Here is a 141377-nt window from a genome sequence, read left to right on the forward strand (position 1 = left end):
TCACCACCGCTTTCGTCAATTTCCAAGCCCGCGCGTGAGTCATACGCGTCACTCCCGCATGTATTTACAAACTTTTGTAGAAATTTGCATTCCCACGTCTGATATAGTTGCTTACAAAGGATGCTCCCCACCGTATCTTTCTCCTCCTCAGTGCTACTATTCCTCATCACCGCCCCTTGCTCCCTAGTGCCAAACTACATGATCGCCCCTACTCAGCGGCGTGCAAGCCGCTAGTCACCATCGACAAGCTAGTGCTTCACGCTGGTATGCCTCATCGGTAGGTACACAACACAAATCCACCGGTGACCAGGGTGGTACTCATCACCGCCGTCGCCACTCGAGCTTAATGCCGCAAGATCCAAAGGCAATGGTAATGCTTTCATACTTCTCTTATGCATTGTTCTTGGATTTTTATTCCCTTCTTCACTCATCTGAGTATGAATAAAGCTTCCATCTGATTATTAATGAGCTCACGAACACATCTCCATAGTTGCTCCTTCTTTGATTCAGGCGACAGCATCGCCGCTTCCATCGTTGTCCTCGCTCCACCAGATCCTCATTAAGATGGAGAAGGAGGCCCCCAACAAGAGGAATGAAGTGGCCATCCTCACAGACCATGTCTTGGTCCTCATCCTCAGCCGCCTCACCACTCGCTCCTTGTGTAGCTGCAAGTGTGTTTGTCGCTCCTAGAATAGCCTCATCTCGGGATCCAAGTACCGTAAGGAGCTGCCCCAGATTCTCACCGGATTCTTCTACCGTAGCTAGAAATGCAAACACAACTTCACCAGCGTCAATGATGAATACCCATCCTTGTCCTTCTTGCCCTTCCCCATTTAGGATGTCGTGATCTCAGATTGCTCCTAGGGCCTCATCCTCTTCTGGTACTCTGGGTTTTGCTATGTTGTCTGCAATCCGGTGACTAAGAAATGGTTGGTACTACCAGGTAGCAACCATTCTTGTGGTTCATCTCGCTTGGGGTTAGATCCGACTAGTCTCCTCGCACTTCCATGTGTTTGAATATCGGATCAACAATGATGACTCCTTAGGTGTCAACATCTACTCATCTAAAACTAGAGCATGGATCTTTAAAGAATCTGAATGGGGCGAGGGTATTGTAGTATCCACATATGGGAAGGGTGTGTTTGTTAATGGTTTTGTGCACATGCTAGAGTTCACCTAGATAGTTGTTGATATGGAGGGAAAGACATGGAGAAAAATACATAGGCCAACTGGTGATGCAATCTCCATCCATGAAGCTCAGGGTCAGTTGTGTTTATGTACTGCTGATACTTTGAATAGGTATGAGCTTTCAATCTGGATCCTTGAAGACTATGGTACTAGTAAATGGACATTGAAGCATAAGGTGACCACGCCGAAGCTATTTGGAAAGAAGAATATTAAAATTGGTACCGAGGTTTGTGATGCGGCCTACAGAGTGATTGCAGTTCATCCAGAATGAAATTTGATTTTCCTTGTTGGGGAGGACAAATCACTACTTGCATATGACATGAACCGTAGTAAAGTTCATGTCCTCCCTGCCTAGGCCATCGGCTATCCTAGAAGTACCTAGAAACTATTATGTATGAGCGGCGGACCTCACTATCTTCCTTATGTTCCCTTGTTCATGGAGTCATTAGCAGAGATGTAAAGGTGCATATGTCGTATTTTGTTGTAATTACGTCATGCCTTTGTTCAGGTAGGTAGTTGTTTTGATTCTATATATAGGCCAATTTGGGATTCATAACTAAAGGAATGGTGTGTTGAATATTATTAATTATGCTGCTTTGTGCAGGTGGAGTCTGAGTGCTTTTGAATAATTTTCCTGCATTGGCTAGGAGGAAGAAGAGGGGTTCCATGGTGCATTGCCTACCAATTCGAAGGATGCACTAATTATATTTATTTTTGCCTAGCAAGCAGGAGTGCCACATAGGAGGAGCACAGCTACATCGTTTTGTTATGTAAGCCTATAGAGATCAGTACCTTTAGTTTGCAATCTATGTACCACTTGTGTTAGGGCATTAGTTGAGAAAGATATTATGGTAAGCATCCATTGTTATTGTAAGAACGTGGTTTATGGATGCAATAATTATATCTGTATGCTTTGTGTTTAGTAAGCTATTAAGGGTTGTTTATTGTTTTGTTATCACCACCACCGTTGGTGGTGCAAACGTCCAACACCATCACTATATGTATTATGCGGCAGGGATCAAAGTGTATCACCACCGAATCATTTAGTAACCCAACACCGACTAAATGATCATCAAAGGTAGATCATGGTGCAAGGCGACGGAGACCATGACCTTTGTATTGGCGGATCATATGCTGAAGCGACGGTGGTGTTAACCTCTACATAGGTGTCTTGGCCATCAAACCGATAGTGAACCCACACCGCTGACAGTCGAGTCGAAGTACAAGGTGACGGTGTTAGTGCCCACTACATAGGCGGTTGATGTGCCCACACGACGGTTTTGATAGTCTCGACACAGTCGGATCATTTGCCAATGCAGTGGTGTTAGTGTACATCCATAGCCAGGTTGTGCTCTAATGCGACTGAAGTAAGGACCAAATCATGGATGGATCATAAGCCAATCGGCAGTGTTAGTGTACACTGCAGTTGGTCCCAGATGCCGACGGTGAAGGCTATGACCATCACTGTAGATAGCTTATCGCCAAGGCCAAAATTAGACTATGATATGGGTTACGACACGGCTATGAAAGGTGCGAGTGTAGTAGTGTTGGTGAGGTTGGTGGGATCAAAAATCACAAAATTACTCTCGGTCACATCCCACGCTTGATCATTGATTGAACCCAAATACATCTTCATTTTTCTCTTCCAATAATCATAGCATGTGCCATCAAAGTGCGGTGGTTTGCCCCCAACATGGTTGAACACTATTTGAGCCATCTTTTGACACCGAAGCTTGTGAAGCCTTGATTATACAGTGACCACTGCTCTGATACCACTTGAAAGGTCTAAAATGGCTAGAGTGGGGTGAATAGCCTATAAAAATTCACTACAAATTCACTAGAGCAATTGGTTAGTACACTCAATGGTGAAATGCAATTTTTCTCTAGCTCTACAAGGGTTGCAAGCCACCTAACAAGATCCTAACATACAGGTATGTTAAGCCTCAGGTCCAATGGTTCCCAAATGAAGAAGACCCCCTGACCGACCCCTTCAAGATCGCCCGGGGGCTCAGGGGCTATGCCCATTGGGCGCACTCACACGCACCCTCTAGCAAAGAGATCTGGCTGAGCCAGACTCGACCACAGCTTCCGCCTAGGGCTCAGGGGCTTCCCCAAGCCTTGGGCTCCTGATCTATGGCACCTTTGGGCCTAGCCCTTGGCTCCTATCCAGCTAACGATGCCAGCCAAGGCCCGGGCACAAGAAAACAAGCCTTGGGCTACCGATGTCTAGGGGCTCCCTAGCGCTGCTCCCTAGGCATGCCCCTACTAGCTGCTCCTTTGATAGGGTCCACATGTTAGCCCCTAGAGCCAACCTCCTTTGCCACCAAGAAGACTCCAGAAGGTCTCACCCGGGGGAGGTCGGTCCAAGCCGACACCGTCTGACATGCAGAGTGCCAGAACAGAGCAGCCGGACGACGCCTAGGCTTCTTCGGCTCCAAGACACCTCGACAGTCCATGGCACACCGCTGCAAGGCCCTCCTAGACTCCGACGCACATAGACCATAGACTAGAATCCCCAAACCGACATGTACCCGACCTATCTCGTTATATAAGGGATAAGGTCGGACCTAGGAGGGGGAAGGATCCCAATTCGATCACCAGACACTCCATTCCATTCCATCCACCTCCGCTCGGCACAAAGAGTAGGGGCAACCTAGAGAGGGGCACCGAGAGCTCCTCCTCTACCGCATCCCATCATCTCCTTCCTCTCCGACGAGGGGGAGACTCCACCGGTGGTGAGGCAACCTTAGGATTAGCACCGAGCTAACCCCCTACCAAATCTTCTTCCTTTACACTCTGTTGTAACCCCCTAGATTTTGGGTGCTCTTGAGTATAAGGATCATCAGCTGCTGGATGTAGGGACTGAATTGGCCCGAACAAGGATAAACCATTACATCTTCTCTACGTGATTCTTGTGTTCCTGAGTCCACCCGAGCCACCGGAGACCTTGTATTCTAAAACCGACTCGAACAACATGCTTGCTGTGGTTTCGACCTAGCGACACCACCTATACCACAATTCTAGTTCTTTACAATCTCTAGGTACACACAAGAGCTACGTCACTACTCTTACTCTAGTTGAGCTAGAAAACAACTAACAAGAGACTAAACATGCTACTCAACTAACTAGCAAGAGAGCTACTCTACTCAAACTACAACAACTATGAAACAATGTAATACAAGGGAGATGAGTAGGGTGATTATACCACACATGGCAAGAGAAGATCAATGACAATATGAACTCCAAGAGATAACACCAAGATTTATCCTGAGGTTCACTTGCTTGCTGGTAAGCTACATCCTCATTGTGTTGACCATTCACTTGGTGGTTCGCGAGCTAATTGGCACCATGCCAAGCCCACACTAGGGCGCCACAAGAACCTACCAAAAGTGAGGGTAACTCAATGACATGAGTAATCCACTAGAGTTACCTTTCGGCTCTCCACCGAGGAAGGTACAAGACCCCTCACAATCACTAGGAGATGGCCACAAACAACCACCAACTCATGCCAATGCTCCTTCGCTACTCCAAGCCGTCTAGGTGGCAGCAACCACTAAGAGTAACAAGAGAACCCGCAGCAGATGCAACCACAAGTGCCACTAGATGCGCCAACACGATGCAAATGCACTTGGATGCTCTCCCAACTCACTTGGATGAACAACAATCAAGAGAGATGAGTGGGAGTGGTGTTTCTTAGCTCAAAGGGATGTCAAGAATATCAAAATGGCCAAGAGAAGGACCCTAAGGCCGGCCATGGTCTCTTTATAGACCCCCTAAAAAATTGAACCATTATGCAGTTTGGGGTCGACCAGATCCTATGACCAGGCCCTGACCAGAGTCCGTCGGACGAGTTTGGTCACCACTACCGGCTAGTCACAGCGCACCATGTCACATGATTTCAAATCCAACCGTTACACACCCACGCGCGCGTTCGTAGACCAATGATCGGACGCGCCTCTACAACGACCGGATTCACCATGACTCAGAGTATGGTTGAGTCCAGAGAGATTCCAGAGAGGGAAAATTATGATCGGACATGTCCTGTCAACCATGACCAGACGTAGCCAGGGTCTAGTCACCACTACCTCAACCCCTAAGCACCACTCATCAGTGATCGGACTTTATGAATAGTGTTCACGTAGGATCTGATCCTCCAACCCCTTAGGGTGTGATGGTCCATGAGCAGTTGTGCTTTCTCTGCTTGACATGATCAGACTCGCCGCTGCAGGTCTGGTCGCTTCACCACGTCAAGTCCAGTCAAGCCACGAAGGCTGGCCGAGACCGAGGGTTAGGGACCAGACTTAGCCCCTTAGGGTTCGGTCACACCGAGACCTAGAGTTCAGTCGCCAACTCTCCTCCTTTTCTTTTCCAATCACTTCACCCTTATGCATGTGTGCCAACTCCAAGTATTCCAACACATGTGTATGTGAGTTAGCAACACTCCAAGTCAATTCCCAAGGGTTTGTTAGCTCATTAGGATCCAATGCATATGCAATCGAGTTAGATCACCTAATGGCACTTGACAACCACATCAACTATGATTTCTCCCCTCTTCATAGTATGGCTATCGATCCTAAATACACTCACACCCTTTATGGTGTCTTGAGTGCCAAAACAAAAACCTATTTGATACCCTTGCCTTGATCAACACTTGGTTTTTATTTCTCTTTCTTCTTTTCTAAGTTGGAGCACTTGATCATCTCTTTTGGTCACCACCATCACCATGATCATCATCTAGCTCCATCACTTTGTGTGTACCACCCTATCTCATATACAAGACTTAATGACAAGGGTTAGTACACTAGGTTTCATCAATTAGCCAAAACTAAACTAGGGCTTTCAGTACTCTGAGGCGACATATGACTTGTTGCCAAAAGAATTTTTTACCACCTACAAGGTTATTGTGGCAAGTGGCTTGGCTTCTATCCATTTTGTGAAGTACTCTATTGTGACAACTGCATAGTGAAGGTTTCTCAGTGCTGCTAGTAGCGGTCTGACGAGGTCCACGGCCCACCTTTGTACGGGCCATGTTGGGCAGATGAGGGTTGTTGGAGTGCCTGTCCTGTTGGAGTGAGCAGTGGCGTGCTAGCAGCCCTCACTTGTCTTAATGCTTTTCCAATGAGGGCCCTTGGCCTGTTGAGGGAACCACAGTCCACAGGTACCTTCATGGATTTCTTTGAGCATTTGATTACCTTTGTTGGTGGTGACACATTTGAGGAGAGGAGCTATGGCGTCGGCTTTGAATAGGTTGTCCTCAATAATCTTATACCATCACACTCTCTGCTACATCCTATTGTTTTCTTCCTTAGAGTCTGGTTCATAGTGGCCTTTGAGAAAGGCGATGATTGGTGTGTGCCAGTCAGCACCCTTGATTGCGTTGATCAATTTTGGGCACTTGGGTTCTGAGTTAGTCAAGGGTTGGTGAAGGACCTTATAGAACAAATCTAGAGATAGGGGTAGGTATTGTGCTGTGGCCTTTGCAATTTCATCAACTTCGCTATTCTCTGCCCTTGGAATTGCTTTTGTTGTGATGCCCAAAAAATATGACTCAATTTTGTGGGCAACTTGCAAGTATCTTTGCAGCTCTGGTTCTCTAACTTTGAAGCTTTCTTCAATATGCCCTGAGATGACTTGGGAATCCGTCTTGATGATGGCTCCCTGTGCTCATAGTGCGTGAAGCTTGGTCAATGCTAGGATGATAGCTTCATACTCGGATGAGTTGTTGGTGCACTGGAATTCTAGCCTGGCTGCATAGCGAAGCTTGATCCCCAAGGGTGATGTTAGTATTGCTACAATACCAGCACCAAAGGAGCCCTAGGCCCCGTCTATGTTAATTGTCTAGACTAGCTTAGCTACCTCCACTATGGTGTGTGGGTCGGGGGTCTAGTCTGCGACAAAGTACGTGAGGGCTTGGGATTTGATTGTTGTTCTACCGACAAAATCGATGACGAAGTCATTTAGTTCTGTGGCCCGCTTTCCTATTCTTCTGATGGCTTTGGGCTTCTTAAAAATGTTGTTGAGGGGGTAGCTTGAAGGTACTATGATTCGGTGTTCCTAGAAGTAGTGGTTTCATTTTCTTGAGGCCATGACAACTGTGTAGGCTATTTTTTCCATTTTTGTGTAGAACTTTTTAGGGCCTTTGAGGGGTTTGGAGATGAAGTAAATCGGGTGCTACCTTCGCTCACGTTCTTCTTCTGTCTCCTTTACCAAGACTGTGCTTACTACGTGAGGTAAAGCTGACATGTAGAGGAGTGATTCACCTAGCAAAAGGCTAGCGAGGGTTGTGAGGTTTAGGAGGTAACTTTTGAGGTCATCAAATGCTTTCTGTTGAGCTGGTCCCCAGTTGAATAGTTTTGTGTTCCTTAAGACCTCGAAGAAAGGTAACCCTTGCTCAGCTGACCGCGAGATGAACCTATTCATGGCTACGATCCTATCTGCTAGCCTCTATGCCATCTTCTTGTAGTTGGTGGTTCCATGTTGAGTATTGCTTCTATTTTGTCTGGGTTAGCCTCGATCCCTCTAGCAGATACGAGGTAGCCCAACAATTTTCCTTTGCTTACTCCAATTATGCATTTATCAGGGTTGAGTTTGAGTCTTGCTGCACAGAGGTTGATGAAGGCTTTGGTAAGGTCATTTATATGGTCTCTCTTTAGCTTGCTCTAGACGACGATGTTGTCAACATAGGCGAAGATAGTTTTGTTGTCCTTGGAAAATTCTATCATCATTCTGGCAAAGGTGCAACCTGTGTTCCTCAAACCCTCGGCCATTATGTGGAAACAGAATGTTCTGAAGGGTGTGACAAAACTTGTTTTCTCCTCATCCTCCTTGTTCATCCAGATCTAGTGGTAGCTTGAAACAGTCAAGGAGGGAGAGGAGCTCACAGCTAGCTGCTGTATCTACGAGGGTACTGATTCTTGGTAGGGGGAAATCATCCTTTGGGCATGCTTTTGTTGATGCTAGTGATGAGGACATCCCCAGCACAGACACTTCTCCCATACCTAAACAAAATGCTATTGACATTGTTGGACCTATTACAAGACATCGGGCAAAATAGTTGGAGAAGAAAATAAATGCTCGCTAACCTTTCATTCATTACGAACAATGTTGAAGATTCATCACTACATTTAGGTTGTTGCTTTATTATTCTTAGGAATGATGGAGCATATGAAAGTGCATGGGATGATGATAATTTTAGTCCGCAAGTGTTGCTCTAATGAATTCTTCAAGTGCAAAATTCAGGGCTAAAAAGGTGAAAGCTATCCCTAAATATACATTACAATTTACATCTTGAATTGTTATATCATGTTTTCACTTCTATTTCAGATTTCACTTAATTTATGGATGTGCAAGGCTGCTACAAGTAATAGGAAAAATCTACAACTATGTTCAATCAAGACAAAGAAGCTAAAAGAGGATCGGCAGCTACGAATTATGTTCAAATGCAAGTCAAGGATGTCAATGCCACCCATTAATTAGGTCCAAGAAGATGGAAGGAGACCATATACTACTGTTCATGTCACTCTATAGGCCTAGGAAGCCCAACCACTTCAGGAAGCCAATAGTCATGCTGTTTTACTTTCCCACTAGCAGTTATCACTAATGTTTGAGTGTAAACTAAAAGCACTTAATTAAACTATAAGTATGATTGAAATAGGAAGTGAGAGGGGACCTTTGGCTATCAAAAAATTCATGTAACCCTTGTGTTCAGTTTAGAACAACCACTCATGAGTCTTCAGAGGCTTGCAAAACTTGTTCTTTCGATTCCAGAGGGAGTTGTAGTACATCAAACTACGGTTCACCCAGTTTGTGCCTTCATGTCTTTACTGCATGATTGCGTGGGCTGGCTCCTTTGGTGTGTGGAAGGGTGATTGTCTCGATAGTTCGTTGCGTGCACAAAACTCATGGTTCACTGCCTCGTCGTCAGGTCACACAGTAATGGTTACCAAGTTCGCGGTTCCTTCAAGAAGATCGGCCACAACTACTTGTCACATGCAATTCCTAGGCGTGTGCACATCAGCTGGTGAAGTCCACACACATTCCCCGTTTCCCATTTTTCTTTTTGACTAGGACAACATTTGATAACCATCAGGGGTATTTGACTAGTTGGATGACCCCCGCGTCCAATAGTCGTTGGACCTCGGCTTTGGCTGATTGTTTTCTTTCTTCTGACGAAGCTTTTGTTTGGTAGGGGTGCGGTTTGGGTCAACATCGAGACTATGCTCGATGAGGGATCTGTCTACTCCGCCGAGGTCTTCTGCCCTCCATACGAAGATGTTACAGTTTTCTCTTAGAAAAGTTACGAGGTTGTTCTCAGTTTCGGTGTCGAGTAGGGCAGATATGATGACTTGTTTGTTAGGGTTGTTCTGAAAGAGGGAGACTTTCTTTGTTTCTTCGACTAGTTGGACGACTCTGTCGGCTAGCCTTGGCTTATCTGGCGATTTTGGTCACTCTTGCTGCTTTTCGGCTAGAGACTGTGCACATTTCTTTGCCCCGGTGTTGTTGTACCTTCGGCCGCTTCGACGCTGTCTTGGTCGCCGTATACGTTATGATGCCCTTCGTTGCTGGGAGTTTCATGCAAAGATAACCTAGGTGGATGACGGCACTAAAAATGTTGGTGACCCCTTAGCCGAAGATGGCATTGTAGGGGAATTGCATGTTGACCACATCGAAGATTATGTGTTAGTCTTGTAGTTGTGTTGGTCGCTGAAGGTTACTGGTAGGGAGATTTTGCTAATTGTCTTCACTTTCTTGCCGCCAAATCCATAGAGGGGGTTACAAGCGAGTTGCAGGAGGTTTCTGTTGAGCTTCATGTTGTTGAAGGTTGATGAAAGTAGGATGTTAGTGGAGCTACTGGTGTCTACCAAGATTTTTGGTATGGTCCAAACTACCACATTTGTCTCAATCACCATTGCATCTGTATGGGGATAGTCAAGCAACTTGAGATTTGAACTATCGAAGGTGATTGGGAGGTGTGACCACTGGGAGTTTTTGTGCGGACCCTCGGCCACCACGTGGTGTGCCCTCCACATGTACTCCTTGTGCTGCCTTTTGTTCTAGTGGTCTTCATTAGATCCCCCTAAAATTGCAAGGATGACCCCAAATGTGGATGTGGGATTGTTGATGGTTGTCTGGTTGGACTGGGTAGCAGGCTCGGTTTTAACATGTTGTTGCTACTGCGAAGGTTGGGCTAGCGAGGGTGGCAGCGGGGGTAGAGCTGGGTGAGGGTTTGTCATCTGGGGTGGAGTTGGTGGGTGTGTTACTGTGTAGGCTTGCGAGGGTGGTATTGGAAAGGGTGGTGGTGTGTGTCAAAGCTGTTATACTTTTGATATGGGTGGTGGAAGGTTGTGTAGCTTGAGTAAGGGTGGGTTGGTTGTTGTGAAGGTAAATCGTAGTTTACTAGGGTATAATGGTAGGGTGGGTTGGGTGTTTGGTTTGGTTCCCTTCATGTGTGGTTGATTGGTTTTGGTGCAGATGTCGTCTGCTGGGATTCTTGAAACTCTTTCCCTTTGGTGAAGCAAGCGCATGGCTTTGTGGTGTGGCCCTTGCCTAGGCCACAAAAATGACAATACAGTTTTGAGGGGTCCTTTGGCGGAGGTCTGTTTGTGGGTTTGTCTCTAGGTTCATTTTGGTTGATGGGGGTTTCTTAGGGCCTTTGCGGTTGTTGTTGCTTTTGGTTTAGTGGAGGTAAACACGTCTATGGTGTTGACACTGATGGGCTCATGTGAGGGTACTGTGGTCTCTGTTGTGGCCTCGACGGAGGTCTAGTTTGGGATCTTTGTGCTTCGGACTTCATTCTGAAATCAGTGTCGGCCCTGCAGCATTTTTCCATGGCCTCGTGTAATTCTATGATAGTTGTTGCTGGTTTCCTTGCGAGTTTTGAGGAGCAGGGCCCATAACGCAGACCATTGACTGCAGCGAGGATAATTGCTTCATTGGTTATGTTTGGGGTGAGAGCTTGTTGGTGGATGAACCTTTGCTAGTACTCTTGGAGGGGTTCCGTCTCTCCCTATTTGCAGCTGAAAAAGGTCCATTAGGTGGTTGGGAGCGAACTGACGCCCTTGAAGTTGGAGAATAGTTTGTCGCGAAGGTCGCCTTAAGATTCGATGGATAAATAAATATTTCTACATAATAAAAATCCTTCAGGCTCCTAAAAATATCTAGCTCCATCACTGTATACTCTAGTCATGTATGCATGTCCTCATGCATGATCATTGTCAATTGGAACACCTCCCTATATTAAAATCCTAGCTCCGTCTATGGACGTCGCAGACTTGCGGTTTTGAGATGAAGATGGAGGCAAAGGGGGAAGAGATGACGATGACTGCCAGATCTCGCCATAGGTCGACATGTGGGCTCTATCCATGTGTGGGACCCACCAGTCAAGTCTTAAGCCACAAGAATCCACCACAACCCACCAAGTTAAGGCATGGAGCGGGTCCAGACAAATTAGGGGACGGGGACTTACATGGTATTTTAAGTTTTTTTTTTTTAAATGGATATTTTTAAATTTTAGAACCTAAATGACACCTAAGACATGTTTCGAGAGACTAGAGAAGACCTGAAAATACATTGTGGGAGTTTGAGGAACTAAAATTACCCCGTAACAAGTTTAGGGACCGCCAATATTTTACTCAATAAAAGTTCACAGCCACTACACCCAAGATAGCTTAAGTTAGAACGTCTCTCAACGAGCAAATGACGATGTAACAATGCATTAATCATCCTTGTAAATGGCATCAAGAAGAATGCTTCCCTGCATAGCTATAGATTTCCTCTGTAGTTCAAAGCTTGCACAGTGCAGATGCTAGAGATGGCACTGTGCCTAAACATACTGGTAAAATGAATACTCATCAAAACATTAGACTAATCAGTGAGCCTCAAATAAAAGGCCAGGCCAATAACATGCTGAAAAAGCTCAATGGTAATAATTAACTTCTGTTATGATCCTTAGATCATTTGGGGATAATATGGAAAACCATTGCCAAGAAGATGGCCAGGCAAAGGCAAAGTCGGCGTCGAGGGAATTGGATTGTTTGTTCTTTCTTCATTCCCCTCCTTCTGGGTACATCACCTCTCTTATAGAGAGAGGACTCATGGCCACCTAAGGCAGGCCAAATCATAACAAATCATATCCAATCCTATCTCTAAAGGGGCAGACCCAGTGCCGGAGGCTCCCACATGAGTGGGGTCTAGGGAAGGGATAAACCGAAACAAGCATTTTCCCCGCAAAATCTACGGAGAGGCTGCTTCGAACCCACGACCCGGTGACTCAGTGAGACAAGCTCTCACCACTGCACCAGGCCTGCCCTTCTCTAATTGACCCAAATCTATCTCTATCTCTAACTCATCAAATGCCTCTAATTGATCCTGTGGCCCTGATTGATGCCCCATAACAGCTTCACATTCGTCTGACCAACAATGCTTTGCCATCATGTAGAGCATCTAAGATATCGTGACATGTAACATCAGCAATGTCTTGATTCTTGGAATCCGATATTATTCCATCTCCCTCGGTTACAGAGGCGAGTGCAACTCCATCAAGAACACCAGATATAAGATTGTCATCAACATTTTCTCCGAGTTGATTCTTTGACGTTGCACAAACTGCTTCAGCTTGATCAGCAAAGAGATACTTTGATTCAGAAGAGCTGCAGATGTCTCTGTAGGTATCATACTTTGCAGCTCGTGTTTGGCCTCCTTCCAATATCGTTGACAGGGGGTGTAGAATTGAGATAGCACTATCTGCCCTCTCCAAAACAGCCTTCAAATCCAAGAAATCGTTTACGGACTCTTGTTTCTTGAACTGCACAAGGGCAGCAGTGGAATCAATGGAGAAGACGGTTGTAACCGAACCTGAACCAAATACTTTGCAGATGCAATCCTTAATTTCCTTTGGTCTAACCTTAGACGGGAATCCCCAGATGACAATTATGTTATCATACACAGCAGCAGGGAACCTTCTCATATAACCTGGTTCTGGTCTCTCCATGCCAGTGCTCAAATCAATCACTGTCCCACTGTTCCAGCTAGGGGACAAAAAATTGATGTGTTTATGCAGCTTAGTGTTCGTTGCTAGGTTTTCTAGAGGTGAGAACTGCTCAAATTTTATGCCAAGATAAGCGCACAACTGTGCAAAAATACATCCAGTCATGTATGCATCATACCCAGCTTCATGCTTGGCACCTGAAATGAAGCAAGAAGACCTGCAGGATAGCATGGCAAACAAAAGAGTACTCGGTCACTATGTTAATTTGTGAACCAACTAGGTTCAATTAAATGGAAAGCTCATAGCAATGTTCTCTGTACATGCCAAAGAAGTTTTGTGCAAGTGTGTTAAATGTTATCAAAAGCATGCAAGTGTGTCAAATATCAAGGATCCAGACAAAACGTACGTCGTTTCATCTCCTTCAACTTCAATTGTCACAGGAGGATGACTGGATGGCTTCTCAACAGATGAATAAGATGCAGGGCACAACAATGAGAAAGCTGAAGATAGTGATTTGCTTTTATGCTTCATCAGTTTCTGAACTGCTTGATTGACAGACATAAGATGCCTGGTATCTGCAATGTGTGGGAAAATTTTGTGGAAACTTAACGCAAATTCCTTGATAGATGATGGAAGAGGACCTACAAACTTGCTGTACACTTGTGCAATATCTGTTTGAACACAAAAGAAAATTTTAAGAAGCAGGAAAGTTAGTTAGAGAAATCAACAGTTCAGTTGGTATCTATCGGTCCAAATTCACAGAACATCTGAGCAGAAATTTCCATGGCAGAAAATCATAAATTTTAAAATTTTGACTAGCAATATATATATATATATATATATATATATATATATATATAATATTATTTAAATGTTGGTCGAAGTTAAGGAAAAAGGTCTGACTTGAGAGTTGAGACAAACGAATATGACTTATATTTATGATCGGAAGTATCTGTACGCACATAAGAGAACTACCTAGGAAACAACTATGTCCAACAATCAATTTCCTTTCTGATGAAAGAAGGTCGATGACATGGCGGATGCCTATTGCTGATTTAACTCTTTCTTCCCTGTTTTTTAGTAGATCTTCCTGAACATCTTTCTGCATTGAAGTAGAAACACCTACAGCTTAGATTAATGGAATAAGGACCATAAAGATAGTGATTTTTCATAGATTGAGCCTCTTCAATTTAAAGATAAAAGGAAAGGACCAGTGCCAGTTCCAAAATTTGGATTGCATCATTCAAACTATGACCTCCAGCTTTTGCAATAGGTTTAGTGCAGATAGAAAATTTAATGAATCATAATAAATTATCTTACCATTAATAATATTCTGTCCTCATCAGTGTCTGAATAAACTACTTTCTTTTCAGATGTGTCATCCTCACCAGATGTACAGACAAAAACAAGATCCTTAAAGTTTTTTCTCAAAACCTGCATGGGAAAACATGCTATATGAGCAGAAACAGAAATAGTGTACCAAGAAGCATTATTAATGTAGTAAAACATTGTGCAACAGAAAACACAATTAGTATGAAAATATCCTAAATTCAACATGGCAGAGTTACTAGCAAAATGACAACAGCCAAAAGTGTTGGACAAGGACAATCTTACAAGGATTGATGAATACCTTTGATGTTTTAGAAGTGAAAAGTATCCATTCTCTTTAATGTTATAGTTAATTAAAAAAAGAGATATGTCTATGCTCCTAAAGTGTCCCGACCCACATTCAGCACATGCTACATTGTACAGGTTATGAGAATTTGGCCATTGGTTACTGTAAGTGCTTTAGGACACAATAAATTGGACAAATTTAATGAAGTAGCAAGAGACAACTTTACTAGGGGCATGTCTTCTTTTTATTTTTTGTCATAAGCACGTGTAAGTCTAACACACCAAATAAAGAATAAAAAGGAGGATCACATAAGAACACTATTCAGAATTTCTTAAATGATATAACTCAGGAAGGACTACAGTATCTTTTCACAAATTAGCTGCCCAACTATAACTATATTCCAAGGTAAAGACTATGTTCTACCTGTTGAATCAACTTCAATTGATGCGATGAGAATCCATTAAGCATAATAGCTGGGCGCATTTTGAAGAAAACTGTCTGGAATTGTCCTGCACAACATTTAATGTTTCCTGACAAATGGTTGTCAACCATTGGCTTGCTGACTATCACATCACGCCATTCCTTGAAGTTCATTTTCATCCTTTCTGTGAAAAGAATATCAGAAGCACTTTTTAAAGGTATGTCTCTGTCCTCTTCAGAATTGGTGGAAGATGTAGCTGTTTGACCATGATACAACATATTAAATTTCTGTAGCGCCTCTTCCTCTTGTGCTCTGGATAGATAAGATACTCCTGAGATTAACCAAATATTGTAAATGAACAAATGCTCCGGGAATAACATGCATGGAGCATGGTCTTATCTCTAATGTACTGGACAATGAAGAACTATAAAACGAGTAATGTGTGATAGGCACATCTTGCAATCTCCATTGAGAGAGAAAAGGCATAGAGTAACAGCTTAGCAAAATATTATAGGTAAAAGAAAGCACCTTCACGGAAGCATGTGTTGAAATCAAACTGGTACTTTGCTAGGAAGTCAATTGAAGTTGTCTGACAAAGAAATTCATGAGATGAACAATCACTAGGGAGCTCCTTGCGAGGGAAGATATAGAAGTTATGCCTGCGAGAAGAAAAAGGGATTCTTCAAAAAAAGAAGGAAAATGTTATATCCGGAAAATAAGTCAACTGAAAGCTGATTAGCAAGTGATCAAGCAATCAAGAACTGACGTTGAATTAGAAAGCAGTAATAAGGCAATAACTCAATCTACTGCAAAGTGAAAACCATCACAACTAAGGATGTGTTTGGTTGGTTGGATTTCCATGGATGGGATGGGACCATCCATGGATGTGTAGTGTTTGGTTGGAGGACTGGATGGGATAGGATTGTATTGAAAAGGGTATATTCCATGAAGATGCTGGATTTGTTGGCCCCCAAAAATCCTGCGGACCAGCTGCTCCACACGCCCGCCCGTCCGTGACCGAGCGAGGCCTCGTGCTTCGTCTCACCCTCCCGTTCCTCACCGCTCGCTTCTCTCGTGTTCTCTCGGCCTGGCGGTCTGGGCGTCGAGCGCCCTCCTCCGCCCCTTCCTCGACGGTCGCCGGCAGCTGCCTTCCCCGCCGGTCGCCGGCAGCCCTACCCCACCAGTCGCCGGCAGCTGCCTCTCCTCCGGCCCTTCCCCGACGTCCGCGACCCGTGCCCTACCCGGTGTCTTCCAAGGAGACAGGTACGACGCCCTCTTCCCCTCCCCCTTCCCTTCCCTAATCTTTTGGAAAAGGATCTTCATAAACCCAGCACAGATCTTACAATGTATTGATGATTAGCCTGTCAATGTGTTCATGCATTTGGATTAGCATAGATATAGAATTGTAATGTGCTTATATTGTTTTCCTATGCTCAGATCTGAATTTTCTCTCAGTTTTTGTGATGGACAAGAGGACCAAACTGTTGATCTATGCGGCTGCAGCACATATGCTGCTTTCCATGATGACAATTGTCATTCAGTCTAGGAAAAGAAAAAGGAGTCACCGTAGACTGGGAATTACCTATGGGCCAATGGAAATAAGAGATAGAATGAGAATTGATTATCTAGAAAATAAAATATGGAAGAATGACACAACTTGTGTTAACATGCTTAGGCTCAGAAAAGAGTCTTTCTTCCGTTTTTGTAAACTTTTTTGGGATCGTGGCCTCCTTCAAGACACCATACATATGTGTGTTGAGCAGCAAGTAGCTATGTTTTTAAACACAGTGGGTCACAACCTTAGAAATAGACTAGTTGCCACTAATTTTGATAGATCCGGTGAAACTGTGAGTCGTTATTTTCACTTGGTCCTTCATGCGGTGGGTGAGTTAAGAGCAGAGTATATAAGGCCACCTTCATTGGAGACCCCAACCAAAATAGCAAGGAACCCAAGGTGGGATCCTTATTTTAAGGTGTGAACCATAACTCGATTTCAGATTTGTAGTGTGTCTTAATTCTATTATTTAATGTGTTGTGATCCTTAAAAATAAGATTGTATTGGGGCTATCGATGGCACACATGTACGAGCTTCTGTTTCTAAGGATATGGAGCCTTCTTTTCGTAGTAGAAAGACCCATTGTACCCAAAATGTAATGGCAGCGGTAGATTTTGATCTTCGGTTCACATATGTGTTGGCTGGTTGGGAGGGGACTGCCCATGACGCTCTTGTTTTGAGAGATGCTTTAGAACGTGAAAATGGCCTTCTCGTACCAGAAGGTAATAGATAATTTCTGTAGCTCAACTTGACATTGTTCCAATCACCCACATGTTCCTTTTATGTTAGGTAAATTCTACCTAGTTGATGCGGGATATGGAGCCAAGCCAGGATAGTAACGTGAAGAGAGGCAAAGGAAGACCGAAGTTGACTTGGCTAGAGGCAATAAAAGGATACTTGAAAGGATGGAATATACCCAAAGACTTAGCCTTAGATAGGAGTGCTTGGAAAACAGCTATTCACGTGCCTGAACCTTGATTGCTTCTGCTGGGTTTCAACTCTAGCCTACCCCAACTTGTTTGGGACTTAAAGGCTTTGTTGTTGTGGTTGTTGTTGTTTCGTGCTGTGAGGTATCACTTGAATGAGTGGGGCAACAATCCCGTGCAAAATGAGAAGGAACTATTCAACCTCAGACACTCGGCCCTTCGTGTGACGGTAGAACGAGCATTTGGTTCGCTCAAGAGGAGATTCAAAATACTTGATGATGCCACTCCATTCTTCCCATTTTCAACACAAGTTGATATTGTGGTGGCTTGCTGCATTATTCATAACTGGGTTTTACAAGATGGCCTTGATGAGTTTATCATACAAGAAACCAATTATATACCAAATCATAACTATGCTGAATCATCAAGTGGCCAAGCGAGTGAGCATCAATATATGGTTAATTTTAGGCAGGGAATTGCCAATGCTATGTGGCAAGATCGCCAAAATTATTTAGAAGGTTAATTTTTTAATTGTAATAGAGACATGTGTATGGCTTGCTGATTTGTAATAAGACATGAGTATGGCTGGCTGTTTTTTTCATTGTATTGTTATAAAGACATAAGTGTGGCTTGCTGATTTGTAATAAGACATAAGTGTGGCTTGCTGATTTGTAATAAGACATGAGTATGGGGTGTTTTTTTTTTATAGTGTGATAAAGTCATGTGTATGGCTTTCTGATTTTTTCATTGTACTATGATGAAGAGTTGAAGACATGTATGTCATGCAGATTTTTTGCTTGCAATCAGATTTTTTTTAATGAAGTGACATTATGCTAGGGAAATGGAGTTTGAGACAACTGGGGAGCAGGATGATGGGAGTGGGCATGTGACATGGAATCCTGCACTGTCTTCTTTCATGCTTTCTTACCTAGCCAATGTGGTGGCTAGTGGCAAAACATCAACAGGTTTCAAGAAAGTCCATCTGAACTCTTGTGCTAAAGCTCTGAGTGACCATTTCAAGATCAAGAGGACTGGGGAGCAGATTGCTAACCATCTTAGATATTGAAAGAGGAAGTATGTGAAGATTAACAAACTCAGGGCCTTGAGAGCTGCCTTATGGGATGAAGACAACTTTGTGATTTCACTTGATAATGAGCATTTTACAAGCTACATTGCAGTATTCTTGCTGCCAAAATTTTTATTTATAATAATATGCAGTTTTGTATCATACATGGTTTGCCTATTATTGTTGGTCTAATAGTTTGTGTATGCATTGTAAGGACCATAAAGCTGATGCTGAATATTATAACAAGCCGATTGAGCACTATGGTGAGATGGCAACAATCTTTGGTGCTACTGTGGCCACAGGGAAGTATGCAAAGGGATCAAATGAGCCACTAGCAACTGGAATTGGTGATAATGAACAGCCTGAAGATGGTGGGGATGGTGACACTGCTACTGTTGGTAATGATGGAGAAACATCTTCATCTACCAGACCTAGTAAAAGAGCCAGGACATCTGAAAAGGAAGATGATGGACTGATAGTAGCAATGACAGCTGTTGGGGAAAGGCTTGCTTGTGCCATAGAAGGCTGGAAAGGACAAGGAGCTTCCTGATGAACTAGAAGATGCAGTGTACAGTCTTTCTGGCTTTGATGACACTCATTTAGCATTTTATCATGATTTGGTTGACCATCCAAGCAAAGCTAAAGCATTCTGTGCTCTCACATTCAGCCGCAGGCTAATTTGGGCTGCAAAGTTCATTACTGAGCACTTCCCACCTGCAAATTGAAGATAGGGTTGCTATGCATTGTTGCACACGACTACTGCTGCACTTATTTTGCTTGTATCCCATGAACAATGCACTGTGGGTTATTATCTATTTTGTAGCAGCTGTGTAACCCATAAACAATGCACCTTGGGTTCGTACATATTTTGTAAAAGCTAATGTGTGCATGTTAACGTGAGATGAATGTTAACCTATTTGGATATCTATCATGTGTTCTGTGATATATTCTGTACCCGTGTGTATGTTTCAAGCATAAGGGGGTAACCTCACCAGTTTGGGCAAGAGGTCACCACATCAGTTTGTCCACCCCCATTCATCCAACCAAAAAGAAAATTGGCTCATCCCATCCAACAGATATCCTTCCAACCAAACAGAAAAATGGCTCGTCCCATCCATCCAACCAAACATGCATCATGGATATCCTTATCCCTATATCCATGGATGGCTATATCCCATCCAACTTCGTCCTCGAACCAAACGCACCCTAAGATACTGAAAGAGGGAATGTTATTGTATGATGAAAAGACTGATACAGACAGAGAGAAAGAGCAATCTATATTGGGCATGGGTAGTGTTGGACATGTGTCAGGACCGGGGCCGGGACCCCATAAGTTAATACAATTTCCACTGGAAATTTTTAAATTCGATCAAATTTTGACAAAATTTGTACTGCTTTCACCCCTAACAAAGGAAATGCCAGAGCAGCATGAGTGTGCACCACACCACAGTAGACGTAGACAAAACTACCACACAGGTTCTGCAGAGTGGCTGTGCAACCTAGTTTGGCAATCGGAAGTTTCTGCAAGGTAAAACATGTTCATGATCCATTTTTTATCAACAATTCAACATTTTCCTTAGGTTTCTCAGAACTCCATTTCCGTTGCTATCTAGTATGAGCTTATCACTGCGGAGCATTGCACGAAGCATAGTAAGCCAAACTAATAGTTGTTTTCTCACACCTGCTAAAAAAAACAGCCCCCAATGTGGCTCTCCTAAATATCACCGAAACTTTCTACAGGAAATAAGGCCAAAATGTTGCCTGCAGCACAAAAATGTGCTAGTCGCAACCCCCCAAAACCTCAATAAGATATTCAGAATCCTTAGCTACTAGTGGGTTACTAGAACATGAAGAAGATTGGGGCGAGAGAAAGAGGCACGCACGGTTGGGCAACGAAGGCGGATTTGGCAGGGTCCCATCGGAAGGGGCAGACGCCGAGCTGCAGGGCGGCGAACCGCTCCGCGGAGTCGCGGAGTTTGAGGTAGCGCACGTCGGCGCGGTCGAGCTCGAAGGTGTCTCTCCAGGGCGCGCTCGTGACGCCGCTCATCTCCAGGTCCACCCCCACGAATGCGGCCTCCCGCACGCGTCCCCGCAGCTTCTCCAGGGCCTCCGCCATGTTCCCCCGCGTCACCTGCTTCACCGCCACCCCGCTGCCGCAACCGCCACCGCCACCGCCACCGCCACCGCCGTTGCCTCCATTCGGCGGGGAGGAGATCGCGTGGTAGAGTAGGATTCTGGGCGGCGGCGCCCGGAGGACGCGCCGGAGGCGGCCCTGCATCTGCATGGCCGCCGCCGTTGCTGGAGGGTGGAGCGGTGAAGGCACGCGGCGGTGGGTTGGGCTTGATTTGGTCTGATGGATGGGTGGAGTCCTGCTTACCATATGGCCCATCTTCTGGAGTTCTAGACTTGGGTTGTATCTGATGTTTCGACATTGTTGCAGCCCGGTTTTTATTTGATTTATTATTACGCCAAAAAAAACAGTGCGGATCAAGCCTAGATAGGCAAAATCAAGCTGCTTGCAATTACATCCAACTTATTGAACATATCTTGTGCACTAAAATCTGTATTTATTTTGAGATGGTTCGGTCACAAAGAAACAGCAGCATGGGGAACTTGCTGGTCAGGTAAACAAAACGACCGATCAAAACTCTGCGGAAGGGTGGATTTCTGATTGCACCGCTCCATTTTCTCCCCTACACAAAACGATGCAACCCGGAGCTGCGTTTCTCGCTTATTCTGCTTGCTCTTCTGCGTCTTTACTCTTTAGGTAGCACTAGCGTGCGAGATATCTTTGCCGAAAAGCCCAGTGATTGCTTTCCCTGGATCCTCCTGCTTGATGAGGGATTCCCCCACGAGAACCTACAGCAGACACAACGGAGGAGTCAGATCAGTACGAAGAGCAAGGAATGCCAAGTCGCCAGTTGAGCCTGGTGTCAGTTTACAGGTATCTCTGTCTCATGGCTTACCGCTTTGACCCCAGCATTTTGAACGAACGAAATGTCATCAGGAGTGAACAGCCCAGATTCTCCTACAACCTGATACATTGAAAAGAACGTGAATGCTCGATGCAAGTACTACTTCCTGTTGAGATGACATTAACAATGTGATAACTGTCCCAATTGTAGTGAAGATGTCCCAATTTACTAAGTAAACATAGTTGTAGAATATTAGCATTGCAAGGTTAGCATTGTACTTCACCGATTCATTCTATCTGTTTGTATAAGAATCTGTGCAACAAGGTACGATTTGTGAAAGTGTGATCTTTGAATAGCTCTGCACAGGTAACATGGAGCACGAATAGACGTAACCAGAGACAGAGGAAGCATACTTTCTTTTTCTTTTTTTGCTTTTCACTAGACTCTGTCAAAGAAAAGACTTACAATTACATCCTTTTGAGCTATAATTTGTCCTCGTTCACCCTCCAGAAGCTTTTTTGTGTTTGTAATATCAACTTCAAATGTCTCTGGAAAAGGAAATGTCCTCAATGACTCATTCAGTCCTAATAACATGATATGGAGCATTACAGTAGAATCACATTAGAATCTTCATAGTAATCTATTCCAACAGTGATCACATTATCATGTTATGTCTAGATTGGCCATACATTTCCCCCCAATCACTAATTTACTGTGCAATAGAATCTTCATAGTATGGTGATGTTTGAGATGCATAAGCCAATGGTTTAATACCCTGAATGAATCAACAAGCCTCCAGGAGATAAAATAGACAAAAGACTAGGAACTGAATTCAGTGTTAAAAGTATAATAAAAACATCGTACCAAGATTACGGTTATTGATGCCGATGAGCTGTACACCATCGATCCCTAAAACACGGTCCATTTCCCTTTCATCATGAACCTTCAGTAACACAGTCCAGTTGAATCGCTAAATCAAATGACTCATGACTCAAGAGAAACAAGAGGTGGCTGTTGAAACAACAAATAAAACATATAGCAAGAACAACTCAGCTAACCTCAACTAAAGCAGCCATCCCAAGTATTTTGCAAATTTTCAACATGTATTTGATATCACGGTCAGGTAATACAGCAGCAATTAGAAGAACAGCGTCTGCGCCCTTGGACCGTGCATAGTAAAGTTGCCAAGCATCAACAATGAACTCTTTGCACAGAAGAGGGCACTGCATTTAGTAATTCAGAACTTGAGCTATTCATGCACTTAAAGTACCCTGTCAGGATATCATTCATTTCCCAAATCAAATGTACGTATGTGATTTGGAGACAGCACCTGGACTCCAGCATTGCGAATAGCCTCCAAGTTGTTAAAACTTCCCTGATTACATATTAAAGGAAAACAAGTGTCTTCAGCATATATAACTTATTGATGATATAAATGAGACAGAACTTCCCAAGGTGAAGAAATAAATGACCTGAAAGTACTTTTCATCTGTAAGAACACTAAGGCATGCTGCTCCGTTTTTCTCATATGCCTGAGCGATCTGAACCTGTTTATGTCCCAACAAGCATTACCAGACGGCAAGAGAAACTGTTTGGTTTCAAAACAACATCATGTATGTCCATTCGGATTTCAGAATGTCAACAAGTAAAACCAATCACTATCACTAGGCACTATTCAAAAGCAACATGAATCAGATGACTTCTACCCACTTATTTGCCGTTTTTTTTTGGCAGGTGTGCAACATATATGGGCCAGCTTCAATACTTGGCTATTCCAATCTTTGCATCTCAAGGTACATAGCACATGCGAGATGTAAAGGAATGGCACCCTGGCATACTCAGGTTCCGTTGTGTTAGTAATTACTATTTGACTTAATCAGTTCAGTAAATAGTAGTATATCAGATTCAAATTAGTGCAGTTCCACAAATGAGAACCCAGGACAAAACACAAGGATCAATTCGCATATATAACAGATATACGAACTTATACCTAACAAGAAATGAAATGATCGGATTTACTCCTGCCAAAATTTAGCCATACACTAAACTCACTGGATCAAAATTCTCCCTGATAACACCCCGGCTTGGTGAAGCCTTCTTGACCTCCGCAATCAGAGCAGGCAAGCCAGTCCGATCATAGGACGCCTTGAGCGCCCCAACGAAGTCCCTGGCGGGGGGAGCAGCATCAAGCGGGCCCTTCAGCATGTACAGGGGCCTCCTCTCCTTCATCTGCCAGCGCAAAAAAAAAAAAAAAAACTCACACAGCGTCAGCACGAGGCTAACCCCACGCGCGGCTTTATCATCACCTCCCTCTCGTCCAATCATCCAGACGTGCCTGCGAAACCTCGACGTCCTTGTTCCAGATGATCTTCTCGAGGATGTTCCGCGGCGTGTTCCCCTCGTTCTCGAGGCGGAACTGGAACGGACCCACGTAGTGCACCGCGGGCCCCGTCACGGGCCGCCGCCGGATCCTTATCCCGTCGACGCCCGCGACCTCGGCGGAGTCCACGGCGCCCGCCACGGGGCTCCCGTTGCCCCCTTGCTCCGTGTTCATGGTGGCCCCCGCGTCGGCCGCAGCGTGCGAGCTCGTCGCGACCTCATCCACCTCGGCGTCCTGCACGACACCCACCCGAACCTTACAACTCGGAATTCGAGGCGAACCGAGATCGAGAGCGGTAGACACGGGGGATCGAGCGCGGAAAGCTGACCGTCTCCGCGCTGGTGCAGCGGATAGGCGCGGGGCTCGGGCGGCCACCGGCGGCGGCGGCGTCCATGGAGGCCGCCGTGAGGGGGCGCTTTGCTGCGGTGGCGGTGGCGGCGAGGGTTCCGGGGCGGCGGAGGTGGGAGTACCTTGCGAGGGCAGCGAGGCCCGGCCGGGGAGGCGCGGATCCGATAGCTAGTGCTTCCATCCGAGGCGCCCGCAGCCGCAGCCGCAGCGCAGAGCAGAGCAGAGGTGGGCTGGCTAATTGGATTGGGGTGGGCGTTAGCCGTTGGGCGTCGTACACTTGCGAGCCTTCCCGCTGCTGTACTGGTGGCGTCTCAGTCTACAGGTGCCAGTCGTCCACGATACGCGGTCAAGCGCTAGCAGCGCCTGCATCAGTTGGGCAGGGGGAGAGGGCGCGTGACACCCACGACAATGAGATATGACAACCAGAGCAGTCCATCACAAGTTTCTGAAACTGAAAACTGCAGCATAGCAAAGCGTAGAAAATTCACAAGAAACACATCCATTTTGTAGAAACCGAGAGAAATGTAAGGCGCCGAACAAGAAAATAAGGGGTCCTTGCCACGTTCCATGCCAAAAGTTGGTGATGTGTGCACTAACAGGCGCACAGTTGGCACATACAGACTACTAGAGAATGCCACCAGTGTTCTGGATAGTATGCACTGATTCTACATAAGCAAATGGCCAGCGACAGCACTGCAACATCATTACATAAGGGAATACCACTGACAGTAGTAGGCTACAACCAAAGCGTGTCACCCTGCATCCTTGCAAGATGCCCCCTCCAAGCAAAATGCCAATGAGCACACTGGCAGCACATAGAAAAACCACACAACATCTGTTCGATTCGTTTGCAAGGTTGTTCCTGCATATTCGAGCAGCATCCCTGCTCAATCCCTGAACTCTGTGGCATGGATTCGGTACGTTCTGCTGCCCCAGATATCGTTTTTGTCCTTATAGTATGACATCAAGCAACACCATATCCAAGGTGGATTCCTGGTCAAGGGGGCACCTTCCTCGCTGTCTTCTGGTTCTGGATTGCCCAGTAGCTTGTTCATCTTTTTTTTAACAGTTTCTTCGGTCAGAAAACCACCGAAGAATTTGACCTGCCAAGGATTCAGATGAAGACATGATCACCTAATTCAGCTAGACGTTTAAGCATCCATAACCCTTTTACCACCAGCACTGATTTTTTTTCACTAGTGATGAATGTGGACACCTGGGGCGGTCTGTAGACTGTAGACAAGGAAATCAAGCATAAGGGTTATTTACTAATATATTACCATCTCATCCTTATGGACGAACGCATGAATTCTCGCTGTAGGATCCTCAAGAGTCAACCGCATACAATGTCCAGTTGAAAGCAAAAAATGGACTTCACTAGGATGACATGGATATGCTCCCACAACACGGACCAAGGTTTTCAATTTGTGTGTCACCTAGCACGAAGAAAAAGGAGATATTGAAGCCGGTTAGCTTTAGAGTCATATAGTTCAGAACACTCACGGTTCTGTATTAATTAGGGAAGCAAAATATATAGTTTTCTCTTGAAAAGGAAGAGATAAATCACTAGGATACAACTTAAAGTAAACATGCTCGCATGTTCTCAGGGGTGTTGGATAATATTAGACCAAATCGAAAACAGAAATAAAACTAATAAATAACTGGAGAAAAGTGGGAAAGTAGTAATACCTCATCATGAGTTAAAGACTCCATTAACGTTGAGTAACCTGCTTTCTTATATTCTACATCTACACCTGACAGAATTGATAACAAATTGTCATGAGGCAAAGCCTTTGTGGGCAACAGATGGCAGCAAAAATGCATTACAACTTTATGCAGCGCTTCATCATCAATATAATACATGTAAACAAGCACTTTGACAAGATCATGTGCTTCATTTAGATCTCCATATATACATACCGCACGAGAAAAAATATTGAGGTTTGTTTTTATGCACAACATTCATAAGCAAATAAAACGGAGGGATGCTATATTATACACTTATTCAGGTAACAATGAAGATAAGGCCTGATGAACAAACTTAAATATTGCTATTTTAATCAATTATAAATGCTGAATCAGAAGCTAAATTCATGATCTGAACAATGAAACAGAATATGTTCATCAGTGATTCGGAGGAGCAGTGCAAACTATTGGACTATGCTCTATACCAGTAACATTAGAAGGGATGCCTGTCATCGGCCGGCGGTGAACTTTGTTGGCGTTGCGGCTGTCATACATCCTGGAGGTGTTCATGTAATTGGTAAAATTTACTTATATAATGTCCAAAGAACATTAAAATTCATCAGAAAAGAAGATTACTTCAGACGATCAACAACACTACCATCTTCATGAGATAAAAGGCGAACTCTACTAGTGGCCAGCAAAATGCCTTTCCAAATGCCAAACTCTTGCTTGCAAGTAATATTGCAGAACCTGGCCCAATAAATACCCTTTTGCATGTGTAATACTTGCTTGATAAACCTGTTTGAATAAATCCTCAGAACAGTTCCGACACATGGCATTGTGCACAAAACCTCCCTGGGTAGAGGTGGTCCTTCAAGTACAGGGGGCGACTGAACTGCCTCAGCATCCAAACTATATGTTCACCAATCAATAGCAGAGAGGCACAAAAAAAAAGTAAGTTAAGTGAAAATAGTGACGTGACTGACATCAGCAAATGTTTTTTCTAAGATAAGACTTATTTTCTTTTCATTGACCATGCTTAAGTTCAGTGCACCATATAAGAACAACCAAATAAAGATTAAAAGCTGCAATAGTATTTAAAAAACACTAGATAATCCTATATTGTATAGATGGTTTTCTTAGTTATTGCTGAAAAAATTATTAGAAACAATAAATAAACATAGATAATCCTACATTGCCTGAAACTCAGCTGCAGGGGTATCAGTTCCATCCCAAACATAAAAAATCCATTTGCCGCTATCTTCATGGACATGAACAACCTATAAGAAGGAAGAGGGAATTTTTGGAGCACTCCCTGTACCAAAATAAGTCTTGAGTTTCAATATGATTGAATAGAGAACTAACCTTGCATACTAGATCAAAAGTAGAATCAGACTTTAAACTCCTTAACTGCAATTCGAGATCTTTGAGACCTGCGGTGCAAAGTAGTTAGATAGAAACAGATGTTACAAAAGTTGCTGGTAAAGTATTGTTAGGGACGTACTAGTTAAGTATTTCATGAATCTCTGCACGGAAACAAAGATAGACAAAGAATACATGCTATAATAAAAGGTATATATCCTAAAGAACGAGAATAGCATATATCACTTGTAGGGAGAGCAGATAGTTAAAAAGTAATATGATTTCACTGCAAGAAGCTGACAATCTAACAAAATAGGAACAATTGTAGACAACAAAATTCAACCTGTGTTGTGTTTGATTGAAAGGCAGGAAGAGACTGACCTTAACTAAGGGCTAAAATGAGATAATGCAAGTTCTGTTAAAACTCATAATTTATAAAATACTTAATTCCATTGGGTAAGAAGAGTTCATAAATAGAATGGCTGCAGTATACTATTTGATCCTACATAAATTCAAGTGAATCATGCTAATTGGTGGGACCAAGAAATAGGAAACTGAATTAGCCTTCCAGCCCCACAAGTATGATAGTTAGGCTGGCTTCTCATTTGGATAAGAACATGTTCACCACCATGATATTTCATTGACACATAAAACTGGAGTGGAATGAGCACGATTAAGGCACCACAGAAAATATCACGCAGATGGGTGGACCAAATAAATCATCAAAAGTAATTATCGATTAGGAGTCACCTAGAGGTTTATATGCAGCAAGCCACGTTCTCTGCTGGGTTAAAAGTTCTTTGTCATCTATGCTGCCACGATATTTCATAGAAGACTGATACGGGCTGCACTCAGCAGATACTTTGCTTTCAAATAGCGCGAATGAAGAAAACTTTTTGTTAAATGTAACAAAGAACTCCCCATGCATTGTTATCTGCATATCAAAGTAGGCATGAAGTAGGTGTTGTCAAATGTGTTATGCTTAAATAACCACGCATAAAAAGGTATGTGGAAGTTTATAGCTCTGAGAAATACCCAGTGACAAATGGCATAATTTAATGGAGTTTTATGCTGTACCATGACGTTATGGAGACTGATCACATCTCCACTTGACTTAACACAGGGCAATAGGGCAGTGTCGTCAGCAAAAAATGTTGCAGAGATTCCAGCCGTGCATGATTGATCCACAATCCTCAACGTAAGTGTGAAATCTGCAAAAACTATAGCCATGACCAAGGGTTCTAGCATTGATTTGAGTATCAAAAGTGAGACTTAGCAATGAACGTGACAACAGAAGGTCCCTCTCAATGCATAATGCTTCATGCAAAAAGTTGCAAAAGAGGCGATCTAAGGACAAGCTAAAGCATCCGTCCCCTCACAACAAGCAAGCAACAATTTGAGCAGAGAACTAATCCTAATCAACACTATTCAACAAATCATTCCAAATATACACTTCTCTAATTTCACAGCGAAAAATCACAACGGAACCCCACAAATTTCCCTTCCTCCACAGCATTTGTGATCGAGAACAAACCCTAGGTGAACATTTTGTCAATCAGACTGAAGAATAACTGAAGAAGGAAGCATACAGCCTGCAACAGCTTAAGCACAAGCCGTCAACTCTCACCCTGCTAAAATCCAGACTAAACCCTAAGATGAGGCCGACGGCGGGTGCGCGGAAGGAGAGAAGGGGAGGGGTTGAGACTTGAGAGTGAGGCTCACCCGTGCCACGGCTGCGGACGGCTATGCCGATCTCGGAGACGACGGCGAAGATGCAGACCCGGACGCCGGGAACCTTGAGGGCGTCGGCGATAGACAGGTACGTGTACTGAGGGTCCCCGGCCGCCGCCGCGGCGGAAGTAACCGCGTCGCCCTCACGCGGCCTCTTCCGCTCCCCCGCTGGTGCCTCCTCCATAGCTTGGCTGTGAGTGACTATAGCGTGCTGCGAGCAATCCTGGACCTGTTTGATTTAAGGTGCTGTTTGGTTCACCACAAGGGACAGGAATTTCCCGCCGCTACCTGTTGCAAAGCAATGGATAACGCCATTTGTTTGGGAGTTCAGCAAAAGCAACGGGTGCTGCATTAGGGATAAGAATGCATACGAAAGAACACACGCACCTTTACCTGATCCTCCCAGATCCAATTGGTACAGGTCGTCCTCTCCCCATGCCCCTCTTGCAAAGCTTTCCTTTTTCACTGAAAATCCCATCAAAATCAAGAACAGAACCCATGGTTAGGGTTTAAGAAAAGTGTTTGTCAAACCCGCGTGAAGGCGTGCCACGAAGAGAAGAAGGCGTCAAGCTGTTCTATTTACGCATTGTTGCTTTTACGTTTTTAGTATTAGACTATGACCATTTGGGTCCACTGGACAGGATTGTAAGCAGCACATAAGTGCCTGCATTGCTCTGTATTAGGACATTGAGACATTCAGTAATACACAACGACGCTAAGGCAGGGGTTTGCCCGCCGGCGCCAGGGTTCTGTCAAAATCTTGTTGTTCCGCTCACGTCGCCGGTGACCCGCCGTAGCCAGGGGTGTGACAGTTGATACCAGAGCCACCTTTCTTCGGCGTGTGGGTGACGAGCTCCCTGCTCGGCGCCGCCGCTAGTTACCACCACCACCACCACCACCGTCGACGTCGCGTGCCCACGATCTGCGCCGCCGCATACGCTTCTCGATGAAGGTCGACTCCGGATCGTAAATCCCCACGGCTGGTCGAATTCTCGGTTTGGCCAAGTGCGAAACCGAGAACTCCCGCAAGTCCGGCGGGGTCGTCTGGGTCGTCAAGATCCACGACCACGGCAACGCCGCACCTCTTCGTTCGCGACACCGGCGCGCTTAACCTCTACACAACGTCACCATCGACGCCCACCAGGTGTTCGACTGGGGTCCGGCATCAACAACCGGGGTTCTGGAGGCGTGAACCTGAGTGAGCATCCCAAATTCGCTCCTTTTTCATCCTTTTGCGCAATTAGGCAGTAGACAAGGGTTGCACACTTATGTCAAAGGAATAGGAGTGGGGGAGGGAGAGGGGATGGGATAGGATGCGCCATTCTCACCGTTGAAGCCGGGCCGGAGTCGGAGAAGAGAGAAGCGGTGGAGATGCGGCTCGGGAGAGTCGAGCGGAGCACGCCGTGGCGAGGACAGGGGCTGCGTGATGCGGCGTCGCGACTTGGGGAACGGAGCGGGTAGCGCTGGAAGGGATATTTAAACTTTTTTTTGGCAACGGCGTCGCAACTTGGGAGAATGGAGCGGGTAGGGCTAGAGGGATATTTAATTATTTATTAGTATTTATTTTTCGTTTGCCGTTATCACCGTTGGCGCCTCTTCAAAATTCTATACCCCTCTCCTCCGAATTAAGTGTAATTCTAGGTTTTAGTCGAAGAGACCAATGTTTATGAAAAAATTTACACATATACTCGTATAAAAATATAATCGGTGCACCTAGAGAAGAAAGAAAGTAAAAAAGACAACCAGAGTTAGTAGTGCCATAGCTAGAATTACATTTATTTTGGACAAATTTTAAACTCTAGAAGTGCCCTTATTATGGGACGGAGAAAATTTAATATTATAGATGCAAAAATTTCTATCCCATTTTTCGTCTTGTACCATGCCTTGCATTTTTTTCTCCTCCATGTTTCTGATTTGTTTTCTTTTTTTATGCTCGGCTTTCATGTTTATAATTTAAATTTATTTTTGTTTTTTTACCATTGTGCTCATTTTTTGGTTCTTTCTGTTTTTCTCTCTAAAAGTTGTTTTCATTTCTATCTTGTGGGGGTATGGCTCCCAAGACATGGGCCGCACCATCAGAGGTGGTCCGGCCCACAAGATAAAGGCATGCACGGCGCTGCTCGGCGTGCACCGCAAGACATTGTATAGTACCAAATAGGCTACTTTACTTGTAACCCTGTCCCTCCAGACTATATAAAGAGAGACAGGGGTCCCCTAGCGGATAAGCTACTTGGTCGTCCAGATCAATACAATACACCAAAGACATAGGACGTAGGGTATTACGTCGATCAGACAACCCGAACTTGTCTAAATCATTGTCTTTGCGCCTTGTGTCATCATCCGGTTCCTGATTACGCGCACCCCCACCGACAAATCGACCATCGCGGGATACCCCCTCGGTGGACTGCCGATGATATTCTGTCGACAGTTGGCGCGTCAGGTAGAGGTGTGCGCTTGATCCATGGCGAGCCAGATGGACCTCAAATCAACAATGCGTTCTCATCATCAATCTCATGGAGATCCATGCCGGTCTATGACGATGATTCATCGCTGGCTACATCAGCCCCCGCGACAACAGATCCGATCTTGGAACCACCTCCGAGGTCGCCTTCACCAACAACTCACCGCCCACCAGGTGCTCGCCATCAACGTCGACCAGATAACGCCATACGTCGCCGACCAGACATTCTGTCTAAAGCTAAGTCACGCTTTAATATTCTTTTAAATATTCTCCAATCTTCGTTAATCGTCATAATGTTTCCCCGAGCTGTTTTCTCCATATTTGCTCTTCAAATGATTTTTTGAACCCTCGAACAGTCATGTTGATGCTCGGACGCCTCCAGAGATGGGCCTGTCTCCGGCTCCTCCCTACATGTGCACGAGCGTCTACCCTCTGTGTTATGGGTGGTCGGCAGCGGCTCCTTAGCGACGCATGTTCCTCCTACACGTGCATGGGCTCCGCGCTCGACGTTATAGTTAATAGGCTAGTTAGGGCTGGAGACTCAGCTACACACTAACTGTTCGGGCGATTTATATTAAACATAAATATATTTTCACGCCAACTGATAGTCGAACTGCATATGTCGTTTTATCAACATTGCTGATTTTTCTCCAGAGTTTATTTATTTGTGCGTCATGTACTACATGTTCTATATATTTGTATTGCAGGATCATCGTCTAGGTGATCGGACCACCTGGTGCTCGAACTTCTCCACCGATCAACTGGGTGGACCGCTTGGTTCATGGACTCCATCGCCGACCAATTGATCGGACTGTTCGCTGGTCGCTTCTACTCAATGCTCACTTCGTCGCCGACCAATTGAACAGATTGTTCGTCGCTCATGCTTCATTGCCAGCTACGTCGGTTACTCCTCGACGCACGGATACTTCATGCTCGAGGACTAAGTGGGCACACTTCACCGCACGGACGTCGGTGCTCGGACCTTGCCGCCTACGCCGAGGACTCCTCGGTGCTCGGACATCGCCAGCTTTGTCGGGGACTCCTTGGTGCTCGGACATCGCCGCCTACGCTAGGGACTCCTCGGTGCTCGGTCATCGTCGGCGACGCCGAGGACTCCTCGCCCCTCGGTGCTCAGACATCGCCGGCGACGCCGAGGACTCCTCGCTCCTCGATGCTCAGACATCGCCGGCGACGTCGAGGACTCCTCGCTCCTCGGTGCTCGGACATCGCCGGCGAAGCCGGGGACTCCTCGCTCCTCAGTGCTCGGTCATCGCCAGCGACGCCGGGGACTCCTCGCTCCTCGATGCTCAGACATCACCGACTCCTCACTCCTCGGTGTTCGGTCATCGCCGGCGACGCCGGGGACTCCTCGCTCCTCGGTGCTCGGTCATCGCCAGCGACGGCGGGGACTCCTCGCTCCTCGGTGCTCGGTCATCACCCGCGACGCCGGGGACTCCTCGCTCCTCGGGGCTCAGTCATCGCCAGCGGCGTCGGGGGCTCCTCGCTCCTCGGCGCTCGGTCATCGCCAGCGACGCCGGGGACTCCACGCTCCTCGGTGCTTGGTCATCGCTAGCGACGTCGGGGACTTCTCGGTACTCGGACATCGCCAGCGACGCCGGGGACTCCTTGCTCCTCGGTGCTCGGTCATCGCCAGCGATGCCGGGGACTCCTCGCTCCAAGGTGCTCGGTCATCGCCAGCGATGCCGGGGACTCCTCGCTCCTCGGTGCTTGGTCATCGCCAGCGACATCGGGGACTCCTCGCTCCAAGGTGCTCAGTCATCACCGGCGACGTCGGGGACTCCTCGCTCCTTGGTGCTCGGTCATTGCCAGCGACGTCGGAGACTCCTCGCTCCTCAGTGCTCCGTCATCGCAAGCGACGTCGGGGACTCCACGCTCCTCGATGCTAGGTCATCGCTAGCGATGCCAGGGACTCCTCGCTCCTCGGTGCTCGGTCATCGCTAGCGACGCCGGGGACTCCTCGCTCCTCAGTGCTCGGTAATCGCCAGCGACGTCGGGGACTCCTCGTTCCTCGGTGCTCCATCATCGCCAACGACGCCAGGGACTCCACACTCCTCGGTGCTCGGTCATCACGAGCGACGCCGGGGACTCCTCGCTCCTCGGTGCTCGATCATCGCCAGCAACGCCGCGGACTCCTCGCTCCTCAGTGCTCGGTCATTGCCAGCGACGCCAGGGACTCCTTGCTCCTCGGTGTTCGGACATCGCCAGCGACGTCGGGGACTCCTCGCTCCTTGGTGCTCGGTCATCGCCAACGACGTCGGGGACTCCTCGCTCCTTGGTGCTCGGACATTGCCAGCGACATGAGGAACTCCCTAGGTGGTCGGACATCGCCGGTAACGCCGAGGACTCCTCGGTGCTCGGATCTTACTACGTCTCATCGGTGTGCTATCAAGCTGCTCTATGCTGTTCGGATCAGGGTGCTGATCTTGGGCAGCGCGTCTGGGTTCTTGATACGCGTATGTCAGACGGTGTCAGCAAGCTTTCAGACTTCTTTTTCTTTGACCCTACTACAAGATCCATTCTTTATCTTCCAGCAGGCTCGGGGACTAAGTGGGCACACTTCACCTTGCGGTGAATGTGCTTGCTCTCATCTCGAGGCTATGTCCGGGGACTGGCTGCCTGCTCGGCTGGTCTTCTACTTTCTGATCCTGGCACCACGCGACTACGTCACCTACTGTCAGGCTCGGGGACTAGCTGTGGGGGTATGGCCCCCAAGACATGGGCCGCACCATCAGAAGTGGTCCGGCCCACAAGATCAAGGCGTGCACGGCGCTTCTCAGCGTGCACCGCAAGACATTGTATAGTACCAAATATGCTACTTTACTTATCCCTCTAGACTATATAAGGAGAGGCAGGGTCCCCTAGCGGATAAGCTACTTGGTCGTCTAGATCAATACAATACACCAAAGACAAAGGACGTAGGGTATTACGTCGATCAGACGGCCCGAACCTATCTAAATCGCTGCCTCTACGTCTTGTGTCACCATCCCGTTCCTGATTACGTGCACCCCCACCGATAAATCTACCATCGCGGGATACCTCTCGGTGGACTGCCGACGATTTTTTGTCGACATATCTCCACTCCAGTTTTGGGACCGATTTCTATCTTGCATTTTTTTTCGCCTCCTTCACATTTTCGATTTGTTTCCGTTTTTTCTTATCCTCGGTTTGCATGTTTCTGATTTATTTTCATTTTTTACCATTCTACTCATTTTTTCACTTTTTTTGTTTGATTGTTTCTGGTTTTTCTCACTGATTGTTGTTTCCATTTTCTCTCCTTTTTTGTGTTTTTATTTTTTGTTTCACTTGGTTTTTGGAACTGATTTTCTGTCCATTCCTTCGCTTTCTGATGTTTTCATCTTATATATAGTAAAAGTAAATAATAAATACAATATTATGGGTCTCTAAACCATTGATCTCTCGTTGAAAGCAAAGATTTACCTCACTAAATTGTTGATGTGCTTTTATTTGTCGAAACATCCTTATTATAAACATATCATAATCAAACCGTGAACTAAAATCTTAAGCACTTTGTTGTCAAACCCAGTCTAAATAAATGTATCTCTATAAACCCCGACGAGGACTATTTTGTAGAAAATTGAGAGAGGTCTCCTTCGTAATAATCAGCGGACAAACCAACCCTTGATATATCGGCAACTAACTCCTTGCTAACTTTAATCCTACATTAAAATTACATATTTTTATGGGCCCTAAAAAAAGTCATAAAACTCAATATTTAACTTTAACAATGTAACACCTCTGGTGTTACGAGCTCGCTTAGCACTGAGATTATGGCTTAAGAGATAGATCTATTAATATAGCAAGTGAGTTACGTAAATGCCTATATGCGTTAATGAACAACCCTAACACGAAAAGTAGAATAAGTAGTTTTAATTGTTTGGCATGAAAAGCAATTTTTTTAAACAAATAAAATATAACTTGTATTTAGTACTTAAATAAATTTTGGAGCGCAAGTTTTGTAGATGTAAATGCAACATTAACGTTTGGGAAGCAAATGTTGTTAATTAGTGTCCTTGGAAGCTTAAAAATCAAATTGGAAATTAAAATTAGCCCTTTTCATTGACTCGGCAAATATTTGAAGCTAGGTTGAAAGTACACTTTTTTGGCGATTTATAAAATGCAAAATAGTTAAATAATGCCCTAATGTTTTGGTTCTATTGTTTGGTATAAAGTGTGTGCTATGTCGTGAAATGGTTGTTGGTGAAGTTTGACAAAGTTTTGACCGTTTAAAAATTCAACCAAAAGTGCTTGGGGTGTTAGTTCTAACTGGAACCTTGAATTCCTTTTAAGTCAGAAAAGAATTGTAGACAATGTTATTTTGGTATTTAAATTCCAATAAAATTGTTAAGCAATATATCTATGTTCTTGCATGACTGGTTGCATCAAGATGTGTACTTGAACACGGTGTTGGTTGTGGTTGGTCTAGAAGTCACGATGCTCTCGTAAAAATTTCCCAATCATGCTTAGAACATGTTAACCATGTTAGTGGCGCTCTGTCCGAGAACCGGCGTTCTAAGCGACCAGTCTATCTTGGTGCCCCTCTTTCCTTCTCACTGGTCATCTTCTGGTCGTATGGGTGGCTTCGTTGGGGAGATGGTAGTGTCAACTCGAGGGTAGTGCATTTTGGTTGGATCTTAGCGAGCTAATCCGCGGTTTTTGTGTCTCTTTAAATTCATGTATGACTTTGTCCCTGGTTGACTAGTCCGGTGTGCGTGGTCACACGCACCCGCGGCCTACTGGCGCCGAGCTCGGCCATGTCCCGTCAGGGCTGTCCTTCGCGTGCTAGCGCGCGTGCCACGGCCACACGTTGGCAAGCACCCCGTCATGTTCGGCACCGTGTCCTAATCTCATGCTGGCTAGCCACATTGGGACGTGCGCTGTGCGCAGGGTCTTGCCACCGCTTGTGACATCGCCGTTGGTCGTCGTGGCGCATTCCTCGCCTCTCGGTCCATCTACCACATCGTGCATCCGTGCCGCTTCGCTGTCATCGCGTAGTGGCCATCGATTTCAGCTCTTGGGCGACAAGTCACCTCACTACCGTTCTGACCGCTAGAAGATGGTGGTGCGTCCCCCTACTCACAATTAATCATCCGATTTATTCGCGATGGTGCCACCTCATCCACCACGACACTGCCCCAGCCTCGCCTCGCCGCACCTCCACGTGGACGACCACGCTGGGGACTAACTCAAGGCCATGCCTTCCTCTCTAGTCGAGCCTACTCTGCCACACTGTGCTTCGCTTCACCAACGCAGGAGCCACGCTGTGCCTCCTCTGCTTCGCTGAGGCTGCTACCTCACCGAGCCCTCTTCACAGCTGTGCCCCGACGTCCGTGGCCGGGAACGTGACCCACCACCCCGACACAGTAGCCACGACGTCGAGCTAATATCGGCCACGACCACCTCTCCCCGCCCCCACCGGAGACCCGCCAGTGACGGCTTTCCCCACCATGACCTCTACACACTGCCATGCGCGTGGCTGGCCCACTTCAACCACCTGTGGCCCCTCATCGCCAGCCACCGCACGTGCGAGCACGCCTGAGCCCCGCGTTGTCCCGCACCGCTCCACATCCGCTGTCGCGCCCCGCAGCACCCCCACCGTGGCCGCGCCATCGCCACCGAGGCGGTTGCCCACGTGCGTGCGTGGCCAGGGTGCCTTAGGCCACCTCGGGTCATGCCACCGGCACCCACGAGCACGGCCAGGTCCGCTGCTGTTCCTGTGCCGCCAGGCCACCGCCCCTCCGGCGGGAATCGACCGGAGTCGTCCCTCCTCTGCTCCTCTGCTACGCCATTGGAAGGAGCCAAGATGAGAAAAATAGAATAGAACTTTTCCAGGGTTCCCAATGCAAAATCCGTGACTCACACGAATAGTGTTTGTGTATTGTGGGTTAGTTTCGAGAAAGTTCATGGGCCTTTAGGCAAGTTTGCCACTGCGCCTGGGCACATCCGCTCGTGGGCCGATCGCTTCCAGCTGTTGGGCCGCCGCCTGCCCCGCCTGGGCCATTCACGCCACGCCCTGGGCCACGGCCAATGGCCGCGCGCGCGCCCCGCCCCCACCTAGGCCATGCATACGTGTGGGCCGCCGCGGTTGCGGACTGGCCATGTAGCCCAGTGCCCGGAGGAAAATTCATTTCCTTTTTCTTATTTATAGAAACTTCATAAATCCACACAAAGTGTAGAAAATCAAAAAATGCCAAACCAATTTTGTTAAGTTTCTAAAATCATGATCTATCTGATAGGGTGTTTCGTTCGCATAGGTTATGTATGTTTTTAGGGTTGCTCTAATTATTTTAACATGCTTAATATTGTTAAGACATAAACTTAAAGTAATTTCTGTGATAAATCAGTGATAGTGTTAGCTCTAAAATTTTACAGCAGGTTAGAAGTGTTATCATGTGTTCTCTGTAATTTTTGTAGCCCTATAATAATTAGTTTACTAGAGTAGTTAATGACCCCTAGTTGAATATATAGTGAATGAAATAAATGAAATAAAGAAACACCTTGGAATTGTATAACTAAAACACTTATCAGAAAATGACACCTTTCTCGATAATGTTGATATGTAGATTAGTTCGTTAGTCATTAGAGCTAGCTTGTTAGTTCATAGTATGTGCTCTGTTTTAACAATTGTTATTGTCTTGTTAATTAACTGTTGCATCATCTCTACATCGCATTGCATACCATAATAGGGACGTCGATGGATCGCGGAGTCATCGGGAGTTGCTGGAGAAATGGTACTTTTGGTGATCGTGTTGCCATGATGAAAAGCTAACTTTTGATTAAATCTTACCTAGGCAAGCCTGATGTATAACCCCTACTTTTCTACACTTTATATTATATTTATGCATTAAGTTTTAAGGAGCTGAATAAAACCCATTTACATATATATATCTTTATCCTATGAGTCTTAATAGTATGACAAGATCGTGTAGATTGCTATGTTATAGGACTCCGGTAGAAGTCGAGTGATTCCCTATCACTCGCGAGGGATAGAAAATATATTATTATTGTTACTATATTATTATCACCTGAAATATATATGAATGATAATTGGAGACCCGACGGAATGGTACTTTGGATCTGAACTTGGTTTGGTATTCGAGCGAGGCTCGGATTACATTTGTTTCGCCTGTGTCGGTTAAGGACCGATCGTTGCATTGGGTTCTAGGTAGGTCACAGACTTATTATTCTGAACACATGCTTGTATATGGGCTCGGGAAGACTCATTTGAGGCGGGGATGGTGGAGGTCTAAGCACCGCACCGAGTCCGAGACTTAGGAGCAGGGGTTTGGTGTCCAAGTTTGGACAGGGACCTGGACCCCGTGACAGGAGAGTGGTGGGTTGGTCCTATTTGTGCCTGGGGTACAAACAGGGCTTGTGTTTCAGGGTACCCAGCTAGGCACATTGATTCACGAATTATCGGGTGATCCGGTACGACTTATCTACAATCTAGCACCGTAGTAAGAACTAAAAGATGAAAGATAGTAAAATGATTCTGATTGCTTACCACCGGCTTGAAAGTAGCACAAGTGCTTACATAGAATGGTTAATTAATGAACTAATGATGACTGCTAATAAAATTAAATATAAGGACGCACGTTTAGTAATGCTCCTGTAGATGAAATAAACCCATAAGCTAGATAGCCTTGCATACCCTTAGAATCTTTTCTTTTCTACTATCGGGTAAGTCTTGCTGAGTACAATTGAGTACTCAGGGTTTTATTTCCCCTGTTGCAGATGACAGGCGGATGCTAGAGCTGACACTTGTGTGTGGAAACCTCCTGATGGGCTCAGAGATGATTCCTTTACGATGTGATCTTAGTTTTTATTTATAACTCTCACTAAATATTTTATAAATAAAAGTTTTATAATCTGTTGTCATAGCTTATATATCAATGCTTCATCATGTCATAAATAGATATTTATTTCCGTTGTAACTCTGATCACGTGTTTATATTCCTTTGTTAAATTAAATTGTTCATGACTCTGATAACATGGGTATATTCCGTTGTTATAAACCATAAATATTATAATCTGATGCTGCATGAAAAGTGATGTAAGAAATGATTTAATAATATTGTAAGACTTATTCTCTTATTTGTGATTCTGATGGAAAAATATGGATTTTTGGGTTCTCCATTGGGATGTGCTCGACGGAACTGCGTAATTTAGCGTCTTCCCCTAAATACTTAGTGTGTAATAGAAGACCATTACTTCTGAGAGGCATTAGATGAGACGGTTCCGCCACAAATAACACATGGATATATAGTATAAAAAATTAAAGTTAAGAAATATTTATGTCTAAATATTTATGTGCTTTGGAAGCAGAGAAAAAAAATCCATCAGGATTATATTGTAATAATTCAATATAGATACAGTGTCGTATTATTGCTAACATTAACGTATATTCTCTATGTTCTATTTTATCTGGCGCAAGTTAGAATGACATGGTCTCCTAGATTACACTTTGACCATTTTATTTGTGTTTATATTATATTGTTTATGCTTATAAACTTATAATCATTGGGTCTAATCACATAAAGTTTGTATTATAATAATTAAAAATTATTAGTCTAATTCTTGATCAATTTTTTTAAAGTTTGAATTTTGATATGCGTGTGCGGGATAAAATGGAATACAGGTAGTATTATAGATTTTATGGTCATCATAAAATAAATTATAGATTTGAAATTTTATAGAGAGGATCGAGCATAAATATAAATCGATAAATACCATTCTCATCATCTTTTGTCATTAATTAATATTTGAGAGTTTTTTTTTCGTTGCAACACATAGATATATTTGCTATTAACAATATAAGAACAAAATTGATAAGGAAGCAGCGCCTTCAGTTTTTCAATCACCACTGGAACGAGATGCTGTAGTACAACATTAACCCCTACATTTTTACATCGCGCATAAGAACGTAAACTTTGTGTTTTCACGGGAGCTTCTTGGAAACAACTCGACAGACCTGTGTGATGCCATCCTGATGAAGTGTTCTACACAGCCGTAGAGCCTACATACGGATCGGACCACAGGATAACAAACAACCAATGAAAGAATGCCTGGCTGACGAAACAAGCTAGATTCACGCAACAAGGTTCTTCCCGCGAGGCAGGGAGACGCTGCGCCGGATGTCCGGCAACGGCATATTGGTCCTCTCGGCGTACGGCGGCTTGCTCCAGTTCCGGCGTTGCCTTCCTTCGGTCAGAGGCTCCATCTCCCGGACAGAGGCCCTGACACTGCAAGGAAAAAACAAGTATGTGAGTTTCATCATCTGTCAGTCTATAACCTACTATAAATCAGCATTTGGGAATGTCAAGTATACCACAGTAACCACACAGAGTAGTGAAAAGATGTAACGACGAGTATACCACAGTAACCACACAGAGTAGTGAAAAGATGTAACGACGAGGGAGACAAATAGCTGCTGAACCATACCTGATATCTATGTTCTGGGACTGTCTTGTCACCTGTGTGGGTAACTTCTTCGCCTTTCGGTTGAAGTGGAAAGTGGGTTCATCGCCTGCAAACTCGTTTTCGATTTCGGACGAGTCCCTCGTGCTCCTGATCTCTGACCTCAGTTTGGTAACCGAGTATCTGTTTGCCGATTTCTCTTCATTGTGAGCCTTTGGTGTACTCTCAGACCTGTTCTTCACCATGCTTTGCCGGATAGGCGGAATTTTGGTTCTGTTCTCTTCAGAGTCCCGGAATTTGCGCAGACTCTGAGCTGTCAGGACAGATGAAGGTGTGTTCTTCGAGTTGCTGGACAATACTTTTGGAGGCACTTCGACCTTTGATATAGGTGTGCAGTCGATGCTTCCAGTGTTCTCCACGATTTTGGCAAAGCTGCCTCTCTCAGCAGAGAGTGAACTTCTAACTGGAGGAGATGGAGTCTTATACTTTCGCGCACTCAGGTACAATTCCCTGCTGATGACAGGTGACTTATCATCTAGCTCTCTCACTGACAATGGTGAACGGAACCTTCTTTGCTTGCCAGATGATGAACTTCTTATCTGTCAATGAGCCAAGTTATATCTTTATAGGATGATACTGTAAGAGTATCGTAGTGAAAAATAAACATAAGAATTTTCAGAGAAACAAAGTACCTCACTTGTACAGGTGTCTACACTGGATTCTTGACTAGCTTCAGGTTTCAAGGACATGCTGGTGGTTAAAGGTGATCTTGTTCTTCCATTTCTCATCTCAGAAGTCACACGGTTAGCAATATCTTTAAACTGTGCCACTTCATGTTCCTTTTCATCTAATGCCAATTTAAGCTTGGCAATCTGACAAAAATAATTCTTATACTATGAGTTACGAAATCAAAGTTCTAATGGTATTTGGTAATTATTATAAAACAACATCATACCTCTTCCTTTAGGTCTTTGACCTGGCCTGCTTCCTTATTTGCACGGGCGGCACCAAGTTCTATTGTACCTACACGCTCAGCGAATTTGAGAGTGCTCATTGTTTCACTAAAAGAGTCTGTTTCAGGGTTCACATGCACAAACATCAATGTTTTTGCCTGACCACCTGTATTGCAGGGAAACAAGTGGTTAGAAAAGTATTTTTGACAACAGCATCTCCAACAATACAAGGGCTTTTAACAATACCTAAGGCATCCTGCAGCACTTGTGTTAACTTGCTATTTCTATATGGAACATGAGAACTCTTTTGGGCAAGTGCAGATATAACATCACCAAGTGCTGATAACGATTTGTTTATGTGCTTGGCTTCAGTTAGTCTTTCTCCAGTCGCTTCAGATTTGTCTACCCTCTCACTTCCCGCGAGATCCACTAGATGCAGGCACCCTCTTAGAGTTGAGCCCGAAATTACCTCCTTTCCTTGTACATGAACTGTCAACACACTAAAAAAAAAGCAATACAGTTACCAATAATACAGTGACACTAAGTATACCAGCCAGATAAACCAAAATAATGCATAAACTGGAGAATGAGGTAATGCAGTTCTTTGCGTTCTTTGGATGACCTTTTATTTCTAGAATTGGGTTTTGATGCCGGATGCTACATTCCATTATCTAAAAAAACAGATAAATCAAGAGAGTATCTCTAAGACAGATAAGTTTAAGAAGACTACTGATTATATGACCTTATTCTGTGACAAAGTATGGTGCATGAGTTCAAGAATACCTGTGTGAGCGGCTACTTCGTTCATTAAGAGCAGTTGATCCAACTGCTCTGTTTCTCTGGCCAACTTTCATCAGATCCAAAACATCTTGTGCGCACTTGACTGGCACAATATTTGCATCTGGGATGTTGAGTCCATTTACATGAGAATTATTGCGTATCTCTAATGTGTTTCATGGTTAAGGAAATAAAGAAGAAAATGCATGAAAACAAACTTTTGAGCAAAGCAAAAAAAAAGGCTAGGCAAAATAAGGTATTTCATATTATGTTAAATAGAGGGAGATGGGGAACGAACGAGTCGCTCGTTTGGTCAGCATCGCGAGCCGCGAGCTCGGCCACCAGGGTTCGAACCCTGTGCCCAGCGTATTTCCGCTAAAAAATGAGTGGGAATGTGGAAGTTCCTCGGTTAAAAAAAAAATAGAGGGAGATTTTCAGCATGAAATACATATCAGTTACTATTTTCACTATGACAACTTTATTCATATTATGATATTTATTATTCAGAAATAATAATATAACTTGACATAAAAAAGGATATCTTTTGTTTGCACCATCCGTCATTAATAAATCCCTCACTTGTTCATTGTATATTTCAATCATCTGAACTTTAACATCATACGTAATGGAATCTGCTCTTGTTTGAGAAATTTCAAACAAATCATTCAACGACCGGTAGTTTACACCCCAGGTTTCCTCTGTTGTTACATCTGGACCGCTCTGAATAGGACATACAAAATAACTTATTATGAAAATTAATAAACTTGATGGTATGCAATGAAAACAAATATTTTCTATGAAGATGATGTTGTAGTTCTCTACCCAAAGATAACTACTCTCTTGTTACACTATTGTGCCCCTGATTTGAACTTTCCACACAAATGTCATCCTTTGAAGCAAAATTGCTAATGAAGTTCTAAGAATTTTTTTCCTGTAAAGAATTACCATTGTGTAAGTTTTCCCAGATCCCGTTTGACCATATGCAAATATGCATACATTATATCCATCCATGACAGATCTAATCAATGGTTGGGTATCAGCAAAAACTTCAGCTGTTACAAAAAAAAAATCGAAGTCAGAAACATGAGGCAGATTGAGAGTAGGCACAAAAAATACACAATGAAAATTATGAGAGTGATTATCTACATTGTGAAGCACTAGGTCCAAATATTTTGTTGAATGTGAATATTTTCCGTCCATCCTTCCCTTGTTTTTGAGGATTCGCAATCAGGATTTCTCCGTTTTCCCCAATATGATCAACAGTAGACCTTTGATCAGATTGTGTCTTTGGGAAAGGTTTCACTCTGCAGTAAACTCTAATGCTACCTGACAATATGTACTTTCTGGGATAGTCAGTAACCAAATATCTTTGATACTAGTAAATTGAAATTAAAAAAAATCGAATCTGCATGTTACCTTTAAGATCTTGTACTTGATTATACAGCTTACGATTTTCCTCAAGCAACTTGCGGTAAGCATTATGGTCCTGAGCCTCAAAGTAGTTTTCTACATTTTTAAAATGTTGGTTTCAGAGATGACGGAACTAAAGGTTTAAGTTCAAATTCCAAATCCAGTACCGACCTAGCCTCCTCAAGTCTTCCGCCCAGTCAGCACGAGTCGATTCAACTTGAAGCTTCATTTCATTGAAGGACATCTTTAACTTCTGAATTTTCAAATGTCAATAAAAGAAATTATTAAAGTGCAACAATGCACACATGGCTTTACAATTGCTGTAGTTTCATATCTTGAGTAATCATGTTATTAAAAAAGGGTTCAGTTTTCAAGAACAAACATAAGTCATTCAATTAGAGAACTAGAAAAGGGGTTCCTAGTATATGAAGCATGCAGCTGACAGTAGATCAGATTTTTGTTAATGCTACAAGGAAACAATTAATAATTCTGATTCTGCATTCGACATATTGCCAGGTAACAAGCTCACTGGCACATATAATTTTGGCATGGTCTTTACCTCCAGCTCTTCTTGTTGACTTTCAAGTAATCCCTCATCATCCAAGTGTTCATGGCTGCCACGAGGTAATCTCAATGAAGAGAGCACGCACTCACTATTCTCCTTCAGGCATTTTGAAATAGTTTGGATCAAATCCATTTTAGAAAGAGTTCCATTGTCATCCTTCATCATCTTCCTTAGAAGTGACCTGACCTGTTAGAAATGGATGCCTTAAAGTAAGTAATAATTTATTGTCATGGATGTTTTGGTTTCCATGGATACCAGTAACAAGACTATTTTTAAATTTTGTAAACGCTTTTCCTCGAGAAAGAAATATATGTGTCAATATTACGTGCATAGGGGGCTACATCATCATAACAAAGACATGCAAGCAATAGAAATTAAATTTTCCATCTTTTATCAACAATACAGTACCTGATTTCTGTGAGAAGCAAGCAAAATGGTAAATTCTTTACAAGCTTGCTCGAGTACTGTTTCGATGACCTGCAATATTCACCACCATATGAAAGTTCAATCCAAATGTCATTGTGGTCAAGGTTTGGCATCGACGACGGCATTATCCTGACATCTACTAAGAGGGACACAACAAGACAAGAATAAGCAGAACTCACCTACCATATCATCTAGAGGCAAATCTTCAGCTTCACCCCATTCCAGAAGGAATGCTCGCACAACTTGAAGAACAAAGCACTGAAAAAGAGAATGCTGAGCTTCTTCAACTCTAGATTCCTCTAGAGAGACCTCAGAGAGAAGATGCACAAATTCCAGCATTTGTTGGTCTGAGCCTCCACCTCTGTTTAAATGTGAAGCAGGCCTTTTACTTGAGGATGCAATTTTCACGATGCCACCATACCGCCATATACCAATGCCACCTGAGATCTTCCACTCGTGGTATCCCATGAGGCAGAGTATGCAGTCGACAACTTTCATCGATGAACCTCCCTGTAAGCATTGTATAGGTGGATTCAGATAAGACTAGTTTAATGTAATGAGTAGTGAGGTAAGCCATAAGTTTGATCTAAACAGAAAGGTGAAATCCTAGGATTCTGCATCTACTATGAGCTAGCAAACGACATAATGGGGATTTTCTTGATTGAATGATTCAACCTATATATGGATTCACTGTATAATACTCGAGTAAGAAAAATAGAATAACTACAGTTTTCATGAGAAACAGCAACCTATTTTCTTCCAAATGGACAAAACAATTCAGCTAACCCCTAATAAGCCTTACAATTGAGCAAATCAAACTGCCCTTGACACATATATAGCAACAATGGATCAATGCAACTCAACTATTTACCTTCTCTATATCAGAGGTTTCAAACGTCAACAGGTTCATCGCACTAACTGCAACAAGGAAGTTCCTCATGTTCTCGAAGTACTGTATTGCAGACTGTGCTGGCCCATCGAACGTCTGAACCGTGATGACAGGATTCTCCACAACCTACGGGCAGAAGAAGAAAGAAAAACTTATTACTGTCACGAAAAGTAGTGACATTTTTTCTCCACAATTTTGTTGACACGCACCTTGGGGACGGCACCGGGATTGACGCGGTTGAGAACCTTGCAGAGGACGAGGCCGTTGCGCAGTGCCACGCAGAACTCCTCCTCGGACGGCCTCTCCGGCAGGGACTCTGCCGCCGCGGGCTCCATCTGACGCAGCCATCGCGCCGCCTCGCACCTCCGCGCAGCTGCAGCGGTGGCAGCATTGCCAACAACAGATCAGAGAGGTCGCATTTCGGTATTTGTAACAGAGTAGGAGTAGTAGGAGTAGCCGGCAGACTAACGGTAAGGGAATTTTGAAATATTACTTAGCACCTCGGACCTCGGTAGCGCAGATTTATTTATTTTTGAATTGTGAATAACAGATTAACGGTAAGGGAATTTTGAAACATTACTGTATTATACAGTAAATCACAACCACTCTGGATCACATCGACGAGATCGAGAATTAATGTCGCGTGTTAAGTGAATGCAGAATACTGGCTTAAACTATAAACGCAGTATATTAATGCTTCGCTTGATCTACTGCTTCCACTGCATGCTTGCATACTCATTGCTTGCCTTTGTGGGAGGCAGTGTGTTTAATTGCAGAGGAGTACGATCAGCAGAGCACAGTAATTACACTCCCGTGCAGTAGTAATCCACTTGCTAGCCGCAGCCGTGACCGAGCTTCTCCACGACCGCCGCCGCCGCAGCTCAGCTCGCCACCACCGGAGCACCAAAAGCATGCGGCGACCAGCGCCGCGAGCGCGGACCGCCCGCCCGGCCGGACGCACGACATGACGACGAGGCAGAACAATAGAACTAAGCAAATGCGAATGGAGCACCCACTCCCCCCATTCGCATGCGCGATCGGGGACGGGGAGCACTGTGAGTCGACTCACCGGCTTCCTCGGCCTTGCGCAGCGCCATCCCCACGTCGTGCGCTCCAGCAGCCGGGGCCATCACGGCAGCGGGTGGGCGAAGTCGATCGATCGCCTTCTCGCGCCGCGACTCCGTCCGCCGTCCCTCGCCCGCCCCTCGCGGATCGCAGCTCGCGCACGCGCTCGCAATCGCAACGGCAGGGGCGTTTGAAAAGCTCCGACCCCAAGGCAGAGGTCGGTGGGGGGCCTCTTAACGGAAACTCCCCAGGGGGGCGCCTCGAAATATTTTCAAACTCGCAGGGGGGCTAGCGCTAACTAACAGCGAGTTTAACTGGGTTGAAGCGAGCCCGTGCTGCCGCTGCCGCTCTGAAGTAGGCGCGTCCGGCCGTCCGCTGCGGGCTGCTGAACACGACGCAGCGGCGGTGGCCGGTGGGATCGCTACGTGTGTCAGCACCGTACCTCCACCGCTCGGGCCTCAGGGGCTCTGGGCCGAGCGGGCGAGCGGCTCACGTGCGTGCGGGCCGGGGTCAGTTGAGTGGTGGAGTAATAATAATTTATAATTTATTTATTTCCGGAGGCAGCAGGGATTCAAAGTTTCAAACGCTGGACGGCTGGAGGTAGGCAGACACTAGCGGGGATAAAAACGGATCGCACACGGATGGATATCATTGATATTAAATTTATTTTTATATTTCTGTTTAGATTTGAATTTGAATGCGGATAATATCAATCATGTCGGATAGGATACGATTAAATATCGATGTCGTAAATATACGATTTGAGTATTTGGATACAGATACAGTATAGAATGTTAAATATCCGAACTCGAATACGAACTCGGTCTCGAATACGATCAGAAAATATCCTTATCCATTTCATCACTCGACAGTAGCATGGAGCGCACTTAACTTTCCGGTCCCCCCTTTTTTTTTTGAGTTTGGAGTATCCTTTTCTTGCCGTATGTGGCTTGGGGAGGGATTTCGAACGGTCGACTCGGTAGATCCGGCATGTTGCAGGTCCCGTGGCAGAGGCAGCATTTGGCTTTCGTTTTTTAATGAGTGCAGGTGCGGTAGATGAGAATGCGTGCACAGTAACTGTCAGCTGATTAGTGGCACTGGTACAGTGCAACCTCTAATAGCGACGGGTATATGCATCTTCCGTTTTCAAATCACTCCTTCCGCACCAATGCTCCATGCTGCCGCTGTGTGTGTGTGGGTGTGGGTGGGTGGGGGTGGGGGGGGGGGGGGGGGGGGGGGGGGGGGGGGGGGTAATGCGACTAATGCCTGGTCCAGTCCTGAAGCCTGTCTTTGCTCCAATTTTGAATTCCAGAACGTACGGTAGCAGTTTTGGATTCAGTGGCAGATCAGCATCTTTGGCGAGCCTGCGCACCTTCGCTTTGCTCCCCTTTGTACAATGCTTAAAGCTAATGGATTTTTAGAGGATTGTGAGCCCAAGTGACAGCACAGGGTCGTCGGGCAAAGATATAATAAACCCCAAAACCTAAAATCCTAGGCTGTATCTCTGTTTAGTTTGACCAAGTTAGAATTCGACAATGTACAGTATCTTTGCCTATCATGTGGGCGCATATTATATGTCCTGTTGAAAAGAACAAATTGTCTCGTATTTTTTTAAGATTACTTTAGAAAGAAATGATACTATCAATTTACTGGTCGATGGCATTTGTCAATATTTAGATGTGTTGACCCATTCTCTTAATTATGCTCGTTTCAAAAGGAAACGATACATTTAATTTACTGGTACGTGGCATTTGTCAACTTTTAGATAATGGTCCCATTCGCTAGTCTAAAACTTAGCTGAAATTGACTGAAAAACACTGTTCCGGCTGAATTGTTGTAAGAGAAAAAACACTGTTCCGGCTGAAAAAAAAAAGCTGAACAAGTCGAATATGGGGTAAGCCGAATAGGGCCTAGCACGTGTGCGCATGGAGATACGTATTTGTGTGCCGATATGTAAACTCTTGTGTCGATAGTATTATGTTTCATAAAAGCTATTTATTTTCATGACAAAAAAAAATACGGTGAAAATGTAAAAAAAAGACCTTAAAAATGTCAATGAAAAGGAAGAAAACAGAAAGAAAAGAAAAGGCGACACGTGCTTAGTAGGCCTTGCCCACAACTCCTGCTGGTCTAGATCGTATGGATGGCCGTCAAGTCTCTACAACTTTTTGTTAGCCCATAATCTTTAGGCAGAGAACTGGTGTCCTTCCTTTTTAGCTCGATGAGGCAACACAGAAACTCGGCAGTGACTATATATAAGATAATTGAGCATTTCTACTGGCGGAGCTCGCCTGGAAATTTAGGTGGGGCGGACTATAGACAATATATTTTAATAATAATTGCACGGCGCATATATGAAGTCTATTATATGTGTGATAATGACATAAACATTTGCACTAATCAGATGATTATATATGATAATAATAGCATGAACAAATCAGAATATACGTCGCCCACGGCCATGCCCGCGGGCAACGCCAGCATTGCTCACCTGCTCGTCGCCGCTGCCGCCGCCGACCTTGGAAACCATCCCCCTCCATGCGCTCACCTGCAACCTGCAGGCTGGTGCGGCGGCGCCGCTGCAGCGGGCTGGCAGTGGCAAGCAGGAGAAGCAACTAGAGCTAGGGGCACGGGCACCCTTCGGGCTGCAGCTAGGGCTGCCGCCGCCGCCGGCGTGCTATGGTCGACAGCAACACAACATGGCGGACGACGGTGGTTGGCGTGCGGCGGTGGCGATGTGGAATCGTGGATTTGGGAGCGACCGTTGAAGCTAGCTGTTGAGTGCTTGGGCTGGTGCTCAGTGGCTTAGGGCGCTTGCCACTTGGGCTGCTCCATTGATGGGCTATTGGGCCTTAGCCTTTGCTCAGACCATAGTTTTATTTCCTATCCTAGAGAACACGTTCCTGGCTTGCAGGTTCGGCCGTGCCGCCGGACACCGCCGCTCAGAGATGCAGGAGGCAACGAAGAACAGAGGGATACTAGAGGCTCCCTGCCGGCGGTAGGTGGAGCAGCTGCCCCACCCTACCGTATGGGAAGCTCCGGCTCTGTCTACCTGGTGGAATGTTTTGTTCTCAAGTGCAACATTTTTTATAACATTTCGTTCTAAAGCTGGAGCTATACCGGTCGTATATGCAATAAATAATAGCTAGCAATTATGCTCAAACCTTGCAACGAAGTATGAAATGTACAACATGTTGCAGGGTCATCTAGAGGATCTGAGGCTTGGAGATTTATACAATGACCGTGTCACTGTTTGACACGTTTTGGAACTAGACTTCATGTCATGGCTAAATATGTGTTGTTCTAACTCGTATGAGCACGTGTTGTGAGTTTAGATCACGGTCGGGACAAAGAGGCGCGCGAGGGCATTGCGCGAGGGCATTTCTGCTTATAATAATATATATACTACAAACATACCAGTGCATTGCAATAGGGCGTTGCCGCGTTGAACACATCTAGGCACCAATGTGGTGATTTTGGGGTTTCAATGATTGATATGACACAAGTTGTGACTAACGTGTGCTTTTGCGGTGATGTTAGCATTAAAGTTAGTCGCAATGAGAATGGCCACAAGTGCCTTGGCCCTAAGACTTGTTCCTGGATTGAACCATGGTGCGGATATTCGTGGAGATTAAGGACACTATAGGGTGAATGTAGGCTGTGTGCATGAAGACATTTGTTGTAGGAGTATAAGGGTTTTGTTTTTTTTTTTCCTTTGGCTGTAGTATTAAGGTACGGCCCAAGTATTAAATTTGAAAGAGTTGAAGCGAGAGTACGTGGATGCACAAGAGGTAACTTTTAGTCAAGTTGATGACGATAAGTGAGGCCTTTGAGATGTTTTCAAGTGTATGATCTCAAAGAAATTGGATTGGTCAAGACCAGACTTGAATCAAGCTAGAAATCAACATTGGAGCATACACCAGACGATAGAGTTAATCCCCAGTGGATCGTCCGGTGTCACTGTTTCCTAGACATAAGTGATTTTACCCTAGTGACCAGTAAGAGCGTCGTATTATTTGGTGAGGACTGTATTTACCTTGGCGAATCATTCAGTGAAGTGTGACTTGACTGTTTGACTCTTTAGCCTACATATTGGCGTGGGCCGTATGATTTGGTGGGGACTGTGTGACCCCGGTAGATCATCCAGACCACATCGTATGCTGGTAGTGGTACCCTCACCTTAACTACCATATTTCCACACGTACCATTCTAAAATGCTAAGTTGCCTTGTTAGGATGAGAATATTAGAGTTCTATATTAGATTTACTCAAACTTTCTGAAATATGTTAAATGCACAGATGAATTAGAATTGTATAATAACAGAAACTCAAATGTTAATGGATCAAAATGAGCTTGATTTTGTTAGGGGTCGACTTGGGTTATATATAGCCTATGTCTTGTCTTTTCTTAGGGTTTGATAATCAGGTGATTGACCTGACTGACTTTACAAGAGACAAAAGCATGGTCCCGGCCACGGAAAGGATTGTTGACTTGACTACGTTTCCACGACGCGAGAAGTAGATGAACAGATGGCTGGAGCGGTTAGGTTAGGTATAGTAGCACCGGTCGTAGTCGGATTTGCAGCGGCATTGTGTGTGTTGGTTAATTAGGGTGACCCGTTCGCTTCGTTGAAAAAACAAACCGAAACACGGTTCCCGCTGATTTGTTGCGAGAGAAAAACACGGTTCCAGCTAAAAAAGATAGATTATAAGAAACCAGAGAAAAAAGCAATTCACAGAACCATAATCAGTTTCTCTCCGTGCTTGCCTATGCACACGACCAACATACGATTTCTCATCGGCAAATATTATGAGCTCACACGCAACGTACAGCTTCGGTCATCTGGCAATAACAGGGCAAAAGAAGAAGAAAAAAAGCGAGATGAAAAAACGCGCTATAAGATCAAGCAGCAGTTGGGCCCTCCGCCGCCACCGTGCTCTCGCCGCCCGCCAGCATCGCCCGGGCGGCCCACGGCGCGGAAGTCGTGCCGCGCGATCATCGGGGAGTAGTTCTCGGGGTGGCTGCGCGCCACCTCGAGCGCGTAGCTCCTGCTCCCCGCGTAGCCGTAGCCTCCTTGCCCAAGCCCAACCAACGGTGATGACTGGTGGTAGTATCCCGGGCTGGGGGTCCGGTGGCGGTAGTAGCCGACCGCCTGCCTGCCGTGCTCGCCCGGCCACCGCGCGTCGGCGGCGGCGGCTACCGGGCACTCGATGCGGCCGCCTCCGGGCACGCTCCGGCCGGGAGTGGTGGGGTGCCGCTGGTACGCGGACTGCGTGACGACGGTACTGCTGCCCGGTGCCAGCGCGTTGGTACTGCCCGTGCCCGGCAGAGTCCGCAGCTCCAGGATGTCGGCCTCCCCGATCTCCTTCAGCTTCCTCGTCAGCTTGCCCGCGTCCACGCCGTCGCCGATCACCAGCAGCATGTCCCTGCTCTCGCCGGCCACCGTCACCGACTCGACCCCTGACCATGTCACGCGCGCGCGCTTCCATGTCATTGCCCAACAAACTGGGGGTGGTTTTGGTTTCCTGACGAAGGGCGAGGAGGAGGGAGTAGTAGCGTACCGCTCACTGAAGCTGCCACCTTCAGAGCCTTGGCACGGCCTTTGTCCGAATCTGGCTGCATTCGAATGATTATCTCCTTCTGAACAAAATTTTAGCAAATCAGGTGTTAGTTGATGCTAGACACAGGTGCATCGTCTACAGAAGTTGAGAGTTTGAGGAGAAATTTGTTCTTACCCTCATGGCTGTGCAACACCTTTCAAAAGGAGCCCAATTCTGAAGCCAGGTTTAAGCTGAGGAAAGTTAGATGAACGTTCTTCCTGCTCCAGGTATGGTACATTCAGAACGTACTTTGGATGTGTACTGGAAACAGAAACAGGTCAGACGGGCTCATATATACTGCCTCCCATATTTCTCATGTTATTAAGTGATGACTGTTTGGCACAGGGCCCCCATCTTCAAGATCCTTGTATAATTTGGAGTTTGTCGAATAAAACAAAGCAGTTGAAAATGTGTTTTTAATATATAATAACACGATTTGTTAACCAAATACTTTCTAGGTATTTACAACTCGACCAATTTTAAAGATTCTTTGTACCGGAACTTTATCAAACAAGCCTAGAGTATTACATTCTTCTTTACGCTGACTATTAAGACTGTAAACTCATAACTGCTCCAGGCGACACTTGGTTGGAAAGAATTCAGCAGAGGATAAACAAAGTTCTACCTGGTGGAATGTTTTGTTCTCAAGTGCAACATTTTTATAACCTTTCGTTCTAAAGCTGGAGCTATACCGGTCGTATATGCAATAAATAATAGCTAGCAATTTATGCTCAAACCTTGCAACGAAGTACGAAATGTACAACATGTTGCATGGTCATCTAGAGGATCTGAGGCTTGGAGATTTATACAATGACCACGTTACTGTTTGACACGTTTTGGAACTAGACTTCATGTCATGGCTAAATATGTGTTGTTCTAACTCATATGAGCACGTGTTGTGAGTTTAGATCACGGTCGGGACAAAGAGGCGCGCGAGGGCATTGTGGGAAGTAAAAATACGACGAATGGAAAAAGATCATTTCTGCTTTTAATAATATATATACTACAAACATACCAGTGCATTGCAACAGGGCGTTGCCGCCTTGAACACATCTAGGCACCAATGTGGCGATTTTGGGGGTGACACAAGTTGTGACTAACGTGTGTTTTTGTGGTGATGTTAGCATTAAAGTTAGTCGCAATGAGAATGGCCACAAGTGCCTTGGCCCTAAGACTTGGTTCCTGGATTGAACCATGGTGCGGATATTCGTGGAGATTAAGGACACTATAGGGTGAATGTAGGGTGTGTGCATGAAGACATTTGTTGTAGGAGTATAAGGGTTTTGTTTTTTTTCCTTTGGCTGTAGTATTAAGGTACGGTCCAAGCATTAAATTTGAAAGAGTTGAAGCGAGAGTACGTGGATGCACAAGAGTAACTTTTAGTCAAGTTGATGACGATAAGTGAGCCCTTTGAGATATTTTCAAGTGTATGATCTCAAAGAAATTGGATTGGTCAAGACCAGACTTGAAACAAGCTAGAAATCAACATTGGAGCATACACCAGACTATAGTTTTCCAAACGGGCCGCCCGGCACGGCACGGACACGGGCACGGCACGGCGAGGCACGGCACTATGCGGCACGGTGGCCCGCCGTGACGTGCGTGATAGTGCCACCGTGCCGAAGTGGCAGCCCAGGCACGACACTATCAAGTGTAAACCGTGCCGTGCCGTGCCAGCAGGCACGGTGGCACGCCAGTGCCCATGCCGGCCCAGGCACTAAACACATTTTAACCAAAGCACTTCATCAGTTCAAGATTGAAGTAACAAGCACAATTTGGAATCAAAATTACCAGAAAAAGAACTGGAGAAACAAAAACAGAGCAAACACACAAGAGTTAAGAAAATAGGAATATGGGAGCATGTGCAATGGCTGCCTCACTAAAAACCTGCTAGGTAAAACTCACCATTGTGAGAAACCCTAGTCAGGAAAAGAGTACATCCTAGCTCCAAAGTTCAAATGTTCAATGTTCTTACATCATTGTCCAAGTTCTCATATTACAGACCCAAGTTCCATCTAAATATAAAGACTAAAGTAATAAAGATGAAGACTAATGCTTCAAAGCTTCAAGCTTCAAGCTCCCAGCTGGCCAGCTACAAAAGAAGAACATAGTTAGCATTAGGATTACTAATCAGTTAGCAAAAGAAGAAGAGGAAGTTAGGGACTAGGGGTATGATTTACCTTGGCGGCGGGAGCACTAATCAAGATAGAGGTCTTCAAATGCTTCTTCAAGCTCCTTGTCCTCCACATTGTGCTGCAGCCTTGCCTCCACCAACTCCCAGTCCTTGATGTAGGTGAGCCACTCCACCGTCTCCGGCTTCAGCCTCCTCCGCCGCTCCTCGATGATCCTGCCAGTCATACTAAATGTAGATTCTGAAGATATGGTAGAGACAGGAACAGTTAAAACATCCTTTGCCATGATAGACAGCACTGGATATGTCAGTTTGTGCTCATGCCACCATCTCAAGATGTCAAATGAATCATCCAACTGGCTAACAATATCACAGTCTAAGCATGAGACAAGTTCAGAAGCATTAGAAGCTGAAGAAGTAGCAGCATGCATCAAAGCAGTAGCAGATGTATCTCTAGACAGATTAAGAGTAGAATGCAACAGTGAAGTACCCCCACCAGAAGAACTAGAATCATCATCATATATTTCATCCCAAGCAGACCTTTTCTTACCAGTTAGGTTTTGAGGGACAGTCCTCCTCAACCTAACAGCTCCATATTTCTCCTCATACTTATTGTAAACATCAGTAAGCCTAGCTCTAGTGCCAACCTGGTAAGCAATGTAGTCTGTACTGGTAAGGTTCATCAGCTTCCTTAGCACTTTTGTAAAACCCTTCATTTTAGCTCTAGGGTCTAAGATGAATGCAAAAGAATAGAGCAAAGGTATGTCCCTCCAATACTTATTATATTTGTCTACCATAGGTTGAACCACATTCCTCAGATGAATGTCATTAGCATACTTGTTCAGGTGTATAGCAATCTTAACCAGATAATGAAGCATAAGTGGGGATGTAGGATAGTAAACACCAGACAAGGCAACAGTAGCATCATAGAACAGTTCAAGAAACTTAAAGACTTTTTCAGCAACAGCCCAATGTTCTTCAGTTAGAAGCAACTCACCTCCCTCACCTCTAGGATAGTTAGCATGTATGAAAGTGGTGAAAGGATCTTTGTGAGGAAACAAAGTCTTAAGCATGAGATATGTAGAGTTTCACCTTACATCCATGTCCAACTGAAACTTTCTAGGCCTATAACTAGAAGCAATGCAATAGTTTTTGTATGCTGCAATTCTCTGGTTAGATGAGTTTAAAAATGATATTGCAGTTCTAAAAACTTCAATCAAAGGTTTAAGATAATCAAGTGCCTCCTTAACAATCAGGTTGATTATATGGCATGCACAACGCTGATGCAAGAACATAGTAGTAACAGCAGTTTCAGGATGTCTTGGATCCTCTACAGGAACCTCAAGATCAAGATATTTAGATAAAATAGGTCTTAGCATATGCATGGCAGAAACATTAGATGAAGCATTGTCCAAAGTAACAGCAAACACTTTTTTAAGCACACCATATTCACCAAGAACAGATGCAACTCTATCAGCAATGTTCTGTCCATTATAGGAACAATCAATAAGCACAAGACCAAGAACCCTCTTCTCTAGTTGCCAATCAGGGTTTATGTAATGAGCAACAACACTAAGATAATCCTCTTTGGCTTTGCCAGACCAAATATCAGAGGTAAGGCACACATAATTAACAGAATCAGAAGCAAGTACCTCAACAAGCTTACTCTTTCTATCAGAAAACATTTTGGCTAAGTCTCTAGTTGTGGTTTGTGTAGAGACAGCCTGAAACTTAGGATTATGAGCATTATTAATGTATTCCTCAAATGCAGCAGATTCACCAAAACTGATAGGAACATCTACCCTAGCAAGCAATCTACATAGTTCAGTATGAGCATGCATAGGACAGTAATCCCAATTACGCATAGAACCATCAGGATTAAAAGAAATCTGAGACTGACTAAACCCCCTAGTTTTCTCTCGCCTCTTAGCACATTTATCCCTATGACGACGGAGGTGGCCAGTGCCACCTGCAGATCTACCAGAGTACTGTTTTTTTGCAATGGATGCAGACAACACCATACCTGATCTTCTTACCTTTGGGACCCATTTTGAAGAGCTTCTGGAAATCTTGCCACACATCAGAGGTAGAGGGGGCATGATACCTGGTCCTGGTCGTCGTCGGCGTTCTCACCGTCTTCTTCTCCACCACCACCTTCGTCACCATCAAGGTCGATGGGGTCCTCTGCGCTAGCTTCACCAGGTACAACTCCACGGCCGAAGAGCTCTTCTACCTCTTCGTCGCCCATGTCGTCGTCGTCATCACCAAGGAGGTCGCGGACCCTCTCCATCTCATCAGCCATGGCAGTGGCACTAGCCTCCACCGTGTCCTCAGAGATAGAGGGAGGCCGGGACGGCATCCTCACTTGCCCTAGCCTCAAACGTCTGCCAAAAGAAGAAGAAAGGAAGAACATGAACATCAGTCAAGAACTCAAGATTCAAGAAAAGAAATCAAGATTGGAGCTAGGGTTAGGGTTAGGCTTCGGAGCTAGGGTTAGGGTGTCTTACCTAGACGTCGCCGGCGATGAAGACGGCGGAGCCGGAGCTCCTAGTAGCAGCGGATCCGTGGATCTGCAGAAGAGGGAGTGAGTCAGTGACAGTGAGAGAAAGAAGAAGAAGAGCAGAAGGGGATGTTACCTGCATCGTCGGAGCTCCAGAGCTGCGGCTGCCGGAGGACGAGAAGAGGAGGCGGGGTCTGCGGGGACGACGGCGAGTCGCCGTCGCCCTTGGGAGGGGCCGTTGCCCTTCGCCACCGTCGTCGGAGCCAGAGAGGAGAGGAGGGAGAGCGTTGGCCAGCGAGCAGGAGAGGATGAAATGATTTAGGGTTTGTGTGGGTGGGGAGCGGGGGAGGCCGGCCGGCTTATATACGCGGCGACGCCATTGCCCTGGATCCAACAGCCATAATCCAGGGGGGATCGGACGGCCGAGTTCCCTGGATAGCGGGCCGTTAGCGGGCCAGGCCACTTTACCGTGCCGTGCCCGTGCTGGCCCATGGGCCGAATTGGCAGCCTAGGCATGGGCACGGGGGCGGGCCGTGCCAGGCACGGGCACGCAGGCTGCCGGGCCGTGCCGTGCTTTCTCGGGCCGCGCCTGGGCCGGCCCATCGTGCCCGGGCCATCTGGAAAACTTTACACCAGACGATAGAGTTAATCCCCAGCGGATCGTCCGGTGTCACTGTTTCCTAGACATAAGTGATTTTACCCTGGTGACCAGTAAGAGCGTCGTATTATTTGGTGAGGACTGTATTTACCTTGGCGAATCATTCAGTGAAGTGTGACTTGACTGTTTGACTCTTTAGCCTACATATTGGTGTGGGCCGTATGATTTGGTGGGGACTGTGTGACCCCGGTAGATCATCCAGACCACATCCTATGCTGGTAGTGGTACCCTCACCTTAACTACCATATTTCCACACGTACCATTCTAAAATGCTAAGTTGCCTTGTTAGGATGAGAATATTAGAGTTCTATATTAGATTTACTCAAACTTTCTGAAATATGTTAAATGCACAGATGAATTAGAATTGTATAATAACAGAAACTCAAATGTTAATGGATCAAAATGAGCTTGATTTTGTTAGGGGTCGACTTGGGTTATATATAGCCTATGTCTTGTCTTTTCTTAGGGTTTGATAATCAGGTGATTGACCTGACTGACTTTACAAGAGACAAAAGCATGGTCCCGGCCACGGAAAGGATTGTTGACTTGACTACGTTTCCACGACGCGAGAAGTAGATGAACAGATGGCTGGAGCGGTTAGGTTAGGTATAGTAGCACCGGTCGTAGTCGGATTTGCAGCGGCATTGTGTGTGTTGGTTAATTAGGGTGACCCGTTCGCTTCGTTGAAAAAACAAACCGAAACACGGTTCCCGCTGATTTGTTGCGAGAGAAAAACACGGTTCCAGCTAAAAAAGATAGATTATAAGAAACCAGAGAAAAAAGCAATTCACAGAACCATAATCAGTTTCTCTCCGTGCTTGCCTATGCACACGACCAACATACGATTTCTCATCGGCAAATATTATGAGCTCACACGCAACGTACAGCTTCGGTCATCTGGCAATAACAGGGCAAAAGAAGAAGAAAAAAAGCGAGATGAAAAAACGCGCTATAAGATCAAGCAGCAGTTGGGCCCTCCGCCGCCACCGTGCTCTCGCCGCCCGCCAGCATCGCCCGGGCGGCCCACGGCGCGGAAGTCGTGCCGCGCGATCATCGGGGAGTAGTTCTCGGGGTGGCTGCGCGCCACCTCGAGCGCGTAGCTCCTGCTCCCCGCGTAGCCGTAGCCTCCTTGCCCAAGCCCAACCAACGGTGATGACTGGTGGTAGTATCCCGGGCTGGGGGTCCGGTGGCGGTAGTAGCCGACCGCCTGCCTGCCGTGCTCGCCCGGCCACCGCGCGTCGGCGGCGGCGGCTACCGGGCACTCGATGCGGCCGCCTCCGGGCACGCTCCGGCCGGGAGTGGTGGGGTGCCGCTGGTACGCGGACTGCGTGACGACGGTACTGCTGCCCGGTGCCAGCGCGTTGGTACTGCCCGTGCCCGGCAGAGTCCGCAGCTCCAGGATGTCGGCCTCCCCGATCTCCTTCAGCTTCCTCGTCAGCTTGCCCGCGTCCACGCCGTCGCCGATCACCAGCAGCATGTCCCTGCTCTCGCCGGCCACCGTCACCGACTCGACCCCTGACCATGTCACGCGCGCGCGCTTCCATGTCATTGCCCAACAAACTGGGGGTGGTTTTGGTTTCCTGACGAAGGGCGAGGAGGAGGGAGTAGTAGCGTACCGCTCACTGAAGCTGCCACCTTCAGAGCCTTGGCACGGCCTTTGTCCGAATCTGGCTGCATTCGAATGATTATCTCCTTCTGAACAAAATTTTAGCAAATCAGGTGTTAGTTGATGCTAGACACAGGTGCATCGTCTACAGAAGTTGAGAGTTTGAGGAGAAATTTGTTCTTACCCTCATGGCTGTGCAACACCTTTCAAAAGGAGCCCAATTCTGAAGCCAGGTTTAAGCTGAGGAAAGTTAGATGAACGTTCTTCCTGCTCCAGGTATGGTACATTCAGAACGTACTTTGGATGTGTACTGGAAACAGAAACAGGTCAGACGGGCTCATATATACTGCCTCCCATATTTCTCATGTTATTAAGTGATGACTGTTTGGCACAGGGCCCCCATCTTCAAGATCCTTGTATAATTTGGAGTTTGTCGAATAAAACAAAGCAGTTGAAAATGTGTTTTTAATATATAATAACACGATTTGTTAACCAAATACTTTCTAGGTATTTACAACTCGACCAATTTTAAAGATTCTTTGTACCGGAACTTTATCAAACAAGCCTAGAGTATTACATTCTTCTTTACGCTGACTATTAAGACTGTAAACTCATAACTGCTCCAGGCGACACTTGGTTGGAAAGAATTCAGCAGAGGATAAACAAAGTTCTACCTGGTGGAATGTTTTGTTCTCAAGTGCAACATTTTTATAACCTTTCGTTCTAAAGCTGGAGCTATACCGGTCGTATATGCAATAAATAATAGCTAGCAATTTATGCTCAAACCTTGCAACGAAGTACGAAATGTACAACATGTTGCATGGTCATCTAGAGGATCTGAGGCTTGGAGATTTATACAATGACCACGTTACTGTTTGACACGTTTTGGAACTAGACTTCATGTCATGGCTAAATATGTGTTGTTCTAACTCATATGAGCACGTGTTGTGAGTTTAGATCACGGTCGGGACAAAGAGGCGCGCGAGGGCATTGTGGGAAGTAAAAATACGACGAATGGAAAAAGATCATTTCTGCTTTTAATAATATATATACTACAAACATACCAGTGCATTGCAACAGGGCGTTGCCGCCTTGAACACATCTAGGCACCAATGTGGCGATTTTGGGGTGACACAAGTTGTGACTAACGTGTGTTTTTGTGGTGATGTTAGCATTAAAGTTAGTCGCAATGAGAATGGCCACAAGTGCCTTGGCCCTAAGACTTGGTTCCTGGATTGAACCATGGTGCGGATATTCGTGGAGATTAAGGACACTATAGGGTGAATGTAGGGTGTGTGCATGAAGACATTTGTTGTAGGAGTATAAGGGTTTTGTTTTTTTTCCTTTGGCTGTAGTATTAAGGTACGGTCCAAGCATTAAATTTGAAAGAGTTGAAGCGAGAGTACGTGGATGCACAAGAGTAACTTTTAGTCAAGTTGATGACGATAAGTGAGCCCTTTGAGATATTTTCAAGTGTATGATCTCAAAGAAATTGGATTGGTCAAGACCAGACTTGAAACAAGCTAGAAATCAACATTGGAGCATACACCAGACTATAGTTTTCCAAACGGGCCGCCCGGCACGGCACGGACACGGGCACGGCACGGCGAGGCACGGCACTATGCGGCACGGTGGCCCGCCGTGCCGTGCGTGATAGTGCCACCGTGCCGAAGTGGCAGCCCAGGCACGACACTATCAAGTGTAAACCGTGCCGTGCCGTGCCAGCAGGCACGGTGGCACGCCAGTGCCCATGCCGGCCCAGGCACTAAACACATTTTAACCAAAGCACTTCATCAGTTCAAGATTGAAGTAACAAGCACAATTTGGAATCAAAATTACCAGAAAAAGAACTGGAGAAACAAAAACAGAGCAAACACACAAGAGTTAAGAAAATAGGAATATGGGAGCATGTGCAATGGCTGCCTCACTAAAAACCTGCTAGGTAAAACTCACCATTGTGAGAAACCCTAGTCAGGAAAAGAGTACATCCTAGCTCCAAAGTTCAAATGTTCAATGTTCTTACATCATTGTCCAAGTTCTCATATTACAGACCCAAGTTCCATCTAAATATAAAGACTAAAGTAATAAAGATGAAGACTAATGCTTCAAAGCTTCAAGCTTCAAGCTCCCAGCTGGCCAGCTACAAAAGAAGAACATAGTTAGCATTAGGATTACTAATCAGTTAGCAAAAGAAGAAGAGGAAGTTAGGGACTAGGGGTATGATTTACCTTGGCGGCGGGAGCACTAATCAAGATAGAGGTCTTCAAATGCTTCTTCAAGCTCCTTGTCCTCCACATTGTGCTGCAGCCTTGCCTCCACCAACTCCCAGTCCTTGATGTAGGTGAGCCACTCCACCGTCTCCGGCTTCAGCCTCCTCCGCCGCTCCTCGATGATCCTGCCAGTCATACTAAATGTAGATTCTGAAGATATGGTAGAGACAGGAACAGTTAAAACATCCTTTGCCATGATAGACAGCACTGGATATGTCAGTTTGTGCTCATGCCACCATCTCAAGATGTCAAATGAATCATCCAACTGGCTAACAATATCACAGTCTAAGTATGAGACAAGTTCAGAAGCATTAGAAGCTGAAGAAGTAGCAGCATGCATCAAAGCAGTAGCAGATGTATCTCTAGACAGATTAAGAGTAGAATGCAACAGTGAAGTACCCCCACCAGAAGAACTAGAATCATCATCATATATTTCATCCCAAGCAGACCTTTTCTTACCAGTTAGGTTTTGAGGGACAGTCCTCCTCAACCTAACAGCTCCATATTTCTCCTCATACTTATTGTAAACATCAGTAAGCCTAGCTCTAGTGCCAACCTGGTAAGCAATGTAGTCTGTACTGGTAAGGTTCATCAGCTTCCTTAGCACTTTTGTAAAACCCTTCATTTTAGCTCTAGGGTCTAAGATGAATGCAAAAGAATAGAGCAAAGGTATGTCCCTCCAATACTTATTATATTTGTCTACCATAGGTTGAACCACATTCCTCAGATGAATGTCATTAGCATACTTGTTCAGGTGTATAGCAATCTTAACCAGATAATGAAGCATAAGTGGGGATGTAGGATAGTAAACACCAGACAAGGCAACAGTAGCATCATAGAACAGTTCAAGAAACTTAAAGACTTTTTCAGCAACAGCCCAATGTTCTTCAGTTAGAAGCAACTCACCTCCCTCACCTCTAGGATAGTTAGCATGTATGAAAGTGGGGAAAGGATCTTTGTGAGGAAACAAAGTCTTAAGCATGAGATATGTAGAGTTTCACCTTACATCCATGTCCAACTGAAACTTTCTAGGCCTATAACTAGAAGCAATGCAATAGTTTTTGTATGCTGCAATTCTCTGGTTAGATGAGTTTAAAAATGATATTGCAGTTCTAAAAACTTCAATCAAAGGTTTAAGATAATCAAGTGCCTCCTTAACAATCAGGTTGATTATATGGCATGCACAACGCTGATGCAAGAACATAGTAGTAACAGCAGTTTCAGGATGTCTTGGATCCTCTACAGGAACCTCAAGATCAAGATATTTAGATAAAATAGGTCTTAGCATATGCATGGCAGAAACATTAGATGAAGCATTGTCCAAAGTAACAGCAAACACTTTTTTAAGCACACCATATTCACCAAGAACAGATGCAACTCTATCAGCAATGTTCTGTCCATTATAGGAACAATCAATAAGCACAAGACCAAGAACCCTCTTCTCTAGTTGCCAATCAGGGTTTATGTAATGAGCAACAACACTAAGATAATCCTCTTTGGCTTTGCCAGACCAAATATCAGAGGTAAGGCACACATAATTAACAGAATCAGAAGCAAGTACCTCAACAAGCTTACTCTTTCTATCAGAAAACATTTTGGCTAAGTCTCTAGTTGTGGTTTGTGTAGAGACAGCCTGAAACTTAGGATTATGAGCATTATTAATGTATTCCTCAAATGCAGCAGATTCACCAAAACTGATAGGAACATCTACCCTAGCAAGCAATCTACATAGTTCAGTACGAGCATGCATAGGACAGTAATCCCAATTACGCATAGAACCATCAGGATTAAAAGAAATCTGAGACTGACTAAACCCCCTAGTTTTCTCTCGCCTCTTAGCACATTTATCCCTATGACGACGGAGGTGGCCAGTGCCACCTGCAGATCTACCAGAGTACTGTTTTTTTGCAATGGATGCAGACAACACCATACCTGATCTTCTTACCTTTGGGACCCATTTTGAAGAGCTTCTGGAAATCTTGCCACACATCAGAGGTAGAGGGGGCATGATACCTGGTCCTGGTCGTCGTCGGCGTTCTCACCGTCTTCTTCTCCACCACCACCTTCGTCACCATCAAGGTCGATGGGGTCCTCTGCGCTAGCTTCACCAGGTACAACTCCACGGCCGAAGAGCTCTTCTACCTCTTCGTCGCCCATGTCATCGTCGTCATCACCAAGGAGGTCGCGGACCCTCTCCATCTCATCAGCCATGGCAGTGGCACTAGCCTCCACCGTGTCCTCAGAGATAGAGGGAGGCCGGGACGGCATCCTCACTTGCCCTAGCCTCAAACGTCTGCCAAAAGAAGAAGAAAGGAAGAACATGAACATCAGTCAAGAACTCAAGATTCAAGAAAAGAAATCAAGATTGGAGCTAGGGTTAGGGTTAGGCTTCGGAGCTAGGGTTAGGGTGTCTTACCTAGACGTCGCCGGCGATGAAGACGGCGGAGCCGGAGCTCCTAGTAGCAGCGGATCCGTGGATCTGCAGAAGAGGGAGTGAGTCAGTGACAGTGAGAGAAAGAAGAAGAAGAGCAGAAGGGGATGTTACCTGCATCGTCGGAGCTCCAGAGCTGCGGCTGCCGGAGGACGAGAAGAGGAGGCGGGGTCTGCGGGGACGACGGCGAGTCGCCGTCGCCCTTGGGAGGGGCCGTTGCCCTTCGCCACCGTCATCGGAGCCAGAGAGGAGAGGAGGGAGAGCGTTGGCCAGCGAGCAGGAGAGGATGAAATGATTTAGGGTTTGTGTGGGTGGGGAGCGGGGGAGGCCGGCCGGCTTATATACGCGGCGACGCCATTGCCCTGGATCCAACAGCCATAATCCAGGGGGGATCGGACGGCCGAGTTCCCTGGATAGCGGGCCGTTAGTGGGCCAGGCCACTTTACCGTGCCGTGCCCGTGCTGGCCCATGGGCCGAATTGGCAGCCTAGGCACGGGCACGGGGGCGGGCCGTGCCAGGCACGGGCACGCAGGCTGCCGGGCCGTGCCGTGCTTTCTCGGGCCGCGCCTGGGCCGGCCCATCGTGCCCGGGCCATCTGGAAAACTTTACACCAGACGATAGAGTTAATCCCCAGCGGATCGTCCGGTGTCACTGTTTCCTAGACATAAGTGATTTTACCCTGGTGACCAGTAAGAGCGTCGTATTATTTGGTGAGGACTGTATTTACCTTGGCGAATCATTCAGTGAAGTGTGACTTGACTGTTTGACTCTTTAGCCTACATATTGGTGTGGGCCGTATGATTTGGTGGGGACTGTGTGACCCCGGTAGATCATCCAGACCACATCCTATGCTGGTAGTGGTACCCTCACCTTAACTACCATATTTCCACACGTACCATTCTAAAATGCTAAGTTGCCTTGTTAGGATGAGAATATTAGAGTTCTATATTAGATTTACTCAAACTTTCTGAAATATGTTAAATGCACAGATGAATTAGAATTGTATAATAACAGAAACTCAAATGTTAATGGATCAAAATGAGCTTGATTTTGTTAGGGGTCGACTTGGGTTATATATAGCCTATGTCTTGTCTTTTCTTAGGGTTTGATAATCAGGTGATTGACCTGACTGACTTTACAAGAGACAAAAGCATGGTCCCGGCCACGGAAAGGATTGTTGACTTGACTACGTTTCCACGACGCGAGAAGTAGATGAACAGATGGCTGGAGCGGTTAGGTTAGGTATAGTAGCACCGGTCGTAGTCGGATTTGCAGCGGCATTGTGTGTGTTGGTTAATTAGGGTGACCCGTTCGCTTCGTTGAAAAAACAAACCGAAACACGGTTCCCGCTGATTTGTTGCGAGAGAAAAACACGGTTCCAGCTAAAAAAGATAGATTATAAAAAACCAGAGAAAAAAGCAATTCACAGAACCATAATCAGTTTCTCTCCGTGCTTGCCTATGCACACGACCAACATACGATTTCTCATCGGCAAATATTATGAGCTCACACGCAACGTACAGCTTCGGTCATCTGGCAATAACAGGGCAAAAGAAGAAGAAAAAAAGCGAGATGAAAAAACGCGCTATAAGATCAAGCAGCAGTTGGGCCCTCCGCCGCCACCGTGCTCTCGCCGCCCGCCAGCATCGCCCGGGCGGCCCACGGCGCGGAAGTCGTGCCGCGCGATCATCGGGGAGTAGTTCTCGGGGTGGCTGCGCGCCACCTCGAGCGCGTAGCTCCTGCTCCCCGCGTAGCCGTAGCCTCCTTGCCCAAGCCCAACCAACGGTGATGACTGGTGGTAGTATCCCGGGCTGGGGGTCCGGTGGCGGTAGTAGCCGACCGCCTGCCTGCCGTGCTCGCCCGGCCACCGCGCGTCGGCGGCGGCGGCTACCGGGCACTCGATGCGGCCGCCTCCGGGCACGCTCCGGCCGGGAGTGGTGGGGTGCCGCTGGTACGCGGACTGCGTGACGACGGTACTGCTGCCCGGTGCCAGCGCGTTGGTACTGCCCGTGCCCGGCAGAGTCCGCAGCTCCAGGATGTCGGCCTCCCCGATCTCCTTCAGCTTCCTCGTCAGCTTGCCCGCGTCCACGCCGTCGCCGATCACCAGCAGCATGTCCCTGCTCTCGCCGGCCACCGTCACCGACTCGACCCCTGACCATGTCACGCGCGCGCGCTTCCATGTCATTGCCCAACAAACTGGGGGTGGTTTTGGTTTCCTGACGAAGGGCGAGGAGGAGGGAGTAGTAGCGTACCGCTCACTGAAGCTGCCACCTTCAGAGCCTTGGCACGGCCTTTGTCCGAATCTGGCTGCATTCGAATGATTATCTCCTTCTGAACAAAATTTTAGCAAATCAGGTGTTAGTTGATGCTAGACACAGGTGCATCGTCTACAGAAGTTGAGAGTTTGAGGAGAAATTTGTTCTTACCCTCATGGCTGTGCAACACCTTTCAAAAGGAGCCCAATTCTGAAGCCAGGTTTAAGCTGAGGAAAGTTAGATGAACGTTCTTCCTGCTCCAGGTATGGTACATTCAGAACGTACTTTGGATGTGTACTGGAAACAGAAACAGGTCAGACGGGCTCATATATACTGCCTCCCATATTTCTCATGTTATTAAGTGATGACTGTTTGGCACAGGGCCCCCATCTTCAAGATCCTTGTATAATTTGGAGTTTGTCGAATAAAACAAAGCAGTTGAAAATGTGTTTTTAATATATAATAACACGATTTGTTAACCAAATACTTTCTAGGTATTTACAACTCGACCAATTTTAAAGATTCTTTGTACCGGAACTTTATCAAACAAGCCTAGAGTATTACATTCTTCTTTACGCTGACTATTAAGACTGTAAACTCATAACTGCTCCAGGCGACACTTGGTTGGAAAGAATTCAGCAGAGGATAAACAAAGTTCAGGAAAAAAAAAGATATGGTGGTTCGCGGGGGGGGGGGGGGGGGGGGGGGGGGGGGGGGGGGGTTAAGACAGCCTCCGGGCATTGTCCTTAAGAAGAAGAACTTATGACGGAGGTCGAGAAAACCTCCGAACCTCTGCCCCACCCATACACAGCGGCACCATAGCTCCCATAAGACGGTTGGCCTTAGACCTATGTTTTAGCGTAGGGCAGAGAAGTGGATTTTTTTTCAACATGCAGATAAACTGTGCCTTCTCTGACAAAAAAACCAATCCGTGAGGGGGTTCAAACTTTGGCCGGTAGAGTGCAAAGCGCAGGGCCAGACCAACTAAGATTTTCAAATGGTGACTTCGACGTCGGAGAGACGGAGACTTTGTTCCCAGAGTCAAACAATTCATCTCAAATGGTCCAGCTTTATGCAAAGTAACTCAGACTATTGCAAGAATAATCGCGAAGATTGGGTGTTGATGTCATGATCTAGGATTTGGGTAGTCGTTCAGTAGTTGGCTTATCTTCATCAGCCACAGGGCCCACAAAGTAAGGACAAACTTGTCCTGGGTTTAAGTACCGCCGTCACCGTGTGGAGTATATGTTAAGATGCAATTCGTTGGAGCACAAAAGACCGTAGGATAATCCTGTATTCATCCCAAGATCAACATTTCTGCGTCACTGTCCATTTGCAAAGGAAGTCTGGATGCTAGTCAAAAATTGGGTTGGAGATCACATTGTCCTCATTGATGACGGTGTGCAAACTTTGAAAATCTGGTGGGAGAAGTCACTGCAGAGGAGATCAGCAGATCAACAGAAAACCACGGCAGCCATCTTGATGTACTCGGCTTGGAATATCTGAAAGAGCGCAACCGGAGAGCTTTCGAGGGGACAACGAGAACACCGGCCCTAGTACTGGGGCTAATCAAGGAAAAGAGATGGGTCTCTTCAGTAAAGCTTTGGGGAAATTAGAGTCACCACCATGAGTATCCTCTTTCTTATCTCCATGCTTATGAGTTTGAGTGGTTTTAATAATGTAAGAACCAAATTGTTGTAACTGGTTTGTTTCCATCTTATATGATACAACAGTGCTCCTGCTAATTTTTCGGCCAGGGAAGTAACCATGACCGGAGTCCATCCATCTGTCCACTGACTGCCATGGCATGTTCGTTGTTATTCCTATTTCGGTTTGTATATGCGAGACATGGCAATAGAAGTCCGTTGAATGGGCGTGGCCAAGAAGAATTTTATTAGATCAGCGGGTGGGGGCTGGGAGGTGGATGCCGCAAATCTGACCAAAACCGCCCTACGTGACGTCTCCCGGGCTTGTCATGACCACGTCATCGTTTAAACGCGTAGTGCAGGGCAAAAAGAAAATACTACACCGGTGTTAGCAGAAAGCTGGGGTCAGCATGTTTGATTTTATACTTCGATTCGAGGTCGAGGACACGGTTTGGGTGCTTGAAACAATGGACTTGGAAACTTTTGGTTGGTTCAGCTAACTGAGCAAGCGTGCTTATCCTCCTCTCTACTTCAGCAGTGGTGTTGACGTAGGGCCAGTTTAGTTCTAAAATTTTTGGCAAAATGGGCACTGTAGCATTTTCGTTGTTATTTGGTAAATAGTGTCCAATCATAATCTAATTAGGCTTAAAAGATTCGTCTCGTGGATTTCGTCTAAACTGTGTAATTAGTTTTATTTTTTATTTATATTTAATACTTCATGCATGCGTCTAAAGATTCGATGTGACGAGGAATGTGAAAAATTTTACAAAATTTTTGGAAACTAAACTGGGCCGTAGCATATCAGACAAGTGGCCAGAAATCTATTCTGCGACTCTGCGAGGGGACACGAAAGGCGGCATTATGATCAGAATCGGTGCACATGAAAATAAAAATCTTGCATACGACGAAGGACAGAAACGATAACGCGACTAAAATGATGGAGACGATATCAAATATGCTCTTATATATTCTTCTAATTAGGCAGGAGACAGCCGAGGGTTGCTGTATTTTAGTGAAATTTCGGGTTGTTTTCTATTCTAAGGTTGTAGAATGAAACAAATAATACTTACGATATCAAATACACTTTCATTAGATACATTATGAGATGTATTTTTGTAATTTGCTCTCTTTACTATAGTACTCCGCAGATTCCAATACTCTTCTCTATAATTTTAATTAAATTGAAAATAATTTGAATTAGAATAACAAAAAATGTATTGTTTATTTTTAGTGATAACTGAAATAGCTTATCGGTTGCGGAAAGGCTACGTGTTGTGCGTCCGATGGACCGCACAAACGTCGGACGACTTTTTTACCCTCGTCGCTTGCTCCTGCCCGTATATTAAAAAAAACTTATCCCTTGGCTTCCTCCTCCCCATCCTTACCCCTTCCACGCTCCTCACCTCCTGCCGCAGCGCACCAACGCCCGATGTCCTCCCCCACCCCGGCGTCCTCACCGAGAGCCCCCAATGCCCGCAGATCAGGCGACCTTCTCCCCCGCCTCAGTGAGATCCACTCGCCTCCGTCGAGATCTATGGAGGTGGTGCAACGGTGTTGTAGGGGAGTGGGCAGCTCTCCCCCACCCCGACGCAGCGCCCTCCCCACCCCGGCGGCGCCCTTTCACCATGACGACCGAGCTCCCCCTACCCTAGCGGCCATGGCGCTCCCCGCCCCCATCCCTCACCGTCGCCGCCAAACCAAGCCCGGTGCCGACGCGCGCTGGTGATGGTGGTGCTCGCACGTGCCGCTGGTGCTGGTGCTGGGTGGTGCTCGCGCGTCGCCGCTCATAGCCGGCTCCCACCCCGTCGGCCGGAATCGACCAGCCCAGGCCTCTCTCCCCCTATGGTGCAAATGTATGTTTCAATTGTTTCAGATATTTCAGAGGCATGTTGCAATTGTTTCATATGGATGTCGTAAAACTAGATCGCGGGATGTTGCATATGTTACAAGTGTTTTAGAGGCATGTTGCAAGCGTTTGTTCAAACTGTTTCATTTGTTTCCAGACGTATGTTGCAAGCGTTTTGATCTGGATGTTGCATATGTTTTCACACAAATGTTGCAAAAGTATGTTCCAAATATTTTATCTGTTTTAGTCTTCTGTTGCAGCAAGTGTTTTCATGTTGCAAGTGTTCTATCTGGATGTTGCATATGTTTTCACACATATGTTGTAAGTGTATATTCTAGATGTTTCATTTGTTTCAGACTATGTTGCACGTGTTTCCTACTGTTCGAAGTGTCAGAGGGTGCTGGGGAATAGGGCGCGCGAGCCAGTGGCCGGTTGAAAGCTCTAGTTTGGTTTTGGTGAATTGATGAAACCCTAAGTGCTAACCTAGTTTATCAAGTGATCATGAGATAGGTAGCACATTCCAAGTGGTGAAGCAAATGAAGATCATGACATGATGATAGTGATGCCATGGTGATGATCAAGTGCTTGGACTTGAAAAGAAGAAAGAGAAGAACAAAAGGCTAAGGCAAATGTATAAATAGTAGGAGCTATTTTGTTTTGGTGATCAAGACACTTAGAGAGTATGATCACATTTAGGTTCGATAGTCGTACTATTAAGAGGGATAAAACTCGTATCGGAATGCGGTTATCAAAGTGCCACTAGATGCTCTAACTCATTGCATATGCATTTAGGATCTAGTGGAGTGCTAACACCCTTGAAAATGTTTGTGAAAATATGCTAACACATGTGCACAAGGTGATACACTTGGTGGTTGGCACATTTGAGCAAGGGTTAGGAACTTCACCGGCGAAGTGTCCACCCGTAGAGTGCGGACAGTCCGACAGTGCCACCAACGCCCTAGACAGAAAAGATGGAGGTCACTGTAAGTGACCGAATGCTGGTCTCTGAAGGACCGACGCGTCTGGTCAGTAGCAGCAGAAAAAAGCGCAGCATCGGTCATCGACCGGACTCTGGCGCAGAAATGACCGAACGCTGGCTGGCTATGTCCGGTCACACTGACATGGTCATGCATAGAGGAGTCGCCGAGTGATCGGACACTAGGTGTGTCCGGTCGAGCATGACCAGACGCGTCCGGTCGTGAAAAGTCATCTCTAGATGCTTACTGGAAACGATCAGACGCTGGGGGTTCAGCGTCCGATCACTTTGAGCTGCAGCGTTCAGTCGTCATATGACCGTTGAGATCGAGCGTTCAGTAATTGAAGAGAGGGACACGTGGCACGCATCACGTGACCGAACGCTGAGGTCCAGCGTCCGGTCGATATGACCGGAGCGTCCAGTCACCCCGTGTTGTGCCCAGTGAAGGAGTATAACGGCTTTATTTCGTGGGGTCTTCTATTTAAGCCCCATGGCTGGCTCAAGCTCACTCTCTTAGCCATTTGCATTGACATAGCAACCTTGTGAGCTTAGCCAAAGCTCTCACACTCATCTCCATCATTGATTCATCATCTTTGTGAGATTGGGAGAGAATCCAAGTGCATTGCTTGAGTGTTTGCATCTAGAGGTACTTGGTGTTTGTATTTCGTTGCGGGGTTCGCTTGTTACTCTTGGTGGTTGCCACCACCTAGACAGCTTAGAGCAGCAAGGATCATCGAGCGGAGGTTGGTGATTGTCTCCGGCTCCGATCGTGGTGATTGTGAGGGGTTCTTAACCTTTCCCCGGCGGAGAGCCAAAAGGTACTCTAGTGGATTGCTCGTGGCTTGTGTGATCCTCATCTTGTGTTGGTTGTGCGGCACCCTATTGAGGGTTTGGTGTGTGATGTCAATTAGCTCGTGAACCTCCAAGTGAGTGAATCGCCACAACGAGGAGTAGCTTGCCGGCAAGCAAGTGAACCTCGGTAAAAAATCATTGTGTCATCATTCGATTCTGAGGTGATTGGTCTTCATTGTTATTTATTCTTGTGATTGATTGGCTTCTTCCTCGACATGGCGATATAAACTTCTTGCTTACTCTCTTTACTTTACCATAAACTAGTTGTCAAGCTCTTTAGTGTAGCTAGTTGTGAGAGCTTGTTAATTTGGTTAGTGTGGCTCTTTAGTTAGCTTTTGAGAGCACACTTAGTGTAGTGTGATAGCTATTGTGTGGATAGAAACTATATAAACTAGAATTATGGTAGGTGGCTTGCTTTTTAGTAGGCTAGCGCAACACTTGCTTCGCCTCATAATTGTCTAACCGGTTTGTTAAGTGTTGTTGTAGAAATTTTTAATAGGCTATTCACCCCCCTCTAGTCATTAGGACCTTTCACCGGTGGACGTGGAGTGCGGCGCGCTGGGGGACGGTGTTCGGGGGCATGACGGGGCGGTGGTGCGCCTGCGTGGGTGAGGCGAACAGATGGGGATGGTGGCGGGTCAGGCGTCGGGGTGTAAGGTCGAAATGACGACTAGAGGGGTGAATAGTATTTTCTAAATTTAATCGCAGTGGCTAACCGAAACAAATGTGGAATTAAAACAATCGGTCTAGCCAAGACTACACCCCTCTATCGAAGTTCACAAGCATCTTATAAAGATCCTAATTAGGCAACAAAGGTGCCGGGCTAGCTAGAGCTCACCTAACAAATTCTAAAAGCAAGGTCACATAAACCTATGCCACTAGTATTTCAAGCAACAAGGGAGCTCCTACACATGCTCGTAAGCAAAAGCACAAAGCCACCTAAACTCACTAGCAATGCTCAATAACAAGGCAACCAATGCCAAATTAGAGAGCACAAATACTTAGCTACACAAACTAAACAATACGACTAACAAGGTTACACAAACCAAATTAGCCATGCAAAGGAGCTATTTCTATGCTACACAAGCTAGAAGATAACTAGCAAGCTACATAAGCTAACCAATTACAAGAGCAACTACACAAGCATAATGTATATGAAAGTAATTACAAGTTTGTGTAACGAGGATGTAAACCAACGGGAATACAAGCATGGCACGATGTTTTTTTTCCCGAGGTTCACATGCTTGTCAACACACTAGTCCTCATTGAGACAAGCTCCAAGGTTGTCGCCGGTCCTCTTGCTAGTGGTGACCCGCAAAGTCACACTCTCCCACGTGGAGTCCTTACCACAAGCTCTAGCACTTGACCCGGCCAGACCACTTGTCGCCTTGTCGCCCTTCACGTCTCACTTTACTAGAGTTGCTCTTCGCGGCTCTCACGGGGTGAGCACAATGCCCCTCATAAAGCTCTTCTCCGAAGCACCGCACAAGCTTCTTGCATGCTTCGATGGAGACCACCACCAAGCCGTCTAGCAGGTGGCAACCTCCAAGAGTAACAAGCACCACCGACTTGCAACTCGATCACCTAGTGCCACTCGATGCAACCTCACGATGCAATCGCACTAGAATCGCTCACTCACTCACTCAATCGAATGATCACTATCAAGCTAGAGTGAGTTAGAGGGCTCCCAAGCACTCCACATAAGCCACCAAGGCTCTAGTGTGCTCAGCTGCCAACCCAAGGCCGAGACCCTTTCTATTTATAGCCCCCACAAAAATAGAGCCATTGTACCCCTTCACTGGGCATAGCTCGGGGTGACTAGACACTCCGGTCAGATCGACCGGACGCACCTTGCCAGCGTCTGATCAACGGATGGCTGCCATGTCATCCCTGGCTTGAAATATTGAGCGCCCGATCTCAACGGTTAAGTTATGACCGGACGCAGCACAGTGTATGATTGGACATCGGACCCCGACATCCGATTACTTCCAGTAAGGTTCCACTCGCGACCGGACGCATCAGTTTGAGCATGACCAGACGCAGGACCCCAGCGCCTGGTCACTTCCAATAAGGTTCTAGAGACGCTCAACTGTGACCGGACGTGTCTGGTCGGTCATGATCAGACGCAGCATCAACGTTCGGTCCTTCTCCTCTTCTCTGCGTTGCCACGTCAGTAGGACCGGACGCACCCACCCAGCGTCCGGTTACGAAGTGACCCAGCATCCGATCGAAGACCGATGCCTACGCCTTCACTGCTGCCACTGACCGGACGTAGGACCCCAGCGTCCGGTCACTGCATGACCAGCGTCCGATGCACTCTATGAAACCCTGTCTTTTCTGAATAGGGCGTCGGTGGCACCGTCAGACTATCCACACTAGCCACTCAACTTGCAACGCTACTCGATTCTAGCGACAATGCAAAGTTAGATCACTTAAGTGGCACTAGATAACCGATATACAAACAAGTTTGCCTCTTTTGATAGTATGACCATCTATCCTAAACCCAGTCATCAACACACCTGTTGATGCAGAAGTGGATCTACAAACACAAAGGGCTAATACCCGAATCGATATCCAAAGCGTGCCAGTCGATTTGACCTGTTAATCGACAAGGATGAAGATACGAACACTTTGGTCCTGACAACAGCGATACACCCGGAAGTCACGGCCAAGAGGTACTCACGCGGAACTCAAGAATCGCCGAAGGTCGCACTGAAGCTATGCAACTCGCCGAATCAATGAGAACTCGTAAAAAGGGAAAATATGCAAATTGACGAAATCGCCAAAAAGTAAGTAGATGCAAAATAGGAGTAAAAATTGGTTTTGATATTGATTGATATATCTATTACATTGCCCCTCAATCTATATTTATACCCTGATCTAAAGAGACATAACCAAACACAACTAGGACACCAAGTCCATATCTAAGGAAACACGCGACTCTTACATGAATCATACTCTAACAAATATAGAAAAGGAAATCAACTCCTATCTATTTCCCTGTCCGCCTCGATTACGATGGAAATCTCACTGACCTCCTTTCCATCGGCATACTTCCTGTTTCATCGGCAGTAGTCTTCAAGCCTTCCTTCATCGGCATCGACAATAACATCTCCAACCTTATTGGCAACGCTCGAGTCTAAATCAACCTCTCCATCGATCACCACCATTCATCGGCAACCATCTTTACAAGCTGATTTTCATCGGCTGTTAGTGTATACAGTAACTTTCCTCCTGCCGATTAGCCCACTTTGATCATTTTGACACGTGCAAAAAACGGTGTCAACAACACCTATGACCGGTGAAATGAAATGCCCTAGGTTATACCTTTGCCTTGCGTATTTCATTCTATCTCCTTAAATGTCGATGTAACACATGCACCAATATGATCAACAATGATATAATCCACTTCATATCATCACGTGATCATATTGGTTCATCGATCTTGACTTCACTTGCTTTTCACCATAGCCTTCGTCCATCGGCGCCAAGTCTTGCTCAAGCTTCGCCGCCACGCGGTCCATCGCTCCAAAGCCTTCGACTTGCCCTTCACGCTTGCAACCGGTCCATCAAGCCAAGTCATGTCTTGATCTTCTCCACCTTGATCACATGACTCAATGTCATGTCTTATGTGCAATGAGCTCCTTCATCATCACATGTGTGAGCTTTGCAACATCTCTAAGCCATTTTCACCTTCATGGCATATGTTGCTCACACACATGTACATGTGGACTAATCACCTGTGTATCTCACATAAATATAATTAGTCCATCTAGGTTGTCACTCAATTACCAAAACTATACAAGGACTTTTCACGGGGCAGGCGTCCGATGAAATTCATCCCCATCGGATGTCTGTGTGCTAGCATTTCCCAGTGGGTTGAGTGCCCGTTATCTCTCCCCTTTCCTAAGCTTTGGCTGTGTACAGTTGTAATTTTCTTTTGGCTCCAATGCAAGTGCATATGTACGTGTGGCATGACGTGTTGATTAAAAAAACTTATTTCAATTTCAAAACAAATACTTTCTTTCATAAGGGAGCAATAACAGCGATTGATTATCGCCCCATTCGCTTAGCTTATAAGCTGTACTTTTTCAGCCAACGAACAATATTTTTCTTTCACAACAAATCAGCCAACGGTACTTTTAGCCATGGCTTATTAGCCAAGCGAACATGACATATGTAGGGTAGGAGTATCACTCCTGGTTATTCCACGTATTCATGTACACGTACACCTCCACTCGTACCGTAGATATGTTTAATTATTTTTATTGGTCCATTAATATATAAACTTCATATAGAGTGGCATTGCAAAATTCTGTCGTGAAAGTTACTTCCACATAACATAACTACTATTTTTAGAAAAAATCATGTATTTCTATATAGTTATTCTAGTCAACCATGAATGCTGATGTTTTTATCGTTGTTCGTCTAAATGGTAACTGTAGTGATTCTGTTTAAATTGCCATCTAAATAATGGTAAGGCCCTGTTTGGATTTTTTTGGAGTTTTTGAAAGTATACCATGGTTTTATGAAATATTTTGGTTTTAGAGTGCCAAGTGTTTGGATGCAACAGATTTTATGGTTTTGAATACCATGATATTATTAAAACTGTAGTCCCTTTGGAGTTTTACAAATTAAACTCACTATAGATCTCTTTTTCTAAACCATGGTTTTGCACATCAAAGAATTCAAAAACTGCAATTTCTCGACACCATGATTTCTTAATACTACAACATCATAAACGGTAATGTTACAGACTGTTTGGTGTTTAGCATTTAGGAAACTACCGGTTCCAATAGACTTACATACTACTCCCTCTGTCTCCAAATAAATCAATTTCTAGAATTCGTGCAAGCTAAACTATTTTAAGTTTGACTAACTTTATAGAAACGAGTAATAACATCTTTGATATAAAATGAGCACATTATGAAAATATGTTCTATGATATATCTAATGATACTAATTTGATGTCATAAATCTTGACATTTTTTGTTTCTAGAAATTTGGTCAAACTTTAAAAGTTTGACTTAAGATAACTCTAAGAATCTATTTATTCAAGGACAGAGTGAGTATTACATTTATGATTACAAAGGTAAGAGAAAAACATGTTTTAAAGGAGAAAGCTAGGATGTTTAGTTTTGGAAGCTCAAAGCAAAAACTCGTAGCATTATTACTGTCTTTGCATTGAAAGCTAGAGTATGTAGGCACTCTTGAAGGTTTTGGAATTTGGAATTCGCATTTGAAAGTTGTGTTTGCAAAGGCAGTATTATTCAATCACGAGCATCATCGTCTCAAGGACCAATAATATGACAATTAGTTATTCAGCTTTGCTCCTATGCCAGAGGTTACAAAGTACACACATGTTTTTTGAGAACGTGCTGATCACATGCTTTTTTTATTAACACGAGGAGAGAGATAGTGTTACAAACTGACCGGAAGAAAAAGGTCACGTTCTTCTTCTTCCTTCAATTACTTCGTCCCAATCAAGCAGTAAAGCTTGCACTTGGCACCGTAGTAGTAGGAAGCTTGCAGCTGAAGTATGTACACACACACTACACAGCCTGACGCATCCATGGATGCACTGCTTATGCTGTACACTAGTCACACAGAACCAGAAGCAGCAAGTAGCGTAGTGTCTGCATGTGACTGTAACACCCGCCAAGTCACTGCACCGCACCGACGTGTGACACTGACACGACACCAGGTGGCATGCAGGGGACAGGGTCACCTCCCTCCCAGATCAGAGATCACAGGAAACACCACCGGCGGCATCATCACATGATCGAGCAGCCGCTGGGGTCGCTGGCGTACTCGTGGTGCACCACCGTGTGCGTGTTGGCGGCCGCCGGGTGGTTGAAGTAGTCGTGCTGCTGGTACTGCGCCGGGTATCCCCCGCCGTGGTAGAGCGGCGGCGCCGGCGCGTACGCGGACCCGCCGGCGTAGTAGTGGTCCATGCCGCCGCCGTAGTAGTGGTCGCGCGCACCCGAGTGGTGGTGATGCTTGTAGGGGCTCGGGCTCGCGTGGTAGCGGTACGCGTGTTCGGCGGCGATGACGCGGCCGCCGACGAGGTCGTCCGCGACGGCGGCGGCGTCGACGGTCCGCAGCTCCACCACCTCGGCGTGGCCCACCTTGCGGCGCAGCTTCTTGGTGATGCGGTCCGAGTCGATGCCGACGCCGATCACCAGCAGCAGGTTCCTGTCCTCGCCGGCGATCGTCACCGACTCCACCCCTGCTCGACCCACCGATCAAAATCTGATATCATCTTTTTTTTTCTAAAAAAAAACAAAAGGGGCCTAGGCCTAGGTGATTAAGACGGAAGCGATCAAAATCTGTTTACCTGAGATTGCAGCGGCCACCTTGATAGCTTTGCTGTGGCCCTTCTCAGAGCCCGTCTGCACCCTTATGACCATCTCCTTCTGCAAATAAAGAGGTTTCCAACGATCAGTGGTTTTGAAGTCATGAAAAAGAAGCAGAACAACTTCACTAGTGGTTATTATCACAACACATGAAGTACGAGACCGGAACTAGCTATCAGGGATTTCTTACCCTCATTTCTCCTGACAAACGTATGTACGACTCAGGCGAGGAAACAAGCAAGCAAAGAGCCAAACACACTGCTCTTTCTGCAAGCTTGAGCAGGAGGCTCTCTGCCTTGGCTCTGACAGTAGTAGTGTGCACACTACCGCTGCTTCCTTTTTATAAACACGGGCGCAATTAGCAGAGACACCAGTTACAGCCAGTGGACTCGGTTAAATTAGTAACAAGCCAAGTCGTCGCACTTAGCCACGTACTGAAGGATTTCCCATTCCTATAGGGCCTGCAGAGAGCACAGCAGACAGTGACACAAAGACTTGACTAGGAAGACTTGGCTCGACAAGCTTCAAGTTAACCATAAGAGCAGGTATTGGATGCCACTTGCTTAATTATTATGGCGACGCCGACGCGTGATTTAAGGCTGGGATTTCCACGGGAGAATGGGCTGGAAATTCCCGTTGCGGCCGGTGCAGCGGGCGACTTTGCGGGGTTAGAATAGTAGTACTCTGTACTGCCTGCCGCTGTCGTCCGGCGGTTACACTACTGAATTACTACTGATGATGTACAAGTGAGGGCAGTAAGTGTGGGTAATTCGGGGAGCAGATGCAGATGGCGTGAAGAGGTTGCTTCTCTAATCTCTATTGGAGGAGGTCGCAACTTGCAAGTGGCTGCCGTTGGGTCGACAGATCAGCCGCGCAAACTACCACTTGTGACAAGTCGACAGCATCCCTGGTTTCTACTCCCTCCATTCTAATTTATAAGTTATTCTAAGCATCTCAAGTTTGACCAAAATTATAGCAAGAATTACAAAGATTTATGACATTAAATAAATATACTCAAGCAGTTAATGGACTCGCTGAATTCCGAGATAGGATTACTACTAATAAGGTCCTTTTTGACAGGGCTTGGAGTTCTAAAAAAACGTACAAATCAGAAAAAAGCCACGTTTTGATAATTTCAGCTTCTACCTCCAAAAACAGCTTTGTTGCAGCGGCTGTGCTTTTTTGCTCTCAGCAAAACATTGTAGGCTGCAGCAACAACGGCTTCTTCTTGCTGCCGAACACAACTCTTGTTTTTTTCGCTTCAGAAGCTGTTCACATGCGTGCTTGTTTGGTAAGACTTTTAATTAAGCCGGTGAAGAAGACCATATAAGAGACATGCCAAAGAAGACCTAAACAATGGATCATCGAAATTCAGAAGGAAGATGATGCTAAGATTTCTGGAGCGTTTGGTTCTCATTTCGGATGAGGTGATGCATCATGAATTTATCTCTCAAAATTAATGAAATGACTTATTTTCCATACTAACACTAACTACTAGCATGTGAGGAATAAGTTGGTGATGTGGATCAACTCATCCATTCGATAAACCAAACAAAAAACTAAAGAGTGAGATGATGGACTATTTGGCTCCACAAACCAAATATTACCCCTTTGTGACTATTGTGTCGTCCTCATAAAATGGTGAGCATAGCCTCAACGTGTCCTGAAATGTATTTCATGGATTAAAGACCAAATTCAAGCCTTCAGTTTCGTAGTTGAAATTCAAATTTTGTTTATTTTTTGATATCCAAAATTCATAGTTCCCTTTTTTAGAAGATTTTTTTTCACAACTGCTTAGGAGGCGGTTATAGTCCAACCAATATCTGAAAAACGAACCAAAGGAGGCAAAGCCTAGCCCAAATTCATGAGTTTTTCTTTTTTGAGTGGAGCCCAAATTCATGAGTGAAGTTCCGTATTCCAACATTATATGGGCCAAAAGCCCATCTGGTCAGTACCCTAGCGCTGGAGAAGGCTTTTTGAGTTTATGAAAAAGTGGGCCGAAATTAAAACAACAAAAACATAGGGCCATAAATGGACAACCCTAAAAAAGCTAAATGGACGATTAAAAAAAAGCTAAATGGACGAATTCCACCAAAACTAAGTTCAATCAAACAACATGCAATGCTTAACACCAACTTAGAACCACTAAGGTCTGTTTGGTTTCATGGGATTAATTCATGGATGAAAGATGATGGCCCATATTTTGAAAGCGTTTGGTTTATGGGCAAGTTGGACGGGACGACCACCAAAAGGAAAATATTCTCCGTATCATGGAATACATCATGATTTATGTTAAAATATATGTTAATATTTATTCATGATTATTTCATAGGTTGCGATATGTAATACTAAAATTAAGAATTTAGATATATAAATTTAAGGGATTACTTAAATTATTTATCATAATGGCATGGTGGTAGTTCAGATGCAAATTTAGGGGCTACTTTATATTATGTTTTATAATGGAGTGATTAATTTAGATATAAATTAGGGGGCTCATTTATATTAATTTTTTTATAATGACAAATATGATTTTTTTAGAAAATAAAATAGATCTTGTAGCTATTATTATCAATGGTGAATCGGTGATTACAACTTACCGAACTAATATCTAGTTTTTTTTATTTCTTTGAGAATTTTTAGGATATACCTTTTTCTACTATTTTTATGAAGATTATCATGGAAACTTTGTTGGAGTCTTTAATTAGTAATATTAAGATAGCGTTGAAGAGTAAATTGATCTCACACTCCAAGTCTCCAAGAGCCTCTCTATATCATTCTTAATTGCTAGGAATAAAGATTTTGATGAAAAAAAACTAGAGAGTGAATTTAGAAAACGAGAATAACTCTGTAGAGTGCAAACAAGATATAGAAAAACTAGAGTTAAAAGATATAAAAAGCGATTTTATACAAAAAGCTCTCTAAATGATGATTTAGAGACTGAATTTAGAAAACCTCTTGGAGATGCTCGGGTTGTGCCTTTGTTGTTTCAAGTGAACAAGTATTATGATGATTATGATAAAAAATAATTAGAAATTACAAAGTTTTTTTTGTACAAAAGAAAGAACAAGATTACAAAACACTCTAGCCAATGCTCCATTGCTGACAAGAATGTCCTGAAATATCAGAATGTCAAGCAAACCAAGTTGATTGACCAGGTAGACTTTTTCTCCCTCTAGGTCGAAGAGATCGAAACTATCACTCGATTGATCCGTGCCCTACATGATGGCGCACCACGGATCCTCGTCGGCGCAAGGGTCTTCGACGGGGTAGCAGTGGCCGTTGTACGGGTGGACGACGCCCGGCCCCTCTGGGCAGTAGTAGCCGGAATGGTAGTGGTACCACTGCGGCGGCCACCCGGCCACGGGATTAGGATCGGTACTGCTGGCGGCCGTCTCGGCCGCTGGCTTCGTCGCCGCCTCCTCGTCGACGACCGCCTCCACCTTCACGATGTCCGCCCTGCCCACCTTCACCTTCTTCCGCAGGCAGCTCGTCAGGCTGGTGGCGTCGACACCGTCGCCGACCACCACGAGCTGGTCCTGCTCCTCCCCCTCGATCCCCACGGATTGCACTCCTGCAACCACGTACCCCGGCACAGTACATATCGATACGATCAGTTGCTCTGCAGTACTTGTCCTCAGGCATGACGAGCCAGTCGGTCAGATTGAGATACTCAGATGGGTCACTTGCAGGAGACTGTATAACCACTACTCCAGTAGGCCGTGCTTACCATATGTCGAGCCAGCTAGAGCCAGAGCATTTTTTGGGCACTTGTCACAGGTCATCTGCACCTTGATCACAATTCTTTGCTGAAAAAAGGAAAAATTGCGCAAGAATGTGTTTCAGTTGGAGGCACAAAAAAGGAGTTCCCGGCAGAAAAAAATTGTTACCTTCATATTATTGTTACTCTGTTGACTGTTGCTGATTTCCAATGTGAGTTTGTCTGTGGTCTGACAACTCGGAAACTTGAAGGAGCTCAGAGTTTGTTGTGGGAAGAGAGGACCCCTTATCCAACTTATATACAACTAGGATTAGGACAGCTACCGTAGGCCCGAGGAATGTACTTTACGTCCCCACTAAGAGTAATACCCAGTGCTAAGAAGATTCCAGGCAATTTAATTTGTCTACTAGAAGACATCAACCAAATTAAACAACCGATTAGTCTTTCTATACATGCCGTGGTGCTAAGCTTAGTTTAAAAATTGACGTTGAGGAACTCTTTCTTGGTCACTGCACTTTTCTGAAAGCGTGTTTGATTACTTTCAATGGAATAGTAGGGCTGATCGTTGATTCTTTGGTTTTCAATGAGGTGTATGTTGTGGAATTTGGTGCATGTAGGTGTGTTTAAATAAACCTTGGCGCTTGACTACGACTTGAATATTTGACATGTTAGCTGAGATATTATAATTGTAGGTGTGGAGCTTCAGAAACAGAAAGAAAGAAACAGGTGGTACCGTAGGCTAGACACTGGATTCTTGACAGTTAATTTGTCATGACGTTATTGGAATTATGTTGTTTTAACTGCAATATCTAGTACAGCACGGTACTAAAGCAACACTGATTGTGCATGAGGATTTCTTTCAAATAAAATTTGTAGCTGAGGTCGTTTCAGTATTCGATCTCTCGGTCTCCGCCAGAGCAACCCATTGTTCACCAGAGATCCTATTCATTCGTGAGCACATAGGAAGTTGGCAACAAGGAACTTACGAGGAAAGAAGAACTTAAAGCAAAGTGAAGAATTATTACCTTTTTACACGTACTCATGGAGCAATTAGACGCGCCTTCTTTTTCCCCATGAAACCAAATCTACAGCACTGAGCTCTTCATTATTAGTGCGCTAAGCACGCTTTCTGTTAGCGCTTAGGTGCCGTGAAATGTACAAAGTTACTTTCAAAAGCTGCACTGCACAATCTGAACATGTTAACCGAGGTATAAACCCGTTCGTTCCAAAGCAATCCTTACGTACATTGAATTCCACTTGCAATGTTAATTAAATTACTTGACCGTGAATTAGTCTTGCTCGTTTCATTCTGTCTTGAAGTAGATATGTATGATGGTGATTTGGTCAACACCCGATCCTCAAAAGGCACATGACCCTGAGCTCCTGAGCTTATACGACCATTTTGTAATAATGGTTGAAATTTCTATTGAGCTGTATCTTTCAATCTAGGAGTATTTGGCAACCACACGTTGCTTCGGTCAGTCTTATTAGAAAGTAGGACGATTGCGAAGTGAAACATTTCACTATAATATATGGGAAGAAGTTGTTGTTTCAGAGAAAACAGAAAAGGAACTGTGTGTACATCTGATTTCGGTTTTAGATATTTGGTAATAAAAGAAATGGAAGGAGGGCAGTTAGTTACTAAGAACAATTTTAATATTTCTTTTTCTTACGCCTCCAGAAACTCCAAACGTCTCCATCGCTGTTCAGTTTCGTGAAACATTCACGGAACCCTTGTCTTCAGCCAAACACAAAGCAACGAGGGAGCTCTTCCCCTCCAAGCGTCGGGACTGTCCGAGGGCAGGTCCTAACTGAAGCACTCAAGTGTGCCAAGTCGCAGGCCACTGCCTTCTAGCCAGAGCAAGATCCTCGGTCGCAAAATTAATTTCTTAGTTAGTCACAAACGGCGTGCGTTCCATCATCTAGCGGTGCTTTTTGTTCATGTTCTACCCCATTACTAATGTCATCTCGTTGTGACGTGATGTTGGGCGTGTATGTTTTCTAACTTCTTAATGAAACACATGCTAAGCACGTTTTCGAAAAAAATATTTTTTTCTTAAAACGTTCAGACATATTCTACTAAAATCATTTGCAAATGGAACATTCAAAGAAAATCTAGGAAGTATCCCCAAAGAGAATAAGTCATGTGAAAAAGTAGCATGTAGCAATCTTACTATTACTAACTAGAGGCTCCCAATAATGTCTTCATGTTAATCCTCATGAGGCATGCTCGAAAAATAAATAAATTGCAAGAAATTCTAATAAAAAACAATTCTTAGACTTAATCAATATTGATGATAATAAATATATTTTGTTTTTAAAAGGTCACCCCATTTCCATTATAAAGAAACACAAAATAGCCTCTAAAATTGCATATAAATTATCCGCCAATGCCATTATGAAACATATTTTTTTAGAAAAAGAAATATATTAATATCCCAGCTTCCAATGCATATGGTTGTTCCTTATGAAACATAATCTAAAATAACCTCTAAAATTTGCATCTAGATTACCCAACTTCTCATTATGATAGATAATCTAAGTAAGTGTATCTCCAAGAGTTCCTAGAATACTTTCCCAATACCTGATTTTTTTGGAAAGATTTGAAATAAACACATCTCCAACTATTCCTAATCTCACCTCCCAGTCTTTTAGCACTTGCAAAACCCACCCTCCAGCGCGTAAAGATACGCGTGACTGCGCGTCTGTGTATCCTCCTCCCACGCGGTTTCGCGATCTATTGGAGCGAAGACGATGGCGGTGGACGCACTACGGCCGCCCCTGCCTGGCCGCCAGGTGAAGCGGTGTGGCGCCGTGCCCGTGCTCGTCCCTCACGTTCACGAACCGCGTGAAGCCCCTGCAAGCAAGCAAGCTGGCGGCCATGTCGATCTGTCCTGTCACTAGATTACCATGAGTCGGCCACCGGTGTGGTCTTGGCAGCAGAGAGGATGACTTGGAGGCAGTGGACATGGCCATAGTATAGTAGGCCGCGTGGTGGAGGCATGTCCGCGCGTCTAGCAGCCTGAGCATGCAATCCGTCCTGCCGTGCATGGCCGCCAGCATCAACGGGGTCTGCCTCTCTGACCGCAGGTGGCCCTGCTGGCTGCTCTAGTAACTGGGAACAGGCACAAGGCAGCAAGGCGACGATCGACAAGGGCACCATGTACGTGCTGGTTCTCAGGAAGAAGATGATCGTATTTACAAAAATATCATTGAATGATTGGAATATGTTTTTATGAGTAAATTATTAGAAACTCTTGAAGATGGCCTTATTTATTCCTTCAAAACTTTTTTAGGAGTTGAAAAACATCACGTTTTTAGGAAGAAAAAAATAGAGTACCCTTAGAGATGCTCTAACTCTCATAAAGTTGCATCTATGAGTAAACTAAAAGATCCCCTGTACATCTCAAATGCCAATGTATATATATGCTATTATGAAAATTATTTAAATGACAATAATTATGCCAAGGTATATTTCTATGTCCCACTTCTATTACTTTTAGTATTTAAAAAACTAATTTAAATGAAACATATACATGATGTGCCATCATGTAGATTAAGTATGTGTCAGGGTTATAACCCCGGGTATCTAAGGCATCGATTAGTTAGGACGAGTGGCCCACGATACATCAGCTAGCGAAGGTTCGAACGATCGAGGTCCAGCTGAGCCAAGTGAACTAGGCTGGACGCCAAGGCTAGGGTCAGCCACGACCCCTCCCTTCTGACCTAGCCGCACGACGCACAAGAGACACATGACCTCTCCACCGTCATGACCCCTAGGAGGAACGGAGAGAGGTCGAGCCTAGCCAAGCACGCCCGCTCTGACAAGAACAGACATGCTACACTGACCCCACAAGGACCGATGTGACAGCGGTCACTTTGGTCCGGTCAGACGTCATCCCTATGCCACGCAGCTCAGACAAGACAACACCACCCAACGGTGACAGCCGGTATGGTGCCCACCGTCTAGATACGGCCTGACAAGACGCATGTACGCTTCTACCCACTACGGATGGGATCCACGACGGAGGCTTTGACTTGGAGGTCATCCAGACTGGTGGGAGCCATGACCCCGAGCTCAGGATCGTGGCCACCTACTCCTCAAGATAACCAGGTGATCGATGACCTGGGGACGGTCACCAACTCCGGTATGATGCCCTCGGGAAATCCAGAGACGATGAGGAAGACCACGACGAAGGCCACATTGCGAAGGACAGCTGGCGAACCACCACTGTGTCTACAATGCCGACGTGGGCGCAAGACCATGACGACAACCACGTCCAGACGTGCACCACAAGACGGCGTAGCTTGTAAGCCAAGTTAGCTAGGCCTCTTCCTCAGGCTCACGACTCTTGGTCGAAAGAACCTTCTTTGTAATGCTCTAGCCTCGGACTTTATATGAGGACAGCCAGGGCATCCTTCCCATCATCTTGAAGACATTCTCTCATTCATTCTTCAACCTCCGGACTCCTGAAGCTTCCCTTCAGGCAGTTCTAACTCTGGCTCTTCTACCTCTTTCACCATTCTTACACCCCATTGTAAGAACTTCAGAGCATTCAAGCGAGGAACACGCACATGGTCATCTATGAAACTGGACGTAGGGCTCCGACCTGAACTTTGAGACCTACCTCATGATCCGAATTGAATAGTGGCGGTCCATTAGGGCACTGTAGCTACGAGAAGGCACTGTAGGCGTGAGCACTGTAGCTCTGAGCTGGACCAGGCCGCAATTGGGTTAATGTAGCTTGGACACTGTGCATGGCTACTGTAGCATCATGGAGCAATGTTCACCCGAGGTTTAGTACCATACGGGGAATTGAGGGACGGCTAGACCAGCTTAAATAGCGAAGGCCAAGGACGCGCAGTAACCTTCGGTTAACTATTTTACGCGAAACGAGGACGAAAGCACAAGCGGGTTGCTATGTAGATGGGGCCCACCCCTTGGTAGAGTGGGCCTGTGCCGTGTGCCGGGCTTGGGGTGTTCTTTTGGATGCTACCATAGTCTTTCTAGAGCAGCACGGTAATCGTATAAATTTACTAGTCCGGTTTATAAAATACTAACAATATTTATATACATTTTATATAAAACCCACATATATATATATATAATTGTATTAATATCCATGACAATATTTTATGTAATTTATTGATCGGAAAAAACTATACAATATACATTGAAGAGTTAAATGCACCGGACATCCATTAACTTGTGAGGAGATTTCAGTTAGGTCCATCAATTTTTAAAGTAGGTTTTTAGATTCATCAACTTTATACGTCGTATCACTTAGGTTCATATCCCTCCACATGGGCTTCTTATGCTAATGTGGCCTGTTGGCTTGTCCATCTGAAGCAACTACTGACCCTCGCACGAGCAGACCCACCGTGGCCACACGGTCGTGTGAGCAGGCGCCGCCGCCGTTGACGGGGATCCGCGGCTTGCTCGAGGCGTATAGCTTTGCGTACGACCCTGTGACGGAGCGACACAGGGTCGTGCGCGTGCTGTGCTACCTCGATCGGACTAGCGGCTTCAACGTGCTGCAAGTGTTCACGTTGGGGGACACAGTGGGGTGGTAGGACGTCCCGGTCCCCGGTGGGAGCTGCCGCGTGGACGCCGGGCTCATCAGCATCGGCGGTGTCACGCACTGGGTCACTAGGGACATGGAGTGTGTCGAGGAAGAGCGCAGCGGCGGCGCCGCCTACTCGCGTGCCCGTGTGGCCGCACCGGCAGCCGCCTGCTCTCGCGCCCGTGCGGCAACAGCAGCGGCTCGCCCGCGTGGCTGGCCGCAACGCCTACTCGTGCGCTCGCTGCGGCGGCGGCAGCACCTGCTTGCACGCCCACAACGTGTTTGACGAAATGAAGGGTCAATAGTTGCTTCGGATAGACAAGTCAGTGGGCCATGTCAGCATGATAAGCCCACGTGGAGGGATATGGACCTAAGTGATACGACATACAAAGTTTATGATAAAAAAAACCACTTTAAAAGTTGATGGACCTAACTGAAACCTCCTCACAATTTAATGGATCTCCTGTGCGTTTAACTCTACATTGAATTAGAACATGAATGACATATCTATATTCATAGTATAATTATAAGCACACTACTTTAATATAAAAAATATTATTAAATATGAAATTGTTTTATAAGAAAATGCAACAATCTTAAGCATGGAGGAGGTTAGTGCAAACTTAAGGTGGGTATTATCTCCGTTGGTTTTTAAGATTTCATTGCATTTAACAATAACTATTAGCCTTAGATATTAATATCATAATAATTAGTGGTCTCTAGCCTAAATTCTTATTTTAATAAAATATAGGAGAGTTGTGAATAAAAGTTACAATAAATATAATAAGATTTTCAACTTAACTTGAGGATAAAAGTTTGTTACAACTAATAAGATCAAAATTTGAAAGATAAATTTTAGATTTACGATTTTATGAGACACTGGTTGTAACAAGGAGCACCATAAGACACATGGAGGTATTTGTAGAGAAGGAAAAACTATAGATATAGATGGAAATAATATACAGAGTAATTGCTAATTTAATTACAACCTGATATATAGATTATAGAGTATCGATATGTATATTGTGTTAGAAAATGAACAGACACTACGTAAAAAACGATTTTTAGCAACGGTTCGATTTTTTTAGGAGCGGCTGGTGATGGAGCCGCCCCTACAGTGGTGTGCTCGGGTGCCCAGACACCAGCTGCCCTACAAATGGAACAGCAGGGGCGGCTGGTGTTACGAGCTGCCCCTACAAATAGGGTCTGATTTGTAAGGGCGGCTCAATCACCAGCCGCCCCTGGAAATGCTATTTGTAGGGGCGGCTGGTGATTGAGGCGCCCCTACAAATGGCCCCATATTTATAGCTCCGATTTGTTGAGGCGGCTCAATCACTAGCCGCCCCTATAAATGCCCCTCATATAAAACAGATGCAGCACCTTCTTCCTCCTTGGGTCACTCACTCCAACCCGTGAAAGAAAGGTGGGGAGGCCTTGTGCACCTCCTAAAAATTGCTCTACTAAGGGGGAAAGGTTTTGGTCTCAAATCCTTTGATGGAGAGGTATTAGAAGGTTAGAAAATGTTGTTCCATACTTTTTTTTGAAGTTTTAATGGTTGGTTAGTGAGTAATTAGGTTTTGTTTTTCTCTTCCTTCTATGGTGCTTGAGCTACTTATGAAGCAAATTAGACTCAAGTTTTAAATGTACTAGGGTAAATTAGGGAGGGGAACAAGATCATACCCTTATTTGGTCCATGTTTCTTGATTTTAGTGAACAATTAGTTAGTTTTATGGATGTTTCATGTGCATGTGGATCTAGATCTAGGGTTTGGTTTTTTATTAATTTTGTTTTTATAAATTTATGTTTGATGAAATTAGACTAGGGTTTGTATGAAAGATATTGGGTAAAGTATAATTGGTTCTAATTGTTGTCTTTGAAAATGTTTATTATAATCAATAATTATGTATTTTAATTATTTATGGATAAATGGTCCATTAATTAATTTTCCTTTACCATGGTGTGTTTGTATGCTTCATGTAATTATATTAGATTTATATTCATATATATCTGAAGTATATACAATTATTCTCAAGTAATTATTAATTTGTTTTATTTCTATATATTTCTGAATAAGTAGTCCTTTAATGTTTGTTTTGTTGTTGTTGTAAAAGATGGAGTACAGGAACTCTTGGATGTATGGTTCGTTAAGGTTCAAGGCAGGTTTTCGTCAAGAGGTGGATAAATTTATTAAAGCCGCAATGAAGCATGCAACGACATTAAAAGAGAATAAGGATACAATTATTTGCCCATGTAAAGATTACAAGAACTGTATGGCATGGATAGATGTGACTATCATCAGATCACATTTGATTATGTGAGGATTTGTTGAGGACTACACAGTGTAGATTCATCATGGTGAAACGGTTATTGTTAACGATGAGGATGAGGAGGAATACGACGACGAAACCATATAATCCCTGTCCCAATATTCAGCAGAGCTTGATGCACGAATGGATTTCGAGTTTGGCAATGAACAAGGTGGTGATGCTGGTGGTTGGGATGGTAACGACGAAGGTGGTGCCAATAATGATGGTGGAGCACATGTTGGGGATGAAGATGATTTGGAGGACATGATTTAAGCCCTTGGACCAGAGATTTTACTAAATAGCCCAAAAGGTCTAGAAAATTTGGAAAGGGTGACAAAAGCATCGAAGGAGACTGTGTATGGTATTGAAAAGGGTTATCCGACACATTGAACATTGCTACGTTTTGTGCTTGAGCTGCTCATTCTGAAGGCTAAGTATGGCTGGTCAGACTGTAGTTTCAATGATCTATTGCATCTCCTGTCATGGGTGCTGCCACAACCAAACTCAGTTCCCACCAACACATACCAAGCGAAGAAGGTCATAAGTCCATTGACAATGGGGGTTGAAAAAAATCCATGCATGCCCCAACCACTGTATACTTTTTCGTGGCGAAACGTTCAAGTCACTGGATAAATGTCCCTGGTGTGGGGCCAGCCGGTACAAGAACAATGACCTTTACGGTGGGGACGAAGCCTCCACGGGGAAAAAGAGGAATAAGAAGGGTATAAAAAAGGTGGTACAAGAATCTCAGCCCCTAGAGGATACTCCATTAGGTAATGATGCAAAGCAGAGAAGAATTCCTGCCTTGATAACGTGGTACCTGCCAGTGACCGACCGCTTGAGACGTATCTTCCTAAACCCTAAAGAAGCCGCACTCATGACATGGTGGGATGATGAGCGCAAGGTGGATGATGATAAGATTGCACACCCGGCTGATTGTAGTCAGTGGCAAAGGTTTGATGAGAAGCACAAAGAATTCAGCGATGACCCAAGGAATGTATGGTTTGGCTTGAGCACCGATGGAATGAATCCCTTCAATGAGAGGATGAGCGACCACAACATATGGCCAGTGATCTTGACCATGTACAACATCCCAACATGGTTGTGTCAGAAGAGAAAGTACTTTCTCCTCACTATTCTTATTTCTGGCCCTAAACAACCAGGCATTGATATAGACGTGTTCCTCGAGCCTTTGATGCAAGAAATAGAGAGGCTATGGAGGCATGGGGAGCAGATGTACGATGCGTTCCGAAATGAGGACTTCATATGTAGAGCAATAATATTTGTTACTACCAATGATTATCCCACGCTGTTTGCTTTGTCTGGATAGATCAAAGGGAAGACGGGATGCTTGGTTTGCTTGGATGGTACTACATGGGTGTACCTAGATGCATCCAAGAAGATAGTTTATCTAAGGAACCGACGCTTCTTAAAGACAAGTCACAAGTACCACAATAAATTATTCTTTAGATTTTATGACAACGCCCCGGAGATTGAACCCCCTCCGGAGAGACATCATAACGGAGAACACGTGTACAGAATGATGAAAAACATACGTGTCGTCTATGGAAAGAAGAATCCAGATGGGACGAACAGAGATAGAAGCACACCTCCTGTTGAAGGAGTACCTTTCAAGAAACAATCGAAGAGTAATACCCAGTGCTAAGAAGATTCCAGGCAATTTAATTTGTCTACTAGAAGACATCAACCAAATTAAACAACCGATTAGTCTTTCTATACATGCCGTGGTGCTAAGCTTAGTTTAAAAATTGACGTTGAGGAACTCTTTCTTGGTCACTGCACTTTTCTGAAAGCGTGTTTGATTACTTTCAATGAAATAGTAGGGCTGATCGTTGATTCTTTGGTTTGCAATGAGGTGTATGTTGTGGAATTGGTGCATGTAGGTGTGTTTAAATAAACCTTGGCGCTTGACTACGACTTGAATGTTTGACATGTTAGAGCTTCAGAAACAGAAAGAAAGAAACAGGTGGTACCGTAGGCTAGACACTGGATTCTTGACAGTTAATTTGTCATGACGTTATTGGAATTATGTTGTTTTAACTGCAATATCTAGTACAGCACGGTACTAAAGCAACACTGATTGTGCATGAGGATTTCTTTCAAATAAAATTTGTAGCTGAGGTCGTTTCAGTATTCGATCTCTCGGTCTCCGCCAGAGCAACCCATTGTTCACCAGAGATCCTATTCATTCGTGAGCACATAGGAAGTTGGCAACAAGGAACTTACGAGGAAAGAAGAACTTAAAGCAAAGTGAAGAATTATTACCTTTTTACACGGTACTCATGGAGCAATTAGACGCGCCTTCTTTTTCCCCCATGAAACCAAATCTACAGCACTGAGCTCTTCATTATTAGTGCGCTAAGCACGCTTTCTGTTAGCGCTTAGGTGCCGTGAAATGTACAAAGTTACTTTCAAAAGCTGCACTGCACAATCTGAACATGTTAACCGAGGTATAAACCCGTTCGTTCCAAAGCAATCCTTACGTACATTGAATTCCACTTGCAATGTTAATTAAATTACTTGACCGTGAATTAGTCTTGCTCGTTTCATTCTGTCTTGAAGTAGATATGTATGATGGTGATTTGGTCAACACCCGATCCTCAAAAGGCACATGACCCTGAGCCCCTGAGCTTATACGACCATTTTGTAATAATGGTTGAAATTTCTAGTGAGCTCTATCTTTCAATCTAGGAGTATTTGGCAACCACACGTTGCTTCGGTCAGTCTTATTAGAAAGTAGGACGATTGCGAAGTGAAACATTTCACTATAATATATGGGAAGAAGTTGTTGTTTCAGAGAAAACAGAAAAGGAACTGTGTGTACATCTGATTTCGGTTTTAGATATTTGGTAATAAAAGAAATGGAAGGAGGACAGTTAGTTACTAAGAACAATTTTAATATTTCTTTTTCTTACGCCTCCAGAAACTCCAAACGTCTCCATCGCTGTTCAGTTTCGTGAAACATTCACGGAACCCTTGTCTTCAGCCAAACGCAAAGCAACGAGGGAGCTCTTCCCCTCCAAGCGTCGGGACTGTCCGAGGGCAGGTCCTAACTGAAGCACTCAAGTGTGCCAAGTCGCAGGCCACTGCCTTCTAGCCAGAGCAAGATCCTCGGTCGCAAAATTAATTTCTTAGTCACAAACGGCGTGCGTTCCATCATCTAGCCGTGCTTTTTGTTCACGTTCTACCCCATCACTAATGTCACCTCGTTGTGACGTGACGTTGGGCGTGTATGTTTCCTAACTTCTTCTTAATGAAACACATGCTAAGCACGTTTTCGAAAAAAATATTTTTTTCTTAAAATGTTCAGACATATTCTACTAAAATCATTTGCAAATGGAACATTCAAAGAAAATCTAGGAAGTATCCCCAAAGAGAATAAGTCATGTGAAAAAGTAGCATGTAGCAATCTTACTATTACTAACTAGAGGCTCTCAATAATGTCTTCATGTTAATCCTCATGAGGCATGCTCGAAAAATAAATAAATTTCAAGAAATTCTCATAAAAAACAATTCTTAGACTTAATCAATATTGATGATAATAAATATATTTTGTTTTTAAAAGGTCACCCCATTTCCATTATAAAGAAACACAAAATAGCCTCTAAAATTGCATATAAATTATCCGCCAATGCCATTATGAAACATATTTTTTTAGAAAAAGAAATATATTAATATCCCAGCTTCCAATGCATATGGTTGTTCCTTATGAAACATAATCTAAAATAACCTCTAAAATTTGCATCTAGATTACCCAACTTCTCATTATGATAGATAATCTAAGTAAGTGTATCTCCAAGAGTTCCTAGAATACTTTCCCAATACCTGATTTTTTTGGAAAGATTTGAAATAAACACATCTCCAACTATTCCTAATCTCACCTCCCAGTCTTTTAGCACTTGCAAAACCCACCCTCCAGCGCGTAAAGATACGCGTGACTGCGCGTCTGTGTATCCTCCTCCCACGCGGTTTCGCGATCTATTGGAGCGAAGACGATGGCGGTGGACGCACTACGGCCGCCCCTGCCTGGCCGCCAGGTGAAGCGGTGTGGCGCCGTGCCCGTGCTCGTCCCTCACGTTCACGAACCGCGTGAAGCCCCTGCAAGCAAGCAAGCTGGCGGCCATGTCGATCTGTCCTGTCACTAGATTACCATGAGTCGGCCACCGGTGTGGTCTTGGCAGCAGAGAGGATGACTTGGAGGCAGTGGACATGGCCATAGTATAGTAGGCCGCGTGGTGGAGGCATGTCCGCGCGTCTAGCAGCCTGAGCATGCAATCCGTCCTGCCGTGCATGGCCGCCAGCATCAACGGGGTCTGCCTCTCTGACGGCAGGTGGCCCTGCTGGCTGCTCTAGTAACTGGGAACGGGCACAAGGCAGCAAGGCGACGATCGACAAGGGCACCATGTACGTGCTGGTTCTCAGGAAGAAGATGATCGTATTTACAAAAATATCATTGAATGATTGGAATATGTTTTTAGGAGTAAATTATTAGAAACTCTTGAAGATGGCCTTATTTATTCCTTCAAAACTTTTTTAGGAGTTGAAAAACATCACGTTTTTAGGAAGAAAAAAATAGAGTACCCTTAGAGATGCTCTAACTCTCATAAAGTTGCATCTATGAGTAAACTAAAAGATCCCCTGTACATCTCAAATGCCAATGTATATATATGCTATTATGAAAATTATTTAAATGACAATAATTATGCCAAGGTATATTTCTATGTCCCACTTCTATTACTTTTAGTATTTAAAAAACTAATTTAAATGAAACATATACATGATGTGCCATCATGTAGATTAAGTATGTGTCAGGGTTATAACCCCGGGTATCTAAGGCATCGATTAGTTAGGACGAGTGGCCCACGATACATCAGCTAGCGAAGGTTCCGAACGATCGAGGTCCAGCTGAGCCAAGTGAACTAGGCTGGACGCCAAGGCTAGGGTCAGCCACGACCCCTCCCTTCTGACCTAGCCGCACGACGCACAAGAGACACATGACCTCTCCACCGTCATGACCCCTAGGAGGAACGGAGAGAGGTCGAGCCTAGCCAAGCACGCCCGCTCTGACAAGAACAGACATGCTACACTGACCCCACAAGGACCGATGTGACAGCGGTCACTTTGGTCCGGTCAGACGTCATCCCTATGCCACGCAGCTCAGACAAGACAACACCACCCAACGGTGACAGCCGGTATGGTGCCCACCGTCTAGATACGGCCTGACAAGACGCATGTACGCTTCTACCCACTACGGGATGGGATCCACGACGGAGGCTTTGACTTGGAGGTCATCCAGACTGGTGGGAGCCATGACCCCGAGCTCAGGATCGTGGCCACCTACTCCTCAAGATAACCAGGCGATCGATGACCTGGGGACGGTCACCAACTCCTGTATGATGCCCCCGGGAAATCCAGAGACGATGAGGAAGACCACGACGAAGGCCACATTGCGAAGGACAGCTGGCGAACCACCACTGTGTCTACAATGCCGACGTGGGCACAAGACCATGACGACAACCACGTCCAGACGTGCACCACAAGACGGCGTAGCTTGTAAGCCAAGTTAGCTAGGCCCCTTCCTCAGGCTCACGACTCTTGGTCGAAAGAACCTTCTTTGTAATGCTCTAGCCCCGGACTTTATATGAGGACAGCCAGGGCATCCTTCCCATCATCTTGAAGACATTCTCTCATTCATTCTTCAACCTCCGGACTCCTGAAGCTTCCCTTCAGGCAGTTCTAACTCTGGCTCTTCTACCTCTTTCACCATTCTTACACCCCATTGTAAGAACTTCAGAGCATTCAAGTGAGGAACACGCACATGGTCATCTATGAGACTGGACGTAGGGCTAGGGCTCCGACCTGAACTTTGAGACCTACCTCATGATCCGAATTGAATAGTGGCGGTCCATTAGGGCACTGTAGCTACGAGAAGGCACTGTAGGCGTGAGCACTGTAGCTCTGAGCTGGACCAGGCCGCAATTGGGTTAATGTAGCTTGGACACTGTGCGTGGCTACTGTAGCATCATGGAGCAATGTTCACCCGAGGTTTAGTACCATACGGGGAATTGAGGGACGGCTAGACCAGCTTAAATAGCGAAGGCCAAGGACGCGCAGTAACTTTCGGTTAACTATTTTACGCGAAACGAGGACGAAAGCACAAGCGGGTTGCTATGTAGGTGGGGCCCACCCCTTGGTAGAGTGGGCCTGTGCCGTGTGCCAGGCTTGGGGTGTTCTTTTGGATGCTACCATAGTCTTTGTAGAGCAGCGCGGTAATCGTATAAATTTACTAGTCCGGTTTATAAAACACTGACAATATTTATATACATTTTATATAAAACCCACATATATATATATAATTGTATTAATATCCATGACAATATTTTATGTAATTTATTGATCGGAAAAAACTATACAATATACATTGAAGAGTTAAATGCACCGGACATCCATTAACTTGTGAGGAGATTTCAGTTAGGTCCATCAACTTTTAAAGTAGCTTTTTAGATTCATCAACTTTATATGTCGTATCACTTAGGTTCATATCCCTCCACATGGGCTTCTTATGCTAATGTGGCCTGTTGGCTTGTCCATCTGAAGCAACTACTGACCCTCGCACGAGCAGACCCACCGTGGCCACACGGTCGTGTGAGCAGGCGCCGCCGCCGTTGACGGGGATCCGCGGCTTGCTCGAGGCGTATAGCTTTGCGTACGACCCTGTGACGGAGCGACACAGGGTCGTGCGCGTGCTGTGCTACCTCGATCGGACTAGCGGCTTCAACGTGCTGCAAGTGTTCACGTTGGGGGACACGGTGGGGTGGTAGGACGTCCCGGTCCCCGGTGGGAGCTGCCGCGTGGACGCCGGGCTCATCAGCATCGGCGGTGTCACGCACTGGGTCACTAGGGACATGGAGTGTGTCGAGGAAGAGCGCAGCGGCGGCGCCGCCTACTCGCGTGCCCGTGTGGCCACACCGGCAGCCGCCTGCTCTCGCGCCCATGCGGCAACAGCAGCGGCTCGCCCGCGTGGCTGGCCGCAACGCCTACTCGTGCGCTCGCTGCGGCGGCGGCAGCACCTGCTTGCACGCCCACAACGTGTTTGACGAAATGAAGGGTCAATAGTTGCTTCGGATAGACAAGTCAGTGGGCCATGTCAGCATGATAAGCCCACGTGGAGGGATATGGACCTAAGTGATACGACATACAAAGTTTATGATAAAAAAAACCACTTTAAAAGTTGATGGACCTAACTGAAACCTCCTCACAATTTAATGGATCTCCTGTGCGTTTAACTCTACATTGAATTAGAACATGAATGACATATCTATATTCATAGTATAATTATAAGCACACTACTTTAATATAAAAAATATTATTAAATATGAAATTGTTTTATAAGAAAATGCAACAATCTTAAGCATGGAGGAGGTTAGTGCAAACTTAAGGTGGGTATTATCTCCGTTGGTTTTTAAGATTTCATTGCATTTAACAATAACTATTAGCCTTAGATATTAATATCATAATAATTAGTGGTCTCTAGCCTAAATTCTTATTTTAATAAAATATAGGAGAGTTGTGAATAAAAGTTACAATAAATATAATAAGATTTTCAACTTAACTTGAGGATAAAAGTTTGTTACAACTAATAAGATCAAAATTTGAAAGATAAATTTTAGATTTACGATTTTATGAGACACTGGTTGTAACAAGGAGCACCATAAGACACATGGAGGTATTTGTAGAGAAGGAAAAACTATAGATATAGATGGAAATAATATACAGAGTAATTGCTAATTTAATTACAACCTGATATATAGATTATAGAGTATCGATATGTATATTGTGTTAGAAAATGAACAGACACTACGTAAAAAACGATTTTTAGCAACGGTTCGATTTTTTTGTAGGGGCGGCTGGTGATGGAGCCGCCCCTACAGTGGTGTGCTCGGGTGCCCAGACACCAGCTGCCCTACAAATGGAACAGCAGGGGTGGCTGGTGTTACGAGCTGCCCCTACAAATAGGGTCTGATTTGTAAGGGCGGCTCAATCACCAGCCGCCCCTGGAAATGCTATTTGTAGGGGCGGCTGGTGATTGAGGCGCCCCTACAAATGGCCCCATATTTATAGCTCCGATTTGTTGAGGCGGCTCAATCACTAGCCGCCCCTACAAATGCCCCTCATATAAAACAGATGCAACACCTTCTTTCTCCTTGGGTCACTCACTCCAACCCGTGAAAGAAAGGTGGGGAGGCCTTGTGCACCTCCTAAAAATTGCTCTACTAAGGGGGGAAGGTTTTGGTCTCAAATCCTTTGATGGAGAGGTATTAGAAGGTTAGAAAATGTTGTTCCATACTTTTTTTGAAGTTTTAATGGTTGGTTAGTGAGTAATTAGGTTTTGTTTTTCTCTTCCTTCTATGGTGCTTGAGCTACTTATGAAGCAAATTAGACTCAAGTTTTAAATGTACTAGGGTAAATTAGGGAGGAGAACAAGATCATACCCTTATTTGGTCCATGTTTCTTGATTTTAGTGAACAATTAGTTAGTTTTATGGATGTTTCATGTGCATGTGGATCTAGATCTAGGGTTTGGTTTTTTTATTAATTTTGTTTTTATAAATTTATGTTTGATGAAATTGGACTAGGGTTTGTATGAAAGATATTGGGTAAAGTATAATTGGTTCTAATTGTTGTCTTTGAAAATGTTTATTATAATCAATAATTATGTATTTTAATTATTTATGGATAAATGGTCCATTAATTAATTTTCCTTTACCATGGTGTGTTTGTATGCTTCATGTAATTATATTAGATTTATATTCATATATATCTGAAGTATATACAATTATTCTCAAGTAATTATTAATTTGTTTTATTTCTATATATTTCTGAATAAGTAGTCCTTTAATGTTTGTTTTGTTGTTGTTGTAAAAGATGGAGTACAGGAACTCTTGGATGTATGGTTCGTTAAGGTTCAAGGCAGGTTTCCGTCAAGAGGTGGATAAATTTATTAAAGCCGCAATGAAGCATGCAACGACATTAAAAGAGAATAAGGATACAATTATTTGCCCATGTAAAGATTACAAGAACTGTATGGCATGGATAGATGTGACTATCATCAGATCACATTTGATTATGTGAGGATTTGTTGAGGACTACACAGTGTGGATTCATCATGGTGAAACGGTTATTGTTAACGATGAGGATGAGGAGAATACGACGACGAAACCATATAATCCCTGTCCCAATATTCAGCAGAGCTTGATGCACTGAATGGATTTCGAGTTTGGCAATGAACAAGGTGGTGATGCTGGTGGTTGGGATGGTAACGACGAAGGTGGTGCCAATAATGATGGTGGAGCACGTGTTGGGGATGAAGATGATTTGGAGGACATGATTTAAGCCCTTGGACCAGAGATTTTACTAAATAGCCCAAAAGGTCTAGAAAATTTGGAAAGGGTGACAAAAGCATCGAAGGAGACTGTGTATGGTATTGAAAAGGGTTATCCGACACATTGGACATTGCTACGTTTTGTGCTTGAGCTGCTCATTCTGAAGGCTAAGTATGGCTGGTCAGACTGTAGTTTCAATGATCTATTGCATCTCCTGTCATGGGTGCTGCCACAACCAAACTCAGTTCCCACCAACACATACCAAGCGAAGAAGGTCATAAGTCCATTGACAATGGGGGTTGAAAAAAATCCATGCATGCCGCAACCACTGTATACTTTTTCGTGGTGAAACGTTCAAGTCACTGGATAAATGTCCCCGGTGTGGGGCCAGCCGGTACAAGAACAATGACCTTTACGGTGGGGACGAAGCCTCCACGGGGAAAAAGAGGAATAAGAAGGGTATAAAAAAGGTGGTACAAGAATCTCAGCCCCTAGAGGATACTCCATTAGGTAATGATGCAAAGCAGAGAAGAATTCCTGCCTTGGTAACGTGGTACCTGCCAGTGACCGACCGCTTGAGACGTATCTTCCTAAACCCTAAAGAAGCCGCACTCATGACATGGTGGGATGATGAGCGCAAGGTGGATGATGATAAGATTGCACACCCGGCTGATTGTAGTCAGTGGCAAAGGTTTGATGAGAAGCACAAAGAATTCAGCGATGACCCAAGGAATGTATGGTTTGGCTTGAGCACCGATGGAATGAATCCCTTCAATGAGAGGATGAGCGACCACAACATATGGCCAGTGATCTTGACCATGTACAACATCCCAACATGGTTGTGTCAGAAGAGAAAGTACTTTCTCCTCACTATTCTTATTTCTGGCCCTAAACAACCAGGCATTGATATAGACGTGTTCCTCGAGCCTTTGATGCAAGAAATAGAGAGGCTATGGAGGCATGGGGAGCAGATGTACGATGCAGTTCCGAAATGAGGACTTCATATGTAGAGCAATAATATTTGTTACTACCAATGATTATCCCACGCTGTTTGCTTTGTCTGGATAGATCAAAGGGAAGACGGGATGCTTGGTTTGCTTGGATGGTACTACATGGGTGTACCTAGATGCATCCAAGAAGATAGTTTATCTAAGGAACCGACGCTTCTTAAAGACAAGTCACAAGTACCACAATAAATTATTCTTTAGATTTTATGACAACGCCCCAGAGATTGAACCCCCTCCGGAGAGACATCATAACGGAGAACACGTGTACAGAATGATGAAAAACATACGTGTCGTCTATGGAAAGAAGAATCCAGATGGGACGAACAGAGATAGAAGCACACCTCCTGTTGAAGGAGTACCTTTCAAGAAACAATCGATCTTCTTTCAGTATCTGCCTTATTGGCCAGACTTGGAGGTCCCCCATGCCATTGATGCTATGCACGTACAGAAGAATGTCTTTGAGAGTCTCATTACTACCTTGATGGACATAGGCAAGTCAAAGGATGGTCTGAAAGCACGAAAAGACATGGTGCAGCTAAACGTGATGCCATAGCTTCATCCGGTACCTGAGGCTAATGGAAAATACACTCTGCCCGCGGCGTGCTTCAACTTAACACCAGACGAGAAGAGAGCTATATGCACTTTCCTAAGGGGGATCAAAGTCCCAACTGGGTTTTCAGCAAATGTGAAGAAGCTAGTGTCGACGAAGGACTTGTCAATAACACACTGTAAGGCTCACGATTGCCATATGATGCTGACAATGTTTCTACCTATTGCAATAAGGACTATAAAGCCAGAGTTCTTAAAAATGGCCATCACCCGCATGTGCTACTTTTTTTCGAAGATCTCATAGAAAATGATTGGCAAGCAAGAGCTGAGTGACCTACATGAATTTGTGGTGGAGACATAAAATCAACTGAAGATGTGTTTACCTCCTGCTTTTTTTTGATATAATGCCACATCTCATGATTCACATGGTTCATCAGATACAGGCGCTGGGCCCTTGCTACTTGCATGAAATATGGTCCTACGAGCGGTTCATGTCGGTTCTAAGTCGATACGTGCATAATCGAGCATACCTAGAGGGCTCCATGATAGAGGGTTATAGTACTGAAGAAGTCGTCGAGTGCTGTCAAGAGTATCTAAAAGTACAGAAAGGGATTAGTAAACCCGATTCTCGTCACAAGGGTAGGCTGGCTGGAAAGAGCAACAGTGGTAGAAAAGTGTTCATCGACCATAATTACAAAGAGGTGAGTCGGGCGCATTACAGTGTCTTGCAGAGTACACAACTAATGCAACCGTACATTGATGAACACTTGGCTATCATTATAGCGGAGAGAAATAGCCGTTCGGATGATTGGGTCATGAAACAACACAAGCAACAACTAATTACATGGTTGAAGGACCAAAACATACCGCCTGGAGAAATCATAGACTCTATTACCATCAGTAGGTTAGCGGAGGGGCCATCGAGACAAGTGACATCTTGGAATGCTTATGACATCAATGGGTATAGTACTATACTCACGCAAAGGATAGTAAATATGTGAACCAAAATAGCGGCGTTTGAATAGAGGCTATCGATGGATTGGGGCGAAAGATCCAATACTTTGACATCATTGAAGAGATATGGGAACTTAACTGTGGAAGGGATATAACGGTGGCCCTGTTTTGATGCCGCTGGATCAAACAACACCAACTAAATGATATCGGATTGAGAGTCCTAGACCTCGAGAATCTAGGCTACCAAGATGACCCTTGGGTGCTCGCTTCACGTGTCGCACAAGTTTTCTATATGTCTGATCCACAAAGTAACCTCCCCCCGAAGAAGAAGACAAATCACGTGGTTGCCTCTAGAAAACAGCACATTATTGGAGTTGATGGCGTGAACGATGTTGAAGCTTACAATAACTACGATGAGATGCCGCTATTCACAGACTTTCCTAAAAAGATCAGTGTTGTGGAAAAGAACCTCCCTAAAGACATAATGCCATGGGAACGAAAAGGTGTCAAGGGGAAAGTCGTTACAGTGGGCTAGCTAGTTGTTAAACGTGTAGTGTTTGTGTAAGTGTGTGTTTGTAAGACTTTGTTTATGCATGCGTGTGAGACTATATATTTATGTACATGTTTAAGACTACATATTTTTGTATGTGTGTAATACTACATTTTATGCATGTGTGTGAGACTACCCTTTGCAACATTCAGATGACTCTATTTGAATATCCACTCTATTACTACTAAAACTTTATGAAATCACTTAACACTTTATGAAATGAAGAAATGACCAAAATAAAAGTAGGAGATCTTGATGAGTTATACAACTTTTATATTCATCACCTTTACAGCTGAAATCATTTAGTGTTTGAAAATCAGGTTTGAAGCTGTTATTTTCTAAAATTTAAAATTTGAATTGTTCAAAATTAGTGATAAAGATAGATGACTAGACTAAAATGATAGAGCATAATTTTAGAAAATTTTAGGGAAAACCATCATATTTGGTGTTAGTATGAGGGAGAAAAACTAGTTACAAGTTTCAGCCACAGATTAAAAATCACACTTGTTCATCATTGATCATCATGAACAACTGTGATTTTTCTTTTTAATCTCTGGTTAACATTTGTAACTAGTCTTTCTCCCTCATACTAACTCCAAATGTGATGATTTTATTTCCTAAAATTTTCTAAAATCTTGCCCTATCAAGTTAGTGTGTTGATTTGGTCATTCTTTTCATTTGACAAAGTTTGAGCACTTTAAATTTTCAAATTTAAAAAAATGATAAGTTCAAATGAGATTTTCAACCATTAAATGATTTCAGCTGAAAAAGTGATGAATACCAAAGTTGTATAACTCATCAAGATCTACAACTTTTATTTTGATCATTTCTTCATCTGACAAAGTGATACTAATCATTGTTCATAAATCAACATGTTTCTCGTATAGTTCATGAAACTATGAGTCATATATGAATTTATGAACAATGTTTACTAATACTTTATCATATGAAGAAGTGACCGAAATAAAAGTTGTAGATAGTGAGGATTTCGACAACTTTTATGCTCACGACTTTTATTGTTGAAATCATTTAAGGTTTCAAAATCTTGTTTGAAGTTGCCATTTAGTGAAATTCAAAATTTTAACTGTTCCAATTTGGTTAAATGAAAATATGATCAAAATAAAAGTTGTACATATTGATGAGTTCTACAACTTTGATATTCATGAGTTTTTCATCTGAAATCACTTACTCTTTCAAAATATTGTTTCAAGTTGAAATTATTTGAATTTCAAAATTTAAATCGTTCAAACAAAGTCACATGACAAGATGACCAAAATAAAAGTTGTACATGTTGATGAGTTATACAACTTTTATGTTTACAACATTTTCATTTTATTTCATTTAATGTCATAAAATTGTAGTCGAAGTTTTAAAATTCAAAATTTTAATTTTTGTTTTTTTGTTTTCTATATTATTTTGACAACAAAATATAGAATTTATAATTTGTGCATATATAGAATAATACAAAATATTATATTTGTGCATATACATTTTTTTTGTATTACTTTGTGTTTTTATGATATAAAAAATATATAATTTATAATTTAAAAATACAGAAAATATTTGTAGGCGCGGTTGGATCAGGAACCGCCCCTAAAAATGCATTTGTAGGGGCGGCTGGATCAGGAACCGCCCCTACAAGCCCCTACAAATACATTTGTAGGGGCGGCTGGATCAGGAACCGCCCCTACAAATAGTACCGAGTATAAATAGCAAGAAGCGCACGGGAGTCATCGTCTAGGCGCTGTCTTCTTCCTCCAACGCCGACAGGCTGCCCGCGCCTAGGGTTTCCGTCGTAGGTCCCGCGCCCGCCCACACCAGCCCTCGGCGCTCGGCGTCCCGCACCTAGCCCCGGCGTCCCGCGCCCGGCCCCGCGCGCCGACCCCCGGCATCCTGCCCCCGCACGCCCCCGACGCCCGCCCCCGCGCACCGACCCCCGGCGTCCCGCGCCCGGCCCTCAGCGCCCGCCCCAGCGCGCCGACCCTCGGCGTCTCGCCCCCAGCGTCCTGCCCCCGTGCACTGACCCTCGGCGTCTCGCGCCCGGCCCCCGGTGCCTGCCCCCGCTCATCGACCCTCGGCGTCCCGCCTGAGCACCCCGACGTCCCGCCCCCGCACGCCAGTGCACATCGTCCATCTAGATCGGTAAGTATTAGATCTCTGCTTGCTGATGTGTAGCTGAATAATGGAGGCATGGGCTGATAGATAGCTCTTTCTGATGTGTCTGCACTTGACCTGGTTTTTTTATGGATGCATCTAATTTTTTGTGCTGCTTTTGGATAATCCCAGCCTGATAACAATATACCTGACGCCCTGACCCAGTGGCCCATGCTTGAAGCATTTTTATTTTTGATGTATAGAAATGAAACAGAAGAAAATAGAAGCTTTTATAAGTTGACTTGATTGATTGCATGGCTTACATAGGATGTTCTCCTCTTATGCTGATGTCGTTCATATACAAGAAGAAATAGCACTTACAGTGTTACCACTAGTACTTAGTGCAGTTATTTGTGAGGCCACCTTCCCTGATTCCAAAGCTCTATCAATTTGTTTTGGTTCTTATCTGGTAATTTTTAGTTGATACATGCTAATATGAAGATGATGAGTATTACGTGCTATGCATTGATGTTTCTTTTAGTCACTACTAAACTTCATTGGTTGATTGAGGTGTGGCTTGTCTATTTTTTAACGCAGTGGCTTGTCTATATTCCTGCTTGCATTACGCTGTTACCAAGACATCTAGTTTTATTCCTCACTTTTTAGAAACTTCAGTTCCCAATAAATTGTCACTTGCCCCATGCCACAAGTCCTAGTTTTTGTTGTCACCAGTCTTGGCTAGGATAGCTTAAGCCATTTTTAACTGTCCTGTTGTCTTCAATCCACTTGCACCAGCAGAGGGGCCTTCTCATCTCGCCTCCTCGCGTCCGATCGATCCCCATTTTCCATTGCGTGCTGGAGCCTGGCCGGCCTCCTCCGCTTTCTCTGGTGGCACCGTCCATGTCTCCTCCTCCTCCTCTCCTCCTAGCTACACACTGATTGAGCTCTCCATTCTTCTCTCTCTGTCCTACTGTTAGCTGCTACCTAGGGTTTGCTATGGCCATCTCCTTTTTTGGGCCATCACCTTTTGCTCTCTCTCATGACCCATGACACATCCATCCAGCCATCCCCACTAGTAGCTCTCTCTCTCTCTCTAGCTATCCTCATCAGCACCATAATTTGAACGTTTTGTTACATAAGAGGAATGGCCCAAGTGAGTTGCACATAGACCATTACTCCATCGCTTACGCCAGTCACTTGCTGTCCAGCTTTACACAAGTAGGAGCTATGCACTGTTTGCATTTATATTATTCTTCTTACATTGTCATTTGTCAGTATTACGATGATCCTCAAGTTTTAGTAAAAATTAAAAATACACTACTACTACCACTCTACTGCTACACTTACTCTACTCTACTACTTTCTACTTACTACTACTACTTGCTACTCCTAAGTGGCTGCTGCTCTTACTCTACTACTACCACTCCTTCTCTGTTTTTATTTTGCTTATATACTGCTGGTGTGTAGTGGCTGCTGCTACTATTGCTCCTCCTCCTACCACTTCTACTTCTCCTCCTCCTCCTCCTACTCCTCTTACTACTCCTACTACTCCTCCTCTTACTACTCCTACTACTCCTCTTACTACTCGCTACTCCTAAGTGGCTGTTGTTGGCTGCTGTTCTTACTCTACTACTACCACTCCTCTATTTTTATTTTGCTTATATACTACTGGTGTGTAGTGGCTACTGCTGCTCTTACTCTACTACTACCACTCCTTCTCTATTTTTATTTTGCTTATATACTGCTGGTGTGTAGTGGCTGCTGCTGCTGCTGCTACTACTACTCCTCCTCCTACCACTACTACTCCTCCTCCTCCTCCTCCTCCTCCTACTCCTCTTACTACTCCTACTCCTCCTCCTCTTACTACTCCTACTACTCCTCTTACTACTCGCTACTCCTAAGTGGCTGCTGTTGGCTACTGTTCTTACTCTACTACTACCACTCCTCTATTTTTATTTTGCTTATATACTGCTGGTGTGTAGTGGCTGCTGCTGCTCTTACTCTACTACTACCACTCCTTCTCTGTTTTTATTTTGCTTATATACTGCTGGTGTGTAGTGGCTGCTGCTGCTGCTGCTACTACTACTACTACTACTCCTACCACTACTACTACTACTCCTCCTCCTCCTACTCCTCCTCTTACTACTCCTACTACTCCTCCTCTTACTCCTCCTCCTCTTACTACTCCTACTACTCCTCTTACTACTCGCTACTCCTAAGTGGCTGCTGTTGGCTGATGTTCTTACTCTACTACTACCACTCCTCTGTTTTTATTTTGCTTATATACTGCTGGTGTGTAGTGGCTGCTGCTGCTCTTACTCTACTACTACCACTCTTTCTCTATTTTTATTTTGCTTATATACTGCTGGTGTGTAGTGGCTGCTGTTGCTGCTACTACTACTACTCCTACCACTACTACTACTCCTCCTCCTCCTACTCCTCTTACTACTCCTACTACTACTCCTCTTACTACTCCTACCACTACTCCTAGTACTCCTCCTGCTCCTACTACTACTCCTCTGTTTTTTGCTTATATACTGTTGGTGTGTAGTGGCTGTTGTTGCTGCTACTACTCCTCCTCCTCCTCCTCCTACCACTCCTCCTACTACTCGTCCTCTTACTACTCCTACTACTCCTCCTCTTACTACTCCTATTACTCCTCCCTGTACTTGCTACTCCTACTGCTGCTCTTCTTTTAGTGATGCTCCTACTACTACTCCTAAGTGGCTGCTCCTCTTACTCTACTACTACCACTCTACTGCTACACTTACTCTACTCAACTACTTTCTACTTACTACTCCTAAGTGGCTACTTCTAGCTACTAACTGTTGGCTGCTGTTGCTTTTTTTTGCCAAATCTCTCTAGACTCACCTAGGACTTGTTGTTCTATCTTTTGCCATTAGCTGCTGCACTTTGTTTGCTAAGCAGCTGTTGGTTTTTTGCCAAATCTCCCCTCTCCTTTGTTTTGCTGATGATGAAATTATCCAAGTCCATACATTATATGGAATATGAGCTGATGATCAAGAACTTGTGAGGAACTTGGCATCATTAGCAGCCGCCCCTACATTACCTTCTCCTCTCTTCTCTGTTATGATGCCTTGATGCTCTAAGTTCAAGATCAGATGATGATTGACATGTTTCTGAGGCCTCTACCACTGCTACTACTCTTTTTTTGATATATTATTGTTTTATAGGACTACTTTGGTTTATAGCCCATTTTGATTTCTTATACCTTCTTGCGTACCTAAAGCACACTTTCTTGCATCTATTAGAACAAAGCTGCGAAATAATGTCACGAACACTAGACAGTGGAGCCCGATGCGCTGAGCATGATGAGCACCCAACCAATGAGAAGCAAGCACTAGAGGACCAGCTAACTCAAGAGCAGTTCGATAACAAGTTAGAAAAGGATCTAGAAGTGATGCTTACTCAGGAGCAGTGTGACGAGGAGGAAGGGGGAGCAGAAGGAAGAGCAGGAGAGGCTACTGAAGGCGAAGAAGAAGAGGATGATGATGATGATGACTCAAAAGAGGGATATGAAAGTCCCGAGGATCCTTTCCCATGTGAAGCCAGAAGGAGGCCAATGGAGGAAGATTTAGGACAAGGATTTTGACCTGAACGAGGAGGTAGGGAAAAAGCCTTAGCTTGTAAATTTTGCTAAAGCTTTGGCTGTGTTACCTCTGCTAACACTTTGACCTGTCGTATATATAGGTCCCTCCTGAAACTCAGAAAAGACGACGTCAACTGTCCTGTGACATCTCGCTGGACAAGACAGAGTAGAGGAAAGGAGAACAGAGGCAACAGCCATAGAGATGGATCACGATGCCTCTGCTCTACAAACTCAAGACATAACCATGACTACCAAGCCTAAGAGGAAACGAGGGGATAGAAAAAGAAATCTATATCCAGATAAGGCATGCTATGTGATAACAGAGGTCAGGCTAGCAGGGGAGATCCTTGAGCCGAAGGAATTAAGAGGAAAATTCCGTAATGCGACCGGGGCCCTAGTAAGAGATAAATTGAACCTAGCAATCCCTAACTAGAAAGAGGTACTAGAGAACACAAAGAATGCACTATGGGATAGGCAGCTGAAGGTCAATTTTAGATTTCCGGAGGGTAAGCATGAATTGGTAAAAAAATGCTATCAGGATGATGGGAGAGTCATTCTGACGTTGGAGGTCGGAGCTCAACACGAAGTATATCCAAAAGGGGTTAACTCCCTTCAACGAGTTCGACAAAATAACTCCTAGTCAATGGGAGGAGCTTGTGGCTCAGAAGACTTCACCGGAGGCATTGGAGCTCAGTGCCCGTAACACCAAGCTGGCGAAGAGGAACAAACACCACCATCATCTAGGCCCCAGGTGGCTACTATGCCAAGGAAGAATAGTTTAGGAAGATGGACGAAGAGGCCACATCTACTGGGAATATCGATGTGACGAATTTGAAGGTACGCTCAAGGAACTAGATATATGCAAGTACAGAATCATCCGGTAGTAATCTTAAGTTTGATAAGCCAGAGACCCAAGAGGCGGTATCAAGGATACTGAAATATGCTGAAGACAAGGAGAAGGGCTCATTCAATCCTTCGAGAGAGAGGGACGAGCTTAGCCTTGGCTTGGGAAACAAGGAGCACACGGGCCGCACCAAGGGGCTAGGGAAAAGGACGACCTAGAAGCAAGGATTCGAAGAGGACAAGCACATGTATAAGAAACATGGCCGAGACTGGGAGACTAGTCTTGAGCTCCAAGTGAAGGCTCTAGTTGCAAAGGCGCTGGAGGATCAAGGACTGTCTATGGAGCCACGGATATTAGAGACGCCACCAGGAGAACTGGCATTAGTTGGCAGCCCTCCGAAAGTTCCTAGCAGCCAAGGTTCTACTGCAGCCACAACCCTAGTTGATCGCATATGGGAACCAACTAGTTGCACCTTGGTGTTTCTCAGCGGCCGGCAGAACACTGTGATGGAGGTGGCAACGGGTGTGGCACATCCTCCTGGTGGCTTACACCACAATAATAAGATACCTCCGGACTACACTAGGGTCGAGGTGCATACAGTGAAGCCCGAGTTCATGTAGTGGAGGATAGACTACGCAACTCCCGAGGGGCTGGTGTTACTCGGAGACGTTATGGGGCAGTTCATCCTCTGGCACAAACAGGACATTATATTGACTGCTTCTTCACCGCCTCCCCCTCTCCTAAATTTGGAGCGAGTTGTTGAGGTCTGGGAGATATTTTCACCATCTCGTGACTCCCACATTCCTGAGATGTCACATTCTTCCCCACCTCCTAGCGAGCATGTGCCTGATGAGATGCCACAACCATCTCCAGCTCGTACCGAGCAAGTGCATCATGAGATACCACAGTCTTCTCAACCAGCACAGCCGATACATGAACAACGAGTGCCTCCTGAAGAAGCTGCAACACAAGAAGATGAGGACGTGCCTGAATGGGAACTTCGAAAGAAGCATCCAATCACCATAAGGCCAGTTTATGTTCTGATCAAAGACATCTTGTCGGTGTCCAAGTGGTATTCCCATGACCAGTTCAAGCCTGAGAACCAAGTTAAAAAAGTCCCATCACGGGGTTCTGAGGAGGGCGTCACTAGCAAACTCCACCAAATTACAAAGCAGTATCCAAATGTTGATATCATCAAATGGTCAAAGGATTGCCCGAAAACATATGAAAGAGGCAAGCCCTTCCTACCAAACCGGGACATCCAGCACCTACCACTTGGAATGAGAAGGTTCCATGATTGGTACTTGCGTGTTCTCCCAACGAGCATAAATAACATACAAGCATGCTTTCCCACCGGCACATTTGGAAGCCCAGCCGGGAAAATTGTCTTTGACTTCAATGACATGCAAACATGCTTTCACCTAGGAGAAATAGAGATGAATCTAATTCGCATGTGGTGCATGTAAGTCCTTATCCTCTCGATATGATATGAATATCATCTTTGAATTTTGTTGTAACTAACCCACATCGTGATTTGTAGAATGCAAGTGCACATTGTCAAACAAATGCCAAGTGTAAAAGTTGGGTATGTGGGCCCTCAAGCTATAGCCCAAACAAATTTCAATTACCCTAAACGGTGGACACTTGATGCCAAAGAGCTAGCTGCTGCAAAGACTCTTCGGGAGAAAGAGCACATCCGTACGACAAAACTAAGGGAAGAGTCCCTTAAGGTTATGGCATACATTGCCCTAGCTTTCAAAAATCTCCAACAACACTCTACTATATGGCTACCATACAACTTTGAGTAAGCTCAACTCTATACTTAAAGCTTTGTTCGATATATTTTATTCAATGCAAAAGAGCTTATCTAGTTCTATGATTAAATCCATACAGCAACCACTGTATTTGTATAGCTGTCGATGTCGGGAGGAGCATGGCATGGGTCTTTGATTCATTAGATAAGGACCCGGCAACATACAAAGACTTCATATCGATTCTCAAGACGTATACATATAGACAATCCTCATTAGCTTATATGTTTGTATACATACTTGTAACTGTTCACTTTTGGATACTAACAAGTTGTATTTGCTAAAATAATTCGAACAGGGCATTTAGGTTCTATGTCACTAATCATCATGGAAGGCATGATCCAGCAATGAAGGAAAAACTGGCTATAAAAACACTATGTGCGGTAAGTGTAACTTACTTCTTCAGTACTCCATTACATGGCTGTCAAAAGCAATACTTAACATTTTCATATGCAAAACACACAGTGCCCCAAGCAGAAGCCTGGGAGTGTACTATTGTGGATACTATATATGTTCTATAATGAGTAACACCGGTGCCTACAGGAGACACTCCTTAAGGGTAAGTTTGAACCTCTTCACCCGTAGTATAAAAACTTCGTAAATGGTATGAAATACTAAACCTAAACTTGTTCTCTTGTAGTGGAGAGAAGAGAAAGGAATGAAAAGAGACCCATACAAGGATGACCAACTCTTAGAGCTCGTCGGCGACCTTTGCAACTTTATATTGGACCAAATTGTACACGTCAGAGGCGCCTACCATGTCCGAGAGTCTGAGTTAGGTACAAATCCTCAGTACCAACATCTTCGTGAGACTGAAAGACTAGCAATAGGACGTTGATAACAATGTGTATGAAATTTATATATTTAATGATGGATTGTATATATTCTTGTGAATTAGACTTGTAATTGTAGTTTATAGAATACTCTTGTGCTTGTAGTCGCGGTCGCGGGGCGTTCGGCAACGCGAACGCGGTTCGGAATGTTGGTCGCGGGGCGTTCGGCGACGCGAATGCGGTTCGGAACGTTGGTCGTGGGACGTTTGACAACGCGATTTTAAATTGTAAATTTGAATTTTTTTGGCGTGAAAACGTACTGTAGGGGCGGTTCTAGATTGAACCGCCCCTACAAATACCTGTTTGTAGGGGCAGCTGGTAATACAAGCCGCCCCTACAAATCGATCTGTAGGGACGGCTGGTAATACGAGCTGCCCCTATAAATCTATTTATAGGGGCGGCCTGAGAACCGCCCTTACAAATGCATGATTTGTAGAGACCCTTACGTAGGGGCGGCTGGGACAAACCGCCCCTATAAATGGTCTACAACCGCCCCTAAAAACATTTTTTGACGTAGTGAGAGAGAGCTAGTACATGCAAAGATAGATAGATATATATATATATATATATATATATATATATATATATATATATATATATATATGTAATAACTTTTATTAGTTATATGTATTAAATACGAACTTGTGATGATTATGTCTTCTAGAATTTGTGGAGGAGCACAGGTAGATAGACAAGTCGTCTATAATAAAAAAAAATTGAAAAATACGTCCCGACAAAAGAAGAGATATTTACTGGGTGGTTATTGTTTCCTGATCAGAATTTGGCCGGGGTTCTGGGAAAGGATGACGAGTGACTGTTTTTTTTTTTTTTTTTTTATAAACTGTATTCTGATTGGTCATGTACTCATGTGCTGGTTTACTTGTGAACAACCCCAACTCATGAGGATAAGGAAACCAACACGACATTGGCTTCTTTCAAAAGAACACGACATTGGCTTCTTTCAAAAGAACAAAATACAGCCATGTGTGTGGAAACGGCATTATTGCGATTTTCTCCACCTTTTGTTGAACAAAAGAGCTACTGTATCTGTATAAGACAGACGAAAGTGCAAATGATCCATCCATCGTGGCCTGTGTCAGCGTACGCAAACAACGCTGATGTTGGTGTGACGTCAGTTTCTTTCTGACAGATGACGTAAGTAACAGAGGACTTAGTGCATGTTTAGTTCGGGGAATTTGGGAATTTGTGCTACTATAGTACTTTCGTTTTTATTTGGCAATTAGTGTTCAATTATGGACTAATTAGGCTCAAAACGTTTGTCTCGTAATTTTTAATCAAACTGTGCAATTAGTTTTTTTTCGTCTATATTTAATGCTCCGTGCACGTATAGTAAGATTCGATATGTACTGTAGCACTTTTTTGAAAATTTAGGGTTCAACTAAACACGCGCTTAGCCCTTCGAAAGTCGTTGGGCTTTCAGTTATCGTTTTTTTACGGTACCAGCGTGATGATCTAATTTTTACGGTATCAGCACGTGCACGCTTCACGTAGAAGCCACCAGCTGAGAAATTGAGATGCAGAATAAAACCAGTTGAAACCGTAAATAAAGGCTCCGCAAAATCAACTTTATTTGCACAAATCGTTTATATAGCTCCCTCAAGTTGCTGAAAAACAAAAGGCCTACCTATATGACAAAATCGATCTCAAATTCTCAATTATTTATGTCAGCTGCTTTAATTAATTACATGATGGGGCAACTGCTTGGCTCCTCGCAGACGACCATCGGCGGCGGGTGGCGGTAGTAGTGGTAGCCTCCGGGATAGCATTGCGGCGGCGGGTGCACGACCACGGGCTGCGGCAGCTTGGGCTCCTCCGGCTTCTTCTTCTCCTCCTCGGGCTTCTTGTCCTTCACTTCCTCCACCTGCAGGATCTCGGCGTGGCCGACCTTCCTGCGCAGGTAGCTGACCAGCCTGACCGGGTCGACGCCGTCGCCGACCACCTCCAGCTTCTCCCTGGCATCGCCGGTGATCGCCATCGATATCACCCCTGCACAGACGCAGAGCACTGTCATTAGCTAACACTGATGGCCACCTTTTGTACGTACTGGCCAAAGACAACTGACGGCGTACCATCTGCTCTGGCGGCCAGCGTCATGGCTTTGGACCGGCTCCTCTCGCACGGCATGCTCACCTTGATCACTATCTTTTGCTGCGCGCGGCAACCACACGATGCAGAAACAAGAGGAGCAACGCAAATCAGTTTCAGAGCTCTGAAAATAAAGCTGAAGCAGAGGTTTCTGAATTCATCGAAGGAACTGTCCGGCCCCTGCTTACCTTCATTGCCCGCCGGCAGTGATCTCTCCGAAACCGACGAGAAAATCAGCAAAAACTGTCGCGACAGATCGTTGAATCAATCGAGGCGAATTGGGTGGCTGGTTATTGCTAACTGATGGAGCTTTCTTGTGACTTGTGAGTTGTGACTGGCCGGCGCCGGGCTCTTATATAGAGTGGAGGGAGGTAGGGAAACGGGGAGCGAACGCTGGTGTCAGTAGCGGGGAACGAATCATCATCAACTGACTGAGACGCGTTCTTGGCGATGGTTAGCGTGTGAGATCCGAGGCCCGCAAATTCTTATCGTCCACTGGCCTGTCGCATTGCGCTTCTCCGAAGGCACGCGCTGGTCCGTCCGTTTACTAGCAGCAAGTTGCTGAACTTGAACCACACCAGCGAAACAGCAATACAATACGTACTTTCGAACTAAAAGAAGACTATATGATCGCAGTAGTTGAGTGGTACGGGTAACTGGAGATCCAAAACTTGACACTTGGGAGCCAGCAACAGCAGTAACCATCTACAAGGTGGACCACTCTTGCTGGCTCTTCTTGTCACCTACTACTACTCTCTCACCTAAGCACCTCAAGAAAAACTCAGTGATGATGGTCTGCGATACTGACTGGTCCTGGAGACCAGAGTACTGATGAAGGAAAACTGGAGGTTTTGTGGGATTCGAGAAAACAATATAAGGAAAGGGGATTGAGAAAGGGAATCTGCTAGAGCAGTTTTTTCAACTTATTCCCGGCCCCTATATATATATATATGACAATTTTTAGAGAAAGGGGATTGTTTTCGGTGTTGCTCTCCATGTACAATGAAAAAACATTTAGACAGACTAGCACATCAACCCATGCTTGAGGACATCCTAAAATCTTATGTTATCACAAGTATTGAAAGTTTAATGGATAAAGTCTTATGATGATTAATGTTGAGGCTCTGTTGACATCCAATTAGTAATATTAAGATATATGTTGCCATCCTTTTCATTTCACCTATGGTTGTTCAGATTATGTTAAAAAAGTTTTGGGCACAAGTTGGCTTTGTAATATCTCCGATCTTAAAACATAATATTGTTTATATTGTCTTTTGGAGGTGATAATGCATGCTTTCTTTTAGCGCGAACATTAGTGACTTTTAATCTCATCTAAATTGGATCCATGCTTTATGCTTCTTTGTAGTGTTGAGTTACAAACTCAACGTTATATTATACTAAATGAAATCAGATTGTGTTACCGATTCAATTGTGGTTGACATGTTGTATATGTTGTTGTACCATCATGCACCATATGCAAACATTACTATTTTACCTATGATATAGGAACTAACTCCTTAACAATTTCATTGCTATTCCTTCATTATATTGTGAAAGAATTTTTTTAATACCACATATGCGCGCCGTATGTGCATGTATGTATATTACAACTAAAGTTTGAACGATTCCGTATGAGATTATTCTTGCAACAAAATTTTATCTGAGATCCTGTAAGTATTCTCACAGTCATAGAGTAGTCAAATGAACATGACATTTGGTGGCCCGGCATTTGGAAGGACTCAGACTCGGGGTTAGAATAGTAGTACTCTGTACTGCCTGCCGCTGTCGTCCCGGCGGTCACACTACTGAATTACTACTGATGATGTACAAGTGAGGGCAGTGAGTGTGGGTAATTCGGGGAGCAGATGCAGATGGCGTGAAGAGGTTGCTTCTCTAATCTCTATTGGAGGAGGTCGCAACTTGCAAGTGGCTGCCGTTGGGTCGACGGATCAGCCGCGCAAACTACTACTTGTGACAAGTCGACACCATCCCTGGTTTCTACCCACTTCATTCCAAATTATAAGTCATTCTAAGAATCTTAGAGAGTCAAAGCATCTCAAGTTTAACCAAAATTATAGTGAAAACTACAAAGATTTATGACATTAAATAAATATACTCAAGCAGTTAATGGACTCGCTGAATTCCGAGACAGGATTAGGTCCTTTTTACAGGGCTTGGAGTTCTAAAAAAAGGTACAAATCAGAAAAAAGCCACGTTTTGATAATTTCAGCTTCTACCTCCAAAAACAGCTTTGTTGCAGCGGCTGTGCTTTTTTTGCTCTCAGCAAAACACTGTAGGCTGCAGCAATAACGGCTTCTTCTTGCTGCCGAACACAACTCTTGTTTTTTTCGCTTCAGAAGCTGTTCACATGCGTGCTTGTTTGGTAAGACTTTTAATTAAGCCGGTGAAGAAGACCATATAAGAGACATGCCAAAGAAGACCTAAACAATGGATCATCGAAATTCAGAAGGAAGATGATGCTAAGATTTCTGGAGCGTTTGGTTCTCATTTCAGATGAGGTGATGCATCATGAATTTATCTCTCAAAATTAATGAAATGACTTATTTTCCATACTAACACTAACTACTAGCTTGTGATGAATAAGTTGGTGATGTGGATCAACTCATCCATTCGATAAACCAAACAAAAAACTAAAGAGTGAGATGATGATGGACTATTTGGTTCCACAAACCAAATATTACCCCTTTGTGACTATTATGTCGTCCTCATAAAATGGTGAGCATAGCCTCAACGTGTCCTGAAATGTATTTCATGGATTAAAGACCAAATTCAAGCCTTCAGTTTCGTAGTTGAAATTCAAATTTTGTTTAGTTTTTTATATCCAAAATTCATAGTTCCCTTTTTTTAGAAGATTTTTTTTTCACAACTGCTTAAGAGGCGGTTATAGCCCAACCAATATCTGAAAAACGAACCAAAGGAGGCAAAACCTAGCCCAAATTCATGAGTTTTTCTTTTTTGAGTGGAGCCCAAATTCATAAGTGAAGTTCCGTATTCCAATATTATATGGGTCAAAAGCCCATCTGGTCAGTACGCTAGCGCTGGAGAAGGCTTTTTGAGTTTATGAAAAAGTGGGCCGAAATTAAAACAACAAAAACAAAGAGCCATAAATGGACAACCCTAAAAAAGCTAAATGGACGATTAAAAAAAAAGCTAAATGGACGAATTCCACCGAAACTAAGTTCAATCAAACAACATGAAGTGCTTAAAACCAACTTAGAACCACTAAGGGCACGTATAACGGTCGTCCTTTCTCCATCTGTATCTGGGCAAGTTTACAAAAATCCCCTCCGTTCTGCTTAGAGACGGTCTCCCCGTCGTCTCGTGAAGCGACAATGAAGGCCCGTGCTCCGAGGCCCAATTGACAGGGTCAGCTGCGCTGTACGACCTCGCCCCCGAGTCGACGGCGTGCTCGGATCCCACGCGGGCGCTCGTGGTCTCGTTTGCTCCTTCGTCAAGTCCGCAGAGACACGAAGATGCCGCGACACCGCTCCTTCGCATCAGTCCGCACCCGCAACGCCTTTTCCCGCAACCTCGCCGGAGCTGCCGCCCGCCTCGCCTCGGCTCCCTACCTCTCCGTGCAGTAATCGACGCCGAGACACCCCGCATCGGAATCGCGGTGAGCTCCTCCGTATTTTCCACCCCTTCTCACCAGCCCCGCGCCCTGTAGCTCAAGTTCTGAGCAGCGCCGGCGAGCAAGCCATGGCACCGTTAGCTCCTCCGCATGGAACAAGCAGCCGTCCGTGCCGAACTTTCTCTTATTAGCTAGTTGACATCATCTCCGACGTCATGCTTGCATTATGGCCGTTTTTCTTTACAAAAACACATCTAGAAATACACTCCAAATACACCTTTGTCATGGACACGGTTCATGGTGCACCGCTCTCACATCTCCTCCCCGGTCCACGGTTCATGGACCGAGTGCACAGCATAGTGCATGCTAATTTACAATATAGCCACTTTTCTTATATCAAATTAAATCACTGTTGCATCATCCTAGAAGCTTGGATGTGGTCTGAAAACTGAAGCCAAATATGCTATCTGAAAACAGAAGTTTGGGAAATTTTGCTACGTACTGAATATTACTGTTTCACATCAGTCTAAAAACAAGTCACTACTGATCATTCAATCAATAAAAGGGGAAGCTCCTTCGGTACACTGTAACGTAAACGGAACACAATATGACATGAGTTACTATCTTGCCCATAAAATATATCAAAGCTCGGCCAACACAAAGGAAACTCAAGAAGATCTAATCGAGCACATATGGCAACGCTACGAAAACAAAGAAAATTAGACAAAAGGCGTTGCAACTTGTCGTTGAAATATAATTATTATATTGATGGTTTTTAAAAATATTGTAATCATGTTACTCTTATTTATCCTTGATACATTTTCTATCAAATAGCCACATAATGGTATACAAAAATTTATTTATAGTTGATCCTAACTACATGCAAAGCATTAAACAGTTTAGAGACCGACCCTTTGTCTGTGGGTTGTATGACCTATCTTTATACCTGTCTGTATGATAGATTCGAGACATTTAGAGACAAACACCTGTCTATGGGTTGTACATGCCCTAAGGTCTGTTTGGTTTCATGGGATTAATTCATGGATGAAAGATGATGGCCCATATTTTGAAAGCGTTTGGTTTATGGGCAAGTTGGACGGGACGGCCACCAAAAGGAAAATATTCTCTGTATCATGGAATACATCATGATTTATGTTAAAATATATGTTAATAATTATTCATGATTATTTCATAGGTTGTGATATGTAATACTAAAATTAAGAATTTAGATATATAAATTTAAGGGATTACTTAAATTATTTATCATAATGGCATGGTGGTAGTTCAGATGCAAATTTAGGGGCTACTTTATATTATGTTTTATAATGGCATGAGTGATTAATTTAGATATAAATTAGGGGGCTCATTTATATTATTTTTTTATAATGACAAATATGATTTTTTTAGAAAATAAAATAGATCTTGTAGCTATTATTATCAATGGTGAATCAGTGATTACAACTTACCGAACTAATATCTAGTTTTTTTTATTTCTTTGAGAATTTTTAGGATATACCTTTTTCTACTATTATTATGAAGATTATCATGGAAACTTTGTTGGAGTCTTTAATTAGTAATATTAAGATAGCGTTGAAGAGTAAATTGATCTCACACTCCAAGTCTCCAAGAGCCTCTCTATATCCTTCTTAATTGCTAGGAATAAAGATTTTGGTGAAAAAAACTAGAGAGTGAATTTAGAAAACGAGAATAACTCTGTAGAGTGTAAACAAGATATAGAAAAACTAGAGTTAAAAGATATAAAAAGCTGATTTTTATACAAATAGCTCTCTAAATGATGATTTAGAGAGTGAATTTAGAAAACCTCTTGGAGATGCTCGGGTTGTGCCTTTGTTGTTTCAAGTGAACAAGTATTATGATGATTATGATAAAAATAATTAGAAATTACAAAGTTTTTTTTGTACAAAAGAAAGAACAAGATTACAAAACACTCTAGCCAATGCTCCATTGCTGACAAGAATGTCCTGAAATATCAGAATGTCAAGCAAACCAAGTTGATTGATCAGGTAGACTTTTTCTCCCTCTAGGTCGAAGAGATCGAAACTATCACTCGATTGATCCGTGCCCTACATGATGGCGCACCACGGATCCTTGTCGGCGCAAGGGTCTTCGACGGGGTAGCAGTGGCCGTTGTACGGGTGGACGACGCCCGGCCCTTCTGGGCAGTAGTAGCCGGAATGGTAGTGGTACCACTGCGGCGGCCACCCGGCCACGGGATTAGGATCGGTACTGCTGGCGGCCGTCTCGGCCGCTGGCTTCGTCGCCGCCTCCTCGTCGGCGACCGCCTCCACCTTCACGATGTCCGCCCTGCCCACCTTCACCTTCTTCCGCAGGCAGCTCGTCAGGCTGGTGGCGTCGACACCGTCGCCGACCACCACGAGCTGGTCCTGCTCCTCCCCCTCGATCCCCACGGATTGCACTCCTGCAACCACGTACCCCGGCACAGTACATATCGATACGATCAGTTGCTCTGCAGTACTCGTCCTCAGGCATGACGAGCCAGTCGGTCAGATTGAGATACTCAGATGGGTCACTTGCAGGAGACTGTATAACCACTACTCCAGTAGGCCGTGCTTACCATATGTCGAGCCAGCTAGAGCCAGAGCATTTTTTCGGCACTTGTCACAGGTCATCTGCACCTTGATCACAATTCTTTGCTGAAAAAAGGAAAAATTGCGCAAGAATGTGTTTCAGTTGGAGGCACAAAAAAGGAGTTCCCGGCAGAAAAAAATTGTTACCTTCATATTATTGTTACTCTGTTGACTGTTGCTGATTTCCAATGTGAGTTTGTCTGTGGTCTGACAACTCGGAAACTTGAAGGAGCTCAGAGTTTGTTGTGGGAAGAGAGGACCCCTTATCCAACTTATATACAACTAGGATTAGGACAGCTACCGTAGGCCCGAGGAATGTACTTTACGTCCCCACTAAGAGTAATACCCAGTGCTAAGAAGATTCCAGGCAATTTAATTTGTCTACTAGAAGACATCAACCAAATTAAACAACCGATTAGTCTTTCTATACATGCCGTGGTGCTAAGCTTAGTTTAAAAATTGACGTTGAGGAACTCTTTCTTGGTCACTGCACTTTTCTGAAAGCGTGTTTGATTACTTTCAATGAAATAGTAGGGCTGATCGTTGATTCTTTGGTTTGCAATGAGGTGTATGTTGTGGAATTTGGTGCATGTAGGTGTGTTTAAATAAACCTTGGCGCTTGACTACGACTTGAATGTTTGACATGTTAGAGCTTCAGAAACAGAAAGAAAGAAACAGGTGGTACCGTAGGCTAGACACTGGATTCTTGACAGTTAATTTGTCATGACGTGATTGTAATTATGTTGTTTTAACTGCAATATCTGGTACAGCACGGTACTAAAGCAACACTGATTGTGCATGAGGATTTCTTTCAAATAAAATTTGTAGCTGAGGTCGTTTCAGTATTCGATCTCTCGGTCTCCGCCAGAGCAACCCATTGTTCACCAGAAATCCTATTCATTCGTGAGCACATAGGAAGTTGGCAACAAGGAACTTACGAGGAAAGAAGAACTTAAAGCAAAGTGAAGAATTATTACCTTTTTACAGGTACTCATGGAGCAATTAGACGCGCCTTCTTTTTCCCCCATGAAACCAAATCTACAGCACTGAGCTCTTCATTATTAGTGCGCTAAGCACGCTTTCTGTTAGCGCTTAGGTGCCGTGAAATGTACAAAGTTACTTTCAAAAGCTGCACTGCACAATCTGAACATGTTAACCGAGGTATAAACCCGTTCGTTCCAAAGCAATCCTTACGTACATTGAATTCCACTTGCAATGTTAATTAAATTACTTGACCGTGAATTAGTCTTGCTCGTTTCATTCTGTCTTGAAGTAGATATGTATGATGGTGATTTGGTCAACACCCGATCCTCAAAAGGCACATGACCCTGAGCCCCTGAGCTTATACGACCATTTTGTAATAATGGTTGAAATTTCTAGTGAGCTCTATCTTTCAATCTAGGAGTATTTGGCAACCACACGTTGCTTCGGTCAGTCTTATTAGAAAGTAGGACGATTGCGAAGTGAAACATTTCACTATAATATATGGGAAGAAGTTGTTGTTTCAGAGAAAACAGAAAAGGAACTGTGTGTACATCTGATTTCGGTTTTAGATATTTGGTAATAAAAGAAATGGAAGGAGGACAGTTAGTTACTAAGAACAATTTTAATATTTCTTTTTCTTACGCCTCCAGAAACTCCAAACGTCTCCATCGCTGTTCAGTTTCGTGAAACATTCACGGAACCCTTGTCTTCAGCCAAACGCAAAGCAACGAGGGAGCTCTTCCCCTCCAAGCGTCGGGACTGTCCGAGGGCAGGTCCTAACTGAAGCACTCAAGTGTGCCAAGTCGCAGGCCACTGCCTTCTAGCCAGAGCAAGATCCTCGGTCGCAAAATTAATTTCTTAGTCACAAACGGCGTGCGTTCCATCATCTAGCCGTGCTTTTTGTTCACGTTCTACCCCATCACTAATGTCACCTCGTTGTGACGTGACGTTGGGCGTGTATGTTTCCTAACTTCTTCTTAATGAAACACATGCTAAGCACGTTTTCGAAAAAAATATTTTTTTCTTAAAATGTTCAGACATATTCTACTAAAATCATTTGCAAATGGAACATTCAAAGAAAATCTAGGAAGTATCCCCAAAGAGAATAAGTCATGTGAAAAAGTAGCATGTAGCAATCTTACTATTACTAACTAGAGGCTCTCAATAATGTCTTCATGTTAATCCTCATGAGGCATGCTCGAAAAATAAATAAATTTCAAGAAATTCTCATAAAAAACAATTCTTAGACTTAATCAATATTGATGATAATAAATATATTTTGTTTTTAAAAGGTCACCCCATTTCCATTATAAAGAAACACAAAATAGCCTCTAAAATTGCATATAAATTATCCGCCAATGCCATTATGAAACATATTTTTTTAGAAAAAGAAATATATTAATATCCCAGCTTCCAATGCATATGGTTGTTCCTTATGAAACATAATCTAAAATAACCTCTAAAATTTGCATCTAGATTACCCAACTTCTCATTATGATAGATAATCTAAGTAAGTGTATCTCCAAGAGTTCCTAGAATACTTTCCCAATACCTGATTTTTTTGGAAAGATTTGAAATAAACACATCTCCAACTATTCCTAATCTCACCTCCCAGTCTTTTAGCACTTGCAAAACCCACCCTCCAGCGCGTAAAGATACGCGTGACTGCGCGTCTGTGTATCCTCCTCCCACGCGGTTTCGCGATCTATTGGAGCGAAGACGATGGCGGTGGACGCACTACGGCCGCCCCTGCCTGGCCGCCAGGTGAAGCGGTGTGGCGCCGTGCCCGTGCTCGTCCCTCACGTTCACGAACCGCGTGAAGCCCCTGCAAGCAAGCAAGCTGGCGGCCATGTCGATCTGTCCTGTCACTAGATTACCATGAGTCGGCCACCGGTGTGGTCTTGGCAGCAGAGAGGATGACTTGGAGGCAGTGGACATGGCCATAGTATAGTAGGCCGCGTGGTGGAGGCATGTCCGCGCGTCTAGCAGCCTGAGCATGCAATCCGTCCTGCCGTGCATGGCCGCCAGCATCAACGGGGTCTGCCTCTCTGACGGCAGGTGGCCCTGCTGGCTGCTCTAGTAACTGGGAACGGGCACAAGGCAGCAAGGCGACGATCGACAAGGGCACCATGTACGTGCTGGTTCTCAGGAAGAAGATGATCGTATTTACAAAAATATCATTGAATGATTGGAATATGTTTTTAGGAGTAAATTATTAGAAACTCTTGAAGATGGCCTTATTTATTCCTTCAAAACTTTTTTAGGAGTTGAAAAACATCACGTTTTTAGGAAGAAAAAAATAGAGTACCCTTAGAGATGCTCTAACTCTCATAAAGTTGCATCTATGAGTAAACTAAAAGATCCCCTGTACATCTCAAATGCCAATGTATATATATGCTATTATGAAAATTATTTAAATGACAATAATTATGCCAAGGTATATTTCTATGTCCCACTTCTATTACTTTTAGTATTTAAAAAACTAATTTAAATGAAACATATACATGATGTGCCATCATGTAGATTAAGTATGTGTCAGGGTTATAACCCCGGGGTATCTAAGGCATCGATTAGTTAGCAGGACGAGTGGCCCACGATACATCAGCTAGCGAAGGTCCGAACGATCGAGGTCCAGCTGAGCCAAGTGAACTAGGCTGGACGCCAAGGCTAGGGTCAGCCACGACCCCTCCCTTCTGACCTAGCCGCACGACGCACAAGAGACACATGACCTCTCCACCGTCATGACCCCTAGGAGGAACGGAGAGAGGTCGAGCCTAGCCAAGCACGCCCGCTCTGACAAGAACAGACATGCTACACTGACCCCACAAGGACCGATGTGACAGCGGTCACTTTGGTCCGGTCAGACGCCATCCCTATGCCACGCAGCTCAAACAAGACAACACCACCCAACGGTGACAGCCGGTATGGTGCCCACCGTCTAGATACGGCCTGACTATTACTAACTAGAGGCTCTCAATAATGTCTTCATGTTAATCCTCATGAGACATGCTCGAAAAATAAATAAATTTCAAGAAATTCTCATAAAAAACAATTCTTAGACTTAATCAATATTGATGATAATAAATCTATTTTGTTTTTAAAAGGTCACCCCATTTCCATTATAAAGAAACACAAAATAGCCTCTTAAATTACATATAAATTATACGCCAATGCCATTATGAAACATATTTATTTAGAAAAAAAAATATTAATATCCCAGCTTCCAATGCATATGGGTGTTCCTTATGAAACATAATCTAAAATAGCATCTAAAATTTGCATCTAGATTACTCAACTTCTCATTATGATAGATAATCTAAGTAAGTGTATTTCCAAGATGTAGGGGGACCGTGACGCCTAAAAGGGGGTGTTGAATTAGGCAACCTAAAATTCTAACTCTAAACTATGGCATCTTTTTCTAACCCTAGCAAAAACCTATGCAAAAGGTAAACTATCTAAATATGCAACTACGGTTTTGCTAGTGTGTTGCTATCTCTACCGCAAAAGGAGTAATATAATCAATGTAAATGCGGAAGCTAAAGAGTAAGGTAGAGATATGCAAACTCCCGTCGACGACTCCGGTATTTTTACCGAGGTATCGAAAAGCGCGCAAGCTTCCCCCTAGTCCTCGTTGGAGCCCTCGCAAGGAATCCCTCACAAGGGCCAAGCTCCCGGTCGGGTAACTCCGTGGATAGCATCGGGCCTTCCCCACGCGTAAGTGGGTCTCCGACGTGTCTTCTGGCAAGGCTCTCCCGGATGCTCCCCACCGTCTTCACTATCAAGTTTCCGGCCGAAACGCCGCGGGCCTTGTTCCCTCCGGTACACGGTGGCGGCCACACCACAAACGCGGTTGGTGTGATCTCGCAAGACTTCAAGCCCCTCCGATGTACAACAATTGGTGCTCACAAGCACCGAGTGGTAAGAGGTATGTAAATCTCACAAAACACTAGGCCTAAACCTAGAGCAAGCGCATAAGCGGTGGTCTAATCAACCTAAGCACTTCGCAAAGCACATACGCTAATCACCTAATAAAACACTAAGCACTATGCAAGTGGAGATCACTAAAATGGTGTATCAACACCCTTGGTATGTTTTCTCAGCTCCACTCTTGTCATTTGGCCGGTTGGGGTTGTATTTATAAGCCCCTACTGAGAAAGTAGCCGTTGGAGACGAAGTCCTGCTTTTCTGCTACTGACCGAACGCTGGAGTCGTCCTGATCGGACGCGTCCGGTCGTCCCGACCATTGGAGCTGCGAACAACTAATCAAACGCTGCCAGCGTCCGGTCGCAAGTTCGCCGCTCTGGAACCTCTATATACTCGATCGGACGCTGCTGTCCTGCGTCCGGTTGGTTTGCCACCAGTATCCATTCACTTGCTGAGTGTGTTGTCGGACTGATGAACAGTGCCATCGGTGCGTCCGGTCGATTCACTTGTTCAGCGTCCGGTTGCTGCTGCTGACGTCTGCTGTTGCCGAGCCACTGATCGGAGCGTCCGGTCACTTTCTTCCAGTGTCCGGTCGCTTCTGTGAGCTCGTTTCTTCGTGATCTTGCGTGCGGCTTGGTTCCTATCTTCATGCTTGGACTTTGCTTCATATCTTGGGTCTTCTCTTGTGCTCCTAAGGTCTTGCTTGAGGTGTTGATCATCGGATCATCACGTCGCCTTTGTCAAAGTCACGTCTTGCATCCTATTGAACTACAAAACAATCACTTGCAAATTCATTAGTCCAATTTAGTTGTGTTGGTCATCAAACACCAAAATCCAAAGTAAATGGGCCTAGGGTTTATTTTACTTACAATCTCCCCCTTTTTGGTGATTGATGACAACACGACCAAAGCAAGCAAATAATAGAATTTTGAAATTTAAAAACTACCTACTTGCTAGGATGCAATGCAAGAGGCAAGATTATATGATGCTAAAAGATACTACTTGTAAGACTATATAAAAACTTATCTTGCCTTTGCAAATGTCCCCATGTGGTATTATGGATTTAAGCCTTGCTTCCTACAAATTCTTCCTATTACATAGGCTAATCCATAATCCACTATCCTCTCTTTCTACTATAAATTAATGCTTGTTTTTGGTTCTCTAAATTCTCTCCCTTTGGAATCAAACACAAAAAAGGAAGACATTAGTAGCACAAGGGAGGGTCAAACTTTGTGATCCTTTGTGTGTAGAGTGAAATAGATCACAAAATTTGACTCTCACATTATATAGACTAAGCTCCCCCTAAATATATGCATACATATGATAGAAGTCAAAACATATGCATAATTGGCAAAGTATTGCACAAGGGAAACTAATCTATATAATACACGGAGAAAGCATATAAATATCAAAATGAAATCAACATGATGATATTGGTTTAGAAATACCACATGTGGAAACCAATTTGATTTCTACCACTTGCAATAGGTGGTGGATATTTGAAGTATGATGCTTAACTCCGGGGACTCCATTTTCCTTGCAATAAGACTACTACACACATGATAAGCTTGAAAAGGTGTTAGTCTCAAAGCATCCAGGGGTCCAGGCCCTCGCGACGAGTAAGCGTCCTCCACGGCAGCTGAAGTTGCCACGGATGTCGTTGTTGAAGAAAGATCCCATCTGGTTCACCGGAGGATCAGCGCGCACGACCCCTTAAGGGGCCCCTACCTGGCGTGCCACTATCGACGAAATATGGTCGACAGTCTACCGAGGGGGGTGCCCGTGGTGGTAGATTGTCGGTAGACGGTGCGCGTAATCAGGAACCAGATGGTTACAGAGACACAAGACACAAGATTTATATAGGTTCGGCCGCCGTGTTGGTGTAATACCTATGTCCTGTGTCTCATTATTCTGTATTGATTGAGGTCTGTTGGAGATCTGTATGATCTATATGATCTAGATGATCTGTCCTCTAGGGGGACCCTTGCCCCTCCTTATATACTCTGAAGGGACAAGGTTACAAGTAAAGTATCCAATTTGGTACAATTACAATATAGCGTGATCCGCACGCTTCATCTTGCGGGCTAGGCCACCTCCGGTGGTGCGGCCCATGTATACCCATGAGGGTATAGGGGGTCTATTCCCCCACAGCTAGTCCCCGAGTGCCATGTATTCTGATGCGACACGCCGTTTCAACCTTCCCCGAACAGTGAGGCTTGAGTTCTTGACATCTCCGACCACCGTTGTCGCCGGAGAAGTAGGTTGTCCAAAGAATGTATGGTGCTCTTAAGAAGAAAGAAAAAGATTTCCGTCCTGAGAAGTGTGCCCACTTGTATTTCTGAAAAGAAATGTAAGTGCGTCTTGAAGCATAGCGTCCTTGATCATCAGAGGCGTAGGGGTCGAAAAACAAACACATTCACCGCAAGATGAAGTGTGCCCACTTAGTCCCCGAGCCTGGTAGTAGGTGACGTAGGCACGTGGTGCCAGGGTCTAAAAAGAATTTCCAGTTAAGTTGAGAACCCAATCATCGTACAGGCGATACGAGATGCACCGGTAGGTGCATCGTACCGATGTAGTCCCCGAGCTTGCTGGAAGGCGAGGTATGAGCCTTGTAGCAAGGTCTAAGTGAGAAAAAAATATCCCAACTGTATGCGAGTTGCCAGTCACATGTAGTCAAGACGCAAAGTCCCCGAGCCAGTGGTCAGGAGAGTGGTCGAGGCAGTCCCCGAGCATAGGTTCGAGGAGCGAGCGACGAAGTCCCCGAGCCGCGGTCGGAGAGTGATCGAGGCAGTCCCCAAGCACAGGTCGAGGAGCGAGCGATGAAGTCCCCGAGCCGTGGTTGGAGAGTGATCGAGGCAGTCCCCGAGAACTAGGTCGAGGAGCGAGCGACGAAGTCCCCGAACATAGCTCGAAATTCCTGCAATATAAATATGTAGAATGGTAGTACATGATGTACAAAATAATAATTTATGGCGAAAAAATCAGCGATGAAGAAATAACGCTCAGCAGTCATGAGCATGATGTGATAAAGCAGTTGGTGCTTTGTAAACATTAGTGTTAATGTGAAGTTTGTGTTTATACTTAATATAAACTGCCCGACCAGTTAGTATGTAGCTGAGTCTCCAGCCCTAGCTAGCCCGTTAACCATAACGCGGGGCGCGGAGCCCGTGCACGTGTAGGAAGAACAAAGCGTCGCTAAGGAGCCGCTGCCAACCACCCATAACGCAGAGGACAGACGCTCGTGCACGTGTAGGGAGGAGCCAGAGACAGGGCCTTTTCTGGAGACATCGAGCGTCAACATGACTGGTCGAGGATTTGCATTAAGTATAGCTGTATGTTAAATTTAAGATTGTATACATGGACAAACGTTATTTGAAGAATAACCATGACGAGGACGTTTGTGGAGAAACGTCGTAATGAAAAATTATATTAAATATAAATATTAGAAGTGTACTTATCTTAGATAGAAATATGATCGGTGGCGATGAAGTTGTCCGGTCCTCGAGCTTTTCGACCTGTCGTCATGACTGTGGTCGTGATTGTCGTAGCGCCGTTCTTCGCGGTGATCATCATTGCGACATGGTCTAGTGGTCGATGTGGTCAGAGCACGGCGGAGCCGCTCAGGACGTGGTCGACGTGGTCTGGTGGTCGGAGCTCGGCAGAGCCGCTCGGGACATGGTTGACGTGGTCCGTGGTCGACGTGGTCGAAGCTCGGCGGAGCTGCTCGGGACGTGGTCGACGTGGCTTGACGACAACTCGATGTGGGCTCGGACGACTCGCTTGGTGTGTGACTATCACTCGCCAATCGGCTCGCTTTCGGCTCACTTGATGTCCGAGTTGCCGAAGAAGTCGTCTAGATACATATCTCGTATTGACGTAGTGCAGGTTCCCAATAGCTAGCTTCTTTTGTACTTGATGATGCACACAACATGCACATTGGAGTCGGAGTCGGAGTCGACACTATCAGGCGGAGGCAGAGTCGAATTCTCTCACGGTGGCGGCAGTGCATCGACAAAGCAGGACGACTGCCGTGCTGATGGAGATGAATTCCTGCCAACGAATAGATACATGGAGAAATAGATCTAGAAATACATATATACTCTGTATATTGTAATAATAAAAATATAACTTAGCTTGTCTATTTAGGCGACGCGACCCATGCATGTGCATGTTAGCATGCAGGCTGAAAGATCATGACCATCCATAACAAACTGCATGGTCTTGTAGATCGGATCGTAGGCCTCCTTGGTTTGCTCGATTGGATTTTTCTGTTATCTTCTTGGTCAGCTTGACGTGGCTGGATCAAAGTTGATCTCGTAATGTGAAACGTAGATGATCGTTGCTTTGTTACTCCGTGGATGTACCGCATCATGCACAGTGTAGGTGTATACACGCACGCAAACCTCTGTATTCAATTAGCTTGCATGTCCTTTTTGTTGGTTGAGGATGACTTGTACGTCGTCTTTTGCATGGAGCTAGCTGTAGCTCGATACATCGATACGCCTTTCTTTGTTGATTGCTGGAGCCTTGATCGCACGCCGATCGCCGGTCCAGGCCCTCGCGATGAGTAAGCGTCCTCCGCGGCAGCTAAAGTTGCCACGGATGTCATTGTTGAAGAAAGATCCCATCTGGTTCACCGGAGGATCAGCGCGCACGACCCCTTAAGGGGCCCCTACCTGGCATGCCACTGTCAACGAAATATGTTCGGCAGTCCACCGAGGGGGGTGCCCGTGGTGGTAGATTATCGATAGACGGTGCGTGTAATCAGGAACTAGATGGTGACATAAGGCGCAGAGACAGCGATTTAGACAGGTTCGGGCCGTCTGATCGACGTAATACACTACGTCCTGTGTCTTTGGTGTATTGTATTGAGATGTAGATCCATTGTCCTCTAGGGGGACCCTTGCCCCTCCTTATATACTCCGAAGGGACAAGGTTACAAGTAAAATATCCAATTTGGTACAATTACAACATAGCGTGCTCCGCGCGCTTCAGTCTTGCGGGCTGGGCCACCTCCGGTGGTGCGGCCCATGTATACCCATGAGGGTATAGGGGGTCTATTCCCCCACAGCTAGTCCCTGAGTGCCATGTATTCTGATGCGACACGCCGTTTCAACCTTCTCTGAACAGTGAGGCTTGAGTTCTTGACATCTCCGACCACCGTTGTCGCCGGAGAAGTAGGTTGTCCGAAGAATGTATGGTGCTCTTAAGAAGAAAGAAAAAGATTTCTGTCCTGGGAAGTGTGCCCACTTGTATTTCTGAAAAGAAATGTAAGTGCGTCTTGAAGCATAGCGTCCTTGATCATCAGAGGCGTAGGGGTCGAAAAACAAACACATTCACCACAAGGTGAAGTGTGCCCACTTAGTCCCCGAGCCTAGTAGTAGGTGACTTAGGCACATGGTGCCAGGGTATAAAAAGAATTCCCAGTTAAGTTGAGAACCCAATCGTCGTATAGGCGATACGAGATGCACCGGCAGGTGCATCGTACCGATGTAGCCCCCGAGCTTGCTGGAAGACGAGGTATGAGCCTTGTAGCAAGGTCTAAGTGAGAAAAAAATATCCCAACTGTATGCGAGTTGCCAGTTACATGTAGTCGAGACGCAAAGTCCCTGAGCCGTGGTCGGAGAGTGGTTGAGGCAGTCCCCGAGCACAGGTCGAGGAGCGAGCGACGAAGTCCTCGAGCCGCGGTCGGAGAGTGATTGAGGCAGTCCCCGAGCACAGGTCGAGGAGCGAGCGACGAAGTCCCCGAGCCGTGGTCGGAGAGTGATCGAGGCAGTCCCCGAGCACAGGTCGAGGAGCGAGCGACGAAGTCCCCGAACATAGCTCGAAATTCCTACAATATAAATATGTCGAATGGTAGTACATGATGTACAAAATAATAATTTATGGAGAAAAAATCAGCGATGATGAAATAACGCTCAGCAGTCATGAGCATGATGTGATAAAGCAGTTGGTGCTTTGTAAACATCAGTGTTAATATGAAGTTTGTGTTTATACTTAATATAAACTGCCCGACTAGTTAGTATGTAGCTGAGTCTCCAGCCCTAGCTAGCCCGTTAACCATAACGCGGGGCGTGGAGCCCGTGCACGTGTAGGAAGAACAAAGCGTCGCTAAGGAGCCGCTGCCGACCACCCATAACGCAGAGGACAGACGCTCGTGCACGTGTAGGGAGGAGCCGGAGACAGGGCCTTTTCTGGAGACATCGAGCGTCAACATGACTGGTCAAGGATTTGCATTAAGTATAGCTGTATGTTATATTTAAGATTGTATACATGGACAAACGTTATTTGAAGAATAACCATGACGAGGACGTTTGTGGAGAAACATCATAATGAAAAATTATATTAAATATAAATATTAGAAGTGTACTTATCTTTGATAGAAATCTGATCGGTGGCGATGAAGTTGTCCGGTCCTCGAGCTTTTTGACCTGTCGTCATGACTGTGGTCGCGATTGTCGTAGCGCCGTTCTTCGCGGCGATCATCATTGTGACGTGGTCTAGGTGGTCGATGTGGTCGGAGCTCGGCGGAGCCGCTCGGGACGTGGTCAGGTGGTCTGGTGGTCGGAGCTCGGCGGAGCCGCTCGAGACATGGTCGACGTGGTCTAGTGGTCGGAGCTCGGCAGAGCCGCTCGGGACGTGGTCGACGTGGTTGAAGCTCGGCGGAGCTGCTCGGGACATGGTCGACGTGGCTTGCCGACAACTCGACGTGGGCTCGGATGGCTCGCTTGGTGTGTGACTATCACTCGCCAATCGGCTCGCTTTCAGCTCACTTGATGTCCGAGTCGCCGAAGAAGTCGTCTAGATGTATATCTCGTATTGACGTAGTGCAGGTTCCCAATAGCTCGCTTCTTTTGTACTTGATGATGCACAGCATGCACATTGGAGTCGGAGTCAGAGTCGACACTATCAGGCAGAGGCAGAGTCGAATTCTCTCACGGTGGCGGTGGTGCATCGACAAAGCAGGACAACGCCGTGCTGATGGAGATGAATTCCTGCCAACGAATAGATACATGGAGAAATAGATCCGGAAATACATATATACTCTGTATATTGTAATAATAAAAATATAACTTAGCTTGTCTATTTAGGCGACGCGACCCATGCATGTGCATGTTAGCATGCAGGCTGAAAGATCATGACCATCCATAACAAACTGAATGGTCTTGTAGATCGGATCATAGGCCTCCCTGGTTTGCTCGATTGGATTTTTCTGTTATCTTCTTGGTCAGCTTGACATGGCTGGATCAAAGTTGATCTCGTGTTGTGAAACGTAGATGATCATTGCTTTGTTACTCCGTGGATGTACCGCATCATGCACGTGTAGGTGTATACACGCACGCAAACCTCTGTATTCAATTAGCTTGCATGTCCTTTTTGTTGGTTGAGGATGACTTGCACGTCATCTTTTGCATGGAGCTAGCTGTAGCTCGATACATCGATATGCCTTTCTTTGTTGATTGCTGGAGCCTTGATCGCACATCGATCGCCGGTCCAGGCCCTCGCGACGAGTAAGCATCCTCCGCGGCAGCTGAAGTTGCCTCGGATGTTGTTGTTGAAGAAAGATCCCATCTGGTTCACCGGAGGATCAGCGCGCACGACCCCTTAAGGGACCCCTACCTGGCGCACCACTATCGACGAAATATGGTCGGCAGTCCACCGAGGGGGGTGCCCATGGTGGTAGATTATCGGTAGACGGTGCGTGTAATCAGGAACCAGATGGTGACACAAGGCACAGAGACAGCGATTTATACAGGTTCGGGCTGTCTGATCGACGTAATACTCTACATCCTGTGTCTTTGGTGTATTGTATTGAGATATAGATCCATTGTCCTCTAGGGGGACCCTTGCCCCTCCTTATATACTCCAAAGGGACAAGGTTACAAGTAAAGTATCCAATTTGGTACAATTACAATATAGCGTGCTCCGCACGCTTCATCTTGCGGGCTAGGCCACCTCTGGTGGTGCGGCCCATGTATACTCATGAGGGTATAGGGGGTCTATTCCCCCACAAACTTGTAGAGTAACCTCCCCCTAAATTTGTGCACACAAGTATGGAATACTTATAGGAAACATGCACATTAATTTTAGAATAAAAAATACCACTTGAAAGATGACATCACATGAATGTGAGGGTCATTTTCGAAGGTGATATTCGGGAGAAATTATCTATAATTTGGACTTTGGCACATATTAGATGAACAATTGAAGGACAAGCTATGTGCCGTGCTCCTAAATAATTTTAAACCATGTAGGATTGCTCCAAGGAATAAGTATGAAACCGAGCAAGCCTACAATATGAAATACCTAGTGTATGCATGACAAAATATATAAGAATGCAAATGCAAACCTAGGCATGAAGAGTAACTAGATGCTAAAAGATTCCAATTGTAGGAAAATTTAAATCTAATACCAATTGAAGTAAATTGAATCTAGTTACCTAACATGGGGACGGGAATTTGGGTCCATAGTATTCACTAACCCACTTGGCAATGATTTTGTCCATCATGATGCACCCCATGAAATGCACCCATACTTTACTAAGTCTCCAAATTCCCCGAAGTCCATAGGACTTCTCATTTCCCTTTCAGGATCAAAACCTTCTTGGTGCTCTTCATGTTGGAGATGATTTCCTTTGGCACCTAAAAGCGTTTGACCCCATTATTGGCTTGCTTGTTCACCATGATAGCCACCACCTTGTCATTTTTCTTCTTCTTCAAGAGATAAGGTGTGGAGGCCTTCTTATCCACCTTGTTGGTGTAAGTGTTGGAGAGCTTGCTTGTTTGCTTTTTCTCCTTCTTCTTTGCTCCTCCCCCATTCTTCACCTTGCACTCGTAGGACTTGTGGCCTTCCTTGTGGCACACGTAGCAAACCACGGTTTGTCCTTCATCAAGCTTCTTCACTCCCTTGACGGTGTTATCTTGATGAAGTTGGGCTTGCTTCGCCTTGCCTTTCACTTGAGTCAAGTCCTTGGTGAGGCAAGCTACTTCTTGTTTGAGTTGCTCATTCTCCTTTGCAACCTCTTGTGTGCATGTATCTACAACAACTTTCTCAACACAAACTTTGTTGCACAAGGATGAGTCTAAACATAAATTATTACAAGAAGTAGAGGCATCCTTTTTAGACATGTTAGAACTTTTCTTTTTAGATGCCTTGGTGGAGGTTGTGTTAACGGCTTCAAGATTAGCAACTTTATTAGTTAGCTCATCACAATGTTTGCACATGATTTTCATTTTAGCAAGCAAACTTTTATAAGCATCTTGTGAGCTAGCTAACTTTTCTTTTAATTTTTCATTTTTCTTTACAAGTTGCTCATCATTGATTGTGCATGCATTAGTTGTTGCACTAGCCTGAAGTTGCTCAATTTTAGTAGATAGTTGAACATTAAGATTAGCAAAATTCTCATATTGTTCAAGCAAAGTTTTGTACTGCTTCTTGTGAACTATCTAGCTTTTCTTTAATCTTTCCGAGCTTCTTTTGTTGACTAGTGCAAACTTTAGCATAATGAAGATTTTGTTGCACAATTTCTTCATAAGAAGGCATTTCATCATCACTATCACTCTCACTAGAGGATGAGCTTTCGTTACCTCATGCCATAAGGCACACACATGAAGAGCTTGATGATGAGTGCTTGTGCCCTCGCCTCTTGTGATGGTGTTCTTCTTCACTTGAAGAATCATCCCATGACCTTATTGATGTGAGGGCTTGGTTCTTGCACGCCTTCTTCTTTGTCTTGGGTGTGGGCTTGTTTGGACAAACTTCCACAAAGTGCCCCAACTCGCCGCATCCATAACATCCTCTTTTTCTTTGCTCATTTCTTTGATTGGTGAAGATGATATCTTGAATTTGGATGGGCACACCCTTGACATTGAGCCTTTGGATCATCTTCTCCACCTTGTTGATAAGTTTGATTGATTCTTCATCAAGGTCAGAGGTGGAGGAGGAAGATTGATCATCATCACTTGAATCTTCATCATCATCCTCATCATCTTCTTCTTCTTCACTTGAGGAGCTTGAGCTTGAGCTTGTCTCAACTTGCTTGCCCTTCATCTTCTTCTTGCCACATGCAAGAGCTTTGCCTTTGCTTGATGAAGAGGCTTCTTCTTGACCCATCTTGCATGACATTTCAAATGCCACTATCTTTCCAATGACTATGGCCAGGGATCATGGTACTCAAGTCCTCCATGTTTTGAAGGATGGTGATGATGCTTGCATATTTCTTTTGTGGTAGCACGAAGATGATCTTCCTAATGATGTCCGCATCATCTAGCTTTGTTAATCCTATAGAATGGAGCTCATTGATAATTAGATTCAAATGAGAATACATATCACGAACAAACTCATCATCATTCATTTTGAAGGAATCATAGTTTTGTTTAGCTAGACAATATTTTTACTCACGGACATTACTTGTGCCATCATGGAGCTCTTGAAGTTTTAACCAAATTTCATGTGCCATATTTAAAGTGAACACTTGGTTAAACACATCCATGCTAAATGATTCAAACAAGCAATTTTTTGCTCTAGCATTGAAATGAATTTCCTTTTCATCACTCTTCGTGGGTTTATTCGGGATTCTTAATGGGTTTCATCCCATCTCGAGTGACTCTCCAAACTTCCAAATCAACCGCCTCAAGGTAGCAAGCCATTCTAGCTCTATAATAAGGGAAGTTAGTGCCTGTTAAAGTGCGGAGGCCTATAGGTATCCATCGCAACCACTCTAAATAGCGTCGGCTCAACGGCGGTTAAGCCAAAGGTCAAAATTGAGCCAACCGGCTCTGATACAAATTGTAGGGGGACCGTGACGCCTAAGAGGGGGGGGGGGTGAATTAGGCAACTTAAAATTCTAACTCTAAACTATGGCCTCTTTTTCTAACTCTAGCAAAAACCTATGCAAAAGGTAAACTATCTAAATGTGCAACTATGGTTTTGCTAGTGTGTTGCTATCTCTACCGTAAAAGGAGTAATGTAATCAATGTAAATACGGAAGCTAAAGAGCAAGGTAGAGATATGCAAACTCCCATCGATGACTCTGGTATTTTTACTGAGGTATCGAGAAGCACGCAAGCTTCTCCCTAGTCCTCGTTGGAGCCCTCGCAAGGGCCAAGCTCCCGGTCAGGTAACTCCATGGATAGCCTCGTGCCTTCCCCCACGCGCAAGTGGATCTTCGACGTGCCTTTCGGCAAGCCTCTCCTGGATGCTCTCCGCCATCTTCACTATCAAGTTTCTGGCCGAAACGCCATGGGCCTTGTTCCCTTTGGTACACGGTGGCAGCCACACCACAAACGCGGTTGGTGTGATCTCGCAAGACTTCAAGCCCTTCTGATGTACAACAATTGGTGATCACAAGCACCGAGTGGTAAGAGGTATGCAAACCTCACTAAACACTAGGCCTAAACCTAGAGCAAGCGCATAAGCAGTGGTCTAATCAACATAAGCACTTCGCAAAGCACCTACGCTAATCACCTAATAAAACACTAAGCACTATGCAAGTGGAGATCACTAAAATGGTGTATCAACACCCTTGGTATGTTTTCTCAGCTCCACTCTTGTTATTTGGCCGGTTGGGGGTTGTATTTATAAGCCCCACTGAGAAAGTAGCCGTTGGGGATGAAGTCCCGCTTTTCTGCTACTGACCGGACGCTGGAGTCGTCCTGATCAGACACGTCCAGTCGTCCTGACCATTGGAGCCGCGAACAACTGATTGGACGCTGCCAGCGTCTGGTCACATGCCACCGGACGCGTCCGGTCGCAAGTTTGCTGCTCTAGAACCTCTCTGTACTCGATCGGACACTGCTGTCCTACATCCGGTCGGTTTGCCGCCAGCGTCCGATCACTTGCTGAGTGTGTTATCGGACTGATGAACAGTGCCTTTGGTGCGTCTGGTCGATTCACTTGTTCAGCGTCCGGTCACTGCTGCTGACGCCTGTTGTTGCCAAGCCACTGATCGAAGCTTCCGGTCACTTTCTTCCAGCGTCTGGTCCAGTGTCCGATCGTTTCTGTGAGCTCGTTTCTTCACGATCTTGTGTGCGGCTTGGTTCCTATCTTCATGCTTGGACTTTGCTTGATATCTTGGATCTTCTCTTGTGCTCCTAAGGTCTTGCTTGAGGTGTTGATCATCGGATTGTCATGTCGTCTTTGTCCAAGTCACGTCTTACATCCTATTGAACTACAAAACAATCACTTGCAAATTCATTTGTCCAATTTGGTTGTGTTGGTCATCAAACACCAAAATTCAAAGTAAATAGGCCTCAGGGTCCTTACACAAGTGTTCACAAAATACTCTCACAATGCCTGATTTTTTTGGAAAGATTTGAAATAAGCACATCTCCAATGACTCCTAATCTCACCTCCTAGTCTTTTAGCACTCGCAAAAACCACCCTCCAGCGCGTAAAGATACGCATGACTGCGCAGTCTGTGTATCCTCCCACGCGGTTTTGCGATCTATTGGAGCGAAGATGATGGCGCTGGCATGGAGCAGGCGGTGGACGCACTACGGCCACCCCTGCCTGGCCGCCAGGTGAAGCGATGTGGTGCCGTGCCCATGCTCGTCCCTCACTGTTCACGAACTGCACGAAGCCCCTACAAGCAAGCAAGCTGGCGGCCATGTCGATCTATACTGTCACTAGATTACCATGAGTCAGGCCACCCGTGTGGTCTTGGCAGCAGAGAGGATGACTTGGAGGCAGTGGGCATGGCCATAGTACAATAGGCCGCATGGTGGAGGCATGTCCGCGCGTCTAGTAGCCTGAGCATGCAATCCGTCCTGCCATGCATGGCCACCAGATCAATGGGTTCTGCCTCTCTGACTGGCAGGTGGCCCTGCTGTCTGCTCTAGTAACTGGGAACGGGCACAAGGCAGCAAGGCGACGATCGATAGGGGCACCATGTACGTGGATGATCATATTTATAAAAAATACCATTGAATGATTGGAATATGCTTTTGAAATATGTTTTAGGAGTAAATTATTAGAAACTCTTGAAGATGGCCTTATTTATTCCTTCAAAACTTTTTTAGGAGTTGAAAAATATCATGTTTTTAGAAAGAAAAAATACGGTACTCTTGAAGATGCTCTAACCCTCATAAAGTTGCATCTACCAATAAGCTAAAAGATCCCCTATACATCTAAAATGCCAATGTATATATGCTATTATGAAAATTATTTAAATAACAATAATTATGCCAAGGTATATTTCTATGTCCCACTTCTATTACTTTTAGTATTTAAAAAACTAATTTAAATGAAACATATACATGATGTGCCATCATGTAGATTAAGTATGTGTCAGGGTTATAACCCCGGGTTGTCTAAGGCATCGATTAGTTAGCAAGACGAGCGGTCCACGATACATTAGCTAGCGAAGGCCCGAACGACCGAGGCCTAGCTGAGCCAAGTGAACCAGGCCGGACGCCAAGGCTAGGGTCAGCCATGACCCCTCCCTTCTGACCTAGCCACATGACGCATAAGAGACACACGACCTCTCCACCATTACGACCTCTGGGAGGAACAGAGAGAGGTGGAGCCCAGCCAAGCGCGCTCGCTCTGACAAGAATAGACATGCCGCACTGACCCCACAAAGACCGAGGAGACAGCGGTCACCTCGGTCCGATCAGACACCATCCCTGCGCCATGCAGCTCAGACAAGACAACACCGCCCAACGGTGACAGCCGATACGGTGCCCACCGTCCAGATATGGCCCGACAAGATGCATTTATGTGTCTACCCACTACGGGATGGGATCCACGACGGAGGCCTGGACTTGGAGGTCATCTAGACCGGTGGAGCCATGACCCTGAGCTCGGGATCATGGCCACCTACTCCTCGAGATAACTAGGCGATCGATGACTTGGGGACGGTCACCAACTCCTGTACGATGCTCCCAGGAAATCCAGAGACGATGAGGAAGACCACGGCGAAGGGCACGTCGCGAAGGATGGCTGGCGAACCACCACCGTGTCTACAATGCCGCTGCGGCCGGCACAGTAGCACCATGCCACACCTTACCACGGACGTGGGCATAAGACCGTGATGACAACCACGCTCAAACGTGCACCACAAGACGGCGTAGCTTGCAAGCCAAGTTAGCTAGGCCCCTTCCTCAGGCTCATGACCTCTCGGTCGAGAGAACCTTCTTCTTTGTACATGCCCTAGACCCAAACTCTATATGAGGGACAGCCAGGGCATCCTTCCCATCATCTTGAAGACATTCTCTCATTCATTCTTCAACCTCTGGACTCCTAAAGCTTCCCTTCAGGCAGTTTTAGCTCTAGCTCTCCTACCTCTTCCACCATTCTTGCACCCCATTGTAATAACTTCAGAGCATTCAAGCGAGGAACACGCACTCGATCATCTCTAAGACTGGACGTAGGGCTCCAGCCTGAACTGTGAGACCTAGCTCATGGGCCAAATTAAATAGTGCCAGTCCATAGGGGGTCACTATAGCTGCGAGGGGTATTGTAGTCGCGAGCTCCGAGCTGGACCAGGCCACAATCAGGTTAATGTAGCTCAGGATACTGTGCATGAGCTACTGTAGCATCGTGGAGCAATGTTCACCCGAGGTTTAGTACCATATGGGGAACTGAGGGACGGCTAGGCCAGCTTAAATAGCCAAGGCCAAAGACGCGCAGTAACCTTCGGTTAACCGTTTTGCGCGAAGCGAGGACGAAAGCACAAGCGGGTTGCTACGTAGGTGGGGTCCCACCCCTTGGTAGAGTGGGCCTGTGCCATGTGCCGAGCCTGGAGTGTTCTTTTGGATGCTACCATCGTCTTCCTAGAGCAACGTGGCAATCGTATAAATTTACTAGTTTAGTTTATAAAACACCGACAATATTTATATACATTTAATATAAAACTCATATATATAATTGTATTAATATCCACGACAATATTTTATGTAATTTATTGATTGGAAAAAACTATACAATATACATTGAAGAGTTAAATGCATCGGACATCCATTAACTTATGAGGAGGTTTCAGTTAGGTCCATCAACTTTTAAAGTGGCTTTTTAGGTCCATCAACTTTGTATGTCGTATTACTTAGGTTCATATCCCTCCACATGGGCTTCTTTGTGCTAACGTGGCCTGTTGACTTGTCCATTTGAAGCAACTATTGACCCTTCATTTCGTAAAACACGTTGTGGGCGCTCGAGTAGGCGTCGCCGCCACGGTCACACGGGCGCGCGAGCAGGCCTGCCATGGCCACGCGGGCGCACGAGCAGACCCGCCGTGGCCACACGGGCGTGTGAGCAGGCGCCGCTGCCATTGACGGGGATCCGCGGCTGGCTCGAGGCATATAGCTTTGCGTACGACCCTGTGACGTAGCGGCACAGGGTCGTGCGTGTGCTGTGCTACCTCAATCGGACTGGCGGCTTCAATGTGCTGCAAGTGTTCACGCTGGGGGACGCGGTGGGGTGGCAGGACGTCCCGGTCCTCGGTGGGAGCTGTCGCGTGGACGCTGGGCTCATCAGCATCGGCGGTGTCACGCACTGGGTCACTAGGGACATGGAGTGCGTCGAGGAAGAGCGTAGCGGCGGCGGCGCCTGCTCGCGCGCTCGTGTGGCCACACCGGCGGCCGCACCGGTGGCTGCTTGCTCGCGTGCCCGTGTGGCCACGACAGCGGCTTGCTCGCGTGCCCGCGGGGCTGGCCGCAGTGCCTGCTCGCGTGCCCGCGGCGGCAGCTGCTCACACGCCCACAACATGTTTGATGAAATGAAGGATTCAATAGTTGCTTCAGATGGATAAAGTCAGTGGGTCACGTCAGCATGATAAGCCCACGTGGAGGGATATGGACCTAAGAGATATGACATACAAAGTTTACAGATCCAAAAAACCACTTTGAAAGTCGATGGACCTAACTGAAACCTCCTCACAAGTTAATGAACCTCTGGTGCGTTTAACGCTACATTGAATTAGAACATTAGTGACATATCTATATTCATATTTCATAGTATAATTATAAGCACACTACTTTAATATGAAAAATATTACTAAATATCAAATTGTTTTATAAGAAAATGCAACAATCTTAAGCCATGGAGGAGGTTAGTGCAAACTTAAGGTGGGTATTATCTCCGTTGGTTTTTAAGATTTCATTGCATTTAGCAATAACTATTAGCCTTAGATATTAATATCATAATAATTAGTGGTCTCTAGCCTAAATTCTTATTTTAATAAAATATAGGAGAGTTGTGAATAAAAGTTACAATAAATATAATAAGATTTTCAACTTAACTTGAGGATAAAAGTTTGTTACAACTAATAAGATCAAAATTTGAAAGATAAATTTTAGATTTACGATTTTATGAGACACTGGTTGTAACAAGGAGCACCATAAGACACATGGAGGTATTTGTAGAGAAGGAAAAACTATAGATATAGATGGAAATAATATACAGAGTAATTGCTAATTTAATTACAACCTGATATATAGATTATAGAGTATCGATATGTATATTGTGTTAGAAAATGAACAGAGAGAGCTAGTACACGCAAAGGTATATATAAGTAATAACTTTTATTAGTTATATGTATTAAATACGAACTTGTGATGATTATGTCTTCTAGAATTTGTGGAGGAGCACAGGTAGATAGACAAGTCGTCT

General features: G+C 44.8%; 13 protein-coding genes across 15 annotated transcripts; 2 read left to right on the plus strand and 11 right to left on the minus strand.

The window, feature by feature from the left end:
* Positions 1-12064: 12064 nt before the first annotated feature.
* On the minus strand, positions 12065-21151 carry LOC136490752 (poly(A)-specific ribonuclease PARN-like). Of its 2 annotated transcripts, none has more exons than XM_066486946.1 (7): positions 20641-21151; positions 15739-15869; positions 15213-15394; positions 14495-14608; positions 14150-14276; positions 13581-13845; positions 12065-13391 (listed from the first exon to the last, which is right to left on the minus strand). In XM_066486946.1, exons 1-7 carry the CDS (start codon positions 21144-21146, stop codon positions 12587-12589), a joined length of 2130 nt encoding a protein of 709 aa, XP_066343043.1. In that variant the 5' UTR covers positions 21147-21151; the 3' UTR covers positions 12065-12586. The 2 variants fall into 2 exon arrangements, with proteins under 2 accessions (XP_066343043.1, XP_066343042.1); XM_066486945.1 differs by having other exon boundaries at positions 15213-15541.
* On the plus strand, positions 16544-17304 carry LOC136490755 (uncharacterized). The gene has a single exon (XM_066486950.1). It carries the CDS (start codon positions 16674-16676, stop codon positions 17187-17189), a length of 516 nt encoding a protein of 171 aa, XP_066343047.1. The 5' UTR covers positions 16544-16673; the 3' UTR covers positions 17190-17304.
* Positions 17227-19307, plus strand: LOC136493809 (uncharacterized). Its single transcript, XM_066489949.1, has 4 exons — positions 17227-17487; positions 17555-17600; positions 17770-18209; positions 18910-19307. The coding sequence occupies exons 1-4, from the start codon at positions 17316-17318 to the stop codon at positions 19305-19307; spliced, it is 1056 nt and encodes a 351-aa protein (XP_066346046.1). The 5' UTR covers positions 17227-17315.
* A 153-nt stretch (positions 21152-21304) lies between the features above and the next one.
* Positions 21305-24746, minus strand: LOC136490754 (indole-3-glycerol phosphate synthase, chloroplastic-like). Its single transcript, XM_066486949.1, has 10 exons — positions 24381-24746; positions 24008-24286; positions 23725-23901; positions 23145-23219; positions 23003-23047; positions 22731-22895; positions 22537-22615; positions 22138-22220; positions 21724-21792; positions 21305-21616 (listed from the first exon to the last, which is right to left on the minus strand). The coding sequence occupies exons 1-10, from the start codon at positions 24579-24581 to the stop codon at positions 21521-21523; spliced, it is 1269 nt and encodes a 422-aa protein (XP_066343046.1). The 5' UTR covers positions 24582-24746; the 3' UTR covers positions 21305-21520.
* A 137-nt stretch (positions 24747-24883) lies between these two features.
* On the minus strand, positions 24884-30636 carry LOC136490753 (protection of telomeres protein 1b-like). Of its 2 annotated transcripts, none has more exons than XM_066486948.1 (12): positions 30508-30636; positions 29573-29644; positions 29171-29467; positions 28526-28659; positions 28199-28382; positions 27452-27519; positions 27281-27366; positions 26723-26998; positions 26572-26642; positions 26090-26154; positions 25681-25836; positions 24884-25503 (listed from the first exon to the last, which is right to left on the minus strand). In XM_066486948.1, exons 3-12 carry the CDS (start codon positions 29361-29363, stop codon positions 25288-25290), a joined length of 1449 nt encoding a protein of 482 aa, XP_066343045.1. In that variant the 5' UTR covers positions 29364-29467; positions 29573-29644; positions 30508-30636; the 3' UTR covers positions 24884-25287. The 2 variants fall into 2 exon arrangements, with proteins under 2 accessions (XP_066343045.1, XP_066343044.1); XM_066486947.1 differs by having other exon boundaries at positions 29567-29644.
* Positions 30637-40524: 9888 nt separating this feature from the next.
* Positions 40525-47373, minus strand: LOC136493108 (kinesin-like protein KIN-14F). Its single transcript, XM_066489152.1, has 17 exons — positions 47186-47373; positions 46326-46489; positions 46099-46242; positions 45411-45737; positions 45210-45278; positions 44796-44987; positions 44408-44489; positions 44243-44332; positions 43973-44152; positions 43772-43878; positions 43366-43546; positions 42833-42995; positions 42296-42549; positions 42052-42215; positions 41789-41968; positions 41121-41695; positions 40525-40921 (listed from the first exon to the last, which is right to left on the minus strand). Exons 1-17 carry the CDS (start codon positions 47244-47246, stop codon positions 40768-40770), a joined length of 3087 nt encoding a protein of 1028 aa, XP_066345249.1. The 5' UTR covers positions 47247-47373; the 3' UTR covers positions 40525-40767.
* Positions 47374-52075: 4702 nt separating this feature from the next.
* On the minus strand, positions 52076-53123 carry LOC136490973 (uncharacterized). The gene is made up of 3 exons (XM_066487185.1): positions 52917-53123; positions 52743-52821; positions 52076-52641 (listed from the first exon to the last, which is right to left on the minus strand). Exons 1-3 carry the CDS (start codon positions 52920-52922, stop codon positions 52076-52078), a joined length of 651 nt encoding a protein of 216 aa, XP_066343282.1. The 5' UTR covers positions 52923-53123.
* Positions 53124-59019: 5896 nt separating this feature from the next.
* LOC136491081 (uncharacterized) lies at positions 59020-60067 on the minus strand. The gene is made up of 3 exons (XM_066487293.1): positions 59861-60067; positions 59687-59765; positions 59020-59585 (listed from the first exon to the last, which is right to left on the minus strand). The coding sequence occupies exons 1-3, from the start codon at positions 59864-59866 to the stop codon at positions 59020-59022; spliced, it is 651 nt and encodes a 216-aa protein (XP_066343390.1). The 5' UTR covers positions 59867-60067.
* A 5895-nt stretch (positions 60068-65962) lies between these two features.
* LOC136491080 (uncharacterized) lies at positions 65963-67010 on the minus strand. The gene is made up of 3 exons (XM_066487292.1): positions 66804-67010; positions 66630-66708; positions 65963-66528 (listed from the first exon to the last, which is right to left on the minus strand). The coding sequence occupies exons 1-3, from the start codon at positions 66807-66809 to the stop codon at positions 65963-65965; spliced, it is 651 nt and encodes a 216-aa protein (XP_066343389.1). The 5' UTR covers positions 66810-67010.
* Positions 67011-77289: 10279 nt separating this feature from the next.
* LOC136493474 (heavy metal-associated isoprenylated plant protein 47-like) lies at positions 77290-78659 on the minus strand. The gene is made up of 3 exons (XM_066489562.1): positions 78499-78659; positions 78290-78368; positions 77290-78181 (listed from the first exon to the last, which is right to left on the minus strand). Exons 1-3 carry the CDS (start codon positions 78502-78504, stop codon positions 77727-77729), a joined length of 540 nt encoding a protein of 179 aa, XP_066345659.1. The 5' UTR covers positions 78505-78659; the 3' UTR covers positions 77290-77726.
* Positions 78660-81526: 2867 nt separating this feature from the next.
* On the minus strand, positions 81527-83729 carry LOC136491959 (heavy metal-associated isoprenylated plant protein 46-like). The gene is made up of 3 exons (XM_066488146.1): positions 83703-83729; positions 82039-82117; positions 81527-81882 (listed from the first exon to the last, which is right to left on the minus strand). Exons 1-3 carry the CDS (start codon positions 83727-83729, stop codon positions 81527-81529), a joined length of 462 nt encoding a protein of 153 aa, XP_066344243.1.
* A 29397-nt stretch (positions 83730-113126) lies between these two features.
* On the minus strand, positions 113127-113995 carry LOC136494425 (heavy metal-associated isoprenylated plant protein 16-like). The gene is made up of 3 exons (XM_066490594.1): positions 113849-113995; positions 113645-113723; positions 113127-113561 (listed from the first exon to the last, which is right to left on the minus strand). The coding sequence occupies exons 1-3, from the start codon at positions 113852-113854 to the stop codon at positions 113257-113259; spliced, it is 390 nt and encodes a 129-aa protein (XP_066346691.1). The 5' UTR covers positions 113855-113995; the 3' UTR covers positions 113127-113256.
* A 5341-nt stretch (positions 113996-119336) lies between these two features.
* LOC136491960 (heavy metal-associated isoprenylated plant protein 16-like) lies at positions 119337-120068 on the minus strand. The gene is made up of 3 exons (XM_066488147.1): positions 120009-120068; positions 119849-119927; positions 119337-119692 (listed from the first exon to the last, which is right to left on the minus strand). Exons 1-3 carry the CDS (start codon positions 120012-120014, stop codon positions 119337-119339), a joined length of 441 nt encoding a protein of 146 aa, XP_066344244.1. The 5' UTR covers positions 120015-120068.
* Between the last annotated feature and the right edge of the window lie 21309 nt (positions 120069-141377).

Source organism: Miscanthus floridulus, chromosome 11, assembly GCF_019320115.1.
Source record: "Miscanthus floridulus cultivar M001 chromosome 11, ASM1932011v1, whole genome shotgun sequence".
Lineage (NCBI taxonomy): Eukaryota > Viridiplantae > Streptophyta > Magnoliopsida > Poales > Poaceae > Miscanthus > Miscanthus floridulus.

Bases quoted from the DNA above. Each gene is read 5' to 3' on its own strand.
- LOC136493108 (XM_066489152.1), bottom strand. From the start codon at position 47,246: ATGGCCCCGGCTGCTGGAGCGCACGACGTGGGGATGGCGCTGCGCAAG. The intron at 44,490-44,795 runs GTAAAGACCATG...TTGAAAATTCAG, and splicing joins GTCAACAAGAAGAGCTGGAG to AAGTTAAAGATGTCCTTCAA. The intron at 42,996-43,365 runs ATCCTTTTTTAT...CATGAAACACAT, and splicing joins GGATGGTGCAAACAAAAGAT to TAGAGATACGCAATAATTCT.
- LOC136490973 (XM_066487185.1), bottom strand. The intron at 52,642-52,742 runs GTACGCTACTAC...TGACATGGTCAG, and splicing joins GGTGGCAGCTTCAGTGAGCG to GGGTCGAGTCGGTGACGGTG.
- LOC136491081 (XM_066487293.1), bottom strand. The intron at 59,586-59,686 runs GTACGCTACTAC...TGACATGGTCAG, and splicing joins GGTGGCAGCTTCAGTGAGCG to GGGTCGAGTCGGTGACGGTG.
- LOC136491960 (XM_066488147.1), bottom strand. The intron at 119,693-119,848 runs GTAAGCACGGCC...ACGTGGTTGCAG, and splicing joins TCTAGCTGGCTCGACATATG to GAGTGCAATCCGTGGGGATC.
- LOC136490754 (XM_066486949.1), bottom strand. From the start codon at position 24,581: ATGGAAGCACTAGCTATCGGATCCGCGCCTCCCCGGCCGGGCCTCGCT. The intron at 24,287-24,380 runs GTCAGCTTTCCG...GGTGTCGTGCAG, and splicing joins GCTGCACCAGCGCGGAGACG to GACGCCGAGGTGGATGAGGT. The intron at 23,048-23,144 runs GTCATTTATTTC...ATATGTAATCAG, and splicing joins CAGATGAAAAGTACTTTCAG to GGAAGTTTTAACAACTTGGA.
- LOC136494425 (XM_066490594.1), bottom strand. The intron at 113,562-113,644 runs GTACGCCGTCAG...GCGTCTGTGCAG, and splicing joins GCTGGCCGCCAGAGCAGATG to GGGTGATATCGATGGCGATC.
- LOC136490752 (XM_066486945.1), bottom strand. From the start codon at position 21,146: ATGGGCCATATGGTAAGCAGGACTCCACCCATCCATCAGACCAAATCA. The intron at 14,609-15,212 runs GTAGAACATAGT...TTTCCCATGCAG, and splicing joins AATTGAAGTTGATTCAACAG to GTTTTGAGAAAAAACTTTAA. The intron at 14,277-14,494 runs GTAAGATAATTT...ACTTCAATGCAG, and splicing joins AGGACAGAATATTATTAATG to AAAGATGTTCAGGAAGATCT.
- LOC136490755 (XM_066486950.1), top strand. From the start codon at position 16,674: ATGGACAAGAGGACCAAACTGTTGATCTATGCGGCTGCAGCACATATG.
- LOC136491959 (XM_066488146.1), bottom strand. From the start codon at position 83,729: ATGGAGACGTTTGGAGTTTCTGGAGGC. The intron at 82,118-83,702 runs GTAAGAAAAAGA...TCCTTTTTTCAG, and splicing joins CGTTTGGAGTTTCTGGAGGC to CAAAGAATTGTGATCAAGGT. The intron at 81,883-82,038 runs GTAAGCACGGCC...ACGTGGTTGCAG, and splicing joins TCTAGCTGGCTCGACATATG to GAGTGCAATCCGTGGGGATC.
- LOC136493809 (XM_066489949.1), top strand. From the start codon at position 17,316: ATGGAGCCTTCTTTTCGTAGTAGAAAGACCCATTGTACCCAAAATGTA. The intron at 17,488-17,554 runs GTAATAGATAAT...CTTTTATGTTAG, and splicing joins TGGCCTTCTCGTACCAGAAG to GTAAATTCTACCTAGTTGAT. The intron at 17,601-17,769 runs GTAACGTGAAGA...TTTCAACTCTAG, and splicing joins TATGGAGCCAAGCCAGGATA to CCTACCCCAACTTGTTTGGG.
- LOC136491080 (XM_066487292.1), bottom strand. The intron at 66,529-66,629 runs GTACGCTACTAC...TGACATGGTCAG, and splicing joins GGTGGCAGCTTCAGTGAGCG to GGGTCGAGTCGGTGACGGTG.
- LOC136490753 (XM_066486948.1), bottom strand. From the start codon at position 29,363: ATGGAGGAGGCACCAGCGGGGGAGCGGAAGAGGCCGCGTGAGGGCGAC. The intron at 26,999-27,280 runs GTAGGATTATCT...GTGAACATATAG, and splicing joins GCAGCTGAGTTTCAGGCAAT to TTTGGATGCTGAGGCAGTTC. The intron at 26,643-26,722 runs GTAATCTTCTTT...GAACACCTCCAG, and splicing joins AGTGTTGTTGATCGTCTGAA to GATGTATGACAGCCGCAACG.
- LOC136493474 (XM_066489562.1), bottom strand. The intron at 78,182-78,289 runs GTAAACAGATTT...TGGGTCGAGCAG, and splicing joins GGTGGCCGCTGCAATCTCAG to GGGTGGAGTCGGTGACGATC.